The 144,179-nt window shown below is 45.0% G+C and overlaps 1 protein-coding gene across 1 annotated transcript; it reads right to left on the reverse strand.

Annotated features, from left to right (window-relative positions):
* Positions 1–42,442: 42,442 nt before the first annotated feature.
* LOC309565490 (vomeronasal type-2 receptor 26-like) lies at positions 42,443–43,333 on the reverse strand (the record flags this gene model as incomplete). The annotated part of the gene is made up of 1 exon (XM_082270460.1): positions 42,443–43,333. The coding sequence occupies one exon, from the start codon at positions 43,331–43,333 to the stop codon at positions 42,443–42,445; it is 891 nt and encodes a 296-aa protein (XP_082126586.1).
* Between the last annotated feature and the right edge of the window lie 100,846 nt (positions 43,334–144,179).

The following is a 144,179-nucleotide window of genomic DNA, read 5'->3' on the forward strand; positions in this document are numbered from 1 at the left end:
TTTGTGGTGGTGTCTTTGGGGGTGCACACATCAGAGAGTGAAGAGGGTGCAGATAGAGAGGATGAGGAGGGTGCAGAAGAGGAAGGCTGAGTGAGCCACTCAACCAAGTCTGGTGCGTCCTTTTACGTAAACGAACACGTCTTCTGAAACTTCACACTTTGGCTCCGACCTACTGCTCCTGCCCTACCCCTACCACCCCTGCGTAAGTGTCTGCCTCTTCCTCTGCCTGTCATGTTTTTAAATTACCCTGTGACAAAAGTCTCTAGAGAATCGCAGTATATCTGGAAAAAGGTATATAACACCCGCTTCAATCTGTGGTATTGGGGGGGGGGGGGGGCAAAGTTATATCACACCAGTTCTACAAGAAGTCTCCACCAGCCAAACTATTTACGAGAGATGTAGACAGCACGGCTACAGCTCCAGTCCCAGAAGCCGACTCATCAGTGGAAACGCGTCGGGGGGAGCTAGCCGTGTTGTCACCAGTCTCGGACCGTACTGCAGACGTCCGGGACTATCCTGTACACGCTGTTTTTTCATCTGGAAATTGTAAGTGTCATTTCACCTGTTTTTGCTAATAAACTGAAGGTAATGCACTATAGTCCCCTCTTCTTTTTTGGGCACGATCTTTTGGCACTATCCCCCTGCTTGGAAGCCTATAGATCCTCTCAATCTGGAAGCAGCTAGCTGATCTATTCTCCTGAGAATCGTATCATCTATTTGAGAAGTTTGGACCTCCGGACAAATACAGTATATACTCACATCTCTCCACATTGTGGTAAGAGTCCACTCCTATCACTGGGTGTTCACAGTGCATCTGAGATTACTTTTATTCACTTTGGATCACAGTCTGGGATGAGGCCCCACCCACCTCCCATCACTCCCTAACCTTCACCTTTTTTGGACTGAAAGACTTTATATATTTTCATATATTTTCTTATTTTTCATTGCCTTTTGGATACACAGGTTGTGCACTCACTGCTGACCAAGCAGACATTTCACATGAACATTTGTGTTCTTTTTATTTTGTTTAGCGCACTTTTGTAATTTATATTACTACCCCTTCACTACAAATAATTGGCCAATAACTGTTGTCACTGTGTGTAGCACAGTTAACACAGCAAAAGTGGCCACATTTTTGCAGGACTAAAATACAATCTTAGAAAGGTATAATGTTAAATAACACCCCACTTCAATATGTGGTATTTGGGGGGGCGGGGGGCACTGGTTTATCACACCAGTTGTTCAAAAAAATGGCCAGTGAGTTTGGCCAGAGACGCCCAAAAAATGCCCAAAAAAACGCCTACAACAAAAACGCCCAGGTATGTTGTTGCAGGCGTTTTTTTTGGGCATTTTTTGGGCATCTTTGGAGGCAGGCATAACATCTGAACCTCTGTATAGGGGTATATATACACACACACTTATATGTATTTATACACATACACATATATAGGTGTGATAGGAGTGTAGCCCTATGCCTGCAAATTATTTCATTAGCGCAGGCATAGGGTTCTGCTACTTTCACACCTATATATGTGTATGTGTATATATACATACATGTGTGTGTGTGTATATATACCCCTACACAGAAGTTCAAATGTCATGCCTGCCTCCAAAGACGTCCACAAGAAAGCCCAATAAACCCCTGCAACCAAAACGGCCGGGTGTGAAAATCCACTATCCTGCTCTACTGCAATTCTAATACAAACAATCTTTTTTTTTTCTGGTTCTGGACATGCTACAGAGCTGAATCTCCACAGGTACACTTTTTAGACCCCCCAGACACTAAATCCAAAGAAATTTCTTTTTTTTTTCAATAATTTTTTCAATAATTGGCTCTCTATCAAAAATGACAATTTTTAAGAACTTTTTTTGTGTGATTAATAGTCCCTGGGGCATGACCCAGAACCCTAGGCACTTTTTAGGGGCATTTATTGGGTTTTAGGGCTTCAAAATGGTGTTTTTTGATTACCGAAGTTCGGGTCCCATTGATGTCAATGGGGTTCTGTTATCCGGGCCGAACTTTCGGGAAGTTTGGGTGTTTTGGTCGAGCCGAACTTTTCAAAAGTTCGATCATCCCTACTCTTCAGGGTCAACACTGTCACCCCCTTTACTTTGCTCTTGCTAGCTAGCTCCCAGATCCCTCTGACCTTCTCCGGATTGGTCCCCTCTCACTAGGCAGACCCCGAGGGGCAGTTTGCAGTACTCACGACTGGAAATGCTTTCCTAAAACTTGTCCCCTCTCAGCTTCACTGATCCTCGGCACACCGGATCCTCTCTGCAGCTCAGCTCAGCCCTCTGTCCCTTCAGGCAAGCCGCCTGGGACACCCGATTCCTCTTGACAGGAGGAGAGACAGTCGTACTCCTCTTCCTGGGACTCTGCTTCCCGCCAAAGACGCTGCATCATGTGCTCCCCTCAAAATTATACCCAATCCCAGAATGCTGTGCGGCAGAATCTGGCTTTGTGGGGTAGATACAAGCCTGGGTGTGCCATTGGCCGGGTTTTCTCCACTGCCCACTGAGAGCCCTCATTGAAGCACATTTGGGAGACTCCCCAGTCTCAACAGCCACACCTGGGAACCGTGACAACCTAGCTGAAAATCATGGCCCTGTTGATAAGCAGACAAGGCCTTATACACTTTACCTAGCACCTACCTTGTAGGTTGCTACAAAAGTAATGCATGAACTACTTTGAAGTTGCTGCAACTTTAAGTTGCGCATATATGAATGGTTATTATTCATGGAGTATTGTGCGTAGTACTGGAGGCCATATCTCCAGAAGGATATAGATACTCTAGAGAGAGTTCAGAGAAGAGCTACTAAACTAGTACACGGATTGCAGGAAAAAACTTACAGGGAAAGGTTAAAGGACCTTAACATGTATAGCTTGGAAGAAAGAAGAGACAGAGGGGATATGATAGAAACTTTTAAATACATAAAGGGAATCAACTCGGTAAAGGAGGAGAGCATATTTAAAAGAAGAAAAACTACCACAAGAGGACACAGTTTTAAATTAGAGGGGCAAAGGTTTAAAAGTAATATGAGGAAGTATTACTTTACTGAGAGAGTAGTGGATGCATGGAATAACCTTCCTGCAGAAGTGGTAGCTGCAAATACAGTGAAGGAGTTTAAGCATGCATGGGATAGGCATAAGGCTATCCTTCATATAAGATAGGGCCAGGGACTATTCATAGGATTCAGATATATTGGGCAGACTAGATGGGCCAAATGGTTCTTATCTGCCGACACATTCTATGTTTCTATATTATTGGAAAACATGGAGAACGACATGTCCTGCAACTCTGATGTCCAAAGTTGCATGACAATTTGCCCATGTGTGAGGGGAGCCTAAACTGGTAACCTGTAAAGAGTTTTAAAGCGTCACCTATGGAGTTAAGTACAGTACCTTGGTTTGGCGCCATTCCACGAGTGTGCGCAATTTTAACCACTTAAGCCCCGGAGGATTTTCCTGCTAAACGACCAGGGGGTATTTTGCGATTTGGCACTGCGTGACTTTAACGGACAATTGCGCGGTCGTGCGACGCTGTACCTAAACAAATTTGGCGTCCTTTTTTTCCCACAAACAGAGCTTTCTTTTGGTGGTATTTGATCACCCGTGCGATTTTTACTTTTTGCGCTATAAACAAAAAAAGAGCGTTCATTTTGCAAAAATAACAATAGTTTTCACATTTTTTTATATGAAATTCCCCAAAAAAAAAATGTAAAAATCAAAATTTTTTAAAATTTTCGGCCAATTTGTTTTATGCTACCTATGTTTGGTAAAAAAAAAATCACAAAAAGCGTATTTTGATTGGTTTGCGCAAAAGTTATCGCGTTTACTAACAAAGGGAAAGATTTCTGTCATTTTTGGTGTTTTTTTTTTTAACGTGTAATGGCGGCGATCTGCGATTTTTTTGCGGTACTGCGACATTGGGGCGGATAGATCGGACCCTTGACTGACATTTTTGACACTTTTGAGGTTACCAGTGACATTTCTACAGTAATCAGTGTTATACATATGCACTGTTACTGTAAAAATACACTGGTAGTGAAGGGGTTAACTTTATTTGGGAGGGAGGGGCTGTGTGTGTCCCTAGGGGCGTGCTTTCTACTGTGATTGGCTGTGGCTCTAGCTGTAAGGACACTGATCAACGGATCTACATACTAGATCCGAGTGATCAGTGTCTTTACAGCGAGGAGAATGACAGGCAGCTTGTTTACACAAGCTGCCTGACATTCTCCCTCTCCCCCGCCGATCGCCGAGTGACCAGCGGACATCGGGTCCGCTGGTCACACGCGCGGGGGGGGGGTCCGTGACCGCGCCTCCGCGGGTGCGCGCTCGCTCCCCAGAGCCTCACAGGCGAGCGACGTAGACCTACGTCACTCTGCCTGTGAGGGGCCGACTGCCGCAGTAAATATACTGTGAGCAGTCGGCAAGCGGTTAAAGATTAACATGTTAGGTATCTACTTACTCGACATAACATCATCTTTTTTTTTTTTTTTTACCCCAAATTTTTTTACCAAAAAATTGGGTTATATATTGTGTTATTTTGCATTAAAATTCATTCAAGTAAAGTTTTTCATAAACTTTGCGTTTAAAAAATCAAAGTGCAAATACCATGTGGCATAAAAATTGCAACTTCCACCTTTTTATTCTCTAGGGTCTCTGCTAAAATTATATATATATATAATGTTTGATGGTTTTGAGTAATTTTCTAGAAAAAAAAAATACAGATTTTTAAATGTAGGCGAGAAATATCAGAATTTGCCCGGTAGGGAATTGGTTAAAGCTTCTATGAGATTGTAGTGATTGGGATCACGTCTATTTTAATATCAGGTTACGTCTGATTGCTTTCCTGTGTGTGAAGTCTAAAGCCCCGTACACACGCACAGATCGTCGTCATACAAATGTTCGTCTTTTCTCCCCGGGATGTCGGTGTCTGTTGAAAAGTGCAAAGACAGCACAAGGACAGCACAAGAATTTTGTCCGCAGACTTCAGCTGACTGCAGAAGTGATGTCATGTAATGGTTAACTTTCCCTGTGTTTTTTATTTTCTGAGCATGCCCAGTCTTGCAAATCTGCGGTCTGTCGGCTGATTTCTGTACTGACAGGCGAACAATCGTCCGTTCTGGTGTCCGCAGACAAAAATTTTCATGTTTGCAAGAAAGACTCTTGTCCGCGGATTGTGTGCAGACAGCTGTCGGAGGCACCATACTAACACGCATACAATCGGCAGATCTTTCGTCCGCCGACGTTTGTATGACGACGATCTGTGCGTGTGTACGGGGCTTAACACTGCATTGCTCTAGTTTCAGCTCTTACATTGTATCCTCAGCATTGATCCCGGCTTCATCTCTGAGCTCACAGTGTGCGGGATTCCTGGGTATGGTGAAGACCGTGTGAGCAGCAGACCAGCGTTGTTCCAAACATACGCTAATGCCTTTGCTTTGTAAGTAAGGGTTTTGGGTTAAAGTAGGTCTTAATCTGATTTAGATCGTAAGCTTTTCTGTCAAACAGTACACCATAAAACACAAGTGAGACACAGGAGTCCCGCTCACTGGGGTCGATTTGCTAAACCTGGAGGTCTCAGCATCTGGTGCAGCTGTGCATGGCAGGCAATCAGCTTCTAAAAGCTTTAACAATAAAAACTTGGGAGCTGATAGATTTCTATGCAGAGCTGCACCAGAATTTGCACTCTCCAGTTTTAGTAAATCAACCCCCACTGTGAGCTCAAAGTCAAAGCCGGGATCAATGCTGAGGATACAATGTAAGAGCTGAAACTAGAGCAATGCAGTGTTAGACTTCACAATCAGACGTAACCTGATAATAAAACAGACGTGATCCCAATCACTAAAATCTCATAGAAGCTTTACTAACTCAAACGTCACCTTCAATCTCTATAAATCTGCAGCTTTCAATAAAATAAAGCCTGGTGATCCTGCAATGGAGGTCCTTGCTCAGGGTGTTAAAGGGTGGCAAAGCTCTGTCCCTGTCTCCTAATTCCTGCCTTGTGTTGTCATCTTGTGTGTGCATTGCTCTAGTTTCAGCTCTTACATTGTATTCTCTGCATTGATCCCGACTTTGTCTGTTTTGTCTCTGAACTCACAGTGTGCGGGATTCCTCTGTCTTATGCCCCATACACACGTGCAGATTATCTGCAGACTTTTGTCTGCAGACTTACCAAAACCATATAATATGAGGTCAAACCTAAACACTTTCAATTTGTATGCAATCCGGCAGGCCCTTGCACTACATAGAAAAGGTAAGTCTGCAGACAAAAGTCTGCAGATAATCTGCACGTGTGTATGGGGCATTAGTCTTGTTTTAGGATGCACTGTTTGAAAAGCTTACAAACTAAATCAGATTATGACCTACTGTAACCCAAAACCTCTACTTACGAAGCAAAGGTGTCTGCGTATGTTTGGGACGACACCGGTCTACTGCTGGCACCATCTTCACCACACCCAGGAATCCTGTGAGCTCAGAGACAAAGCCGGGATCAATGCTGAGGATACAATGTAAGAGCTGAAACTAGAGCAATGCAGTGTTAGACTTCACACACAGGAAAGCAATCAGACGTAACCTGATATTAAAATAGACGTGATCCCGATCACTACAATCTCATAGAAGCTTTAACATGTTAATGTCAAAAGTAATTTTCAGTCTTTGTAGATCTGCAGCTTTCATTATAATAACGCAAGATCATGACCCCACCATGGAGGTCATTGTTTAGGGTTTGATAGGGTGGCAAAACTCTGTCCCTGTCTTCTAATTCTTCTCCTGCAATGTTATAATTTTTTTTCTACTTTTTCTCTTATTTTAAAAATAAGTCAGAATACTCACTTCAAGCACCACATTGTATAAAAAATGTGGGAAATATCTAGCCCCTGATAGGCAATTCCTTTTAAAAGACTATTGACAGTGAAGATCCCTCCGATTATAAAGTCACCATCCTGATAATACTCATAGTCTTCATGTACGGCGGCTGCATCCGGCATGTAGGTTGATGCCGGTTCTGGGTTTTCGGTGTCAGCGGTACAAGGTGTCACACACAGAAGGAGCACACACAATTCTCCAATCTGTGTATGAGATGTCAGTATAAATCTACACAATACAACAGCAAGGAGATGAAAGGAGGTCACTATAACCCGGTATAACATTATCTGGGAATACACGAGGACTACTTCTGTCTATGTAATAAAACTGCATCCTCTCTTTGTCTTATATAGAGTGCTGTGTAAGACAAGACAAAGGGCCCCACATTTAGAAACAGGCGATACCGTTATATAAAACGATTTTATTTTCTGTGAATATCTGATTTTTTTAAGAATAGCTAAAAGAGAAATAGGAGAATCTTAGGTTCATCAGCAGCAGACGTTAAAGTTAGTTATTCCTTATTGGTGTTATCTGGAGTTCTGTTTGGGGGTTCACTGAACATTACTGAAGTTCAGATGCTGAATTCAGGTTCAATGGGAGCCAAATGTTAAAGAACAGTAATGATCAGGTTTTAGGCTACTAAGCAGGGTGTGGTCTAATACAGGGGTGTCAATTTTATCACGGGTTGTATCAGCATTTTGGTTGCCCCTAAAAAAATCTGCTTGTATCTGTAAGACTATATAAATGTATCTGCTCTTTATCATTTTAAAGTGATACTAAAGTCTCATTTTTTTGTGTTGAAAATACATACCTTCTCTGGGCAATTGTTTAGCACAGAGCAGCCCAGATCCTCCTCCTCACCGGTCCCTTGCTGCCACTCCTGGCTTCTTCTTCTTCCTTGCTATGGGGACACTCGAGCCCAGCCGCTGCTCTGTATGTCCATTCCGACATGGAACTGCAGCTAGGCCCTGCCCCCTCTCTCTCATTGGCTCACTGACTTTGACAGCATAGGGAGCCAATGGCGCCCGCTGCTGTCTCACCTGAAGAGGAGTTTAAAGTTGTTTTAAAGGCTCAAGGTTTTTTTTTACCTTCTTACATTCTATGTTTGCAGCTGCTCCCCCCATCAGCCCCCCTACTATGAGTCCCATCTCGATCCAGCAATGTGCACGAGAGAGCCTTAGCTCTCCAGGGACTCTCCCTCCTCATTGGTTGAGAGAGCAGCAGGCGCCATTGGCTTTCGCAGCTGTCAATCTCAGCCAGTGAGCCAATAAGGAGAGAGAGTGGGGAAGGGCTGAGCTGCGGCTCTGTGTGTGAATGGACACAAGGAGAAGCAGCTTGGGAGAGAGCCTGCTCAGGTGTCCCCAGAGCAAGCAGCTTGCTCTGGGGGCACTTGGCAGGAGGGAGGGGCCAGAAGGGCCAGCAGGGGACCCAAAAAGTTGAGGCAGGACTGCTGATAAGGCAGTACAGTCAGCCCTCTTGTACTGGGCCTGGGCCTCATCAGTTCAAAAGAGGGGCCCAGGCACCTGCTGAGCAGGAGGGCCAGCTTTACTTTCTTATTGCAGCCACTGTTCCTCTTATGCCTCCCCCTGCAGTGTGGCAGTGTTGCCAGCATTTCTTCCTCTTTCTTCCTCCTGCTGCACTGCAGAGGGATAGGTCCTAGCACATGTAATTATTATTATATAGGATTTAGATAGCGCCGACAGTTCACGCAGCGTTTTACAAATTGAGGATAGACAGTAAAAATACGATACACTTTAATACAGGAGGAATCAGAGGGCCCTGCTCGTTAGAGCTTACAATCTAAGAGGGAGGGTCAAGAGATACAAGAGGTAATAAGTGTGGGGGATGGGCTGATGGAGAAAAATAAAAGTACAGTTGTTAGGTGGTTGCCAGATAGGTTTCTCTGAAGAGATGTGCTTTTAGGGATCGTCTGAAAGTGGACAAAGTAGGAGATAGTCTAACAGGTTGGGGTAGAGCATTCCAGAGGATGGGAGAGGCTCAGGAGAAGTCCTGGAGGTGAGCATGGGAAGAGGTTACAAGGGAGCTATAGAGCAAAAAAGGTCCTGGGAGGAACAAAGAACGAGTTGGTTGGTGTTTTGAGACCAGGTTAGTGATTAGAGTTGATAGAACACCTGGATGTCCTAGCCAAACTTGAAAAAAAAGTCTGGGTTCGTGACCCGGACTTTACCTGAACTTTACCCCGATCCCGCTTCTTATTGAAGTCAAATGTGACCCGAACTTTTGAGTAGTGATGGAAGAACATCGGCTGGGGCGGTTCGCGAAGTTTTAGCAAAGACTCTGGAGAATAAAATGTCGGTCATTGCAAAATTTTTTGTCACGTGGTATTTGGTATTTTTTGTCACGGTCTTTAAAATGCCATTTTTTTTTGGAAAAAATTAGAAAAATCACATTTCACTGCATTTAAAAAATACTAAACAGTAAAGTTAGCCCATTTTTTTTTTGTATATTGTGAAAGATGATGTCACGCCGAGTAAATAGATACCCAACATGTTACGGTTTAAAATTGCGCCCCCCCCCCGTGGGATGGCGAGAAACTACGGTCAATAGAGATCTCAATCTGCGATGCTTTCAATTTATTTAACGGTTACCAGTTTAGAGTTAGAGTGTAGCTCTTTTTTTAATTTATTGCCCACGCTCTGGCGATCACGGCGATACCTCACATGTGTGGTTTGAACAGCGATTTCATTTGCGGCTCGACTTGCGTATACGTTTTGTTTTGTGCGCGAGCTAACGGTGACGGGGCGGCTACATTTTTTTTTTTTTTTTTTGCTATTTCTTTTTTCTTTTTTTTTAACTTTATTACAGGTTTTTAAAAAAAAAAAAAAATCTGATCACTTTTATTGCTGTCACAAGCAATGTAAACATCCCTTGTGACACCAATATGTAGTGACAGGTACACTTTATGGAGAGATTGAGGGTCTAAAAGACCCTAGACCCCTCCACTACACTTCCCTGTATGCAAAACGGCGAAAACTGCATTTTTGCATACAGCCGTTTTTCAAACCGCCTTTTGCAGCACAGTAACCCGGAAGTGACGTCATGGACGCCGCCTCCGGGTTATGTCATCGGAGACCCGATCGATGCCGTTTCCGGCATTCATCGGGACTCCATCCAGCCCGCGGATGTGCCGTCTGGGTGCTCGGGGCTCCCGGTGGGACGGGAGCCCCGAGCAAAGCCATGGAAGGCGGCGGGAGGGGGGGGTCGTCCCCTCCCGCTCACCCGGGTAACGCTCGAGCGGCTCCCGAGCTGCATCGGTCATTACAGAGGGAAAGCCGACCGTCGGCTTTAAACCACGGTACCGGGATGATGCCTCTAGCTAGAGACATCATCCCGGTATAACCCCGCAAAGTTACCCGACGTACCGGTGCGTTGATATGCGGTAAGTGGTTAAAAACCTTTAGGTCATATTTGCAGCCACAAAAGACGCGCTAGCTGTGCACAAATAGTCCCAACACATGGACAATGTCATAACAGAAGTATTGCAATTGAAAAAGTTGCCCTAAATTTTTTATTTTTTTTTTACAGCAAAAAATATTCTTCCTGACAGACTCCATGGCAGCACACGTATGGGTAGGCTCTGCCTCCTCTCCTACCCTATAGGACCCCACTCCCATAAATCTTTGCTCCATACCAGGAGCCGTGTTCCTTTTTTGTCCTCCTCCTGCAAGAAGGAAGTTTTACCTTATAGGATACTTATCGGATTCAGGTGACCTGGTGGCGTGTGACCATTCTTGTTGAAGAGTGCCTCCTTGTATTAGTCCAGCAATCTTGGTATTTACTGGGTGGACCCGGGCAATATTTCATGATGCTGAAGATGCCATAAATCCTGCATGAGAGGTGGGCTGCATCGCTGGCCAAACGTCCTTGCTACTAGCGGGAGGCCCTTGATGCCCTATTGCACACGCGGATTTCATTCCAGGCCCGAGACTGTCTTGCTGTCGTTGGGTGGTAATGTATAAACTTTCATTTCAATGTATTATTTCCTGTCTATGGTGGCTGGAGCGCTCCTGCGTTCCAGACCGCCGCTTCGGCTCCTCCCCCCGCTCCTCCGGACCTCTGATTGGTTGTCCAGGACGAGGCTTGGCTCTTGCGGTGTTCGCGCGTGCGCGGGCGCCGCTTTCCGGTCACCTATGATGCAATTGCAGGTAACAGGTAAGTCGGTTACCTTAACCCTTGCCTGTTTGCATCGGCTGGTTGTGTGCTGGAGCTTAAGTGTTTTCTCTTTTCCCCTGTTTCTCTCTCCATTCAGCCCTTTTAGGTCTGACCAACGCCCTATTTATGGTTTCAAGGATCAGTCTCCTTCAGTTCAGCATCACTCTTCATCAAGGTCTAGACGCCATAGGTCTAGCTCCAGGTCCAGGCGTCAGGAAGACACTGCCAGTTCAGTCTCACTTCGACCTTCCCGCCATTCTGACCGCTCTACAGAGAAGTCATGCTGGGGCTGCCGAGCCGTGTCCCTGAGGATAGGTCCTTATGTGATACCTGTTATTCCCGGGCACTAAAAGAAAAACAAGGCACTGAACAACCAGTAGAGTCTATGGTCAGGTGGATTGTTCAGGAATCCCTTTGAGATTGGGATCCTGGTAGGATGTCGGGTCACTCTTCGGAGGTTCCCGGTCCCCTTCCAAGGGATGAATTGGAGCCAGGTACTTCCCAACCAAGTCGCTTCTCGGAAGATTCCACGGGCAACGAAGATGACTTGGAGGACCAGAATGCAGGCTTTGAGTTTGCCATGGTCCCACCGCTAGTTAAAGCAGTTAAGGAGGCACTGAAATGGGAGGATCCAGCGGAATCCCCAGTTAAACAAAATAAATATTTCAAACATCTCAAGAAAGAGCGTTCCTATTTTCCCCTTTTGGGGGAATTGGGTGAGATTATTACAGATGAGTGGCAAGGAGCCGAGAAGAGAAACTCCTTGTCATCCAAAGTCTCTAGGATGTATCCCTTCAAAAATGATAAAGTGAAGCATCTTATATCCGCTTCCACGGTTGATGCGGCCTTGATGAGGTTGGTAAAACACGTGACCTTACCATTAGGGATGATCGAACTTTTGAAAAGTTCGGTTCGACCAGAACACCCGAACTTCACGAAAGTTCGGTTCGGATTTCAGAACCCCATTGAAATCAATGGGACCCGAACTTCTGTAATCAAAAAACACCATTTTTAAGCCCTAAAACCCAATAAATGCCCCTAAAAAGTGCCTAGGGTTCTGGGTCATGCCCCAGGGACTATTAATCACACAAAAAAAAGTTCTTAAAAATTGTCGTTTTTGATAGATAGCCAATTATTGAAAAAATTAAAAAAAAAAAAAAAAAAAGAGATTTCTTTGGATTTAGTGTCTGGGGGGTCTAAAAGTTGTACCTGTGAAGTTTCAGCTCTGTAGCATGTCCAGAACCAGAATTACAGCATACCAAACCTTCAAAAATGACTTTTTTGCTTAACCGCACCTTTCTTTTGCTCCTAATCAACGGCTCAGCCAATGTGTATGATGGGGACATAATGCAGTGCACTGGGAACAAGATTAGAGGTTTTTTTGGAAAAAGGTGCTGTCTCTTTAAATGTGCATATAATTAACGGGTGTATTTCCACAATGGGGCTTTTATTACCAAATGTTTCAAGAAGTCCAAAGATGTATGTAATTGCACTTTATTTCATGTAAAATGGTGTTTGGTGCACTTTAACTTGAAATCTCACAAGAAACAGACATATATGCACGGATACATTGAGGGTTAGGGGTAGGGGCCACAAGGTAGTGCAGAGTGAACAAGATTAGAGATGTTTTGGATGAATACTGTTGTCTCTTGACTTTGAATAGAAGTAAAGGATGCTTAAAAATTGGGCATTTGGTGGTGCGGACGATGCCTTGACACCATATCCCTATGAAAGTGCTGGTAATGAAAGCAATAATTGCCTTTGTAAGGAAAAAAATTACAATGATATGCATCTGTGTGACAGGTGCGCAAAAATTGTTGTTTGGGTGTTGGCGGAGCCATACCACTGTAAGCCCAAAGAGCTGGTGTTGAAGAAGGCGTAAAAATTATGAAGGTGTGCACCTGTGGAACAGGTGCGCAAACATGGTAGTTTTGGTTTTGGCGGAGCCTCCCCACCATAACCCCAAAGAGCTGGCTTTGAAGGAGGCCCAAAAATTGTAAAGGTGTGCACCTGTGGAACAGGTTCGCAAACATGGTAGTTTTTGTTTAGCATAGCCTCCCCACCTTAACCCCAAAGAGCTGGTGTTGAAGGAGGCCCAAAAATTGTAAAGGTGTGCACCTGTGGAACAGGTGCGCAAACATTGTCGTTTTTGTTTTAGCATAGCCTCCCCACCTTAACCCCAAAGAGCTGGTGTTGAAGGAGGCCCAAAAATTGTAAAGGTGTGCACCTGTGGAACAGGTTCGCAAACATGGTAGTTTTTGTTTAGCATAGCCTCCCCACCTTAACCCCAAAGAGCTGGTGTTGAAGGAGGCCCAAAAATTGTAAAGGTGTGCACCTGTGGAACAGGTGCGCAAACATTGTCGTTTTTGTTTTAGCATAGCCTCCCCACCTTAACCCCAAAGAGCTGGTGTTGAAGGAGGCCCAAAAATTGTAAAGGTGTGCACCTGTGGAACAGGTTCGCAAACATGGTAGTTTTTGTTTAGCATAGCCTCCCCACCTTAACCCCAAAGAGCTGGTGTTGAAGGAGGCCCAAAAATTGTAAAGGTGTGCACCTGTGGAACAGGTGCGCAAACATTGTCGTTTTTGTTTTAGCATAGCCTCCCCACCTTAACCCCAAAGAGCTGGCGTTGAAGGAGGCCCAAAAATTGTAAAGGTGTGCACCTGTGGAACAGGTGCGCAAACATTGTCGTTTTTGTTTTAGCATAGCCTCCCCACCTTAACCCCAAAGAGCTGGTGTTGAAGGAGGCCCAAAAATTGTAAAGGTGTGCACCTGTGGAACAGGTGCGCAAACATTGTCGTTTTTGTTTTAGCATAGCCTCCCCACCTTAACCCCAAAGAGCTGGTGTTGAAGGAGGCCCAAAAATTGTAAAGGTGTGCACCTGTGGAACAGGTGCGCAAACATTGTCGTTTTTGTTTTAGCATAGCCTCCCCACCTTAACCCCAAAGAGCTGGTGTTGAAGGAGGCCCAAAAATTGTAAAGGTGTGCACCTGTGGAACAGGTGCGCAAACATTGTCGTTTTTGTTTTAGCATAGCCTCCCCACCTTAACCCCAAAGAGCTGGTGTTGAAGGAGGCCCAAAAATTGTAAAGGTGTGCACCTGTGGAACAGGTGCGCAAACATTGTCGTTTTTGTTTTAGCATAGCCTCCCCACCTTAACCCCAAAGAGCTGGTGTTGAAGGAGGCCCAAAAATTGTAAAGGTGTGCACCTGTGGAACAGGTGCGCAAACATTGTCGTTTTTGTTTTAGCATAGCCTCCCCACCTTAACCCCAAAGAGCTGGTGTTGAAGGAGGCCCAAAAATTGTAAAGGTGTGCACCTGTGGAACAGGTGCGCAAACATTGTCGTTTTTGTCATAACCAAAATGAGGTTCTGTGAACGTAAAGAGAATGAGAGGAGGGTTTGAGGGTGGCACCATGGTCCAGGCTTAAACTGAGGCTCAACTGCCACATCACAACGATAGCCTAGTCTACAAGGTCTGCATCAGGTGCATCAAAGCTTGATATCCACGACTGATTCATCTTAATGAATGTCAAACGGTCGACTGAGTCGGTGGAGAGTCTAGTTCGATGGTCTGTGACGAATCCTCCTGCTGCGCTGAATGCCCGTTCCGATAGGACACTGGAAGCAGGGCAGGCCAACAACTCCATGGCATACTGGGCCAGTTCTGGCCAGTGGTCTAATCTTAAGACCCAGTATGCCAGTGGATCGGATTCGTCACATGAAAAGCCCTCTGTGTCACTTTGTGCCCTCACGTAATCGTCCACCATGTGATGCAGACGCTGTCGATGCGATGTGGCAGCTGAGAGGCCTGGGCGGTGAGGACTAAAAAAAGACCGAAAGGCATCCGTCAACCGCACGCCTTCTCCAACGCTCCTCTCGTGACCACCAGTAGAATCCATGGTAGGTTGTCCCCGCCCCTGCACCCTACGGGAGTCGGGGAACATGTTCACCAGATTCCTCTTGAGACTGTCCTCAAGGGATTTGATCCTGTGGACTCTATGGGTGGATGGGAAAAGCTCCGAGACTTTACACTTGTACCGGGGGTCAAGTAGGGTGGCCAACCAATAGTGGTTAGTCTCTTTAATGGCCTTGATTCTGGGGTCCTTTCGCAGGCTCTGGAGCATGATGTTTCCCATGCGTCGCAAATTAGCGAAGGCCTGAGAAGCTGACTCCTCGGGGTCACTCATAACGACATTATCTTCAACGGGCTCCTCCTCCTCCCAGCCACGTACTACTCCAAAGTGTCCCGAGGGAGTCAAACTAGGCCTTGCAGATTGCCGCATGTCTTCCTCCTCCTCCTCCTCAAACCCTGCAAAAGTTCCCGCAGAATCGTCCTCCTCCTCCTCTTCCACCCCTGGATCCTGCTCGGGCCTCTGGGAGCTAGGCATAATGGGGTCAGGATTCTCAGGATAAAGGGGGCCTTGAGAGGCAAGGAAGTCCTCCTCTTCCTCCTGCTGCTCTGCCTCCAGTGCCCTGTCCATAATGCCACGCAGAGTGTGCTCCAACAAAAACAGTACCGGTAGGGTGTCACTGATGCATGCGCTGTCCCGGCTGACCATCCTTGTGGCCTCCTCAAATGGCGAGAGGACAGCGCATGCATCCTTAATCAAAAGCCACTGCCGTGGTGAAAAGAAGCCCAGGCGCGCAGAGCCAGTGCTGGTGCCGTACTCGCATAGGTATTCATTGAGGGCCCTCTGCTGCGTGTACAGGCGCTGCAGCATAGCCAAGGTGGAGTTCCAGCGGGTGGGCATGTCACAGATGAGGCGGTGTACCGGCAGGTGAAACTCGCGCTGCACTTCGGCCAAACGTGCAGTGGCACTGTACGACCGCCTGAAGTGACTGCACACCCTTCTTGCCATCCTTAGCACATCCTGCATTCCCGGGTACGAGTTCAAAAACCGCTGTACCACGAGATTCAGGACATGCGCCAGGCATGGCACATGGGTTAACTTTCCCTGACGAAGGGCGGCCAGGAGGTTTGACCCATTATCAGTAACCACCATCCCTGGCTGCAGCTGGCGTGGTGTCAACCACCTCTGGGCCTGTGCCTGCAGAGCCCCAAGAATCTGAGGGGCAGTGTGCTGCCTGTCCCCTAGACACACAAGCTGCAGCACTGCGTGACACCTTTTGGCCTGAGACATAGAATAGCCCTTTGAACGTTTACGTGGTATCTCATCATATTCAAAGGACCATTCTGCAGAGGAGGGCATGGAGGAGGTAGAGGAGGAGGAGCAGGAGGGGGTAGAAGTGATCGATCTACCCGGATCAGCGACACCACCAGCTGTTTGCAGACGTGGGGGCAACACTGGCTGCAGCACCGAGCCCTGGCTACAATCCCTTCCACTGGCAAGCAGTGTCACCCAGTGAGCAGTGACAGAAATGTACCGTCCCTGCCCATGTTTGCTTGACCAAGTGTCAGCCGTCAAGTGTATCTTACGGCTGACTGACTTGGCCAGGGATGACACTACATTGCCTTCCACATGTTGGTATAGGGATGGCAGGGCCTTACGGGAAAAGTAATGCCGACTTGGCACCTGCCACTGTGGAACTGCACATTTTGCGAAGTCACGGAAGGGAGCAGACTCTACCAGGTTAAATGGTAATAGTTGCAGAGCCAGTAGTTTAGCCAAACTACTGTTTAGACGCTGGGCATGTGGGTGGCGGGGAGTATACATTTTTTTTCGTTCCAGCATGTGTGGAATCGAAATTTGGCGTCTAGATGATACAGCTGGTGGTGTGCTGGAGGTAGATGCGACACTGCCTGCTATATCATCATCCCTGCCAGTGGAGGCTGCCAACAGGTGACGAGTGACTATAGCAGGGCCAGGAACAGACTGATGTGCAGGTGGAGCAGGTGGAGCAGATGGAGCATGAGGAGGAGCGCGAGGAGAACTAGGAGGCCGACTGACCAATCTTTGGCCCTTTTGTGGGTTCTTTAAATGCTCCTGCCAACGGGCCGAGTGGTGGGTTGTCAAATGCCTGTTTAGGCAGCTTGTACCCAGGTGGTTGACATTTTTGCCACGTTTTATACCCTTCTTACAAATATTGCAGATCGCAACTGTTTTATCTGCATGGGATGTCTCAAAAAAGGCCCAGCAAGATGAGGTGTGTATAGTGGCCCGGGAGACAACAGGTGCGTCCTTAGATGGAGTAGGCCGTCTGCTCTCCCCTCTTGCTTGCTCTGCCTCCTCCTCAACCTCAGACCCAACATCTGACTCCATCAAAGACTGAGCATCAGGCCTGGCCTGGGAGACAACAGGTGCGGCCTTAGATGGAGCGGGCCGTCTGCTCTCCCCTCTTGTTTGCTCTGCCTCCTCCTCAACCTCAGACCCAACATCTGATTCTATCAAAGACTGAGCATCAGGCCTGGCCTGGGAGACAACAGGTGCGGCCTTAGATGGAGCGGGCCGTCTGCTCTCCCCTCTTGTTTGCTCTGCCTCCTCCTCAAACTCAGACCCAACATCAGACTCCATAAAGGACTGAGCATCAGGCTGGAGTAGATGGCCGACACTGTGGTCAAACAGCTCAGCTGACTCCTCTGCCATGTCTGAAATTGGGTCTAAGGGAGGACATGAGGTGGACATGGACTCATCTGTATTTGTTCTGACAACTGCAGAAGACTGACCACTTTTCTCTGCCTGGGTCACTGTAGTTGCAGATGATGCCGATGATGAGGGTTTGTTCATATAGTCCACCACCTCCTGTACATACTGTGGACGTATAGCTTGGCCACTGCCGGAGAACAATCCAAATGGTGGCCTGGCTGAGGACTGACCACCACGTCCACCCCTGCCTCTAGACACCCTAGAAGCTGTGCCCCTTTCCGCAGCAGGGCCACGTATGCCTTTTCTTGGTCTACCAGGCATATTTGTCACTGATGCGTTGGCAACTGTGTGCGGTGAAAAACGCACACTGCTATGCGACCCACAGTTGTCGCTGGATACAGCACAGCAGTTGCGGTTCACGCACAGTAGCAAAGCCTTTTGCACAGTGGACCTAACGCTTTGAACAACAGGCGTTAGGTTGTCACTGATGCGTTGGCAACTGTGTGCGGTGAAAAACGCACACTGCTATGCGACCCACAGTTGTCGCTGGATACAGCACAGCAGTTGAGGTTCACGCACAGTAGCAAAGCCTTTTGCACAGTGGACCTAACGCTTTGAACAACAGGCGTTAGGTTGTCACTGATGCGTTGGCAACTGTGTGCGGTGAAAAACGCACACTGCTATGCGACCCACAGTTGTCGCTGGATACAGCACAGCAGTTGCGTGTCACGCACAGTTGCAAAGGCTTTTGTACAGTGCACCTAACGCTTTGAACAACAGGCGTTAAGTTGTCACTGATGCGTTGGCAACTGTGTGCGGTGAAAAACGCACACTGCTATGCGACCCACAGTTGTCGCTGGATACAGCACAGCAGTTGCGGTTCACGCACAGTAGCAAAGCCTTTTGCACAGTGGACCTAACGCTTTGAACAACAGGCGTTAGGTTGTCACTGATGCGTTGGCAACTGTGTGCGGTGAAAAACGCACACTGCTATGCGACCCACAGTTGTCGCTGGATACAGCACAGCAGTTGCGTGTCACGCACAGTTGCAAAGGCTTTTGTACAGTGCACCTAACGCTTTGAACAACAGGCGTTAAGTTGTCACTGATGCGTTGGCAACTGTGTGCGGTGAAAAACGCACACTGCTATGCGACCCACAGTTGTCGCTGGATACAGCACAGCAGTTGCGGTTCAGGCACAGTAGCAAAGCCTTTTGCACAGTGGACCTAACGCTTTGAACAACAGGCGTTAGGTTGTCACTGATGCGTTGGCAACTGTGTGCGGTGAAAAACGCACACTGCTATGCGACCCACAGTTGTCGCTGGATACAGCACAGCAGTTGCGTGTCACGCACAGTTGCAAAGGCTTTTGTACAGTGCACCTAACGCTTTGAACAACAGGCGTTAAGTTGTCACTGTATTTTGCTGCCTAGCAAGCACGTATACCTGCTGTGATACAGCAGCACTGTGCCACGTGCTCACTAAACAGAACCCTCACACTTTCCCTACAGAAACTAAATTTTCAAATCTAACTAATGTAGTACAAAGTTCCCTAACTACACTAGATATCCCTTTCCACTAAATAGAAAGCTCCATACAGCAGAAGACTGACACTGTCCCTTAAGTTTTTTTTTTTTTTTTTTTTTTTTTTTTTTTTTTAACTCTAAGAACCAGCACAATCGCTGTATCTAACTACACTGGCTGTAAGCTAAATACAATTCTGCTATATGGAGCTTTAGAACCACTCGATATATAGGAAATGTAGTGTAGCAAGCAGGAGTCAGACAGAACTGCTTCAACTCTCTTCAACAGGCTCTGGATAACTGTGCTAGGGGTTAGGCGGGGCCATCTTATATAGTGTGGGGCGTATTCACTCCTGATTGGCCTCTGGTCCCCGTAGTCACTCCAATCACGTTCCTAGGAGACTCCTGCCCCCTCATTGGCTTTTGCAGACGTTTCTGGGCCAATCACGGGCTTTTAAAGCCCAGTTCCTGTCCCAGTGCATTTTGGGCGGTTCTGGTGGCCGAATACCGAACTTTTGCCGCAAAAAGTTCGGTATTCGGCCGAATATCGAACATCCAATGTTCGGGTCGAACCGATGGTCGACCCGAACCGTTCGATCATCCCTACTTACCATTGGAAGACTCAGTCTCCTTCAAGGACGCTCTTGACAGATGGATTGACACAGATCTTAAAAAGATCTATCTCTCTGCAGGTATGGCCTGTAAGCCGGCCCTGGCGTTGGCAGCCACGTCTAAGGCTATGGAAGCCTGGGTGGACAATGTGGAGGCTACACTGCAGAGTGTCTCTGAAGAAGTGGCCAGAAGCTCGGCCGTTCAAGAGTTAAGGCTGGCAACGGCTTTTTTGGGGGAGGCATCCATTGATATCATCCACTTGGCGGCGCGGGTCATGCTGTCCTCTGTCACGGCCAAACGCACCTTGTGGTTGCGTCCCTGTTTGGCCAACCCTGCCTCCAAGCAGGCCTGGTGTAGAATCCCCTTCGAGGGTTCGTCTCTTTTTGGTAACAAGCTGGACAGTGCCATTACCTGTGCCACTGGTGGTAAATCAGGGTTCCTTCCCCAGGATCACCGGTTGATGGACCAAAGAAGACCTCAAAACAGACAGAACTCTGACTGTGCCAGAGAGGCGCATTTCTACAGGCCTGGTCGTGAGTTCAGAAAAAACTGGAAGCGCCCCCAGTCTACGGGACAAAAATTCTCCAAAGGGAAATCTTCTGGTGGCTGAGAGGCTACTAAGTCCTTTTGATATCGAATCTATCCAGACAGTGCGAGTAGGCAAGTGCTTACTTCTATTTGCGCATGTCTGGGCAGCCTCAGTCGAAGATCAGTGGACTGTCAGAACCGTATCACACGGCCATGTGTGGATCTTCGACAAAAATCCCATTCTTCGCTTCATTCCTATGGCCTTACCCCGTTCAGAAGAAAAGAAGCTGATTCTTCTATCATTTGTAGAGTCCCTGGTTGCCCAGGGTGCAGCACATGCCTGTGCCGTTCGAGAAAAGGTTCCAAGGCATCAATTCTTCATGGTCTTGAAGAAAAGCGGCTCTTGGAGGCCAGTCATACACTTGACACACCTAAACACCTTCATCAAGAAATAGAGGTTCAGGTTGGAGACACTTTTCACAATTCGTCAGGTGGTGCAGCCAGAGGATTGGATGGTGTCCATAGATTTGAAAGATGCCAACTTTCACGTCCCAGTTGCAACAGAAATGCAGAAATTTCTTTGATTCGCAGTAGGTCAGGTGCATCTCCAGTTTACCTATCTCCCTTTCGGGCTTACCACATCACCTCAAATCTTTTCAAAGATCTTACTGGCTGTAGTAGCCCTGATCGGAGCAAAAGGGATTCGACTTTACCATTACCTGGACGATTTGCTTCTTCTATCACAACACCAAGATCAAATTCTGCGACGCAGATCTCAAGTGATTTCCACCCTTCAAGATTTCGGGTGGCTCCTGAATATGGAAAAAAGCCATCTGGAACCCACAAAATCATTAGTCTTCCTAGGTGCCCTCTTCGATACTTCCAGAGGCACCATCTCCCTTCCATTGGAGAAGATTCCGGTAATTCGCAGCAGGATCCGTCCAGCATTATCAGCCTCTCATCTCCGGGCCTCTCAGTGCATGAAGATAATCGGGACCATGGTCTCCACAGCTCCCATGGTGAAGTGGGCACAGTGGAGGATGAGGCCCTTTCAGATGGGATTCCTCCAACAGTGGAGTTTCGAGAGTCCGGATGTCTTCATACGGATAACAGCATCCACGAGGGAGAGCTTAACCTGGTGGCTTAAGCAGGAAAATCTCTTGAATTGCCATTCGATCATTCAGGCATCCTGGTTAGTCGTGACTTCGGACGCCAGCAGGACAGGTTGGGGAGCACATTGCCTGTCGGAAGTGGCCCAGGGCAGATGGGATTTCCCTGCCCGCAGGGTGGTCTCAAATGTACTGGAGCTTTGGGCGGCATTCTGTGCTCTCAGGGCCTTTCATCATCTGGCGACCGGTGCCTCGGTTCTCCTAAGGTTAGACAACAGGACAGCTGTTGCATATATCAAGAGGCAAGGGGGCACCCGCAGTTCTTCTCTTCTGAAAGAAGTAAAACCGATTATGGCATGGGCTCAAAGACATCTGTCCAATCTGTCGGCCGCCTACCTTCCCGGTGTCCAGAACATCCAGGCGGATTTTCTCTCGAGGTCTGTTATGGACTACAGCGAGTGGTCACTTCATCCAGAGATCTTCAGGTGGGTCATGTCTCTGGGATTCCATCCGGAGGTAGATCTATTTGCCTCTCCAAGCAATGCCAAACTGGAGAAATTCTACACGAGGTGGCGCTATCCCCAGGCCTACGAGGTAGATGCCCTGACGGATCACTGGAGCTTTCACAAAGCTTATGCTTTTCCCCCGGTGCCAGTTATATTCAAGTTTCTTCAGAGACTCAGGACGGAGAGAGTGAAGATCACAGCGATCCTTCCCTTTTGGCCAAAAAGACTTTGGTTCCCTCTGTTGCTCCAATTGAGCTGTCAGGACCCAGTGCCCCTGCCATCCAGGCCAGACCTTCTGTCTCAAGGGCCTATTCTTCATCCCTGCCCAGCACAGCTTCATCTCATGGTATGGCTCTTGAGAGGGAAAGACTGAAAGCTCTTGGTTGTCCAAACGAGGCAATTTCCACAATGATGAGTGCCAGAAGACCCGGCACCAACAAGATTTATTAAAGAATCTGGTCTAAATTTAAGGATTATGTGGATAGCGTGTCCGGTTCCGTTACTGATCCAGGAATTCAGGATATCTTAGGTTTTCTCCAGTCCGGGCTGGACTTGTCGCTGGCGGTCAGTTCTCTTTGAGTCAAAAAGACCTTGGTTCCCTCTGTTGCTCCAATTGAGCTGTCGGGACCCGGTGCCCCTGCCATCCAGGCCGGACCTTCTGTCCCAAGGGCTTATTCTTCATCCCTGCTCAGCACAGCTTCATCTTATGGTATGGCTCTTGAGAGGGAAAGACTGAAAGCTCTTGGTTGTCCAAACGAGGCAATTTCCACAATGATGAGTGCCAGAAGACCCGGAACCAACAAGATTTATGAAAGAATCTGGTCTAAATTTAAGGTTTATGTGGATAGCGTGTCCGATCCAGGAATTCAGGATATCTTAGGTTTTCTCTGGTCCGGGCTGGACTTGTCGCTGGCGGTCAGTTCTCTTTGAGTCCAAGTCTCAGCTATTTCTGCCTTCACTAGGAATGCATGGGCGAAACATTCTCTGGTTCGCCAGTTCTTCAGAGGTGCTACTAGGCTGAGGCCTCCTAGAAAGCCCAGGTTCCTTAAATGGGACCTTCCGATGGAGGTTCCCTAAATGGGACCTTTCGATGGTTCTGGATTTTCTTTCCTCAACTACCTTGGAACGGGATGATCCGTTCTTCCTTAAAAATCTCTCCATGAAGACTCCCTTTCTAGCAGCTATTACAACAGCTAAATGGGTTTCCGAACTTGGTGCCTTGGGATACAAGGAACCATTCCTAACATTTTTCCCTGATCGGGTAGTCTTGGTTCCGATGCTTGGCTCCAATCTGAAGGTAACGTCGGTCTTCCACGTCAACCAGGAGATTGTTTTGCCTACATTTAAATCTCAAAATGAGATGTCCATCCATCCCTTGGATGTGGGGAAGCTCTACGGTTATATCTGGAGACCATGGCGCCTTTTTGCCAGTCAGGGAAAAACACAAGTAAACAAGCATCTTCATGATCCATAGCAAGTTGGATAGTTTAGAACATCCAGTGGGCATATAGAGCCAAGGGACTTGCTCCTCCAGAGGTGGTGATGGCTCATTCCACCAGAGGGATCTCTACGTCGTAGGCAGCTTCCCTTCATGTAGCTCCTGACGTGATATGTAGAGCGGCTTCTTGGTCATCAATCAATACCTTAATGTCGTATTACTGTGTTGAACCGGCTTCTTTGTCTTTAGTTAATTTTGGTTTAAAAGTTTTGTCTATTGATGGTGCAAATTAAACCTATTTTCTGTTAAACCAGCAGTTACCCGCCCGGGTGTGTATGGCTAGTTATTTCCCATACGTGTGCTGCCATGTAGTCTGTCAGGAAAATGGAAAATTTATATCAATACTTACCGTAATTTTCCTTTCCTGATGGACTCCATGGCAGCAGGAGTCCCCTCCCATCTGCTGGAGTAGACTATTTATGGAACACGGCTCTTGGTATGGAGCAAATATTTACGGGAGTGGGGTCCTATAGGATAGGAGAGGAAGCGGAGCCTACCCATACGTGTTCTGCCATGAAGTCCATCAGGAAAGGAAAATTACAGTAAGTATTGATATAAATTTTCCATTTTTTTTCATAAATCAGCCAGAACCGACAGCAGCCGGTAAATACATTGTCTAATACATATAGGGTCCATTCACACATCTGTAAAATGGGTCAGCATCCATTCCACAATTTGGCGGAACCTTTACAGTCCCATTGTTTTTCATTTCCAGTCTGAAAAATTAGGCATTCACAGGATAAAGAAGTAAGTGTCAGCCATTCCAGGCCCCAAAAATTAGCCCACATGCTTTTACCTGACAGCTTAGAACGTAGTATTCTGTGGCTGAAGGTACATTAGGCATTCACAGGATACAGAAGTAAGTGCCGGCCCCAAAAATTAACCCACATGTGTTTAACTGACGGCTAAGAACGTAGTGTATTTGATGGCTAGAGGTACATTAGGCATTCACACAGGATACAGAAGTAAGTGTCGGCCTGTATTGGCCCCAAAAATTAGCCCACATGGGTTTACCTGACAGCTAAGATTGCTGTATTCTGTGGCTGAAGGTACATTAGGCATTCACATGATACAGAAGTAAGTGTCGGCCCCAAAAATTAACCCACATGTGTTTAACTGACGGCTAAGAACGTAGTGTATTTGATGGCTAGAGGTACATTAGGCATTCACACAGGATACAGAAGTAAGTGTCGGCCTGTATAGGCCCCAAAAATTAGCCCACATGGGTTTACCTGACAGCTAAGAACGTAGTGTATTTGATGGATAGAGGTACATTAGGCATTCACAGTATACAGAAGTAAGTGTTGTCCTGTATAGGCCCAAAAAATAGCCCATATGGGTTTACCTAACAGCTAAGAACATAGTGTATTTGATGGCTAGATGTACATTAGGCATTCACAGTACACAGAAGTAAGTGTCGGCCTGTATAAGCCCCAAAAATTACTGACACCTAAGAACTTAGTATATTTGATGGCTAGAGGTACATTAGGCATTCACACAGGATACAGAAGTAAGTGTCGGCCTGTATAGGCCCCAAAAATTAGCCCACATGGGTTTATCTGACAGCTAAGAATGTAGTGTATTTGATGGCTAGAGGTACATTAGGCATTCACAGTATACAGAAGTAAGTGTTGGCCTGTATAGGCCCCAAAAATGAGCCCACATGCGTTTACCTGACAGCTAAGAACATAGTATTCTGTGGCTGAAGGTACATTAGGCATTCGCACAGGATACAGAAGTATGTGTTGGCCTGTATAGGCCCCAAAAATGAGCCCACATGAGTTTATCTGACAGCTAAGAACATAGTGTATTTGATGGCTAGAGGTACATTAGGCATTCACAGTACACAGAAGTAAGTGTCGGCCTGTATAGGCCCCAAAAATTACTGACACCTAAGAACTTAGTATATTTGATGGCTAGAGGTACATTAGGCATTCACACAGGATACAGAAGTAAGTGTCGGCCTGTATAGGCCCCAAAAATTAGCCCACATGGGTTTATCTGACAGCTAAGAACGTAGTGTATTTGATGGCTAGAGGTACATTAGGCATTCACAGTATACAGAAGTATGTGTCTGCCAGTATAGGCCCCAAAAATTAGCCCACATGGGTTTACCTGACAGCTAAGAACGTAGTGTATTTAATGGCTAGAGGTACATTAGGCATTCACAGTATACAGAAGTATGTGTCCGCCAGTATAGGCCCCAAAAATTAGCCCACATGGGTTTATCTGACAGCTAAGAACGTAGTGTATTTGATGGCTAGAGGTACATTAGGCATTCACAGTATACAGAAGTATGTGTCCGCCAGTATAGGCCCCAAAAATTAGCCCACATGGGTTTACCTGACAGCTAAGAACGTAGAGTATTTGATGGCTAGAGGTACATTAGGCATTCACAGTATACAGAAGTGTCGGCCTGTATAGGCCCCAAAAATTAGCCCACATGGGTTTAACTGACAGCTAAGAACATAGTGTATTTGATGGCTAGAGGTACATTAGGCATTCACAGTATACAGAAGTAAGTGTAGACCTGTATAGGCCCCAAAAATTAGCCATTCAATGGACATGAAATGCCTTTTATGCCGCTGTATGTAGCGAAGCCAAGGACCAGGAATTGCTGTGGATGGCGGTCTGGCAGATATTTGTGGCCTGGCATGAGAAATTTCAATGAAACATGATCTACTGGTCACATGTGTTGAATTCCTCAGAGATCCATGCCTCATTCATTTTTATAAATGTGAGGTAGTCTACACTGTCATGAGCTAGGCGAGTACGCTTATCGTTCATGATTCCCCCTGCTGCGCTGAACGTTCTTTCAGACAGGACACTGGACGGGGGGCAAGCCAACAGTTCCTTTGCAAATTGTGCAAGCTCTGGCTAGAGGTCAAGCCTGCCCACCCAGAAGTCCAGGGGCTCATCACTCCCCAGGGCGTGCACATCGACCGTTAACCCGATGTAGTCGGACACCTGTCGGACACCTTTTTTTACGCTCCAACATTTGGGCCACAGAAGCCTGCCTTTTTCCAGAACAACGTGACAACGGCATCATGGAAGGTGGAATGGAGGACAAATGTGAGGAGAAGAGGCTGGACGGTGAGAGCCTGGAGTGTGGATTTGTGGGTTCTGACGGTGTTGCTCCCACTGGGCTCAGTGATGGGATTTCAGGTGCCTTCTTAAGGCGGTTTTCCCTAGGTGAGTGTTGGGCTTACCGCGACTTATGCATTGACTGCAAAGGCTGCAGATGGCAACACTGTTGTCAGCAACGGACACATTAAAAAAAGCCCACACTGGGGAGCCATGTGCCGGCGTCCTGGGAGCGCCAGATGTGACTGTACATGGTTGATGGCTCGCTCCTGATACATTTGCAGTCTGCTTTGTAACTCTTGTGCAATGCAAGTTCTGCCTGCCTCTCCTCCCTATCTGCTGGTCCATCAGTCCGCCAGTTCTACAAATAATTGGCCAGTAACTGTTGTCACTGTGTGAAGCACAGTTAACACAGCAAAAGAGGCCAAATTTTTGCAGGACTAAAATACAATCTTAGAAAAGTATACTGTTAAATAACACCTCACTTCAATCTGGGGTATTGGGGGGCCACAGGTTTATCACACCAGTTCTAAAAATAATTGGCCAGTAACTGTTGTCACTGTGTGTAGCACAGTTAACACAGCAAGAGGCCAAATTTTTGCAGGACGAAAATACACTCTTAGAAAATTATACTGTTAAATAATACCCCACTTCAATATGTGGTATTGGGGGGCAATTGGTCTATCACACCACTTATAATACGTTATAAGTGCTTTTGTCACTGTTTGTAGTATTGCTGCAGTCACCACACCTGTCACAATGCTGCACAGTGCACAATAATACTACAAATGCACTATAATATGCTTTCTAAAAAGTATATTAGTATATTATATTGTGGATTACCCCCCCCCCCCCCCCCCAATATAGTGCACTGCACAGCAATACCAAAAAAATTGCAGCCCTGTAAATGACTTTTGTGGACATTAACAGAGTGATTTGTGTGACTGCTGCCGATCTCTAACTGCCCCTAAAGCACCGACTGGATACCTGCCCCTAACCTGAAAAGATACTAGTAGACCTATACTGAAATACCAGCCCTGAAAAGGACTTTTGTGAATCTTCACAGAGCTATTTGTGTCTGGCAATCTCTTCCTGATGAGCACAGCAGACATCTCCCTATGCTGGCAAAAAGCAGAATGTGAAATGGCCGACAGCTCAGGTCTATTTATAGGGCAGGGGGCATGTCCATGTGCTGAAATGTTTTAATAAGCTTTCCCGTTCCACCTGACAGCTGTGTCATTGGTCAAAGTTATCCCCAATGTAAACTAATATGGCCGCCGCGAACAACGCCATGTGTTCGCAAATTTGGCGGGTAGCAAACAAGCAAAATTCACTGCGAACCGACCGCCGGGCGAACCGCAAGGCCATCTCTATTTATAAACAAGCTAAAAAGGAATTTAACTCTCCTTTAATCTCATTGGCAAGAACAAAATACTGTATTTTCCATCTGGGAAGGAGCAACAATTTGGTAATTGGGCAAACAATACACAGTTAAAAAAAATTAACACAAGGAGGGAAGATTAGGACATATTACGAACTTAACACTAAGGGGGGAAACAGGATACTCAATCAATGGAGATATCTTCAGTTAAAACATTTTGTGGTATCGCTGCCTCAACCAATCAGATCCGAGAAGGATCTGAACTTGGTGGAAAAACTTTGTAATCCACTAACAAAAAAAAAAACATAGCGTATCTCAGATATAAAAAATGTTAACGGGGGGGGGGCGTGTCCTGCACGAGCACCGCTACGGACGTCTTCTTGAGAGCTCCGCCATCACTGCTCCCTAATCCTCCTCCATCCGTGTCATCTTAAGGGCTATCATCAAGCCATCGGGCAATCCGAGCTCCCCGCTCCCTCCGGGTTCATTTGAGACCTCTCTTGGTCAGCTACCCCTCGGATAGCAGCACTTTAGAATCGTGGCCTACCTACTAGGCCGAAGCCGCGGTCTCTAGTAGATTCCGGAAGCGCGGCCAACTGCCATTAATATCATTCCCTTCACTACTGCTCGGGCACTCGGCTGGACCGATTTTCACACGGCCAGAGCCTACCACAAACCGGTGAGCAGCCTTGGAGCCTGAGGGGACAGTGGGAAGCAGATAGGCACAAGATGGTGGCGTGACCAGGAAGCTCCGTCCCACTCTGGCCCTTAGGCACCCACAGCACTGACCTCAGCAACCCCTCACCCCCAGACATCACCTGCCCTGCCTCACTGTCCATTGGGTGCTGCATCTTAGCTCCGTATGTCTGGATCGCAGGCCCGGAGGGATCTCTCCCGCCAGTTTGGCGCTGAGGCCCCCCACCCCAGCGGTCCCCTGATGGCACCCACTAGCTCTTATAGTGGTGGTCTGGAGGGTGAGGAGGATATAGCGGATGAACCATCCACCCCTACTCAGCCAGGATTGATCCCTTCGAGCCTGGTCACAGCCCCTGGAACAGCCACTATTTTATCCCCAGCATCCACAGTTTCCCTATTGGAGAGGACCCTGGACGAATTGCTTCAGTCACCAGATGGGGCCTATGCTGCTCATCAAAGCCTGCCTCAGGGGTCTTCACCTCATCTCCCCCAAAATCAACTGGACTTTTCCTACTTAATGACTACTTTCTCCAAAATGCTTGCCAAAGGCCTGGCTCAAACAGCCTCTCAGATAACATCTACATACATGCAGATCTACAGAATATTGGATCCCGAATTGAGGCAATCGAGTTAAAATCAGATCAAACTGTCGCGCGGGTGAACCAAAACTCTGCCCGACTGCAGGACCTCCAGGACCAACTTGATACGGCTCTGTCCAAAATAGAAGATTTGGAAAACCGATCACGCAGATACAATTTCAGAATTCGCGGATTACCCGAATCTGTTAAGGAAGTGGAACCGGCCATCGTCTCATTTATAAAGGACTTGATCCCGAATATTCCACCGCATCGCCTAGAACTAGATAGAGCGCACAGAGCTCTCAGACCTCCCAATCCTGATGGTTCCCCACGGGACATAATCGTTAAACCCCACTTTTATAAGGTGAAGGAGGACATTATGAAACTATCGAGAAACGCTGATCGGCTAATAATCCAAGGGCATCCGATTCAAATCTTTGCCGACCTCTCACCCACCATCATTCAAAAAAGGCGATCCGTAAAACCCCTGGTTCAAGTCCTTATCCAGCACTCTGTCAAGTACTGGTGGTCCTTCCCTTTTCGCCTCAGCTTTGTCTACAATCAGAAGACCCACGGTTTTTCATCTCTTCCCGACGGGGAACGCCTGCTACTTCGCCTGGGTCTGATATCCCAGGATTCTGTTGCCTCACCGGGATCTCGCCCTTCTTCTTCCTCCAAACGACCTTCTCCTCAAAGCCCACTGGTCCCTACATAGCAGAAGCATCAACCAAAGAGAGCCAAAGAAGCCAGACCTCCTTAGATGACCTCTCCGTATACATCCTGGATTCCAGTTTTCCTCTGTGAAGAAGTTGTCCGACTTCGACTTTCACCATGTGGGGGAGGGGAGGAGGAGGTTCTGTTGTCTTTTTCCCTCCTGCCCCCCTTGAAGCCCCACACCCCCCATTAAAATATACACTTTTTAAAAAAAAAAAACATTTTTTTTTCTTTTTCCCTCCTTCCCTGGTCCGCTCCTGCCGAGACCAGGGGTTCTGGACTGGGCTTTGTCACACATGAGATTTTTTTTTATATATTAATGTCTTTACTTAACATGTTCTTTTAGGTCCTGGCTGCTGACCTACCCTTATCATTTGTGTCAGTGGCTTCAAAACCATGTTTGCACTGTTTCTTTATGGTTCATCCATTCACTTGTATTCAGGTTCTTTTATTATGCATATTGTTGCGCACATTTGCGGGCCTTAGGCCGGAGCGGGATTCCCGCGGTGCATTGACCCTTCTCTTCATGGGACGTTCGCGCCCATGCAGACTGGGTCTGATTCCCCCCTACTTGGGGATCTTTGGGGACAGGGAGGTGGGGGGATGGGGCCCCCGTCCTCCCTCGGGGTTTGGGGTTTGTGTCTTGTTTGTCTGTGTTGTTGTAATGTTCTGGTACCTTTGGTACCCTAGATTACTCTTTTCACAAGTGTATGCGCCCCACCATTCTCTTTTGGAAAGGTGCGCATACACCTTTAAGACTGAAGCTGTCATCACTCAGCGCCGGACTAGATGGCTATTTAAAGCACCGGTTCTCACTCACATGTGTTCGTTCAAACACCCTTACCTGGATGCTAACTTGGCTTGAAGCTTTCGTGCTTGCAAGCATACCTCGCTGACGGAACCTCGCTGCGCTGATCCCTGCATCCCGCTTCCGGATCATCCGCTCCTCCTGAACCAACCTTCGGCTGTATTGCTATTAGTGCTAAGTACCCCGCAGGGGAACCCTCTATAAACTTATACTAAGCTTACACTATCTAGCTCTGCATGGTAAAGACTATTTATCACATCTGCATATCTAGATTGCTAGCTCTTAAGACTACTGCTACTTATTCCTGCACTGGGTTGATCACTCTTGTATGTCCACCTGCTACTCTGTCATCTGCTACCATACATGATTGCTAAACCTACCTGCATCCATCTGCTACTGTCTTACCTTCAAGTGTCTGTCACCTACCACCTCCACTCAACCTGTCTCTTAAATCTTCATCACTGTGTTACTACATACATAAAGTCACTCTAGGAACCAGCTTGTTGAGTGTGTGTATTTACTAGCTGAATTAAGACCTTCCACACATGATGAGTCATTGAGGTTGGGAATGGTATCTCAGCATCTCTCTTACATGACTACTGAAGTGGAATATTTCTGCAGCTGAAAATCCACACCACACATGAAACGCAGGAGCGTTACAGATTGAACGAACCTACAAATGGATTCAGCAGAAATTACCACTCAGCTGACACAATTAAAACAGCAAGTAACTGCGTTAATACACGCACTTGCTGAATTAAAAGAAGACAATCAGGCTCTGTCGCAGCAGGTAATTAGACTGACACAACTTACCTCTGCTCAGTCCCCTGAACCCAAGATAAATCCCCCTTTGGTATTTACAGGCGATCGCAAAAAAATTTCACGAATTTAAAAACGCATGTGAGTTACTTTTTTTGCTAAAACCTCGTACCTACCTTACTGATCACATTAAGGTTTGTACTATTATTTCTTACCTAACAGGCGATCCTCGAGCCTGGGCAGACTCTCTTTTTGAGAAAAACGATCAGCTTCTCAACTCCTATGCCTTGTTCCTAGCAGAACTCACTAGCCTATATGATGACCCCAATAGGCAGAGTACTGCCGATCTTCAATTAAGATCCTTGAAACAAGGAAGGAGGCCTGTAGAAGACTTTGTCGCGGAATTCAAGAGATGGACCCTTGATTCAGAATGGAATGATGCATCTCTGAAAACTCAATTTAGGCTTGCCCTATCAGAAGCCGTTAAGGACGAACTCGCCCGAGCGGATCTACCAAAAACCCTGGATGCATTAATACAACTCAGTATTACCATAGATAGAAGACTACGAGAAAGAAAGGCTGAGAAAATGGGAATGCCATTATCCGTTTCCTCTCGGATTCCGGCCGTTAACCCCGTTCCTATGGAGGTAGGAACCATACGCCCACCGCTATCAACTATGGAAAAAGCCAAAAGACGATATGAAAATCTCTGCTTGTACTGTGCATCCCCGGATCACAAGATAAATGTCTGTCCCCTAGTCAACAAAAAGAAGGGTGAGTGTTCACATGTCCTCCTAGGGGGATTGACAACTTCATTCACTAACCCTTACATTTTTGTTTGTTTGACATTACAGTGGGACCAGAACAGGATTACTACTAAGGCCATGATTGACACAGGATCTTGTGGAAATTATATTGATATATGTTTTGCTGCTTCAAATAAAATTCCTATTATTTCTAAACTTAAACCTGTCTCAGTAAGTCTTATTACCGGTGTTCCATTATCCTCTGGTCCAATCACCGATCAGACACAAGCACTTCTAGTCACTATTAATGAGTCTCATAGGGAGACTACTACCTTCGATTTAATATCTTCACCCCACTTTCCCATTGTGTTGGGACTTCCCTGGTTACACACACACCAACCAACCATAGATTGGAAGGAACGGTCCTTGGCCTTCCTCTCTTGCTATTGCGAGGATACCTGTAACCTCCCGTCTTCCGGGAAGATTCTGTCTATGGTGACAGATGAGATTGCACCACTATGTTATCAGGATCTTTCTGAGGTTTTTCTTGAGAAAAATGCTCAAGCATTACCTCCTCATCGAGACTATGATTGTAGCATTGATCTACTCCCAAATAGCAAATTGCCGTTCGGTCATGTTTATCCTCTTTCACAGGATGAACTTTCCCATCTCAAAACCTATTTGGATGAGAATTTGGAAAAAGGTTTTATTAGACCTTCCACTTCTTCCACAGCAGCAGGACTCTTTTTTGTTCGCAATAAGGACTCAAGTCTCAGACCTATCATCGACTACAGGAAATTGAATGCTATCACAATAAAAGATCGCTATCCTCTACCGCTTATCCCTGAGCTCATTGAGCAGGTGCGTGGAGCTACCTATTTTTCACCTTCGGCTGTATTGCTATTAATGCTAAGTACCCCGCAGGGGAACCCTCTATAAACTTATACTAAGCTTACACTATCTAGCTCTGCATAGTAAAGACTATTTATCACATCTGCATATCTAGATTGCTAGCTCTTAAGACTACTGCTACTTATTCCTGCACTGGGTTGATCACTCTTGTATGTCCACCTGCTACTCTGTCATCTGCTACCATACATGATTGCATCCATCTGCTACTGTCTTACCTTCAAGTGTCTGTCACCTACCACCTCCACTCAACCTGTCTCTTAAATCTTCATCACTGTGTTACTACATACATAAAGTCACTCTAGGAACCAGCTTGTTGAGTGTGTGTATTTACTAGCTGAATTAAGACCTTCCACACATGATGAGTCATTGAGGTTGGGAATGGTATCTCAGCATCTCTCTTACATGACTACTGAAGTGGAATATTTCTGCAGCTGAAAATCCACACCACACATGAAACGCAGAAGCGTTACAGTTGTTCATTGTCCACTCATGACTCTCTCATTTCCCTTTTTGCTCTTTCGGCCCTCCTTTACCTCTCTTCCTTTTTCTCTCCTCTTCCTGGATCACCGGGGGATCTTGCCCCCCTCTTTTCTCCCAACAGAACCACCTCCCCTTTGGAGACCAGGCCCGGAAACGCGTCGACTGGCAACTAGTTCCGGTCCTCAGGAAGTTTGGGATAATCAGCGTACTATATCTCGTACCTCACTATGACCACGTCTACAACCCCTCCGGGTAAATTGAAGATTACCTCCCATAATGTCCAAGGTCTGAATTCTCCTGTGAAAAGACGTAAGCTGTTTAATTTATATCACTCCCAACACACTGACATTCTTTTTATTCAGGAAACGCACTTCCCTAGCTCATACAGACCGGTGTTTGTCCACCACAAATTCCCCCAATTCTACTTGGCCAACTCCCTTGATAAAACTAGAGGGGTTGGGATCTTCTTTGCTAAACGTATCTCCTTTACGCTCACTAAAAAGATAGAAGATTCTGAAGGCAGATTTCTTTTATTAATAGGAACTATTGATGGTACGACCTATTCCCTGCTATCATACTACGCCCCGAACCAGAACCAGGATTCCTTTTTTCACCGGCTAGCCGTAGAGATTCTCCCATGCGTGGAGGGAATTCTGGTTATGGGAGGGGACTCAAATGTGGCCTTAGATCAGAGCCTGGATAAAACGCAATCGGGTGCCCACCGTCTTCGCCGGCCGTCCAAGCGGAGCACACGTATAGCGCGGGTGCTCTTCTCGGAAGGCTTGGTGGATATCTGGCGTGAGCTGAATCCTAGATCACGGGATTTTACCCATTTTTCTGCTCCTCACCAGAGCTACGCCAGAATAGACCACATTTTTCTTCATACACGTATGGTTCCCCTCGCCCTCCAATCCCGCATCAGGGATTCCCCCTTATCGGACCACGCAATGGTCATTCTTCTCATTAAAAAATCTCAGGAAGCATCTCAGGTATTTAGGTGGTGACTTAACGAGTCGATCTTGAGCAATCCCACCCATTGCGCTATGTTCTCCAAAGATATTGAGGACTACTTTACCACCAATGATACTCCCGACATATCCCCCACTACTTTATGGGCGGCCCATAAGGCGGTTTTACGGGGCAAAATTATACAGTTCTCCTCCAACCTCAAAAAACAAAGAAGGGCAGACATTGCCAAATTGGAAAAGGAGTTTGCAGACATCAGTAAACAACACAAGAAACGTTCCTCCTCGGACTCCAAACTTAAGCTGGAATCCGCCAGATTGTCACTAAATTTGGCCCTCACCACGGAAGCTGAGAAGCAGCTTCGGTGGTCCGGCGCCAAACTCTATGCGGCCAGGGACAGGATAGGCCCCAAGCTTGCCTCCAAATTGTCTCCAAAAATGAGGAATTACTCCCTACCCAAAATTAGAACCTCTGCGGGGATCCTCTCTCAGAATCCACAGACTGTTCTACAAACGTTTCATGAATTCTTTTCCAAACTATATGACAGTAATGATTCCTCTCTTTCAGAAGACGCCACGGCCTTCCTGCATCAAATTCCCCTGCCGCAACTTAGCAAGGAACATAGATTGCAACTTGAATCCCCAATCTCAGATTCAGAGATCTTGGGGGTCATTAAAAATCTTAAACAAGGTTCTGCTCCCGGTCCAGATGGGTTCTCGGTGGGTTACTACAAACACTTTGCCCCGGTACTGGCTCCTCACTTGGGTAATTTCTATAACTCCTTACGAAGTGGGTGCCCAGTGGATAGGACCTCCAATTCCGCTTTCATAACGGTCATCCCTAAACCGGGAAAGGACCACAGTGATGTAAATAATTTTAGACCCATCTCCCTGATTAATGTCGATTTAAAAATCTTAACTAAGATCCTGTCCAATAGGTTGGCCCGTTTTGTTGCAACCTATGTCCATAAAGATCAATCGGGGTTTATCCCAGGGAGGCAAGGTTCTGAGCAAATCAGAAGAGCTATAGATATAATCACCCTGCTGCAATCCAGATGGGACGGGGGTCCTTCCCAGGAAGGCTTTTTGCTTTCCATTGATCTTCATAAAGCTTTTGACTCCCTCTCCTGGCCGTACTTATTCCATACTCTTGAACGTTGGAACTTTGGTCTGTGTTTTCTCAATGAGCACTGTACTCCACTCCCACCGCCCAAGTTCGCACTTCGGGTTTCTACTCAGAACCTTTCAACATCCGAAGGGGCACACGTCAGGGCTGCCCTCTCTCACCTATCATCTTTGCCATCGCCATTGAAACCCTAGCAACTGCCATCAGGCAACACCCTGACATTCGGGGTGTTTCCTGTGGCCCCTCGGAGCACAAATGTGGCCTTTTCGCGGATGATCTGCTTTTGTTCCTAACGTCCCCCACAGTCACGGTCCCTATTGTCTGCAAACTCCTTAATGACTTCTCCCATGCTTCTGGTCTGTCTGTGAATTTCTCAAAGTCGGTGGCCCTCAATATATCAGTTCCGCAGCGAACCCTTGAAGCCCTGAAGCCTCATTTCCCGTTTGCATGGCGCTCGGACTGTATCCCATACTTGGGAATATTTCTGACCCCCTCTATCACTTCCCTTTACAAAACCAATTACCCTCCGATGTACCAAAAACTACGCTCTGAACTCAGAGAATGGAATACACATCATCTATCTTGGTTAGGCAGGATTAACTCGGTCAAAATGACCCTTTTGCCCCGCCTGTTATACTTATTCCACTCCCTTCCCCTGCCTGTCCCTAAATCCCACTTGCCTAAATTACAATCGCAGATTATCCGTTTTGTTTGGGGTAAAAAGGGATATAGGGAAAAGCGACTCTATTCCGGCTCCGCTCTCAAGGAGGGTTGGCCTTACCAAACCTATGGAACTACTATAGGGCAGCCCAACTAGCCCAATTTGCCATGGTGTTCTCCATGGGCCCCAAACCAGCTTGGATCAGCATGGAAAGACAGGCAGTTCCTCACCACACACTAGATTTTATCGCTTGCTGCCCTGTTAACCTTAAGCCGCCTATCCTGGCGCCTACTCTTTCTCACTCTATCACCCTATGCACCCAACTATTCAAGCTAGATTCCCTCATATCTCCGATGACGCCCCTCGCTCACTTATTCCATCACCCTCTTTTTGTCCCCGGCCAGGATATAAAAGCATTTAAGTGGTGGACAGACAAAGGTCTTTACCGTATAGGTCACTTCCTTACCCCTTCCGGCCCACTGTCATTGTCTTTTTGTAATACCAAACTCAAAATGCCGGCGTCTGAGAAATTTTGTTTCCTACAAATTTCCCACTTCCTCCGGAACTTATGGTCCAATAAAGAGATACCCCCTGTGACTACACCCTTCGAACGTTGGTGTGCAGAATCCCATATACAGAAGGGGGGCATATCGGTTATATACTCGGCTCTGATGTCTTCCCCTGATAAACCTACCTTTGCGCGTCATTGGGAGCAGGACTTGGAGATTGACTCCCCTTCTGAAGTCTGGAACAGCATTTTCTGTAGGTCCTTTAAGGGCATCATTAATGTCACTCTTATAGAAGCCAATATCAAAATACTCACTCGCTGGTACATGGTCCCCGCCCGCTTACATGTCATATATCCGCAGACATCTCCGCTTTGTTTTAGGGGCTGTGGACACTTAGGATCCTTTATGAACACATGGTGGTCTTGCCCTAGGATTAGAAGCTTTTGGAACAAAATCTTCCACCTCATTCGCTCGGTCACAGGAATCCCACTACCTCAAAACCCTCAATCAGCTTTCTTACATGACAAACTCCCGGGCACTCCCAAACACTCTTTATCCTTGGTATTTTTTATTTTGTTGGGTGCTAAACTCACGGTGGCTAAAGCGTGGAAGCAACCCTCAGTTTCATATAGTGCTGCCAAGCGCAAAATATCCTGGATCATGGCCCAGGAAAAAATGGTGGCGATCCTGCAGGATAAGGTATCCAAATTTGAACTGATCTGGGAACCGTGGGCTAAACTAAATCATATCTCGATTTCATAGATAAACCTACCATAGCTCAGGGTCTCCCGGTGATCCGACCCCTGTTCTCCTCTTCCTTCTCCCTTTCCACTTCTCTCCACCCTCTCTCTCTTCCCTCTCTACCCCGCTCATGCTTCCTTCTTAACTAGGTTCTCACAGAGCAGTTTCCTCACTCCTCTAAGGTGCTGCCGCTTGCTCCCTCTATTGAACCCAGTTGAGCACTTGGATTTCCTCACTCTGGAGGAACTCCAATATCCTTGCTGGTTGGTTGCCCATCCTGGTTCCCCAATCTGTCGCAACCTCTTCGGGTGCTGGGGACCCGGATCGTCAACTTTCTGTACAACGCTCTCGGAGGTGGCAGGTTAAGCTGTGTTTTCTACGTCATTCTCAGAATTTACCTTCTCCTGAATTTTCGAGTAGAGTCAATTTGTCCTCGCTTTATGTTGTTCTTGTTTCATATCTTTCATTAGCCTTCTGTTGTGCTCCCGTAGCTTTAGTTCTAGAACCGTATCACGCTGCCATTGCAGGAGGAGGACTCCCGATTTTATGCTTCCGGCAGTACATGATCGGTCGCGAATAAGGTTCTATAGCACGTGCCCTGCGCGGTATAACAGACACAAATTGTTCTGTTTTTTTTTTTATTTCTTGTTGTTCTTGCATCGAGGTTGTTTTAATGTCCCTTTAATGCTGTGTCACATGTTGTATTGATACTGTATTCCTTGTTTGCTTGTTTTTTTTTTTGGCCTCTTAATAAAAACTTATTGACAACTAAAAAATGTTAACGGGGAGGGTGGGACTAAAGAAACCTCCATTTATAGTTGCATGGGAAAAAGAGATAGGATCATGTCTAGAAGAGCATGAATTGAATGCTATACTGAGAGCCGTACATTATTCTTCGATAGATGTGAATACCATATAAAATAAACTATCAATGTCTATCTGTCAGCGGGTCTGTGGTAGTGAGCCCTTTTAGATCCCCAGCTCAGGATTCCCCAGGGTGTGGAGTCTAAGCCCCAGCCTGCTTCTTCACCAGGGCCCCTGATGGTGGGGATGGACTTGCAGCGGGCTGGAACCAGGTCGTGGTCCCCAGGTAGGCCCAGCTGAAGATGTGGAGACCGCTGGCGTGTGCAGAGTAAGCAGCAGACTTTAAGGATATCCAAGAGACAAGTCAAGGTCAGGACAGACAGCAAACGAACAGACGAAGAAACTAAGCCAGGTCGGTACCCAGGAAATAAGATATAATAGCCTAGGGCAGTGATGGCGAACCTTGGCACCCCAGATGTTTTGGAACTACATTTTCTATGAAGCTCATGCACTCTGCAGTGTAGTTGAGCATCATGGGAAATCTAGTTCCAAAACATCTGGGGTGCCAAGTCGTCGAATAAAGCACATAAATGCCAACCAGAGAAATCTGCACAATGCTGGAGGGGCTGTAATGCGCAAGGCACAATGCTTCATATCTGGTGGGATTGCCCCAAGATCCGGGAATATTGGCAGAAGGTACAGCATTTTATTAGGAAAATCACAAGAAAGAGTATCACGGAAGATCCATGGACATGTTTATTCCATAAAACAGATAAATCACAAAAAGCAGGATAAAAACACGATTGTTCCAAATATCATAAATGCAGCAAAAAGGGGCAATACCAAAAAAATGGCTAAAGGCAGAAAGCCCCACCCTTAAAGATTGGTTTAATAGAATTGAGTATATCATGTAAAATGTGACTGGCCTTGTAGCTATGCAATATGTCAATGTGATCGTTTATCTTGTTTGTTTATAGATTTTTCCATCTTTTTTTCTCTGTAGATTTGTTTTTATAATAGAAAAAAGCTCTCTGAATGTACAAAACTTTTGCGGGTCCTGAAGAAGGGGTATATACACGAAACACGTAGACCTTATCGAAAGGACATAGATTGCGTGTCTTTGTGATATATCTAATGTATAATATGATTTCTATATCTGACCTGACCTGATCTGACCTGCATATACTCCATAAATTCCTCTTACCCACTAGGAAGCATAATTTCTACCTTTTGGGTGACAATAAGAGGTGTACCATGGCATACATTTTTGGAAATATCAGGTACCCAATTTTTGGATCCATGCCGTGCCAAAACCCTCCTTTGATACTCGCATGTTAGATATAACATACTCATCCTCTTGCTATCTGGGTTGGATGATCTTACTACCTTAACCACTTAAGCCCCGGAAGATTTTACCCCCATTCCGAACAGGGCCTTTTTTGCGATTCGGCACTGCGTGACTTTAACGGACAATTGTGCGGTCGTGCGACGCTGTACCTAAACGAATTTGACGTCCTTTTTTTCCCACAAACAGAGCTTTCTTTTGGTGGTATTTGATCACCTGTGCGATTTTTACTTTTTGTGCTATAAACAAAAAAAGAGCGACAATTTTGCAAAAATAACAATATTTTTCACATTTTTTATATGAAATTCCCCAAAAAAAAATGTAAAAATCAAAATTTTTTAACATTTTTGGCCAATTTATTTTATGCTACATATGTTTGGTAAAAAAAAAAAATCTCAAAAAGTGTATTTTGATTGGTTTGCGCAAAAAGTTATCACGTTTACTAACAACATTTTTGTTGTTTTTTTTTAACGCGTAATGGCGGCGATCTGCGATTTTTTTTTTTCGCGTTACTGCGACATTGGGGCGGACAGATCGGACCCTTGACTGACATTTTTGACACTTTTGGGGTTACCAGTGACATTTCTACAGTAATCAGTGCTATACATATGCACTGTTACTGTAAAATTTCACTGGCAGTGAAGGGGTTAACTTTTTTGAGAGGGAGGGGTTATGTGTGTCCCTAGGGGCATGATTCTAGCTGTGATTGGCTAAGGCTGTGTGTGTAGGAACAGTGATCAATGGTCCTACATAGTAGAACCGTATAATCACTATTTCTACACAGGGGAGAATGACAGGCGGCTTGTTTACATCAGCCGCCTGCCTTTCTCCCTCTGCACCAACGATCGCCGAGTGACCGGCGGACATCGGGTCCGCTGGTCACACGCGCGAGGGGGGGGTCCGTTACCGCGGTGGAGCGCGCGCGCGCTCCCTAGACCCTCACAGGCTAGCCACATAGCCCTACGTCACTCTGCCTGTGAGGGGCTGACCGCCGCAGTAAATAGTCGTGCGGCGGTCGGCAAGCGGTTAAATATCCCCCCACCTCCGTTTGGTCTGGACCATAAGCACACGTTGACCCGCTGCCGTAGTGTATATACTAATTTTTGATGTAGATGTATATAGAATTTTTCCCTGTTTCGTACAACAAATGTCTCACCAGAGGATTGCTTGACTAGCACATATAACGATACTCTCTTGAAGAATCGCTGTAACGCGAAACATGTAGAGAACGCTATCGTGAATAGAAATTACTATCGTGATTAAGTGAACCCACAGCCACCACTGGAATCCATTGTTCAACTGGTCTCCACCATACATGCTCTCCTTTCGAGCACATACGGTTTACCTATTATTTGGTTACTTTGTACATTCAATTGTGTGGTAGGATGGGTTTTCACACAGCTTGGTTGTCAGGCCACTATTAATATTTTAAACTACGTTTTGTTTGTACTCAAATAATTTTTAATATTTTCTAATAAAAATACAATTCTTTTTATGACATTGTGTCCAGTTGTGGTGCACACAAAGTCCAACCATTTATACTTTCTCCAATTTCCCATTTACGATTAGGACGAGGCACAGGCATTTTTTAGTGTCCACAGTGTCATCCTGTGGTGACACGAATATCCCCATATTCATTCATCAACTTCATTAAAGATCTTCCCAGTCATGATAATTAAAAAGAAAAACGTTCCTTAGCAACAGGTTTTCCTCGCAGAGGTTTCAGCAACACACAGAACAGGGTACAAAACACAGCCTCCTGGCCATTTTGGTTTGCTCAGACCCTCTCTTTATGTTTCAGCACTGACACCGAATCTCCTACAAGCATTGTCCTGGTCAATACCAAGACCCGTACTCTTGCTGTACACATCATTGCTGTTCTCTTGCAATTGGACATTTCCAGAAACACAAGGGAAGAGTTTTGAGTCTCAGGTAACTCACACACTAAGGGACATGAACACAGCTGTCCAACTGTCAGTGGTTACCATGTAAAATGTGGACCAATGATTGAAGACTTTATCCCACTCAACAAAGCCTCCACAGTCCACACTCCAGAACCAAGAACAGAACCTACCAAGCTCTGGGAGAAAAAAAAAACTTGTTTTCTGCATAAGATGCAGATATTCTGTAGCCTTCACCTTGTGTGGGTGAGAGACCTAGGGGACACAACTACTGTCCATAACCCCGCCAGCCATCCACACACTGGTTAGGGTTTCCTCACATGCCTAGCTGTTCAAACTGCCTTCTCTGTGACAGAGTGATATTCTATCACAGCATTGTTTTTTCTGTAGAGTTGAATTACTTTTTGATACATTTTTATAATTAATATTTGTTTCTTTGAAAATCAATGAAGATATCGGTTTTACATCTTTTAACTCTGAAAAAAAAAAAGTTTATTATCTTTAAAGAAAACATACAGTGTATGAAATTAAAGAAAACACTACACATGGTGCGCATGCCTATAAAGCAGCATTACAAAGGGGAAATATTCTGCATGGTGCACCATTCATTGTGTTGAAGCCTAAAAGTCAACCTTCCATGAAGAAGAAAGGTCAGCTTTACTGAGAGACACTAAACACATACAGTATTTGCTTATAAATGCCTGTTAGAAATAGTCATGTGCAATTAATTGGCGGTTTTAGGCAATATGTGATTGGGGATGGGGGAAGGAGGGGGGAGGGTCATCAATAAAACAGACGTTCAATTTTTATGGATGGTTCACTTTAATTTTAATATGTAGGTACAAATTTTTAATGTCACCGTGTCATTATTTGCATCTGTTGTCAAGCAAATGCTTCCTTGAATTTAAATCGGGGTGACAAAGAATTATGTAGCATTTTGAAAAAAATATACAAACTAGAAGTCCAGCATTTGAGGTCAGGATGGCAAAAATCTCCACAGCCACCATATATTTCCCTTTGGTGCTCAGATAGGCTGGGATCATGGCAATCCAGACACTGCAGAACACCAGCAAGCTGAAGGTGATGTATTTGGCTTCATTAAAACTGTCCGGTAATGTCCTTGCAAAAAATGCAGTAATAAAACTGACAGCAGCCAGCATCCCCATATATCCCAGGATAGAGTAGAATCCGATAACTGACCCTTCATTACATTGAACAATGATCTTTGTTTGATATGAGCGTTTGTCCAACTCTTGGAAAGGGGGAGAGATTGATAACCATGCAATGCAAATTAAAACTTGAATTGATGAGCAGATGAAGACGACAAGATTGGGCAGCTTTACTCCAACCCATTTGTTCCATTCACTGCCTGGTTTGGTTGCTTTGAAGGCAAGCCAAACCATTACAGTCTTGCCCAACACAGAGGAGACCGCTATGGTAAAAAGAATTCCAAAAGATGTTTGGCGTAGACAGCAGGTTGTATCCATGGGACGACCCAGGAACAAGAACACACAGAGGAAACCCAACATGATGGAGACCAGGAGGACAAAGCTGAGGGTCTTGTTATTGGCTCTGACAATGGGGGTATCTCCAAATGAGAAAAATACACCAATTATCAAAAAAGTTAAAATGCAAAGGAATAAAGAGATAACTATGAAAAATAAAGACAGGTTATCAGTGTAAGACAAAAACTCTATTTGCTTGGGATTGCATTGGGTTTTGTTCTCGTTTGGCCATTCGTGGTCTAGACACGTCATGCAGTTTTCACTTCCTGAAAAATAAAACCAATTGTGAATTTTTATAACATGTTCGAGTTTTTTCTTTTTTTTTTAATAACTCAGAAAGTCTATTGAACAAACATCATAAAGGTCAACACAATTTTTTTTTTGTAAAAAAAAAAGGCAATGTAATATAAATTAATAAACAATCAATAAGTTGAGGGAGCACACCCTGAACATGTATTTCTAAAGCTGGTGCAGCTATTAACCAAACGACATGTATATTATAAAAGAATAGCGCACACATGCAAAAGAAATGACTATCAAATATGAAGACAATCCATAAATAAAAATGGGGATTTGGTCACACCATATGGCCATATCGTGCTCAAGCCCACCACTACGTCAAAGTACCCCATTGTCAGTGGGTCCTACACTATCCATAAAAAGGATGAATCCAGCCTCTCTAACCCTTGGAGACAACACTCCTTGCTGGGAGAGATGCACTGACAATGGGGTATTTTGACGTAGTGGTGGGCTTGAGCACGATATGGCCATATGGTGGGACCAAATCCCCATTTTTATTTATGAATTGTCTTCATATTTGATAGTCATTTATTTTGCATGTGTGCGCTTTTAGTTTTTAATATAAATGAATGCCTCAGCAGTAGAGTTGAGTGAACACCTGGATGTTCGAGTTCGGAGGGTCCGGCCGAACTTGAAAAAAAGTCCGGGTTCGTGACCCGGACTTAACCTGAACTTTACCCCGATCCCGAACCCCATTGAAGTCAATGGAGACCTGAACTTTTGAGCACTAAAATGGCTCTAAAACAAACATAGAAAGGGCTAGAGGGCTGCAAATGGCAGCAAAATCATCTTAAGAGCATGGCAAGTGCTCTGCAAAAACAAATGTTGATAGGGAAATAACTTAAAATAACATAAAAAAAACAAAATAAAAAATAATAATCTTAAATGATGTAGGAGGAGGACGAGGCCCATATGGAGTAGGAGGTTGAGGTGGCGGAGGATATGGCGGTGGATATGGCGGTGTAGGTGGAAGCAGCGGCAGCGGTGGAGGAGGAGGACGAGGTAGCCAACACTGGTTTTGGTTTTTAATTACATTTTTTTTTAAATTAGGGTACACCCCAAAAGAGTAAGAAAGATCAAATTCAACAATGGCTGGGTAAGGCCAGTATACAAGTCTATTCTGCACAAGGTACGGTGGAATCCATGCCTGGTTCATTTTAATGAACCTGAGCTTGTCCTCATTGGCTCTGGACAGGCGGCTGCGCTTGTTTGTGATAATGCCCCCAGCCGTGCTAAATACCCGTTCAGATAATACCCAGGCCAGCACCTCCAAGGCGTAAAGGGCAAGCTCAGGCCATGTGCCCAACTTGGAGACCCAGAAGTTGAAGGGGGCAGACCCATCATTCAGTACATCTAGGCGTGTGCACACATACTGCTCCACCATGTTAGTGAAATTCTGCCTCCTGCTAAGACGTTCCATATGAGCTGCTGGTGCTGCTGTTTGTTGTGGCGTGCTGACAAAGCTTTTCCACATTTCGGCCATGCTAACCCTGCCTTCTTTGGTGCTGGCGGTGCCCTGGCTGCATTGGCAACCTCTTCCTCCTCCTCCCCTGCCCTGGCCTTGTGCTTCCACTGTGCCCCCGCTGTCAGGTGGGAATGCCACCAGCAGCGCGTATACCAGCGTGCGCTTGTACTCGCACATCTTCCGATCACGCTCCAGTGAGGGAATTAAGGACGGTAAGTTGTCCTTGTAACAGGGATCCAGCAGGATGGCCACCCAGTAATCAGCACAAGTTACTATGTTGGAAACTCGGCGGTCATTGCGGAGACACTGCAGCATGTAACCGCTCATGTGTGCCAGGCTGCCCAGAGGCAAGGAAAAGCTGTCCTCTGTGGGAGGTGTATCCTTTGTGTCCTCCGTATCCCCCCAGCCATGCACCAGTGATAGCCACGAGCTGGCCTGGGTGCCACCCTGCTGTGAACATGGTTCCATATCCTCCTCCATCTCCTCCTCGTCATCCTCGTCATCCTCCAGAACTGTGCCCCTGCTGGAAAATTGTGTCCCAGGCGTTTGTGTGTGCAGGAACCCACCCTCGCAGCCACTTGCGAATGACTGCCCTGAAAGCCTTGGAAATGATACCTCTTCGTGCTCCTCCTCCTCATTCTGTGCCACATCTTCTTCCATCATCGCCCAAAGTGTTTTTTAAAGAAGACATAGAAGTGGGATAGTTAAGCTGAGAATGGCGTCATCGGCACTGGCCATGTTGGTGGAGTACTCGAAACAGCGCAACAAGGCACACAGGTCTCGCATGGTGGCCCAGTTATTGTTGGTGAAGTGGTGCTGTTCCGCAGAGTGACTCACGCATGCGTGCTGCAGCTGAAACTCCAGTATGGCCTGCTGCTGCTCGCACAGTCTGGCCAGCATGTGCAAGGTGGAGTTCTACCTTGTGGGCACGTCGCATATGAGGCGGTGAGCGGGAAGGCTGAAGTTACACTGCAGCGCTGACAAGCGAGCAGCAGCAGGGTGAGAAAGTCGAAAGTGCGCACAGAGGCCCGCACTTTCTGCAGCAGCTCTGACATATCGGGGTCATTTCCAAAGAACCTCTGCACCACCAAATTCAGCACATGAGCCAGGCAAGGGATTTGTGTAAAACCGGCTAGGCCCAGAGCTGCTACGAGATTTCGCCCATTATCGCACACCACCAGGCCGGGCTTGAGGCTCGCTGGCAGCAACCACTCATCAGTCTGCTGTTCAATGCCCCTCCACAACTCCTGTGCGGTGTGTTATTTTTCACCCAAACAGGCAAGTTTTAAAACTTATTTTTTGTATTTAAGTTTTAAAACTGCCTGCTGTCGTTTACCCCTGGCTGTGCTGAAGTTGGTGGTGAAGGTGTTACGCTGACCGGAAGAGGAGGCGGTAGAGGATGAGGAAGCGGAGTAGGAGGAGTTAAGAACAGGAGGCAAACTGAAGCGCCCTGCAATCCTCGGTGGTGGAAGGACATGCGCCAAACTGCTATCCGCCTCAGGCCCAGCCACCACTGCATTTACCCAGTGTGCTGTTAGAGAGATATAACGTCCCTGACCGTGCTTACTGGTCCAAATATCTGTAGTTAGGTGGACCTTGCCACACATGGCGTTGCACAGTACACAACTGATTTTGTCACCCACTTGGTTGTGCAGGGAAGGGATGGCTTGTCTGGAAAAGTAGTGGCGGCTGGGCACGACGTACTGTGGGACAGCAACCACCATAAGGCTTTTAAAACTCTGCGTCTCCACCAGCCGGAATGACAGCATCTCAAAGGCCATGAATTTTGAAATGCTGACATTCAGGGCCAGGGATCGCGCGTGGGTGGGGGGGGGGGGGTGCTTCCTCTTCCGCTCCAGTGTTTGGGAGATAGAAATCTGAACGCTTTCATGGGACATTGTGGAGATGGTTGTTGGTGACCAAGATGGTGGTGTTGCTGGTGGATCCTCTGTTTGCGGGGTGGCAGGTGCCACTGGATGAAGAGGCCGAGACTGTAGCAGCAGAAAATGAAGCAGGAGGAGCCAGAGACCTTTCTTGGTTTTTGAGGTGTGCACTCCACTGCAGCTCGTGCTTTGCACTTAGATGCCTGGTCATGCAGGTTGTGCCCAGGTTGAGAAGGTTTATGCCTCGCTTCAGTCTCTGATTGCACAGGGTGCAAACCACTTGTGTCATGTCATCATCACATTGTCTGAAGAACTGCCACACTAGGGAACTCCTGTGAGCTGGCTTTGGTGTGCTCGGTCCCTTGCTGCGTTGGGCAGTAGCAAGCGTAGTGTCTAGGGCACGGCCAGGGCTGGCCCAAGACATTGTGCTGCCTGGGTCCAAGAATGAAATGCTGCCCCCCCAAAAAAAAATCATGCTTATCAAAGGGTGTGAGCTGAAGAGCAGAAGAAGGCAGGCTAGGCATGATGGCAGCTGCATCTACTACTCCAGTTCCACCCAATAGAAATGCAAGCTGCGCCCAAACATCGTCTGCTGGCGGAGCCGGTGGGAAAAGTATCTTGTCTCACGCGGGTACCCCGCCTCGGCAGTACACAAACCTGAGCTATTCATGTGCGCTCAGATATTTAACAGCAGGTGTTAGACTGTGTGTGAGCACGCTCGCACCCGGCAACTGTGTTGATGGCAGCAGGGTGGCATTGGAGCAGCCCAGGGGGGCAGTTGTCACACACAAAACTGCTGGAAAAGAAATCTTGGGCGTCAGTTTGCTGCCCCTCTCAAAGTGCTGCCTGGATCCAATGGACCCAGCGGGACCCATGGTAGGGCCAGCCCTGGGCACAGCCGCTCCGCTTTTGCACCCTGCTCCCTCTTCTGCTCTGCTGGTGGCTTTGTGCGACCACCGCCTCTTCCTCCAAACCACTCAGGTCATCTGCATGACGTTCATTCCATGTGGGGATGAGGACCTCATCGTCCTCCACATCGTCTTCCACCCAGTCTTCACCCCTGCCCTCCTTGTCGGTCTCCACAATTTGGAATTCCGCAGCAGTTGGCACCTGTGTTTCATCATCATCCGAGATGTGCTGTGATGGTCCTCCCATGTACTCATCTGGAGACATAAGTGGTTGGGCATTGGTGCACTCAATCTTTTCCACTTCTGGGGCAGGGCTAGGTGGATGGCCCTGGGAAACCATGCTAACAGAGTCATCAAAAAGAAGAAGAGACTGCTGCATGATTTGGGGCTCAGACTGCTTGGCTGATTTGCAAGGGGGTGAGGTATAATAATGATGGACATCGGCTGCAGGTGCCAACTCTGACCTTTCAGCAGAAGACTGGGTGGGAGACAATGTGAAGGAACTGGAGGCACTGTCAGTAACCCAATGTACTATCGCCTGTACTTGTTCTGGCCTCAAAATTTGTAGAGGCACATTAGGCCCTGCCAAATACTGCTGCAGGTTCTGTCGCCTACTCGCAGCTGAGAAAGGTGTTTCATCTGTGCGTGTAGCTGGCACAGATCGACCACGTCCTCTCCTTGCAACAGGAGCTCCACCAGCAACACCACGACCCAGGCAACGTCCCTTATTTGACCTTCTCCTCATATTTATCGAATGGGTATTTATTGATAAGCGGAATACAACAGTATGCTATGGGTGTATCTCACTGTAACATATGCAGACTAGGCCGCAATTAACTTTTTTTTCCCCTAAATGGGTTTTTATTGCAATGCACAATACAACAGTATGCAATGGGTGTATCTCACTGTAACCTATGCAGACTAAGCCGCAATTAACTTTTTTTTCCCCTAAATGGGTTTTTATTGCGATGCGCAATACAACAGTATGCAATGAGTGTATCTCACTGTAACATATGCAGCCTAGGCCGCAATTAACTTTTTTTCCCCTAAATGTTTTTTTTTTTTTGCAATGCGCAATACAACAGTATGCAATGGATGTATCTCACTGTACCATATGCAGACTAAGCAATTAACTTTTTTTTGCCCTAAATGGGTTTTTATTGCAAAGCGGAATACAACAACAGTATGCAATGGGTGTATCGCACTATAACGTATGAATGAAAATCTGATAAATAATTGTCCCCTTAACTGGTGCTTGTTGAATAGCAGATTTGAAATGCAGTGTCTGTCTAAACGCTGTAAGTCACAGTAAAATATGAAGGATAAACGTTTTTTTCTTTTTAAAATGCAGATTAAGCAGACACATATGCACCGAGCTTGCAGGAAATGGCTGCTACACACCGCACGCCTAACAGGTTGGATACTGTTGTTGTTCTATTCTGCTATTGAATAAAAAAAAAAAAAAAAAAAAACATTTGAATGAAAAACTGAAAAATATTTTTTTTCCCTAAATCCTGAAAAATTATTTTCCCCTTACATTGGTGCTTTTGGAAGAGCAGGTTAGAAAATCAGTGTCTGTCTAAACACTGTATGTCAAAGGAAAATATGAAGGAAGTTTTTTTTTTCTTTTTTAAATGCAGATTAAGCAGACACATATGCATTGAGCTTGCATTACATGGCCGCTACACATCTGCACGCCGCCCACCTAACAGACTGATAAAAGTTTTTTTTTTCTCCTTTTTTTTTTTCTCACTGGGCTCAGATCAAGGCATAAAGATCGTGCACTGCACCCCCACACAATACAATCAATGTAGATCGCTGTCTGATTAAAGAAGATTCTTCCTATGCTTTCCCTTAAAGCACCTCTCCCTAGTATAGTTATAGCAGAGTGACGTGCGGCGCTATGTGACTCCAGCTTATATAGAGTCTGGGTCACATGCTGCACTGGCCAATCACAGCTATGCCATTAGTTGGCATGGCTGTGATGGCTTCTAAGGCACACTAGTTAAACGCTTGCTGATTGGCTGCCTTGCACCTGTTGAAACCGCGCCATTAAAACCGTGCCAAAACATCAAATAACATTACCGAACAATGGACAGTACACGAACATATAGTGAAATGTTCGGGTCCGTGTCCGGATACCGAATACCCAAAAGTCTGGTATGAACCAGAACAATACAGTCCGGGTTCACTCAACCCTATTTAGCAGGTATAGCATAGTGGTCTCATTTTATTAATTCTATAAGGTTTGTGGGACTGCAAAGTACTGCATGGATGATAGTTTGGTGGCGTGCATGTGGCATCATCAAAGTAGCCTGACGATTGCAGGAAAAAAAAATAATAATAAAGGTAAATGTTTTTAAAGTGTGAGGGACTGTTTGATTGATGTATAAAGAGTATAAATGTTAAATATGGTTTACAATGTGAAAGATCATCAAGCAAGAAAAAAGAAAAACAGCTTGCAAGACACTATGCGGCTATATTTAGAAATTATAATACATTAAAACTGATATCCAGGAATTCAGCCACTTTGTAAAAAGTCAAGGCACTCAATGATTTAAGCACAACATCTCCTGAGCGTATCTCTATTATTTATATCTGACAGGTTTATGGCTCTGCCACTCAGGGCTGTGAGAGAGGCAAACAAAGCAGCTATGCCGACCCCTTCCTTCTGCTGCCCATTCCAGTAAGCCTTTGTATTATGTGAATAAGTTCACATAATACAAAGGCTTCTGTGACTGGACAGGAGGAGGGGAGGGGAGGGGTGGGCATAGCAGCTGCAGTGACTATACTGTTGAAGGTGCTGAAAACTGAAAGATAAGCATTGGGCTCCTGGAGCTACAATGATAGCTGTCTTCTGGGAGTACCAAACCTGGATGATATAAATAAAAGAGATATGTTCAGGAGATGTCATGCAGCTCCTTGGACTTAAATCATAGTGTGTCTTCACTTTTTATAAAGGAGCTGTTCAGCTTTAATACAAAAATGACTTTGTTTCCAATGCCTGCTTGTGGTTTTTTTGCATTGCTTTTACCACCATCAGAAGTCTTGTAAAGTAATAGTAAAATCCACCTGTTACATTGGACATCTCTCCTTCTGAGCATGGGACACAACCATAACAACATTCATGTACAATTGAGCTCGGCACTTGTCTGTTTCCAGGTAAACAGTCTTCAGAACACTGCGATCTCGGTATCTAATCAAAACATATTTAAAGTATTATTTTTAAGTAGCAATATATTCCCTTTTTTAACATAAGGTCATGGTGCATTGCCAGCTATAATACTTGTGAATAGAGTGCCATTTTAAATTTAACTTGGTAAACTGAGATAGATTTATAAAATATATGTTATAATAAGGCTTAGAGGACAGGGTGCTTTCTGTCACCTGCAAATATTTAAACTGTCAAAAAAAATATTCAGTTAGGCTTCAGTAGATGGTTATGAAACACAGCTCCTGAAAACTCTCTTTAGCAGACTATTGTCCTTAATGTAGATCTGAACTCAATAGGTGAAGATTTTCTGTCTTTTAGAGTACCACTAGGAAGGTTAATTGCACCCGAATAGCTCCTTGAAAGTTTTGTCTTCTGTTTTTCTATCTTTAGCTGTATGTCTGCAGTAGGGATCAAAAGATTATCGGCAAAGCCGATATATTGAGGGCCAATCTGCACTTTCCCCGATATATCGGAATCGGCCCCTGAGGTTACCGATATTGACGATATTTCGGGAAAGTGCTTGTACCAGAACTAGAGGCATCACCCCGGTACCGGCGTTCATAGCCGACGGTCGGCTGTCTTGTAATGACAACCAATGCGGCTGAGAAGCCACATGGCTGTCATTACAAGGAGTGGGAGGGGACGCCCCCCCCTCCCGCCGCCTTCTGCGGCTCGTCCGGGTTTCCTGTTCCACCAGGAGACCCAGGCAACCAGCCTGCACGGCCACCAAAGAGAAAACCAATCAACGCTTCATTCGGCTCTGATCGGGTCTCCATGTAAAAACCCGGAAGTAATGTGTTGACATCACTTCCGGTTACTCAGCGCCAAATTAAAAAAATGACAGCATTCAAAACAGCCAAACTTGGCGTTTTTAATGCTTTTAAGTGCAGAGGTGGGGTTTGCAGTCTTTTAGACCCCCAGATCCCTCCACACGAGTACCTGTCAAAAAATAAATAACTAAATAAATACATTTTTTAGGTACGAAAATATCTGCCAATATCGGCCGATACGCGATGACCAAAATATCGGTATCGGCAATAAAAAAATGATATCGGTCGATCACTAGTCTGCAGTGTGATATCATCTAAGGCACTACTGCCTCTGACTGATGGTTTCACCGGATACTTTGGTGAGGTCACTAATGTGATACTTACTGTTCTCCTTGCTGGGAAGAAAGTTGTACCTGAGGGTCTGCAGTGCAGGGATCTCTCTGCTTCTTCTTGATCTATTCTATGGGTATGTGCTTCCTCCACATATCCTTCAGCTTCTTAAATATTTCCCAACTAGACAATATTCATCAAGGGGGTAGCTCTGACACATGGAAGAAAAACCCTGCTCCTCCACCAGGATAGTCACCCTAGCCACCCTTTTCAAAGACATGACAATAAGTGGTAAGCCAGTGATAGGCAAAGAATCTGCACCAAGGAGACCACAGGAATCCTATTTAATACAGGTCCTTGTTTTTCTTACCTCTTTCTGGTCATTCTTCCATTTTATTAAACTTGCATTGATAAAAATGTTTTGATCACTACAATTAGATTGCGCAAATAATCCAACATCATTAGTGAGAATCGTTTTGTTGACCAGTAGATGGTTTTGGATAACATATTGTGTAACAAATTCTCCTTCTTTATTAAAGTCTTTATGTGAAGTGTTTTTGGAGAAGTAGTTTGAAGCTTGTATATATCGGTGCAACTTCTGCAGAAGGACAAAAGTTTGATTGAAGCTATAATGCATTTTTAATGGACCCTTTTTGAGCCATGGACCTCGTGTTTCTGGAGGGCTGGACTTATTCCACACTGTCACTAGATGTGCTGTTATTATCTTCAGTGCTGCTACTTCTCCATCTTTTCAGTATTCCCAGTATGTACTAAGATTGGCAAACTACTATAAAGTCCACCCAACCTAACATTTCAGCTTTATGTGAACCTCAGTGGTTTATGTGGACATCAGTCAAAAATGTTATTTGGGAGAAGGGCCTCATTCTCACATTCTTGTCTCAGTGGACATGGAAGCCTTTGCAGGGGATTTAGCAGAATGTGGAAGCCCCTTTAGAATAAATAAACTCTAGATTTCCAGGCCATTGCTTTTATATAAAAATAAGGGGTACCTAGATTAATAAAAAAAACTGAGCTGTCATGTGCAACAAGAGAAGTGTCAGGAAGTACTGGTGGGCATCATGACATCCTTGAACACAACTGATGTCTACACATCCCTAGACAATGCAATCGATGTTGGATTTCATAGAAGGACAATGCTTTCCATTTATTTATTTGTTATTTATTTATTTATTTTTAATACAGGACTTTTCACATTGTCTGCTGTTAACCTTTTTTGTGAATAGGCAACCAGGGGTACTATGCACTCCTTACTCACTAACATGAGGGGACTGGGTATCTGGGGGAACACCCTGTCTTAAAGGGGGCTTTCAGAGTCTCCTTCACAGCCCATCACATCCACTGAACTAGGGAAGTGGGAATGAGGCCTATATTACCATCAAAATGGAGACTAAGTGCCCTTACAGTGGGGTCTTGGCAAGGAACCATCCTAATGGTGATAGCACGTGGCCTGGTAAGGCTCAGGAATTTCAGAATGATTTGAATTCAGATCAGTCAAAAAATGATTGACCAATTCAAATTCTGTGTGTTGTTAATGAGTGAGCCGGGAAGCCGGCAACTATGTCCTTAACAACCGATGACTCATCAGCTGTCAGTTGGCTTCCCCACTAACAGCTGATTTGTAATCAAAATAATGCTGGCAATGAACAATTCAGTATAAAAAAGCACGCTGTGCCCCCAGTCCATACCAGGACCTTCAGACCTGGTATAGAGTTTAAAGGGAACCCCACGGCAAAAAAAAGGCTTTGGGTTCCCCCCCAAAATCCATACGAGACCCTTATCTGAGCATGCAGCCTGGTAGGCCAGAAAAGGGGGCAGGGCGCCCCCTCTCATGAACCATACTAGGCAACATGCTCTCAACATGGGGGAGTGCTTTGGGGCAGGGGGGGTTGCTCCCCCACTCCAAAGCACCTTGCCCCCATGTTAATAGGGGCAAAGGCCACTTCCCAACACCCTGGGCAGTGGTTGTAGGGCTATGCGGGCGCGGGGGGTGTATCGGAATCTGGAAGCCCCCTTTAACAAGGGGGCTCCCAGATCCCAGCTCCCCCCATGTGAATGAGTATGGGGTATATAGTACCCCTACCCATTCACCAAAAAAAAGTGTAAAAGGTAAGTAAAAACATTTTTTTACAATTTTTTTTTACAAGTTTTTGACAATTCCTTTATTACAAAAAAGTGCTTTAGGTGCCCTAAGAAATCCATACCAGAGCCTTTAATTCCAGTATGAATCTAAAGGGGGACAGAAATAAAAAAAAAAAGTGTCATGCCAAAAAAAATATACCAGCCTCATGAAACTAGCATGCAGTCTGGATTACCAGGAAAGAGGGGAACAGTATGCTGCACCCCCCTCCTGAACCCTACCAGGCCACATACCCTCAATATGGGGGGGACCTTGCCAGGTGGCCCGGTGGTTTTTGGGCTGTGCGGACAGTGGGCTTATCAGAATCTAAAAGGCCCCTTTAGAAACAAGGGCCCCCCAGATACAGGCATCTCCTACCTGAATGCATCAGGGGTATATATAACCCCTAATCATTCACAGAATTGAAAGAAACCTAGAAATAAGACACCAAAAAGGTTGATGAGCCCATTATTACAATAATAAATAATTAATTGCAAATGAATTGTCAATACTGATGCCAGCTGTCCATGGACTAACTGAAAGAATAAACTCAATGGACCTGGTGCACATCGCCAATCCTGATGGTACCCCTAGCCGAATGAAAGCTCTCTGAGCTGTCATCAGCCATATAAGAGAAGGGTTGGACATAGTACTGATATCATTGACCAAATATGGTAGTGGGGAAAGTATTGGAAAGGATCACCAAGGATTTCCATCTACAGAATGGCTTTTTGGAAATATGGACTTAAATACTCTATGACAAACATACTGAGTTTGAAAATGTGGGCTTCATATACCTCCATTGACTAATGGGGATTACCAGCTATTGCAAAGATATATTATCTACTGCTGTGGGGCAAGGGAAAAGGGTTGTCTCCCCCCCCCCATTTTTCCTTTACAGGTCCTTGGCCCCTGATTGAAAATTAATTTAAAAAGGTTGAGATCTAAGGCTCCAGCATAACCCATCCTCTATGTTTCACACCATGTATATATTATTATATGGGAGTGATGATAATGTACATTAGATGATAGGGGTTGACCTGTGAGAAGATGTTCATTTATTCATACCTTTTTTTTTTTTTTTTCATATACAAGATTTTAAGAATCTGTGTATAAGATATCACATGTATGTGATATATAGCAATTTTGGAAAATCCCATTCTTTTAGGAGTATGTCCTATTCTGTTGAAGTTGCCAGAAATGCAGTGCCTTTGTGAAGCATAAACAATGTTATCTTTATTATGTAAACTGCTAATTCTATAAACCCCTGGCTAGGGATGATCGAACGGTTCGGGTCGACCATCGGTTCGGCCGAATTTCGAACTTTTTGCTGAAAAAGGTCGGAATTCGGCAACCAAAATGCAATGGGACAGGAACTGGGCTTTAAAAGCCGTGATTGAGAACCATCTCAGAACCATCAGTAAAAGCCAATTGAGGGGGCAGGAGAATGCTAGGAATGTGATTGGAGTGACTAGGGGGTCCAGAGGCCATTCATTAGTGAATACGCCCCTCAGTATATAAGATAGCCCCGCCAAATCTCTAGCATTTTAATACAGGGACATGCAAGAGAGTGGAAGCAGTTCTGTTCTCAAAGTGTCATTTAGCAATTATTAGTGTGAGGAAAGGGATATCTAGTGTAGTTAGGGTACTATTTTCCACTATAGTTAGATTTAATAATTTCATTTCTGTAGGGAAAGTGTTAAGTGTCAGGGGACTGTAGTGTAGTGTAGGGTTAACTGACTCTGACTGCTATGGCAGGGTGACCAAACCCTTCCATGTCAGGGTGACTTCTATAGAGAAAAGATAGTTTCTCTTAGAACACTTATAGAACATGATGGTGGCTTCGCCCCTGTCACCTGGCTTTTTGTTGCAGGCGTTTTATTGGGCTTTATTGAGGACATGTTTGGAGTCAGGCATGACATCTGAACTTCTGTGTAGGGGTATATATACACACACTTGTATGTATATATACACGTACACACATATATAGGTGTGAAAGTAGCAGAAACCTATGCTTGCGCTAATGAAATAATTAACAGGCATAGGTCTCCGCTCCTATCACACCTATATGTGTGTATGTGTATAAATACATATAAGTGTGTGTGTATATATACCCCTATAAACAAGTTCAGATGTTATGCCTGCCTCCAAAGACCCCCAAAAAATGCCCAAAAAAAAAACGCCTGCTGCAAAACACACCTGGGCGTTTTTGTAGCAGGCGTTTTTTTTTTTGGGCATTTTTTGGGCGTCTTTGGAGGCAGGCATAATATCAGAACTTCTGTGTAGAGGTATATATACACACACACACATGTATGTATATATACACATATATAGGTGTGAAAGTAGCAGAAACCTATGCTTGCGCTAATGAAATAATTAACAGCCATATGGCTTCTCTGCTATAACACCTATATGTGTGTATGTGTATAAATACATATAAGTATGTGTGTATATATACCCCTATACAGAAGTTCAGATGTTATGCCTGCCTCCAAAGACCCCCCAAAAAATGCCTTTAAAAAAAATGCCTGCAACAACACCTGGGCGTTTTTTTTTTTTTTTGGCGCAGGCGTTTTTTTGGGCATTTTTTGGGCGTCTTTGGAGGCAGGCATAACATCTGAACTTCTGTATAGGGGTATATATATATACACACACACTTATATGTATTTATACACATACACACATATAGGTGTGATAGGACCGGAGACATATGCCTGTTAATTATTTCATTAGCGCAAGCATAGGTTTCTGCTACTTTCACACCTATATATGTGTATGTGCATATATACATACATGTGTGTGTGTGTATATATATACCCCTATACAGAAGTTCAGATGTTATGCCTGCCTCCAAAGACGCCCAAAAAATGCCCAAAAAAATGCCTGCGCCAAAAAAAAAACAAAAAAAAAACGCCCAGGTGTGTTTTTGCAGCAGGCGTTTTTTTGGGCATTTTTTGGGGGTCTTTGGAGGCAGGCATAAAATCTGAACTTCTGTATAGGGGTATATATACACACACACTTATAGGTGTTATAGCAGAGAAGCCATGTGCCTGTTAATTATTTCATTAGCGCAAGCATAGGTTTCTGCTACTTTCACACCTATATATGTGTATGTGTATATATACATACATGTGTGTGTGTGTGTGTATACCCCTACACAGAAGTTCTGATGTTATGCCTGCCTCTAAAGACCCCAAAAAATGCCCAAAAAAACGCCTGCTACAAAACCGGCAAGGTGTGAAAATAGCAGAGCCACTATCCTGTTCTATAGCAATTCTAATACAAACTATCTTTTTTTTTCCTGGTTCTGGACATGCTACAGAGATGAAACTTCACAGGTACACATTTTAGACCCCCCAGACACTAAATCCAAAGAAATCTAATTTTTTTCAATAATTTTTTCAATAAATGGCTCTCTATCAAAAATGACAATTTTTTGTGTGATTAATAGTTCCTGGGGCATGATCCAGAACCCTAGGCACTTTTTAGGGGGATTTATTGGGTTTTAGGGCTTCAAAATGGTGTTTTTTGATTACCGAAGTTCGGGTCCCATTGATTTCAATGGGGTTCTGAAATCCGGGCCGAACTTTCGGGAAGTTCGGGTGTTCTGGTCGAACCGAACTTTTGAAAAGTTAGATCATCCCTACCCCTGGCCAGCAAATATGGCTTCCTCCATAGCTACAGTGGAGTAGTGTGCAAAACTACCCAGGCAGAAGTAGTGTTTTATTTAATGGATTACTAAGTCAACGAAAATGGAAAAAAAAAATATTCTCCACCTCTAAGGCTTAGATATGATTACATTTATCTTGGCTTCACATTTTAACTATCCAGACATTGACTGGAGTAATGGCACTGCTGGAACAGTTAAAGGGCAAAAAAGGGCAAGAATGTATAAACCTATTGCAAGACAATTTTATGGTACAGTTTATTGAGGCCCCCACTAGTAATGATGCTCTGCAGGACCTGGTAATCTTAAACCATGCAGGGCTTATTGTATTAAATGGGCTAAATATTCATATAAAGAACATCTGGGTAGCAGTGACCATAATATCATTTCATTTAATGTTAGCTGTAAGCAACAAACGCATACAGGAAATATAAACACTTAACTTTAAGAGAGCAAGTTTTCCAAGGATGAGGGCTGCTCTCCAGGATTTAGACTGGGAGGGAATATTGGCATCGATGAGCACAGAACACAAATGGGAATTCTTCAAAAGGAGTGTATGCGAACTCACTGCAGAGTATATTCCCATGGTTTAAGTTTAAAGACTAAAAATAAAACCTATGGGGCTCATGGCCAAAGTTTAAAAAAGCTATAAATAATAAGAAAAGAGCTTTAAAAAGAATACAAAAATTAAGGAACACTATCATTGTTTAATTGTCAACAAAGAATATAACAGAATATGTAAAAAGTAAATCAAGGATGCAAAAATTCAAAATCAACGACAGATTGCAAAAGATACCCAAAAAATAGTAAAAAGGTTAGGTCTGAGCATATAGGCCCTACAAAATAATCTGGAGTTGGTTACTGGGGACAAAGAGAAAGCAACTTTATTAAATAAATTCTTCAGCTCTGTGTATACAAACGAGCATGGAGGAGCTCAAGTCATGACCATAATGGCGATGATATTAACACAGCCCCAAATGATCCACAATGGCTCAAAAGTGATATGGTCCAGAAATATTTAGACAGAATAAGGATGGATAAAGCGTCTGGACCAGATGGAATCCACCCACGCATCCTAAAAGAATTGAGCTCTGTAATTTCAAATAGGGATGGCCTTGCGCTTCGCCCTTTGCCCGTGAACTTTGCTTGTTCGCAGCCCGCTGATTTTGCGAACATGTGGCGTTTTTCGCAGTGGCCATATTAGTTTACATTGGAGAGAACTTTGACCCATGACACAGCCATCAGGTGGAATGGGACAGCCAATTGAAACATTTCAGCACATGGACATACCCCCTACCTTATAAAGAGACCTGAGCTGGCGGCCATTTCACATTCTGCTTTTTGTCAGTGTAGGGAGAGGTTGGCTGTGTGCACCAGGGACAGATTGTCAGTGACACAAATCACTCTGTTAAGGTCCACAAAAGTCCTTTTAAGGGCTGGTATTTGGTATAGGTGTACTCTATCTATATTGTCTCTTTTGTCAGTGTAGGGAGAGGTTTGCTGTGTGCACCAAGGACAGATCGTCAGTGACACAAATCACTCTGTTAAGGTTCACAAAAGTCCTTTTAAGGGCTGGTATTTGGTATAGGTGTACAGTCTCTTGTCAGTGTAGGGAGGGGTCTGCTGTGTGCACCAGGGACAGATTCGTCAGTGACACAAATTGCTCTGTTAAGGTCCACAATAGTCACAATTTTAAGGACTGGAATTTGTTATAGGTGTGCAGTGTACTATATAGGGGTGTAATCCACTTATAATATACTTTCTAATATAGAAAGCATATTATAGTGGATTTGTATTGTGCACTGGGCAGCATTGTGACTGGTGTGTTGAGCGTTTCGGCAGCAATACTACAAACAGTGACAAAAGCACTTTTAGTATATTATAACTGGTGTGATAGACCAGTGGCCCCCCAATAGCACATATTGAAGTGGGGTGTTATCTGAGTATACTTTTATAAGTGTATTTGTGTCTTGCAACAATATTGCCTCTTTTGCTGCGTTAAGTCTGATACACACAGTGCCAAACTCACTGGCCAATTTTTTGTACAACGGGTGTGATAAACCAGTGGCTAGAGATGGCCTTGTAGTTCGCCCGGCGATCGGTTCGCAACAAATTTTGCTTGTTCGCTACCCGCCAATTTTGCGAACACATGACGTTCGCGGCGGCCATATTAGTTTACATTGGGGAGGACTTTGACCCATGGTGAGATAAATCAGTAGCCCCCCAATACCACATATTAAAGTGGGGTGTTATTCAACAGCATACTTTTCTAAGATTGTATTTTAGTCCTGCAAAAATGTGACCTCTATTGCTGTGTTAACTGTGCTACACACAGTGACAACAGTTACTGACCAATTATTTGTAGAACTGGTGTGATAAACCTGTGGCCCCTCAATACCACAATTTTTAACGGGGTGTTATATGTTATATACCTTTTTCCAGATATACTGTGATTCTCTAGAGACTTTTGTCACAGGGTAATTTAAAACATGACAGGCAGAGGAAGAGGAAGACACTTACGTAGGGGTGGTAGGGGTAGGGCAGGAGTAGTAGGCCAGAGCCAAAGTGTGAAGTTTCAGAAGGTGCGTTCAATTATGTCAAAGGATGCACCAAACTTGATTGAGTGGCTCACTAAGCCTTCCTCTTCTGCACCCTCCTCATCCTCTCTATCTGCACCCTCTTCACTCTCTGCTGTGTGCACCCCCAAAGACACCACCACAAACACCACCACCACCACATACCCCTTGAGTCACATTTGCGATGCGCAGCCATTCTTGGCATCGGATCAGGAAGAGGAGGTAGCAACAGCCACCACTCAGCAGTCTGACGACAGTACCCAGATCAGCCCAAGGAGGTTGGTCCCCACTGTTGCTGCCTACTCCAAGATCTCGAATGTTAGTGGTGGGGAAGGTGACGTGGATGATGACGTGTCTATGGATGTCACGTGGGTGGCCACAAGAGAGGAAGAGGAGGGGAGTTCAGAGGGAGAGACAGACCGGCAGATAGGGAGGAGAGGCAGGCAGAACATGCATTGCACAAGAGGTACAAAGCAGACTGCAAATGTATCAAGACCGAACCATCAACCATGTACAGCCACATCTGGCGCTCCCAAAACACCGGCACATGGCTCCACAGTGTGGGCTTTTTTCAATGTGTCTGTTGCTGACAACAGTGTTGCCATCTGCAGCCTTTGCAGTCAATGCATAAGTCACGCTAAGCCCAACACTCACCTAGGGACAAACGCCTTAAGAAGGCACCTGAACTCCCATCACCGAGCCCAGTGGGAGCAAGACCGTCAGAACCCACAAAGCCACACTCCAAGCTCTCACCGTCCAGCCTCTTCTCCTTCTCCTATCTCCTCACAATTGTCCTCCACTCCACCTTCCATCATGCCGTCGTCACTGGAAAAAGGCAGGCTTCTGTGGCCCAAATATTGGAGCTGAAAAAAATGAAGACGCCGCATAACCCTCTTGCCCAACATTTGACTGCTGGCTTGTCGGAACTGATAGCCCGCCAACTACTGCCATATCAACTGGTGGACTCGGAGGCCTTTCGAAAATTTGTGGCCATTGGAACACCACAATGGAAGGTCCCAGGCAGGAAATATTTCTCGCAGAAGGGCATTCCAGAGCTGTATGGCCATGTTCAGCGGCAAGTGAATATATCTCTGGCACACAGTGTTGGTGCCAGGATACATCTGACCACAGGCACATGGTCTAGCAAACATGGGCAGGGAAGGTATATCACTTTTACTGCCCATTGGGTGAACCTTATGATGGCCATCAAGCATGTAACCCGTGGCACCCGTGTAGATTTGGTTGTACCGCCATGGATTGCATGCAGGCCTGCCTCTTCTTCTCCTCCTCTAGCCTCCCTCTCCTCCTCGGCTCTTCTGCCCATAATCCCCAGAACCTATTCCACATGCCAGGTGAGACATTGCCATGCTGTGCTGCGTCTGTTGTGCCTGGAAACCAAGAGCCACACTGGTCCTGCACTCCTTTCAGCTTTGCGTTCACAGGCAGATCAGTGGCTGACACCGCTCAATTTGACAGTTGGTAAAGTGGTGTGCGACAACGGTGCCAATCTGCTGAGCACGCTGAAATAGGGCAAATGCATGGCACACGTCCTGAACTTGGTCGTGCAGTGATTTGTTGCCAAATACCCTGGGGTCCCGGACGTCTTGCGGCAGGCCAGGAAAATCTCAGGCCATTTTAGAAGATCTTACACAGCCATGGCTCGCCGTGCTGACATTCAGCGGCGGCACAACCCGTCCGTCAGGCATCTTATTTGTGACTGTCAAACGTGATGGAACTCAATGTTTCATATGCTTGATAGGAGGGCTCAATGAGGCTCAATGAGGAGCTTGAAGTCAATACGATTATCTGACATACTAGTAGGTGCATGTGAGTGTGGGTATGGTGGAGTGGTTATGTGTACGTGCGCATGTACACGGTAGTTAGGGGTAAGGAACATGACAGTAGTTCATGCCTAGCCCTGCATCCGTGGGGTGTGCATGTGGACATGTGCTCATTCATGCTCATGCATTAACATCTAAGGTTTGTTAGATATCATAGTATTATGATATATTTTATTGCCATAGTAGGGGGTGAGTGGAGCCGGGCACAATCTAGGTAAGTTCTGGGTGTTACCTCTGATAGATATATATGTAATTGCCATATGGAATAATTTGATTGGAGTAATGGTTGATGTTACATATGGCCTATATAAAGTAAGAGTTTCATATTGAATTTTATTGAATTTTATAATTTTAATTGTTATAGTATTTAGATGATAATTGTCTCATATGAGAGATAAAACTGAATTTTTATATTTGATTTTATAAGAATGATTATTTTATTTAAGATATTTATAGGTGTTTGAAGGATGTATAAAAAGGATAAAAAGAAGAAGATGCTGGTGTAGACTATAGTCTTACAAGTTTAGAGGCCTATATACATATATATATATTTTTTTTTTAATGTATCTCAAGCAATATATAGAATGTAATTTTTAATAATAATTCTTAATATGAATTTGCAATAGCTCTGTATAATATCTGTACTTGTATTTTACTTTCAAAATGGATAGCCCCTTGCTCCTCCCCTCCCAACCGAGGTAGACAATGATAATTGGTTACTGGCCCTTTAAGAGTATGAAACTAATTAATCAGGGCCGAAGGTATTCCGGGTATATAGGGAAGGGGTGTCGGTAGGAAGCAAGGTGGGACCTGAGGAAGGAGGCTCCGCCTCCGAAACACATTGTCTGTAGCAACAGCAGAGGCAGTGTACCTGTGCTTGTACCCTCCACCTCGAAGCTCCCTGCAGGCTCCGGCTGAGGCTTTCCCGAGTCGCTGTGGATGACGGCGGTATAGTGCGCAGGCGCACTGGTACTGGAACTCGGTGACCCGGAGGTAGAGTCGTACAGAGGAAGTGGAGGAGAGCGGGGTCATAGCGGCGGTAGCCGCAGGTTAGGAGACCGGAGAGTCACCATCTGGAGGGACGGGAGGAGCGAGTAGCTCTTGTTGGAATGCCGATATGCGATTGCCAAGAAGAGAAAGTGTGAGTGCATTTTAACTGTACTGTGTTAATTGTCCTATAATAAAGCGTTATTGCCCGAGGTCTGCGTGCGCTTCCCTCTATTATAGATTGGAACTGCTTTTTATCCGCCCCCCCAGTGGAGTGTGAGAGGAGCTGCAGCGACCAGGACATAACAGCTTAAAAGGCATACATCCAAGAGGAGGTGGACACATGGACAGCGCCATGGACTGGTGAAGTACTCCTTCATGTATATGTTGTGTATCAGTATGTGCATGAGTTGTTCTTTTTGATTGTTTTTTTTTGTTCATATGCTTGACAGGCTCCTCCAGCAGAAACGTGCAGTTAACGACTACCTGTACGAACTCTGTGGCAGGACAGCTTCTGGGGAGCTTCGTTTTTTTTTCACCTTGCCAGTGGCTGCTCATGCGCAACGCATGCAGACTTCTGCAGCCATTCGAAGAGATCACCAAACCGGTCAGTCACAGCCAGAGCACCATCAGTGACACAGTACATTAGGCCTTCTTTCTGGAGCGTGCATTGCATCGTGTCATTGATCAAGCCATCGAGGAGCAGGAGCAGGAAGATGAGGAAGTCGCAATGATGGATGAATTTCCAGTGGGTGCTACTACATCTGAGACAAGTCAACGACAGGAGTCTGAAGAGGAGTCAGATGAGGAAGGTGCCGGGGGGATGGGGAGGAGCAAGAAGAGCATGCTTTAAACCTTTCTGGGATCCCTGGTGTTATCCGTGGATGGGGGGGAGGAGAACGAGGATGACATTATCCTGGATGATGAGCTGGAAGCAGGCCACTACACCGCTTCCAGTTTAGTGCGAATGGGGGCCTTCATGCTCCAGTGTTTTAAGGGGGAATCCCGTATAAAAAGCATAAAGGCCAAAGATCAGTACTGGGTGGCAACGTACTTAGACCCCCGGTACAAACAAAAAATGGTGGAAATGTTACCACAATCACAGAGTGAGATCAGAATGCAGCACTTCCAGGCCTTGCTGTGGGAAATTCTGCAATCTTCTTTTGCATGCGCTGGCAGTTCCAGTCACAGAGAGACAATTGCGGGTAGCAATCCAACAGTACCTGCAAGAAGAGGGCGGTTTGAAGATGTCTTGGTCACTTAAGATATGAGATCCTTCTTTCAGCTGAACCATCTACAGCTGTACTCCGGATCCAGCATCAGGGAACGCCTAGACCGACAGATTTCCAACTACATTGGGCTAACGGCCGATGTGGACGCTCTGAGGAGTGATGAACCCCTGGACTACTGGGTGGGCAGGCTTGACCTCTGGCCAGAGCTTGCACAATTTGCAATGGAACTGTTGGCTTGCCCCCCATCCAGTGTCCTGTCCGAAAGGACGTTCAGCGCAGCAGGGAGGATCGTGGCCGATAAGCGCACTCGCCTAGCTCATGACAGTGTAGACTATGTCACATTTATAAAAATGAATGAGGCATGGATCTCTGAGGAACACATGTGGCCAGTAGAACATGTTTCACTGAAATTCTTCATGACAGGCCACAAATATCCACCAGACTGCCATCCACCCACAACAATTCCTAGTCCTTGTCTTCGCTAAATACAGTGGCATAAAAGGCATTTCATGTCCATGGAATGCCAATTATTTTTCAGTGAACGCCTAATGTACCTCCAGCCATCAAACACTACGTTCTTAGTTGTCAGGTAAACCCATGTGGGCTAATTATTAGGGCCTATACTGGCCGACACTTACTTCTGTATCCTGTGAATGCCTAATGTACCTTCAGCCACCAAAAAGGACATTCTTAGCTGTCAGGTAAACCCATGTGGGCTCATTTTGGGGGCCTATACTGGCCGACACTTACTTATTTATCCTGTGAATGCCTAATGTGCCTCCAGCCACCAAATACTACGTTCTTAGCTGTCAGGTAAATCCATGTGGGCTAATTTATGGGGCCTATACTGGCCGACACTTACTTCTGTATCCTGTGAATGCCTAATCTACCTCCAGCCACCAAAAACTACATTCTTAGCTGTCAGGTAAACCCATGTGGTCTAATTTTTGGGGCCTATACTGGCCGACACTTACTTCTGTATCCTGTGAATGCCTATTGTACCTCCAGCCACTAAATACTACGTTCTTAGCTGTTAGGCAAACCCATGTGGTCTAATTTTTGGGGCCTATACTGGCCAACACTTACTTCTGTAGCCTGTGAATGCCTAATCTACCTCCAGCCACCAAAAACTACATTCTTAGCTGTCAGGTAAACCCATGTGGTCTTATTTTTGGGGACTATACTGGCCGACACTTACTTCTGTATCCTGTGAATGCCTAATGTACCTCCAGCCACCAAATACTACGTTCTTAGCTGTCAGATAAACCCATGTGGTCTAATTTTTGGTGCCTATACTGGCCGAGACTTACATCTTTATCCTGTGAATGCCAAATGTACCTCCAGCCTCTAAATACTACGTTCTTAGCTGTCAGGTAAACCCATGTGGTTTCATTTTTGGGGCCTATACTGGCCGACACTAACGTCTGTATCCTGTGAATGCCCAATCTACCTCCAGCCACAAAATACTACGTTCTTAGCTGTCAGGTAAACCCATGAGGTCTAATTTTTGGGGCCTATACAGGCCGACACTTACTTCTTCATCCTGTGAATGCCTAATGTACCTCCAGCCACCAAATACTACGTGGTCTAATTTTTGGGGCCTATACTGGCCGACATGTACCTCCAGCCACCAAATACTACGTTCTTAGCTGTCACGTAAACCCATGTGGTCTAATTTTTGGGGCCTATACTGGCCAACACTTACTTCTGTATCCTGTGAATGCCTAATGTGCCTCCAGCCACCAAATACTACGTTCTTAGCTGTCAGGTGAACCCATGTTGTCTAATTTTTGGGGCCTATCCTGGCTGACACTTACTTCTTTATCCTGTGAATGCCTAATGTACCTCCAGCCACCAAATACTATGTTCTTAGCTGTCAGGTAAACCCATGTGGTCTAATTTTTGGGGCCTATACTTGCCGACACTTACTTATTTATCCTGTGAATGCCTAATGTACCTCTAGTCATCAAATACTACGTTCTTAGCTGTCAGGTAAATGCATGTTGGCTAATTTTTGGGGCCTTTGATGGCCAACAATTACTTCTTTATCCTTTGAATGCCTAATTTTTCAGGCTAGAATTGAAAATCAATGGGTCTGTAAAGGTTCCGCCAAATTGTGGAATGGATGCGTACCCCATTTTACAGATGTGTGAATGGACCCTATATGTATTTGACATGTATTTACCGGCTGCTGTCAGTTCTGGCTAATTTATGAGAAAAAAAATTGGCAGGTAAACCCATGTGGGCAAATTTTTTGAGCCTATACTGGCCAACACTTACTTCTGTATCTTGTGAATGCCTAATGTACCTCCAGCCACCAAATACTACGTTCTTTGCTGTCAGGTGAAACCCATGTGGGCTTATTTTTGCGGCCTATACTGGCCGACACTTACTTCTTTATCCTGTGAATACCTAATGTACCTCCAGCCACTAAATACTATGTTCTTTGCTGTCAGGTAAACCCATGTGGTCTAATTTTTGGGGTCTATACTGGCCGACACTTACTTCTGAATCCTGTGAATGCCTAATGTACCTCCAGCCACCAAATACTACATTCTTAGCTGTCAGGTAAACCCATGTGGGCTAATTTTTTGGGCCTATACTGGCCAACACTTACTTCTGTATCTTGTGAATGCCTAATGTACCTCCAGCCACCAAATACTACGTTCTTTGCTGTCAGGTGAAACCCATGTGGGCTTATTTTTGCGGCCTATACTGGCCGACACTTACTTCTTTATCCTGTGAATACCTAATGTACCTCCAGCCACTAAATACTATGTTCTTTGCTGTCAGGTAAACCCATGTGGTCTAATTTTTGGGGTCTATACTGGCCGACACTTACTTCTGAATCCTGTGAATGCCTAATGTACCTCCAGCCACCAAATACTACATTCTTAGCTGTCAGGTAAACCCATGTGGGCTAATTTTTTGGGCCTATACTGGCCAACACTTACTTCTGTATCTTGTGAATGCTTAATGTACCTCCAGCCACCAAATACTACGTTCTTTGCGGTCAGGTAAACACACATGGGCTAATTTTTGGGGCCTATACTGGCCGACACTTACTTCTGTATCCTGTGAATGCCTAATGTACCTCCAGCCATCAAATTCTATGTCAGGTAAATGCATGTTGGCTAATTTTTGGGGCCTTTCATGGCCAACACTTACTACTTTATCCTGTGAATGCCTAATTTTTCAGACTGGAATTGAAAATCAATGGGTCTGTAAAGGTTCCGCCAAATTGTGAAATGGATGTGGACCCCATTTTACAGATATGTGAATGGACCCTATATGTATTTGACATGTATTTAAAGGCTGCCGTCAGTTCTGGCTTATTTATGAAAAAAAACATTTTTGCTGTTTAAAAAAAAAAAAAAAACTTTTAGGGCAACTTTTCCAATTGCAATACTTCTGTTATGACATTGTCCATGTGCTGGGACTATTTGTGCACAGCTAGTAAGTCTTTTGTGGCTGCAAATATCACCTAAAGGTTTTTAAAGTTTGCCTCCCATTAAAGTCAGTGAGGCCCGCCGCAAACTCGCGGTTCGCTGACTTTTGAGAAAATTTGCGGCTGACGTTCGCGAACTGCCCCGTCCAATGTTCGTCCAGCACTACCACTGGCCCCCCCAATACCACATATTGAAGTGGGGTGTTATTTAACCGTATACTTTTATAACAGTGTATTTTAGTCCTGCAAAAATTTGGCCTCTTTTTCTGCATTAACTGTGCTACACACAGTGACAACAGTTACTGGTCAATTATTTGTAGAACTGTTGTAATAAACCTGTGGCCCCCCAATACCACAGATTGAAGCGGGGTGGTATATACCTTGTTCCACATAAAATGCACATCTCTAGAGACTTTTGTCACAGGGTAATTTAAAAAATGACAGGCAGAGAAAGCGGCAGGCCCTTACGCAGGGGTGGTAGGGGTAGGGCAGGAGTAGTAGGCCGGAGCCAAAGTGTGAAGTTTCAGAAGGTGCGTTCGATTACGTCAAAGGACACACCAGACTTGGTTGAGTGGCTCACTCAGCCTTCCTCTTCTGCACCCTCCTCATCCTCACTATCTGCACCATCTTCACTCTCTGCTGTGTGCACCCCCAAAGACACCACCATATACCTTCCGCTTGAGTCACTGGAATTATTTTCTGATCCATCACAAGACATTTGCGATGCGCAGCCATTGTTGGCAATGGATCAGGAAGAGGAGGTAGCAACAGCCGCCACTCAGCAGTCTGACGACAGTACCCAGATCAGCCCAAGGAGGTTGGTCCCTGCTGTTGCTGCCTACTCTGAGATCTCAAATGTTAATGGTGGGGAAGTTGACGTGGATGATGACATTTCTATGGACGTCACATGGGTGGCCACAAGAGAGGAAGAGGAGGGGAGTTTAGAGGGAGAGATGGACCAGCAGATAGGGAGGAGAAGCACGCGGAACTTGCATTGCACAGGAGGGACGAAGCAGTCTGCAAATGTAGGAGTGAGCCATCAACCATGTACAGTCACACCTGGCGCACCCAAGATGCTGGCACATGACTCTGCAGTGTGGGCTTTTTTTAATGTGTCCGCTGCTGACAACAGTGTTGCCATCTGCAGCCTTTGCAGTCAATGCATAAGTCACGGTAAGCCCAACACTCACCTAGGGACGACCACCGTAAGAAGGCACCTGAACTCCCATCACCGAGCCCTGTGGAAGCAACGCTCAGAACCCACAAAGCCACACTCCAGGCTGTCACCGTCCAGCCTCTTCTCCTTCTCCTCTCTCCTCACAATTGTCCTTCACTCCACCTTCCATCATGCCATCCTCACGTTGTTCTGTAAAAAGGCAGGCTTCCGTGGCCAAAGGTTGGAGCGGAAAAAAATGATGACGCTGGATAACCCTCTTGCCAAACATTTGACTGCTGGCTTGTCGGAACTGATAGCCCACCAACTACTGCCATATCAACTGGTTGACTCTGAGGCCTTTCGGAAATTTGTGGCCATTCTAACACCACAATGGAAGGTCCCAGGCAGGAAATATTTCTCACAGAATGGCATTCCAGAGCTGTATGGCCATGTTCAGCGGCAAGTCAATCTATCTCTGGCACACAATGTCGGTGCCAAGATACATCTGACGACAGACACATGGTCTAGCAATCAAGGGCAGGGACGGTATATCACTTTTACTGCCCACTGGGTGAACCTTCTGACGGCCGTCAAGCATGTTACCCGTGGCACCCGTGTAGATTTGGTTGTACCGCCACGGATTGCATGCAGGCCTGCCTCTTCTTCTCCTCCAGGCAGATCAGTGGCTGACACCGCTCAATTTGACAGTTGGTAAAGTGGTGTGCGACAACGGTGCCAATCTGCTGAGCGTGCTGAAACAGGGCAAAATAACACACGTGCCATGCATGGCACACGTCCTGAACTTGGTCGTGCATCGATTCGTTGCCCAATACCCTGGGGTCAAGGACGTCTTGCGGGAAAGGCCAGGAAAATCTTGGGCCATTTCAGAAGATCTTACACAGCCATGGCTCTCCTTGCTGACATTCAGCGGCGACACAACCTGCCCGTCAGGGGTCTTATTTGTGACTGCCCGATGCGATGGAACTCAACGTTGCATATGCTTCATAGGCTAATTTAGCAGAAATGTGTAGTTAATGACTACCTCTACGAACTCTACGGCAGGACAGGTTCTGGGGAGCTTAGGTTTTTTTCACCTCTCCAGTTGCTGTTCATGCGCGACACATGCAGACGTCTGTGGCCAATTGATGAGATCACCAAACTGGTCAGTCACGGCCAGGGCGTCTTCAGTGACATCGTACCTTACACCTTCTTTCTGGAGCGTGCACTGCGTCGTGTCATTGATCAAGCCGTCAAGGAGCAGGAGCAGGAAGATGAGGAAGTCGCAATGTTGGATGAATTCCCAGGGAGTGCTACTCAATCTGAGACAAGTAAACACCAGCAGTCTGAAGAGGAGTCAGAGGAGGATGGTGCCAGGGTGGATGAAGACGAGCAAGAAGAGCATGCTTTAAACCTGTCTGGGATCCCTGGTGTTGTCTGTGGATGGGGGGAGGAGTACGAGGATGACATTATCCTGGATGATGAGCTGGAGCCAGGCCACTACACCGCGTCCAGTTAAGTGCGAATGGGGGCCTTCATGCTCCAGTATCACGTACCTGATGGAGACCAAGCTGTAGAGGGGGCTTCTCTTGCACCTCCTGTCCAACACCCCTGATAGAGATGACAGGCGGTGTAGGACACAGAGTGGCACGAGGGCCGGTATAGCAGGTGATGTCTTGGCAGAAGACTGATGGCTGTGGATCACCGGATGAACACCTGAAACTGGAACTCGGTGATGCTGGATGAGAAGGCAGGAGCGAAATCGGAACACAAGCCAAGGGGTTGTCAACAGCCGGACAGCACGGGTACAGGAACGTGAGGCAGAAGCGGAGTCAGGATACAAGCCGAAGTCGGTACACAGTCTGGCAGCAAGGTACAAAGGCATAAGACAAGGCAGGGTCAAACACAGGCTGAGGTCACAAGGCAGGCAGGAATCCAAGGAGAGTCAAAAGGCAAGCCGGGTCGGTGTAACGGGAAATCCACAAGCAGGTCAGGGCACAGGTAAACAGGAACACAAGCTGAAAGACCACTCAGCAATGTGCTCCTGTCACCGCCTGGTATAAATAGGCCGTTTGGCGCCAATTGCGTGCGCACGTTGCGTACGCACGTTCGCGCGTCCGCGCATTGGCGCGTTCGCGCATTGGCGCATTGGCGTGTTTGCGCATTGGCGCATGCGCATTCGCACATTGCTTCCCGTGTGCCTGGGCACGCGCACTGAGCGTCTCTTACATTGCCCCCCCCCAATGGGCGGCCTCCGGATGCCCATCTGCAACATCTTCTCAGGATGAAGCTGAAAAAAGGTTTGAATTAGATCCGTAGCATGGAGGTTGGCTTCTGGTTCCCAATAATTTTCTTCCGGGCCATAGCCCTTCCATTTAATTAGGTACTGGACAGTACCTCCTCTTTTCCTACAGTCTAATATTGCTTCAACCTCGTATTCTTCGTTGCCATCAATAGTTTCAGGCGGAGGTGGATCCGACTCTCGGTCAGGAAATGGATTGGGTCTGGTAGGCTTCAGTAGGGACACATGGAAAACAGGATGAATTCTGTATGTTTCCGGGAGTGAAAGTTCATAGGCAGCAGGATTGATTTGTCTCTTAATAGAGAATGGACCGATATATCTAGGCCCCAGTTTCTTAGACGGACATGACAGTTTTAGATTGATAGAGGATAACCAAACCTTGTCTCCCGGTCTGAGGTTTAGATCTCCCCTCCTCTTCCTATCAAAAAATTTTTTGTTGTCTTGCTGTGCTCTGACAATGGCATCTTGCAATAATTTGTTGTTGGTTTGCAAAAATGTAGCTTTTTCCTGGACTGCGGGAACCAAGGAATCAGGTATTACGTCAGGCATAAAGGCTGGGAAGTACCCATAGTTTGCAAAAAACGGGGCTTGACCCGTGGCTGAATGCACTGCGTTATTATATGCAAACTCTGCTAGGGGTAAAAGTGATGCCCAGTCGTCTTGTGAGAAAGATGAAAAACACCGGAGGTACTGCTCCAGGGTCTGGTTTGTACGCTCCGTTTGCCCGTTTGTTTGCGGGTGATAAGCTGAGGAAAAGTACGTGTCAATTTTTAATGTTTTGCAAAGGCCTCTCCAGAACCTCGAAGTAAATTGCACCCCTCGGTCTGAAGTGATATTACTAGGAACCCCGTGGAGCCGAACCACTTCCTTGATGAAGGTTTGGGCAGTTTCCATTGCTGAGGGAGTTCCCAACATAGGGATAAAGTGGGCCATCTTTGTTAGTCTGTCGACCACCACAAAGATGGTCGTGAATCCTTCAGAAGGAGGGAGCTCAACGATAAAGTCCATGTTTATCATTTCCCAAGGCCTCTTGGGAATGGGCAAAGGTCTTAGCAAACCCCAGGCTTTGGCCTTGTCATTCTTGTTCCGGATGCAGATTGTACAGGTGCTAACATAATTACGGCAGTTGGACCTCAGACCAGGCCACCAAAAGGACCGTTGTACCAGGTCAACCGTTTTAGATATCCCAAAGTGCCCTGCCAAGGGGTGATCATGGCACAGGCCGAGGATCTTGGCACGTAGACCTGGAGGTACAAACACTTTTTGGTTATAGAAAAACAGACCTTCTTTTTCCTGAAGGCACATACCTGATGGTAAAACATCCCTTGTGGACGCCTGCTTCAGCTGCGTTAACAGATCCGCTTGCAAAAGTAGAAAACTTTGGGATGGCAGGATTGTGTCTACTGGGTGACACTCTTCATCCTCTGGGTACATGCGGGAAAGTGCATCAGGTTTGCCATTCTTGGAGCCTGGCCTGTAGGTGATATGGAAGGTAAAACGAGAAAAGAACAGTGCCCACCTGGCTTGACGTGGTTTCAGTCTCTTAGCTGTTCGGAGGTACTCCAGATTTTTGTGGTCGGTAAAGATCAGGATAGGGTGAGATGCTCCTTCTAATAGGTAGCGCCATTCCTCCAAGGCCGCCTTGATGGCCAGTAATTCCCGGTCTCCAACATCGTAGTTCCTTTCTGCTGGGCTGAGTTTCCTGGAAAAGAAGGCAACAGGATGAAGAAGAGATTTCGTACCTGAACGCTGTGACAGGATGGCACCTATGGCATTTTCTGAAGCATCCACCTCGAGAACATAGGGCAGAGCGGGATTTGGGTGTCGTAAGATAGGTGCAGTAGTGAATAGAATCTTCAACTGGTCAAACGCAGCTTGTGCTTCCGGTGTCCATTGGAAACGGGTGCCTTGCCTTGTTAGCTGGGTGACTGGAAGCATAATGGCGGAGAAGTTCTTGATAAACTTGCGGTAAAAATTAGCGAAGCCAATGAACCTTTGTGTGCTCTTCCTGTCTGTGGGAGTGGGCCATTCGAGGATCGATTTGACCTTTTGGGGGTCCATGGAGATCCCAGAAGTGGAAATGACGAGTCCCAAGAATTGGATTGATTCCTTTTCGAACTCGCATTTCTCAGCCTTTGCGTATAATCCATGGTCTCTTAGGCGGCTGAGAACCTTCTTGACATGTTCACGGTGCATTTCAATGGAACCTGAAAAGATAAGAATATCGTCAAGGTAGACAATCATAAACAAATCAAGGAAGTCTCTGAAAATATTGTTCACGAAATGCTGAAAAGTAGCTGGAGCATTGCACAATCCAAAGGGCATGACAAGGTACTCGAAGTGGCCGAATCTTGTGCGAAAGGCGGTCTTCCACTCGTCGCCCTCACGGATCCGTACTAGGTTGTATGCTCCACGTAGGTCAAGTTTTGTGAATACCGTGGCTGCCCTGAAACGTTGGAAAAGTTCAGGAACTAAGGGCAGGGGGTATCTGTTTTTGACAGTAACCTTGTTCAACTCCCGATAATCAACACAGGGGCGTAGAGAATGATCCTTCTTTTCAACGAAGAAAATACCAGCCCCTGCGGGGGACGTAGAGGGCCGGATGAAGCCTTTTTTCAGGTTTTCGTCGATGTAAAGGCGTAATGCCTCAAGTTCTAGTTCAGAGAGGGGGAAGATACGCCCAAACGGTATCTCAGCACCTGGTAAAAGTTCAATTGGGCAGTCATACGACCGGTGAGGTGGTAGGATGTCTGCTTTCTGTTTATCAAAGACTTCCAAGAACTCATGGTAAGCTGCAGGCACAAGTTGGGATGCAGAGGGATCAGGTTGCAGGCCCAAAAGTGATGCAGGTTTCCCTGGACTGGGCTGGAAGCAGTTTTGTTGACAATAGGTGGATGGAAATGCCACTTCTCCTGACTTCCAGTTTATCTGAGGATTGTGTGCTTGCAGCCATGGGATACCGAGAATGATAGGGAACAGAGGAGATGGGATAATATCCAAGCACAAGTATTCTCGGTGGCCTTTATTAGAGATAGCCAGTAATGGGCAGGTTTCTTGGGTTATAGGCCCGGACTTGAGATGGGATCCGTCAGCTAGATGGATAGATAACTGACGGGTTTTCGCTTGCAGAGGGATCTGATGACGCTGAGCAAAGTCACTGTCCATGAAGCAGCTGCAAGCGCCGGAGTCAATAATGACTGGGACTTGGATGGTCTTTCCGAGAATCTGTAGTGAGAGAGGTAGAGTAATGTGAGTGGACAGATCCTTCCCAGAACTGTTTGCAAGGTAAGAAGGAAAAGCAAACTGAGACTTACTAGGCCGCACCGGGCAGGTCTGAAGGTAATGTCCGGCTTCCCCACAATAGAGGCATAAGTTGTTTCGGCGTCTTCGCAATCTCTCCTCAGTGGTTAGTGGAGAACGTAAAAGTCCGAGTTGCATGGGCTCCACACTGGAGGTTGTGGGAAAAGCGACAGGTGGACGAAAAGCCGGAGGTGACGGCACTTGAGGCAACATCCAGGTAGGTCTGGAACTTCCAGCTCTTTCCACTCTCCGCTCCCTGAGCCTGCGGTCAAGCTGGATAGTAAGACTAATAAGGTCATCAAGAGAATCAGGCGTACCCACTCTGGCAAGTTCATCCTTAAGGCCCTCTGATAGGCCGAGACGGAATTGATGCCGTAAGGCTGCATCATTCCAGCCTGTATCGGAAGCCCATCTGCGGAATTCGGCGACATAGTCCTCAGCAGGGCGGCGGCCTTGTTGTAATGTATGTAGGGTTGCTTCGGCTGTAACAGATCGCTGGGGGTCGTCATAAAGCTGCGCCATCGCTTCGAAAAATGATGAGATGGTGTTCAAGGCTATATCATTTTGTTCCAGGAGACGGTGGGCCCAGGATTGCGGCTCTCCGAGAAGTAGAGAGATTACGAACCCCACCTTGGTGGATTCAAGTGAGAAAGTCCGTGGCTGCAGGGCAAAGTATAGCTCACAAGAATTCCTGAAAGCCCGGAATTTGTGTCGGTCACCCGAAAATCGTTCTGGAGCAGGTACCCGAGGTTCCGGTGGTGGCAAAACCACTGAAGGTGTGGATAGAGCCCGTTCGGGCATGGAGGTCCCAGGTGCCGGGGTTGCCGGGGTAGAAGCCATGGATTGGATGCGACCCTCTAATTGGAAGTAACCCTCTTGCAAGGACTTGACTGCTTGGGTAAGCGAAGCAAGTTGCTGGCATACTGTCTCTAGAGGTGAAGCCCCTCTCTCGGTCTCCGACATCTGGCTGAGTGGTACTATCACGTACCTGATGGAGACCAAGCTGTAGAGGGGGCTTCTCTTGCACCTCCTGTCCAACACCCCTGATAGAGATGACAGGCGGTGTAGGACACAGAGTGGCACGAGGGCCGGTATAGCAGGTGATGTCTTGGCAGAAGACTGATGGCTGTGGATCACCGGATGAACACCTGAAACTGGAACTCGGTGATGCTGGATGAGAAGGCAGGAGCGAAATCGGAACACAAGCCAAGGGGTTGTCAACAGCCGGACAGCACGGGTACAGGAACGTGAGGCAGAAGCGGAGTCAGGATACAAGCCGAAGTCGGTACACAGTCTGGCAGCAAGGTACAAAGGCATAAGACAAGGCAGGGTCAAACACAGGCTGAGGTCACAAGGCAGGCAGGAATCCAAGGAGAGTCAAAAGGCAAGCCGGGTCGGTGTAACGGGAAATCCACAAGCAGGTCAGGGCACAGGTAAACAGGAACACAAGCTGAAAGACCACTCAGCAATGTGCTCCTGTCACCGCCTGGTATAAATAGGCCGTTTGGCGCCAATTGCGTGCGCACGTTGCGTACGCACGTTCGCGCGTCCGCGCATTGGCGCGTTCGCGCATTGGCGTGTTCGCGCATTGGCGCATGCGCATTCGCACATTGCTTCCCGTGTGCCTGGGCACGCGCACTGAGCGTCTCTTACATCCAGTGTTTTAAGGGGGACCCTCGTATAAAAAGTATAAAGGGCAAGGACCAGTACTGGGTGGCAACGTACTTAGACCCCCAGTACAAACAAAATATGGCGGAAATGTTACCACCATCACAGAGGGCGTTCAGAATGCAGCACTTCCAGGACTTGCTGCATTCTGCTTTTGCGTGCGCTTGCAGAGTTATTTCCAGTCACAGAGAGACATTTGCGGGTAGCAATCCAACAGTGTCTGCAAGAAGAGGGCATTTTGAAGATGTGTTGGTCACTTCAGATATGAGATCCTTCCTTCTTTCAATCGACAGCTGTACTCCGGATCCAGCATCAGTGAACGCCTAGACCGATAGGTGTCCGACTACATCGGGTTAACGGCCGATGTGGACGCTCTGAGGAGTGATGAACCCCTGGACTACTGGGTGGGCAGGCTTGACCTCTGGCCAGAGCTTTCACAATTTGCAATGGAACTGTTGGCTTGCACCCCGTCCAGTGTCCTGTCCGAAAAGGACGTTCAGCGCAGCAGGGGGGATCGTGACCGATAAGAGCACTCGCCTAGCTCATAACAGTGTTGACTACCTTACATTTATAACAATGAATGAGGCATGGATCTCTGAGGAATCCAAAACATGTGACCAGTAGACCATGTTTCATTGAAATTCCTCATGAGAGGCCACAGATATCTGCCAGACCGCCATCCACCCACAACAATTCATGTTCCTTGTCTTCGGTAAATACAGCGGCATAAAAGGCATTTCATGTCCATTGAATGCCTAATTTTTGGGGCCTTTCATGGCTGACAATTATTTTTTCTGTCAATGCCTGATGTACCTCCAGCCACAGAATACATCGTTCTTAGCTGTCAGGTAAACCCATGGGGGATAATTTTTGGGGCCTTTTATGGCCGACGCTTACTTCTGTATCCTGTGAATGCCTAATGTACCTTCAGCCACAGAATACAATGTTCTTAGCTGTCAGGTAAACCCATGTGGCCTAATTTTTGGGGCCTATAGTGGCCGACACATACTTCTGTATCCTGTGAATGCCTAATGTTCCTTCAGCCACAGAATACAACGTTCTTATCTGTCAGGTAAACCCATGTGGGCTAAATTTTGGGGGCCTTTTATGGCCGACACTTACTTATTTATCCTGTGAATTCCTAATGTACCTTCAGCCACAGAATACAACATTCTTAGCTGTCAGGTAAACCCATTTGGGCTTATTTTTTGGGCCTTTTATGGCAGACACTTACTTCTGTATCCTGTGAATGCCTAATGTACCTTCAGCAACAGAATACAATGTTCTTAGCTGTCAGGTAAACCCATGTGGCCTAATTTTTGGGGCCTATAGTGGCCGACACTTACCTATTTATCCTGTGAATTCCTAATGTACCTTCAGCCACAGAATACAACGTTCTTAGCTGTCAGGTAAACCCATGTGGGCTAATTTTTGGGCCTTTTATGGCCGACACTTACTTACAGTGCCTTGCGAAAGCATTCCACCCCCTTGAACTTTGCAACCTTTTGCCACATTTCAGGTTTAAAACATAAAGATATAAAACTGTTAATTTTTGGGAAGATAGTGAATATGGGTTATTGCGCTCAGCAGTATACTCACAATAAAGTGCTAATGCATAAATAACATAAACATATGAACCAATTATTTAAAGGTGAATATTCCAATGAATATAGCAATAATAAAATTAATAAACATAGTCCTTGAAAAAGTGCTCGGTGCAAACTTTAAGTTCCAGCAGCAAATACAATTGGACTTGATGTGAAATGCCTTCACCAATCACCATACACCCAGTGCTCGGATAAAATACTTCTTACCAAAAGAAGTTGACCCCTTAGTTATAGGGGGTCATGATCGCAATGTATCTCCACAAGAGCTCCAAAATCTCCTATTACAGTCTTCACATCCAATGTGTGATAAGCCAGAGGTAAACAGATGACTCCGAGACTCCGGACAACATGTCATAAGAAATAAGGAAACTCCAATAGCGTAATATTGCCATAAAAAGAGATTTAATAAAAAGTAATGCACTTACTCCATAGTGGTAAGTAAACGCCACAGTAGTACAAATCGTTCAGCTTCTCCTGGTGGATGGGACGCCGCTTCCGCGTCTGCGTTCCACCTCACCGGAACTCTACGGTCTCACGTTCCCGACGCACGTTTCGTTAGGCGTGCTAACGTCATCAGGGGATCATGTGACCGTACATTTCCTCACATCTTATATAGAGGTTCACACAGCTCTCAACAGCCAATCACCAGTCGCCGGAGTAGGAACCGCCCATTCTTTAGTAGATTGTTAGGTTCTTCCCTTCAGTAAGGGTGCCTCACGGGGACATGTTAGAAATAGAATTATAGGAACGACTTTTCACTATGTTTGCCGTTGAATTTAACCCTTAATTGGCCAAAAAACATTCAATGCCATACTAGTCGTTATTCCCTATACTCTCAATATCAATTCCAATTCGTAAATAATGTATTATGGGATGGGTTGCTGTGTGCTGAGATATTTAATCAATAAGCTAATCGATATACCTAAAATTACTCAATTAAATAAATAAATACATTTTATTCCAACATCCTAAAATTAACCTAAAATTAAAATTACATAAAAATCACATAAGTTTATCTAAAATATTTTAAAAGAAGCATAAATACAGGTTGAAAATGATGGAAAATTGATGTTGTGTATTAAACTTAAAATTTAAAAATTAGAGATAAAGCAATTCAAATCAATATCAATGTTCATTCCCAATGGTTCCAAAGTCTTCATTCTATATATCCATTGGGTCTCATTCATGGAGACTTTTTTAGTCATATTTCCTCCTCTCCAATGGTTATCCACTCTGTCTATGCCACAAAAAGACATAAGCGAGGGATCCTTGTTATGATACAGGCGGAAATGGTTGGAGAGGCTATGTTTGGGAAAGCCTCTCCTCACATTACCCACATGCTCATTAATCCTCACAGACAGTTGGCGGGTAGTCCTGCCAATATACTGTAGCCCACAAGGGCAGCTGATTAGGTAGGTCACGTGGGTGGATCTACATGATATTAATTTGTTGATTTGGAATCTTTGGCCTGTAGCTCTGGAATGGAAGGTGGTGATCTTTCTGGGGTTTTTCTTTGACGTCTGGCAAGCGTTGCATTTGCCACAGGGAAAGAAGCCTTTTACATCCAGAAAGGTCGATTTTCTTTTAGGAGGGTCTGGTATGTTTGGGGCCAACATATGCCTAAGGTTTGGCGCTTTCCTGTAAATAAATTGTGGTTTAGCCGGTAGTATTTGGTTCAAAGTTCGGTCCTTCATTAATATGGGCCAATACTTCCGGACAATTGCTTCAATTTCTTTGTAATTCCTATTGAAGTCAGTCAGAAAGGCCAGTTCACCCTTATTCTCTAGGGTCCTATCCTTAGTTCTTAGTAGTTCATTCCTAGGTATTTGGCGCACTAGATCTCTTGTTTTTTGCACTTCTTCCATTCTATAACCTTTTTCCACAAACCTGGCTGTTAAAAGGTCAGACTGGATGAGGTAATCCTCCTCATTTTTACAATTGCGTTTAATACGCATATATTGGCCTTTTGGTATCCCACCTAGCCATTTGGGATGGTGACAGCTCTTTGTGGGAATATAGCTGTTTCTGTCAGTTTCTTTAAAATAACTTTTAGTGGAAACAGACCCACCTTGTTTCACGAGGGTCAGATCCAAAAAGTTCACTGACACTTTGTCCCATGTGGCTGTGAATACTAGGCCATATTTGTTACTATTGATATGTTCAAGGAATGTTTTGAGTGACTCCTCTGATCCACTCCATATGAGGAGTAGATCATCGATAAATCTCTTGTAAAGTACTAGAGAAGGATTTGGGTTTGCGAAAATTTCGCTTTCTTCCCATTGGCCTAACAGAATATTGGCCACGCTTGGGGCATATTTGGCGCCCATAGCAACGCCTTTAATTTGATTGTAGTAGCTCCCCTCGTGCCAAAAGTAATTGTTACCCATGGCTAGACTCAGGGCATCACAAATAAACTTTTTTTGACGTGGCTTTATATTCGTTTTTGAATTAAGGGCAGCAATAGTGGTGTTCAGTACATCATCTTGTTTCAGACTAGTGTTTTGTGGCATAGACAGAGTGGATAACCATTGGAGAGGAGGAAATATGACTAAAAAAGTCTCCATGAATGAGACCCAATGGATATATAGAATGAAGACTTTGGAACCATTGGGAATGAACATTGATATTGATTTGAATTGCTTTATCTCTAATTTTTAAATTTTAAGTTTAATACACAACATCAATTTTCCATCATTTTCAACCTGTATTTATGCTTCTTTTAAAATATTTTAGATAAACTTATGTGATTTTTATGTAATTTTAATTTTAGGTTAATTTTAGGATGTTGGAATAAAATGTATTTATTTATTTAATTGAGTAATTTTAGGTATATCGATTAGCTTATTGATTAAATATCTCAGCACACAGCAACCCATCCCATAATACATTATTTACGAATTGGAATTGATATTGAGAGTATAGGGAATAACGACTAGTATGGCATTGAATGTTTTTTGGCCAATTAAGGGTTAAATTCAACGGCAAACATAGTGAAAAGTCGTTCCTATAATTCTATTTCTAACATGTCCCCGTGAGGCACCCTTACTGAAGGGAAGAACCTAACAATCTACTAAAGAATGGGCGGTTCCTACTCCGGCGACTGGTGATTGGCTGTTGAGAGCTGTGTGAACCTCTATATAAGATGTGAGGAAATGTACGGTCACATGATCCCCTGATGACGTTAGCACGCCTAACGAAACGTGCGTCGGGAACGTGAGACCGTAGAGTTCCGGTGAGGTGGAACGCAGACGCGGAAGCGGCGTCCCATCCACCAGGAGAAGCTGAACGATTTGTACTACTGTGGCGTTTACTTACCACTATGGAGTAAGTGCATTACTTTTTATTAAATCTCTTTTTATGGCAATATTACGCTATTGGAGTTTCCTTATTTCTTATGACATGTTGTCCGGAGTCTCGGAGTCATCTGTTTACCTCTGGCTTATCACACATTGGATGTGAAGACTGTAATAGGAGATTTTGGAGCTCTTGTGGAGATACATTGTGATCATGACCCCCTATAACTAAGGGGTCAACTTCTTTTGGTAAGAAGTATTTTATCCGAGCACTGGGTGTATGGTGATTGGTGAAGGCATTTCACATCAAGTCCAATTGTATTTGCTGCTGGAACTTAAAGTTTGCACCGAGCACTTTTTCAAGGACTATGTTTATTAATTTTATTATTGCTATATTCATTGGAATATTCACCTTTAAATAATTGGTTCATATGTTTATGTTATTTATGCATTAGCACTTTATTGTGAGTATACTGCTGAGCGCAATAACCCATATTCACTATCACATATTGCGTTTTCACGTTTTTATTGCTGCTCGCTAGAGGAAGAAATTCCCTAATTTTTCACATTTATTTATTCATTGTTAAATATCACTCCATTTGCGCAGTTCTTTTTTCGGTTACACCGAATTTTGTTTTTCAATTTTTGGGAAGAATCAACAACAAGTGGGACACAATCATGAAGTGGAACGAAATTTATTGGATATTTCAAACTTTAACAAATAAAAAACTGAAAAATTGGGCGTGCAATATTATTCAGCCCCCTTAAGTTAATACTTTTTAGCGCCACCTTTTGCTGCGATTACAGCTGTAAGTCGCTTGGGGTAAGTCTCTATCAGTTTTGCACATCGAGAGACTGAAATTTTTGCCCATTCCTCCTTGCAAAACAGCTCGAGCTCAGTGAGGTTGGATGGAAAGCCTTTGTGAACAGCAGTTTTCAGTTCTTTCCACAGATTCTCGATTGGATTCAGGTCTGGACTTTGACTTGGCCATTTTAACACCTGGATATGTTTATTTGTGAACCATTCCATTGTAGATTTTGCTTTATGTTTTGGATCATTGTCTTGTTGGAAGACAAATCTCCGTCCCAGTCTCAGGTCTTTTGCAGACTCCATCAGGTTTTCTTCCAGAATGGTCCTGTATTTGGCTCCATCCATCTTCCCATCAATTTTAACCATCTTCCCTGTCCCTGCTGAAGAAAAGCAGGCCCAAACCATGATGCTGCCACCACCATGTTTGACAGTGGGGATGGTGTGTTCAGGGTGATGAGCTGTGTTGCTTTTATGCCAAACATAACGTTTTGCATTGTTGCCAAAAAGTTCGATTTTGGTTTCATCTGAGCAGAGCTCCTTCTTCCACATGTTTGGTGTCTCCCAGGTGACTTGTGGCAAACTTTAAACAACACTTTTTATGGATATCTTTAAGAAATGGCTTTCTTCTTGTCACTCTTCCATAAAGGCCAGATTTGTGCAGTATACGACTGATTGTTGTCCTATGGACAGAGTTTCCTACCTCTGCTGTATATCTCTGCAGTTCATCCAGAGTGATCATGGGCCTCTTGGCTGCCTCTCTGATCAGTCTTCTCCTTGTATGAGCTGAAAGTTTAGAGGGACGGCCAGGTCTTCGTAGATTTGCAGTGGTCTGATACTCCTTCTATTTCAATATTACCGCTTGCACAGTGCTCCTTGGGATGTTTAAAGCTTGGGAAATCTTTTTGTATCCAAATCCGGCTTAAAACTTCTCCACAACAGTATCTCAGACCTGCCTGGTATTTTCTTTGTTCTTCATGATGCTCTCTGCATTTTAAACGGACCTCTGAGACTATCACAGTGCAGGTGCATTTATACAGAGACTTGATTACACACAGGTTGATTCTATTTATCATCATTAGTCATTTAGGTCAACATTGGATCATTCAGATATCCTCACTGAACTTCTGGAGAGAGTTTGCTGCACTGAAAGTAAAGGGGCTGAATAATTTTGCTAGCCCAATTTTTCAGTTTTTTATTTGTTAACAAAGTTTGAAATATCCAATAAATTTCGTTCCACTTCATGATTGTGTCCCACTTGTTGTTGATTCTTCACAAAAAAATACAGTTTTATATCTTTATGTTTGAAGCCTGAAATGTGGCAAAAGGTCGCAGAGTTCAAGGGGGCCGAATACTTTCGCAAGGCAATGTATGTATCCTGTGAATGGCTAATGTACCTTCAGCCACAGAATACAACGTTCTTATCTGTCAGGTAAACCCATGTGGGCTAATTTTTGGGGCCTATAGTGGCCGACACTTACTTATTTATCCTGTGAATGGCTAATGTACCTTCAGCCACAGAATACAACGTTCTTAGCTGTCAGGTAAACCCATGTGGGCTAATTTTTGGGGGCCTTTTATGGCCGACACTTACTTATTTATCCTGTAAATGCCTAATGTACCTTCAGCCACAGAATACAACATTCTTAGCTGTCAGGTAAACGCATGTGGGCTAATTTTTGGGGCCTGTGCTGGCGAACACTTACTTCTTTATCATGTGAATGCCTAATTTTTCAGACTGGAATTGAAAATCAATGGGTCTGTAAAGGTTCCGCCAAATTGTGGAATGGATGCAGACCCATTTTACAGATGTGTGAATGGAACCTATATGTATTTGACATGTATTAACTGGCTGCTGTCAGTTCTGGCTGATTTATGAAAAGAAAATACATTTTTTTGCTGTAAAAAAAAATATATATATTTTTAGGGCAACTTTTCCAATTGCAATACTTCTGTTATGACATTGTCCATGTGCTGGGACTATTTGTGCAAAGCTAGTAAGTCTTTTGTGGCTGCAAATATGACCTAAAGGTTTTTAAAGTTCGCCTCCCATTAAAGTCAATGGGGCCCGCCGCAAACTTGCGGTTCGTGGACATTTGAGAAAATCCGCGGCTGACGTTCGCAAACCACCCCGGCCAATGTTCGTCCATCACTAATTTCAAAGCCTTTTTTCTAATTTTTAGGGACTCGTTAGGGACTGGAAAAGTACCACTGGATTGGCGTAGGGCCAATGTGGTACATATTATTAAAAAGAGATCAAAGTCTTTGCCAAGTAACTATAGACCTGTTAGTCTAACGTTCTATAGTCGGGAAGATACTGGAGAGTTTAATAAAAGACCACATAGATGAGTTCTTGCTGGAAAAAAATATTATAAGCAACAGACAGCATGGACTCATGAAAGACAGAAGTTGTCAAACAAACCTGATTTCTTTTTATGAGGAGGTAAGTAAAACCTTGGACAGAGGGGTGGCTGTGGACATGGTATACTTAGACAGAGCGGTGGCTGTGGACGTGGTATACTTGGACAGAGGGGTGGCTGTGGACGTAGTATACTTGGACAGAGGGGTGGCTGTGGACGTGGTATACTTGGACAGAGGGGTGGCTGTGGATGTGGTATACTTGGACAGAGGGGTGGCTGTGGACGTAGTATACTTGGACAGAGGGGTGGCTGTGGACGTAGTATACTTGGACAGAGGGGTGGCTGTGGACGTGGTATACTTGGACCGAGGGGTGGCTGTGGACATAGTATACTTGGACAGAGGGGTGGCTGTGGACGTGGTATACTTGGACCGAGGGGTGGCTGTGGACGTGGTATACTTGGACAGAGGGGTGGCTGTGGACGTGGTATACTTGGACAGAGGGGTGGCTGTGGACGTAGTATACTTGGACAGAGGGGTGGCTGTGGACGTGGTATACTTGGACAGAAGGGGTGGCTGTGGACGTAGTATACTTGGACAGAGGGGTGGCTGTGGACGTGGTATACTTGGACAGAGGGGTGGCTGTGGACGTGGTATACTTGGATTTTGCAAAAGCGTTCCCACACACGGCTAAAAGATAGAATTCAGAGAGTAGTGGTTATTGATGCTTTCTCTGAATAGTCTAAGGTTATCATTGGTGTACCCCAAGGTTCAGTGTTGAGACCCTTAGGCCCCATGCACACGGGGCGTTAGAAAAAACGTACGTCAAAGTTAGTTCTGACGCCGGAAAAAGCAGCTGTAAAAACGTGCTTTCAGTAGCTTTTTCCATTGGCGTTATTGCACGTTTTGCCACGTTGCCAGCGCAAGTCGCCCCGCAAGTCGGATCCGACTTGCGGTGTTGCGGTGCGATCTCCATTCAAATCAATAGGCTCCCATAGGGAACCATTGATTTTGAAAGGAAGAAAAAAAAACGTATAACGTGGCTTAACGCACGTTAAGCCACGTTATAGCAAAGTTATTCAGCTTTTAGCAGCGTCAGGCGTTTTTAACGCTGTAACGCTGGTCCTCAGAACGCGCAGGTCGTGGGTTCTTGTTGCAGCTTAAAAACGCCTAGGCCACTTACAGCTCAAAAACGTCTGAGTGTGCATGAGGCCAAAGAATAACATGGAGGGGCGTTTTTAGGCTGCAAAAAGAAAACGCCTGACGCTGCTTACAGCGGCGTTAAAAACGTCCCGTGTGCATGGGGCCTTACTTTTTAATACCTTTATAAATGATATCGGGTCTGGGATTAAAAGTACCATTTCAGTCTTTGCAGATGACACCAAGCTTTGCAGTGGGATAACTTCATTACAGGATGTCTCCAACTTACAATCCGACCTCAATGCACTGTTTCATTGGGCAACTATGTGGCAAATGAGGTTTAATGTTGATAAAAGTAAAGTTATGCACTTGGGGGTAAGAATGTGAATGCATCATACATACTAGGGGGAGTAGAATTGGGGAATCCATAGCGGAGAAGGATCTGAGGGTTCTGGTAGATCACAAGCCTAATAATAGCATGCAATGCCAAGCTGCCGTTTCCAAAGCAAGCAAAGTCCTTTCTTGTATACACAGAAAAACAGCTATTCAGTCGAATGGATTGCATGAGGACTCGAGGGCATACAATGCAATTAGAGGAGAAGCGTTTTAACCTCAGGCAACGTGGGGGGGTTCTTCGAGGGGGTGGGGGTTTTGATCTCGAGGTAGTAGGAGTAGGTTTTTGCCTCCGTCCCTTATATCTAGAAAAGAGGGGGTTTTTTTGGTGTCTCAAGCCAAAGTGGTGGGACTTTATGGGCAAGTAATGATTTTAGATCCGGAAGTAAAAAATAATTTTGGATTTATTCCATTAATACATATAAACATACATATCGATAATGTGAGAATTAGTGTTTGGGTATAGGCCCAATGTGATAAAGATTTGTGAAAGAAAGATTCTGGTGAATCTGTGACATATGTGGTAACTTGTGACAAAGATATGGATTTTGTCTCTGTGTTTCCTGTAAAGATTCCAGGAAAAGGTGGTTCACAGAGTTCATCCGTATGCTGACGCGTTTCGGCTGTTTATAGCCTTTTTTCAAAGATTTTTGTCACCCAGCTGTAATGTATAAACAATAACATTTCCGTTATTGAAAATATACATGCAATTTGAGTTACAAATAAATAATAATATAAGGTATTTGTACATACATAGTTTTATCTTTGTTTCTGCAAAAACTTTTTCTCTCTGTGTCCTCAAACACTGCAGCAAGGAACCGTAGTGTACCTTGGTCTGGAAGGATATATATTTTTTTTACAAGTTTAGGTAACATATATAGGCGTTTATACCATGTGATTTTGGTTATTTTCATTTACTCACAAATAAATTGGGTGTAAACGTTCATGTATGGGTAGCCAGGTAAGTAGCTCCATGATCCGTTCTAGGGAGATCATATAGATGTTTATTTAGATGTTTGTTACATCAAAGTAGTGAAATCAACAATATTAGTGACTTTTTATGGATCTTAGTGCCCATTGTAACTTACTTTTGCCAAGTATTGTAAGGGGAATGGAGGAGAAGAAAGTGGTTCTTCCAGCGCCGCAGGTAAATTGCAGCACTGTTCTGGTAGACCGTTCTAGGGAGATCATATGGATGTTTTTGTTTCAGTGCTTTTACATCAAAATGGTGAGTTTTGCAGTATTTATTAGGCGACTTTTCAGTATTTTTACATGGATCTTCAAGGTCCATTGTAACTTACTTTTTGCCAGGTGTTAAAGAGGAGAGGAAAAAGGTGGTTCTTCCAGCGCTGTAGGTCCGTGTCCGTCCTGTTCCCTCGCCTGGAGGGAAGTGAGGAGAGACGTCGGCTCCCCGGCCTTTTAACCACTTGCCGACTGCCTAACGCCGATCTACGTCGGCAGTCAGCCCCTCACAGGCAAAGTGACGTAGGGCTACGTCACTAGCTTGTGAGGGTCTAGGGAGCGAGCGCGCGCCCCCGGAGGCGCGCTCCAGCTCCCGCGTGGTCACGGACCCCCCCGCGCGTGTGACCAGCGGACCCGATGTCCGCCGGTCACTCGGCGATCGGCGGGGGAGAGGGAGAATGTCAGGCAGCTTGTGTAAACAAGCTGCCTGTCATTCTCCTCGCTGTAAAGACACTGATCAAACGGATCTAGTATGTAGATCCGTTGATCAGTGTCTTTACAGCTGAAGCCACAGCCAATCACAGTAGAAAGCACGCCCCTAGGGATACACACAGCCCCTCCCTCCCAAATAAAGTTAACCCCTTCACAACCAGTGTATTTTTACAGTAACAGTGCATATGTATAGCACTAATTACTGTAGAAATGTCACTGGTAACCCCAAAAGTGTCACAAATGTCAGTCAAGGGTCCGATCTGTCCGCCCCAATGTCGCAGTACCGCAAAAAAAATCGCAGATCGCCGCCATTACGCGTTAAAAAAAAAAACAACAAAAATCTTTCCCTTTGTTAGTAAACGCGATAACTTTTGCGCAAACCAATCAAAATACGCTTTTTGCAATTTTTTTTACCAAACATAGGTAGGATAAAACAAATTGGCCAAAAATTAAAAAAAAATTAGATTTTTACTTTTTTTTTTTGGGGGAATTTCATATAAAAAAATGTGAAAAATATTGTTATTTTTGCAAAATTGACGCTCTTTTTTTGTTTATAGCGCGTGATCAAAAAATCGCACACGTGATCAAATACCACCAAAAGAAAGCTCTGTTTGTGGGAAAAAAAGGACGTCAAATTCGTTTAGGTACAGCGTCGCACGACCGCGCAATTGTCCGTTAAAATCACGCAGTGCCGAATCACAAAATACCCCCTGGTCAGGAAGGGGGTAAAATCTTCCGGGGCTTAAGTGGTTAAAGCTGTTCGCGCACGCTCAGACAGCGCTGCACGTACTCAGCTTTCTTGTCAGTGATGTGGTATCCCCGTACTGCGCATGCGCCTGGGTGATGCGCGCGCAGTACGAGTCAGTCTGACTTTCGGCCGCCGACACGGAATGGGACACTTGAAGTCATCTGACCGCAGTCAGATGGGGAAGTGTCTAGTAACCCTTTCAGGTCTCATTTTCAGCCCCTGTCATTGAAAAAAAACAACAAGGGCTTACCGTGCCGGGTGCAGATTTCTGAGGACGGAGATGTTTGCCATTTGAAACAAAGCATACATTTGGTAGTATATAAACAGTAATGTTTGCAATTCATGTAAATAGTAATAAAAACAATTTGTGATATATATATAATCGTAGTTTTAACAGCAGTTACAATACGATGATTGTCCAAGGTGTATACTTTCATGGGGGATGTTGCAGGTATACCCAGTAGTCAGGCATATCAGAGATGTTTTGTCGGGAGTTTTTTTTTTAAAAAAAGGACATTTGGTTTATTCCCTTATTGTAGAGCCTAACTAGATCCTTTTTGTTTTTTCTTATGGAGTTTATGTGCTGGTCAAGCTTTTGAATGGATGGATGGGATGTCTCTTATTTGTTTTATTTAATTTTTGGTGCTCTTATTGGTTACTTTGTTGTTTTTAGACCAGTACTATCTATTTGTTACCACTTCAGTGGGTACTGCCTGGTAACCAAGGTTTTTGATGAATGGATGGGATATTCCCTAATCCTTAGAGGTTGTGGGTTTCAAATGTAACGACCATATATTATATTGTTTATTTTAATCCGTTTTGCCTGAACGAAACCCTCCAGGAATGGTCTGAAACTTTCAGTTTCATTTAGACCTGGGTATTTTGTGGCATTGAGGCGCCTAATCCATCTCATTTCCATTTGCAAAAGTTTCTTGTTCCAGTCACCTCCTCGTTGCGGTATGTGCATTCTTTCTAAGGCGATGAATGTCACTTTGGGCATTTTATTTTTGTGAATATACTTGACATGTCTGCCAAGGGTGTAAGTGGCAGTTACATATTTCCATAATATGGATGTCCTTGTTGATTCTTTTGCCCATTTCCGGTTTAGTTTTCCCCACATAGTATGATCCGCACTCACACCTCATGAGGTACACTACTCCCCTCGTCTTACAGTTTACGTAATGGCGGGGTTTGAATTTCTCTCCATTAGAGAGGATGGTGTTTGTACATTTTTTAATCACACTGCACTGTGCACAAGTCCCACAAGGGTGTGTACCCTTGTCTTTGCAGGGATCCTCCCTTCGTTCTTCATATCCGCTGTGTGTTAAGTTTTGTTTGAGTGAGCCGGCTTTTCTATAGGTGACTAGTGGGTTATCTGATACCAAATTCTTCACCGTGGGATCTTCGTTTAGGATTGTCCAATGTTTTTGGAGAATTTGTTTGATTTTTTGATGTTCGTTTGTAAATCTTAGGATGATACGGAATTTTTCTCCTTGTTCGTTTGTTTTGTCGACATCTTTGGTTTTGAATAGTGATGTCGCGAACATAAAATTCGCTGTTCGCGAACGGCGAACGCGAACATCGGCGAATGTTCGCGAACCGGCGAACATTGCGAACCGCCATAGACTTTAATAGGCAGGCAAATTTTAAAACCCACAGGGACTCTTTCTGGCCACAATAGTAATGGAAAAGTTGTTTCAAGGGGACAAACACCTGGACTGTGGCATGCCGGAGAGGGATCACACAAAAAAAAGTTCTTAAAAATTTAAATTTTTTGATAGAGAGCCAATTATTGGAAAAATTAAAAAAAAAATAAAAATAAAAAATTTCTTTGGATTTAGCATCTGGGGGGTCTAAAAGTGTACCTGTGAAGTTTCAGCTCTGTAGCATGTCCGGAACCAGAAAAAAATACGAATTAGGGTTAGGGCTAGGGTTAGGATTAGGGCTAGGGTTAGGGTTAGGGTTAGGGTTATTTTTATGGCTAGGCTTAGAGGGTTAGGGTTAAGGTTAGAGGGTTAGGGTTATGGTTAGAGGGTTAGGGTTAGGTTTAGTGTTAGGGGCTAGGGTTAGGGTTACGGTGAGATACTTAGGGTTAGAGTTAGTAGCCCTACCCCTCTAACTCTAACCCTCTAACCCTAAGCACTAAAAATAACCCTAACCTTAGCCCTGACCCTAACCCTAGCCCTAACCCTAACCCTAACCCTAACCCTAACCCTAGCCCTAACCCTAACCCTAGCCCTAACCCTAACCCTAACCCTAGCCCTAACCCTGATTCTATTTTGTTTCTGGTTCTGGACATGCTACAGAGCTGAAACTTCACAGGTACACTTTTTAGACCCCCCAGATAATAAATCCAAAGAATTTTTTTTGTTAAGTTTTTTTTTCCAATAATTGGCTCTCTATCAAAAATGACAATTTTTAAGAACTTTTTTTGTGTGATTTAGTGTCTAGGGGGTCTAAAAAGTGTACCTGTGAAGTTTCAGCTCTGTAGCATGTCCAGAACCAGAAAAAAAGATAATTTTTCAGTAGAACAGGGATGGTGGGAACCCCTTTTACACCTATATGATCTTTTTTTTCTGGTTCTGGACATGCTACATATATATATATATTAAAAAATACTCAAATACCAGCCCTCAAAGGGGCTTTTGGGGACAATATATATATATATATATATATATATATATATATATATATATATATATCACAGAACAAAAAAAATTACACAAATACCAGCCCTCAAAAGAGGGAGAGCAGAGGGAGAAAGTCAGGCAGCTTGTGTAAACAAGCCGCCTGTCATTCTCCCCTGTGTAGAAACTGTGATCACACGGCTCTACTATGTAGAACCGTTGATCACTGTTTCTACAGCTAAACAGACAGCCAATCACAGTTAGAATCACGCCCCTAGGGACACACACAGCGCCTCCCTCTCAAATAAAGTTAACCCCTTCACTACCAGTGTAATTTTGCAGTAACAGTGCATATGTATAGCACTGATTACTGCAGTAATGTCACTGGTAACCCCAAAAGTGTCAAAAATGTCAGTCAAGGGTCCGATCTGTCCGCCGCAAAGTCGCAGTCCCGCAAAAAAAATCGCAGATCGCCGCCATTACGCATTAAAAAAAAAACAACAAAAGTGACAAAAATCTTTACCTTTGTTAGTAAACGCGATAACTTTTGCGCAAACCAATCAAAATACGCTTTTTGCGATTTTTTTTACCAAACATATGTAGCATAAAACAAATTGGCCGAAAATGTTAAAAAATTTTGATTTTTACATTTTTTTTTTTTTGGGGAATTTCATATAAAAAAATGTTAAAAATGTTGTTATTTTTGCAAAATTTACGCTATTTTTTTGTTTATAGCGCATGATCAAAAAATCGCACAGGTGATCAAATACCACCTAAAGAAAGCTCTGTTTGTGGGAAAAAAAGGACGTCAAATTCGTTTAGGTACAGCGTCGCCCGACCGCGCAATTGTCCGTTAAAGTCACGCAGTGCCGAATCGCAAAATACCCCCTGGTCAGGAAGGGGGTAAAATCTTCCGGGGCTTAAGTGGTTAAGGATGTTGGATGAAAGCTTGATGCATGCAGGATTGAATTTCCTGCTGTTTCTTTACGATAAAGAGTTGTTTTGATTGTTCCATTACGTTCTTTGAGTATCCATGTGTCTAAGAATGCAATCTTATTCTTATCATAGTTAAGTGTAAAAAAACATGTTGTAATTGTTAGTATTCATAATTTTAAGACAATCCTTAATTACATTTTCTGGGCCTGTCCAAATGATGAAGATGTCATCCAGGAATCGTTGCCACAGTAGCATATTATTTACAAAGATACTGTTTTTCTCTTCTGCCAGGAACTCGAGTTCCCAGGCCCCCAAGTATATATTCGCGTACGATGGTGCGCAACTAGTGCCCATCGCAACTCCGCACGTTTGTAAATAGTAGGAGCCATCGAATGTAAACACTTTGTGATTCAATATAAATTCCAGCATCATTATGATGAATTCATTAAAGTTGTTATCATGTTCACTCTGCTGTTTTAGAGTTTGTCTGATTATCTCTATACCTTTTTTATGGGGGATATTATTATAGAGAGACTCTACGTCGATGGTAATAAGGAATGCGTCTTCTGGTATAGTTTTTTTTTTTTTTTGTAAATTTGTTTATTTAAACAGAAATAAGGCATATTACAAGTCACCAGATAAATACAGTGAGCATTAACAATACAAGAGTAGGAAACATAGCTCTCGGGCAACATAGACAGCATGTGATAACAGGACAACATCACAGTAGAACTTGGGGGGCGAATGTCCCCCGACACTGAAACACGAGCATATCGATCCCCTGGAGCCCAGTACATAAAAGAATATGGTACCAAGTGTATATCCAAGAGCCTAAGGGCCACAGCGGGGCAATCCCCCGTCACCACCGGCATCCAACAAATGGCCGGTATCAGGCGCACGGGGGGTCGCCCCCCAACGATCCCCAAAGTGCTCCCCAGGGACTGGGGGGACCGACATCTGTACGTCCGCAAGATGGGGATCTGACAGATAACTAGAGAAATATGCCTGCAAGAGCAAACCAGAAAAAAAAAAAGAAAGAACAATAGAAGGGACAGCAAGCAAAGGGAAAAGGAGAGAAAAGGAGAGGGGTAAGGGGGGGGGGGGGGGACCGCGCGGCTCAGCAGCACCCATAATATCAGAGCATTAAAGCAGCAAATCACGGTATTCCGCAGAAAATTTAAATTCGTGCCAGTAGTACCAGCGTTTCGTAAATTTCTCTCTGGTTCCCCTCTCCGTCGCCATCAGATCTTCCAGTTCATTTATGCATTTGACTTTATTAAGCCACATGGCCACGGTCGGGGGCTGGGTCTGCTTCCAGAGGGAGGGGGATGCAACTTTTCGCTGCCGTGAACAACAACGGCAAGATGTATTTCCGATAAGACGCTCTCGGAAACTCGTGATGGTGGAGAAGGAAAAGCGCAGGGTCCAGCGTCAAAGAGTGGGTCTTCTGGTATAGTTAATCCTTCTAGTATTTGAAGCAAGTGGACTGTATCCTTAAGATACGATGGAAGTTTGGTCACATGAGGTCTCAGATATGCGTCGATAACTTAACTTGTTGTCTCAGTAAGATTGCCATTTCCGGATACGATTGGCCTCCCCGGGGGATTATCTCTGTTTTTATGTATCTTAGGTAATGCATATAGAGTAGGAGTTCTGGGATGTTTTGTCCTCATATATGTCCATAGGGATTCTGAGATCGTACCCTCATTTAATGCCTTATCCACTTTTTTGTAGAAGTCTTCTTTAAAGGTTTCCAGAATTATTGGTAATATTTTCCTATAACATTTATTGTTATCTAGGATTTTTTGACACATCGTTTTATACTTTTCATTGTCCATCAGTACGATGTTACCCCCTTTGTCAGAGGGTTTAATTGTTATTTTCTCATTATCTTGTAGTTCCTTTAAAGCCTTTTTTTTGAGATTTTGTTAAATTCTGTGTTTTTGCTTGATCTTTGAGTTGATTTATTTCCTTTGTAGTCTCCCTTACAAATAGGGCGATCGCAGGGTTTGTATTCAAGGGTGGGAAGATGTGTGATTTTTTCTTAAATTTGATGGGGTGTGTTTCCTTCGGGGGATCTGTTTCCTGGTCTTCTTCTTCACTATCCATTTTAGTATCATCATCCGTCCAATCCTCCAGGCCCCCTTCCTCCAATAACAGGTTTAGATCCCGAATAGCTCTAAACTCTGCTGCAGAGAAATTTGTTTGGGGTTCTTCAATCGTTGGTTTCTTACTGTACATTACTTTTAATTAATTTGTAATTTTCTAGGAAAAAGATTTATATCTTTTATGGTTTCAAATCTGTCCGTTGTCCTATTGGGACAGAAGGAGAGGCCTAAAGTTAAAACTTCAGCTTGATCTGCTGTTAGTATATGTCTAGAAAGATTAATAATAGTCTGTTCCCTCATCCCATTCATCTTATGGACCGGGGTTGTTTGCTCGTTTGTTTCCCTAAAAAAGCCTTTTGTGGTTTGGGGCCACTTTCCTTCTTTCCTCTTGGTCTTAGGAAGATTTGGTGGTGTTTTACAGGGGTTGTACCCTCTTCCTCATTTGGTATATTCGTTTCCATAGTATTAGTGTCTCGTGGGATCTCTTCCCTATCGTCCAGATCAGATTGTTGATCTTGTTGGGGTTGTTCCCCCTCTTCTTCTTTGTTGTTCAGTTCCAGACGCATATGATGATGAGTCTGATGAATAGTATGGTCCAGTATTTCGACCTGTTTTAGTGTTGTATGCTGTTTTTCTTGGTTGTCTATTGCTGGACCATTTGTATGCGCGATACTGGATGAATGCATTTTTGTCCCTCCAGTATTTTCTTTCCTTTTTTTTGAGTATTTCTCTACTATATTCTTCTAGATGCTCCTTGAGTTTTTTCTCCTGTTCGCTGTACAGGGATATCTTTTTTAAGGGGGTTAATTGGTCATAGATTGATTTTATATCTTCATCTAGGCTTTTCATTTGTCTGGTATATTCATCTTGTAATAATATCATTAATTTTTTTGAGCATTCGTTTAGGATCGCTTCCCATTCTTTTTTCATATTTGTAGTGATATTATCCATTGTTGGAAAGATTTGTATTCGAAGGCCCACTGGATTGATATTCTCTGTTACATATCTTTCAAACGACTTTATGTGCCTCGATGCCACAAAATACCCAGGTCTAAATGAAACTGAAAGTTTCAGACCATTCCTGGAGGGTTTTGCTTCAGGCAAAACGGATTAAAATAAACAATATAATATAGGGTCGTTACATTTGAAACCCACAACCTCTAAGGATTAGGGAATATCCCATCCATTCATCAAAAACCTTGGTTACCAGGCAGTACCCACTAAAGTGGTAACAAATAGATAGTACTGGTCTAAAAACAACAAAGTAACCAATAAGAGCACCGAAAATTAAATAAAACAAATAAGAGACATCCCATCCATCAATTCAAAAGCTTGACCAGCACATAAACTCCATAAGAAAAAACAAAAAGGATCTAGTTAGGCTCTACAATAAGGGAATAAACCAAATGTCCTTTTTTTTTCAAAAACTCCAGACAAAACATCTCTGATATGCCTGACTACTGGGTATACCTGCAACATCCCCCATGAAAGTATACACCTTGGGCAATCATCGTATTGTAACTGCTGTTAAAACTATGATTATATATGTCACAAATTGTTTTTATTACTATTTACATGAATTGCAAACATTACTGTTTATATACTACCAAATGTATGCTTTGTTTCAAATGGCAAACATCTCCGTCCTCAGAAATCTGCACCCGGCACGGTAAGCCCTTGTTGTTTTTTTCAATGACAGGGGCTGAAAATGAGACCTGAAAGGGTTACTAGACACTTCCCCATCTGACTGCGGTCAGATGACTTCAAGTCTCCCATTCCGTGTCGGCGGCCGAAAGTCAGACTGACTCGTACTGCGCGCGCATCACCCAGGCGCATGCGCAGTACGGGGATACCACATCACTGGCAAGAAAGCTGAGTACGTGCAGCGCTGTCTGCGCGTGCGCGAACAGCTTTAAAAGGCCGGGGAGCCGACGTCTCTCCTCACTTCCCTCCAGGCGAGGGAACAGGACTGACACGGACCTACAGCGCTGGAAGAACCACCTTTTTCCTCTCCTCTTTAACACCTGGCAAAAAGTAAGTTACAATGGACCTTGAAGATCCATGTAAAAATACTGAAAAGTCACCTAATAAATACTGCAAAACTCACCATTTTGATGTAAAAGCACTGAAACAAAAACATCCATATGATCTCCCTAGAACGGTCTACCAGAAAAGTGCTGCAATTTACCTGCGGCGCTGGAAGAACCACTTTCTTCTCCTCCATTCCCCTTACAATACTTGGCAAAAGTAAGTTACAATGGGCACTAAGATCCATAAAAAGTCACTAATATTGTTGATTTCACTACTTTGATGTAACAAACATCTAAATAAACATCTATATGATCTCCCTAGAACGGATCATGGAGGATAGTGCTGCTACTTACCTGGCTACCCATGCATGAACGTTTACACCCAATTTATTTGTGAGTAAATGAAAATAACCAAAATCACATGGTATAAACGCCTATATATGTTACCTAAACTTGTATACAATATATATCCTTCCAGACCAAGGTACACTACGGTTCCTTGCTGCAGTGTTTGAGGACACAGAGAGAAAAAGTTTTTGCAGAAACAAAGATAAAACTATGTATGTACAAATACCTTATATTATTATTTATTTGTAACTCAAATTGCATGTATATTTTCAATAACGGAAATGTTATTGTTTATACATTACAGCTGGGTGACAAAAATCTTTGAAAAAGGCTATAAACAGCCGAAACGCGTCAAAATACGGATGAACTCTGTGAACCACCTTTTCCTGGAATCTTTACAGGAAACACAGAGACAAAATCCATATCTTTGTCACAAGTTACCACATATGTCACAGATTCACCAGAATCTTTCTTTCACAAATCTTTATCACATTGGGCCTATACCCAAACACTAATTCTCACATTATCGATATGTATGTTTATATGTATTAATGGAATAAATCCAAAATTATTTTTTACTTCCGGATCTAAAATCATTACTTGCCCATAAAGTCCCACCACTTTGGCTTGAGACACCAAAAAAAACCCCCCTCTTCACGTGGGGGGTTCTTTTCTGTTAGGGCTACAAGATTGTGGAATTCTCTACCACAAGAGCTGGTTTCTGCGGGTAGTATGGTGTCTTTCAAAAGACTCTTAGACGTACATCTCAAGGATCAGAACATTCAGGACTATGTGAGATGATTACAGCCACACACACCTACACAGGTTGAACTGGATGGACTATTGTCTTTATTCAACCTCACCTACTATGTAACTATGTACCTATGTATAAACTGAGGCATGGACTCCAGAGAGAGAGATATAATTTTGCCCCTGTACAATTAATTAGTAAGACCTCATCTGTAATATGCAGTTCAGTTTTGGGCCCCAGTTCTCAAAAAGAATATCAGGAAACTGGAGAAAGTGCAGAGAAGGGCAACTAAACTGATAAGAGGCATGGAGGAGCTCAGCTATGAGGAGAGATTAGAGGAACTGAATGTATTCTCTCTTGAGAAGAGGAGATTAAGGGGAGATGATCTCCAAGTATAAATACATGAGGGTTCCATATAGTAGAATTGGTGTTGACTTATTTAATTTAGGGTCATCACAGAGGACAAGGGGGCACACTTTATGTCTAGAGGAAAAGAGATTTTGTCTCTAAATACAGAAAGGTTTCTTCACAGTAAGAGCTGTGAAAATGTGGAATAGACTCCCTCCAGAGGTGGTTCTGGCCAGCTTGCTAGATTGCTTTAAAAAAAGGCCTGGAATCTTTCCTGGGTGTACATAATATAACCGGGTACTAATATTTATAGGTAAAGTTGATCCATGGAATATCTGGTGTTTTTCGCCTTCCTCTGGATCAACTGCAGGCATAGGATTGTGTATATGGGATTGTATGGTTGGGTTTTCATTACTGTTGTTTGTTTTTTTATTGGTTGACCTGGATGGACTTGTGTTTTTTTTCAACCAGAATAACTATGTAACTATGCAACACTCACCTGGTGTTTAAAGCTAAAAAACTGAATTCCAGATGTTTGTGTCTTCATGAATTCAAGCATATCATGTAAGGCGGTGGCCATAGAGTAAACCGCGAGATACACTAGGTGGGCATTACCGCCATGAAAGAAGTGTGGGATATCAGTAATATGCTCTGTGCCATTGCACTCATGAAGTGGCCTGTTATATAAACATGTAAAAATATAATTGTGTTTTTTATTTACAGAAGAACAACCAAACGAATTCATCCACAGATCTTCAAGTAATTTGTCTTTTGGTTTTCTGTGAGGATGGAAATCATTAACAAAATTCTGAAATTCGGAAATATATGTGGACTTGGCCCCAAAAGACAAACTACAATTAAATATTTCTGGGTGTTTATTAATGAGGACAATGTTTGTTGCCCAAGTAGGGCTGAGGATGAAGGTTCTGTCATCTATATAACCTCTTATAAAATGTAAAATGTCATCCTCAAATTCAAACAACGTCCCACAAAGTACAATGGCGTTGACAGACGTTAGTAAAATGGAATCTGCTTCTTCACTCACTTTTGAAGATTTGAACCGGTGGTTATCAACAGATAAAAGAAAACAAATACAAATTTTATAGAAAGTCATGACTTTCCACAAAATCATGAACTCTTCTTTTCCACTGTCATTATTAGATAAAATAACTCCTATCCAGTTCCATCCAAAGTACTTCAGCATTTGAGCCAAGTTAGAATAAATTACAAAATCATTTGGTACCATCCGAAACAAGGTTGGGAAAACCCTCTTGTCTTTCAGTCTTGGACTGGTTGCACCATAACTGATCTATAAAACATGAATTAATAATGCCAAAAATATGTAAAAACATGGTGGACCTGGCTGGTCAAACATTACATTTCAGTTTTCAGCAGATGTTTTCATAATCAGCGATGACCAGTGGTGGCTAGTGCATATGGGGCACCGTCCCCCCCATGCATGCATCCGGCCCCTTAATGTACATGCGGGGCGCCGGGCGCATGTAGTTCAATGGGGCCCTTATTTTATTTTTTTTCTACGTGACTAGAGCCAGAGGCTCTCACAGGCTAAAAAAAAAGGTGGGCTCGGGGCGCAGAGTACTGCGCCCCGAGCCCACCCAGTTGTGTGACAATAGCAAAAGAAAATTCGCTATTGTCACACGGATCCTCCTGGCCAATCAGGAACCAGGTCTTGAGACCCATTTCCCAATTGGCCTAAAAAGAGGAGGAGGGAGAAAACGCAGCTGCAGCCGCCTGCTGCTGCAGATATCCAGGCAGGGTGAGTGAGCGGGCGGTTCTGTCCTGTCCTGTGTCCTGCCTCCTGTCTCCTGTCTTGCTGTGGTCATGGAGGGGGGGTATGGTGTGCGGCCTGGTGTGGTTCGGGGGGGGGGGGGGGAGTATGGTGCGGTACGTCTGCCGCATCACCCCCCCCCCCCCTTGCCCCATGGAGATAACTACTAGGCCAAGTGACGAAATGCTGATAATCAAGAGTTAAGTTGGAGTTAGGGTTAAGGCTAGGGTTAGGGTTAAATCTGCTGTGGGAAAAAAGTAATTGACCCTTTCCAAAAAAAACGCATAGATATGAACGTGTCCCATAGGAAACCATGTTAAATGGACTGCAGTTTGTTTCTGCAAAACACGATGAAAATGCATAGGTGTGATTCTAGCCTTACTCACCTGTGCATACCGATAAAAAGCCGATATCTGTGCTATACATTCAGTGGTTGCAGAGCTCTGGTCTCCAATGAAGCCCAGTATTTTTTTACGTTCCCTGCAAGAGTAATTTGGAACCATCTTTCCCGGTCCAGATAAAATCTGAAATGTGTTTTTTATTGCCTTCCTGGTTTCCGCACAGGAGTCATATAGGTGATATCCAAGAGTGATATTTGGTAGCAATGTAGGGTCCTTATTAATTTCTTCAATGGTAAAAAAGAAAGTCAACAAATCCTTATAAAATTGTGGCTGAGGACTGCAAAATATAACAGAAAACTATGTTTGTAGTGGATACATTTATTTCAGGCACAGGTTGCATTTTCAAAATAGAGCCTGGCAGAAGATGTTTCCTTTCAGGCAATCTGTCTCTAATTGAAAATTCATATGCAGCCATTGAGTTATTTATTAGCAACTTTGTAGAGGGATTGGTACATATTTGTCTAATGCATGCTGAAAAGGTATTTTTGAGTTCTCAGATCAATTAAATATTCAGAAAAAAACAAAACGGATGGATCCCCCCCAAAATCCATACCAGACACTTATCTTAGCATGCAGCCTGGCAGACCAGGAAGTGGGGGACGAGTGAGCTCTGACCCCCCCCACCCTAAAGCACCTTGTCCTTGTTATGTTGATGAGGACAAGGGCCTCTTCCCCACAACCCTGGCCGGTGATTGTGGGGGGGGGGGGTCTGCAGGTGGGGGAACTTATCAGAATCTGGAAGCCCCCTTTAAAAAGAGGGCCCCCAGATCCGGGCCCCTGTGTGAATGAGTATAGGGTATGTAGTACCCCTACCCATTGACGGAGAAAAGTGTAAAAAGTGAGTAAAGGCACAACACAAGTTTTTGACAATTCCTTTAAAAAAAATAAATAAAAAATAAATGAATAAATAAATAATAATAAATAAATAATACAGGACTTTTTAAAAACTTATGTTGTATTTACTCACTTTTTGGGGTTGTTGATTATGTCACAAGGGGGCGAGAGCTGCCCTATGATGTCATCAGGCGGCTCTGCCCCTTAGCTATTAAAGAAATGTCAGATGGTGGAGCAGGCAGAATGCGGGAGCCTTCAACGAGATGGTACGTTTTTTTTGTCCTTTTTTCGGTGTGGCAGTGCGGCTGGCGATTGACAATGGATCTACACAGGGGGAAATTTTTGATTTTTTTTAAAACTTGCCGACCAGCTGCAGCAGGTATACGGCGGCAGGTCGGCAGGTACCTGTATGGCAGTTCGCGGGGGCCATCCTGAGAGCCTGCGCCCACTCGCCGATCCACAAGGGCAGGTAGCTGCAATTTCCTCCGGGCACCGGCGATCGCTCCCTGTGAAGAGAGAACCACGGTCTGCTGTTGTAAACACAGCAGACCGTTGTTCTTTCTGGAATCAATACAGAGCTCCTGTATTCCTCCTATTTAGGAACACAGGTCTCTGTGTTTATTTCACAAGCCCATCCCCCTCACAGTTACAAAACACCCCCTAGGCTCACATTTAACCCTTTGATAGCCCCTGGGTTAACCTCTTCCCTGCCAGTGTCATTATTACAGTGACAGTGCATATTTTTAGCACTGATTACTGTAGTAATGTCACTGGTCCCCCCAAAAGTGTCAAAAATGTCAGTTAGGGGTCCGAGCTGTCCGCCGCAATGTCACAGTCCCGCTAAAAATCGCAGATCGCTGCCATTACTAGTAAAAAAACAATAAAAACGACATAAATCTTTCCCGTAGTTAGTAGACGCGATAACTTTTGCGCAAACTAATCAAAATACGCTTATTGCGATTTTTTTTACCAAAAATATGTAGCAGAAAATAAATTGGCTTAAAATGTTAAAAAATTTTGATTTTTACTTTTTTTTTTTTGAGAATGTCATATAGCAGAATGTGAAAAAAAATATACATTTTTTTCAGAATTGTCGCTCTTTTTTTGTTTATAGCGCAAAAAATAAATACCACCAAAAGAAATCTCTATTTGTGGGGAAAAAAAAGGACGTCAATTTTATTTATGTACAGTGGTGCACAACCGCGCAATTGTCCGTTAACGTAACACAGTGCCGAATCGCAAAGTAGGGCCTGGACATTAAGGGGGGCCAATCCTTCCTGTCTTAAAGTGGGTAATGACCAGGCCATTTTTTGCGATACGGTACTGCGATACTTTAACGGACAATTGCGCGGTCATGTGACGTTGTACCCAAATAAAATTGATGTCCTTTTTTTTCCACAAATAGAGCTTTCTTTTGGTGGTGTTCTTTCGCCTCAGTGTTTTTTATTTTTTGCGCTATTAATAAAAAAAATAGCGACAATTCTGAAAAAAAAAAAAAATTTGCATGGCCAGACTATGCCCTGTCTGTGAAAATTGTATTGTTCCATAACACACCGTACAGCTTTAAGATGTCATCCAAGGTTCTTATTTAATGACTTGCTGTCTGACCGCTGTATATAAATGGACAGGCGGCACACTCCTAAGGGCTCGGGGCCATTTATAATCTTCATTTTTCTAACTTTTTTGTGCATCTGTTAAAGGTCCTGATCACCAGTCACACCAGCACTGGTGTCACCTAGCCCATACATGAACCAGTGTCAGGACCACCAGCCACACCAGCACTGGTGTCACCTTGCCCATACATGAACCAGTGTCAGGACCACCAGCCACACCAGCACTGGTGTCACCTAGCCCATACATGAACCAGTGTCAGGACCACCAGTCACACCAGCACTGGTGTCACCTAGCCCATACATGAACCAGTGTCAGGACCACCAGCCACACCAGCACTGGTGTCACCTAGCCCATACATGAACCAGTGTCAGGACCACCAGTCACACCAGCACTGGTGTCACCTAGCCCATACATGAACCAGTCTCAGGACCACCAGCCACACCAGCACTGGTGTCACCTAGCCCATACATGAACCAGTCTCAGGACCACCAGCCACACCAGCACTGGTGTCACCTAGCCCATACATGAACTGGTGTCAGGACCACCAGCCACACCAGCTCTGGTGTCACCTAGCCCATACATGAACCGGTGTCAGGACCACCAGCCACACCAGCACTGGTGTCACCTAGCCCATACATGAACTGGCGTCAGGACCACCAGCCACACCAGCACTGGTGTCACCTAGCCCATACATGAACCAGTGTCAGGACCACCAGCCACACCAGCACTGGTGTCACCTAGCCCATACATGAACCAGTGTCAGGACCACCAGTCACACCAGCACTGGTGTCACCTAGCCAATACATGATCCAGTGTCAGGACCACCAGTCACACCAGCACTGGTGTCACCTAGCCCATACATGAACCAGTGTCATGACCACCAGTCACACCAGCACTGGTGTCACCTAGCCCATACACGAACCAGTGTCAGGACCACCAGCCACACCATCACTGGTGTCACCTAGCCCATACATGAACCAGTGTCAGGACCACCAGTCACACCAGCACTGGTGTCACCTAGCCCATACATGAACCAGTGTCAGGACCACCAGCCACACCAGCACTGGTGTCACCTAGCCCATACATGAACCAGTGTCATGACCACCAGTCACACCAGCACTGGTGTCACCTAGCCCATACATGAACCAGTGTCAGGACCACCAGCCACACCATCACTGGTGTCACCTAGCCCATACATGAACCAGTGTCAGGACCACCAGTCACACCAGCACTGGTGTCACCTAGCCCATACATGAACCAGTGTCAGGACCACCAGCCACACCAGCACTGGTGTCACCTAGCCCATACATGAACCGGCGTCAGGACCACCAGCCACACCAGCACTGGTGTCACCTAGCCCATACATGAACCAGTGTCAGGACCACCAGCCACACCAGCACTGGTGTCACCTAGCCCATACATGAACCAGTGTCAGGACCACCAGTCACACCAGCACTGGTGTCACCTAGCCAATACATGATCCAGTGTCAGGACCACCAGTCACACCAGCACTGGTGTCACCTAGCCCATACATGAACCAGTGTCATGACCACCAGTCACACCAGCACTGGTGTCACCTAGCCCATACATGAACCAGTGTCAGGACCACCAGCCACACCATCACTGGTGTCACCTAGCCCATACATGAACCAGTGTCAGGACCACCAGTCACACCAGCACTGGTGTCACCTAGCCCATACATGAACCAGTGTCAGGACCACCAGCCACACCAGCACTGGTGTCACCTAGCCCATACATGAACCAGTGTCATGACCACCAGTCACACCAGCACTGGTGTCACCTAGCCCATACATGAACCAGTGTCAGGACCACCAGCCACACCATCACTGGTGTCACCTAGCCCATACATGAACCAGTGTCAGGACCACCAGTCACACCAGCACTGGTGTCACCTAGCCCATACATGAACCAGTGTCAGGACCACCAGCCACACCAGCACTGGTGTCACCTAGCCCATAGATGAACCGGTGTCAGGACCACCAGCCACACCAGCTCTGGTGTCACCTAGCCCATACATGAACCGGTGTCAGGACCACCAGTCACACCAGCACTGGTGTCACCTAGCCCATACATGAACCGGCGTCAGGACCACCAGCCACACCAGCACTGTTGTCACCTAGCCCATACATGAACCAGTGTCAGGACCACCAGCACTGGTGTCACCTAGCCCATACATGAACCAGTGTCAGAACCACCAGCCACACCAGCACTGAAAATCATCAAGTACTAATGTAAGCCAGCACCACTGTCCTGATCGTCAGCCCCACCAATTCCAGTGTCTCTTAATACCAATGTACGTAAGTCAGTGCCAATGTACTGATTGCCAGTCAAACCAATACCAGTGTCACTTAGTACCTATGTAGGCCAGTGCTGTTCTGATCATCAGCCACAAGAGTACTAGTGCTATTTATTAACCACTGGCTGACCGCCGCACGACTATATACTGGGGCAGTCAGCCCCCTACAGGCAAAGTGAGGTAGGGGTACGTCGCTCGCCCAGGAGCCTGTAGGGGGCGGCGTGCTCCCGCCCCCGCTCGTTCCCTGCCTAGCATGTGATCGGGGGCTCCGATGTCTGCCGGCCACCCACGATTTTCCTCAGGAGAGGGAGAAAGACAGACGGCTGATGTAAACACAGCCAACTGTCATTCTCCCTGAAGTAATCACAGAGGCTACGCAATCCTGCTATGTAGGATCGTATGCCTCTGTGATTACTTCACTAGCCACGCCCCCTAACAGTTAGAATCATGCCCCTAGGGACACACTTAACCCCTTGATCACCAATACAGTTAACCCCTTCCCTGCCAGTGTCATTAGTACAGTGACAGTGCATATTTTTAGCACTGATTACTGTAGTAATGTCACTGGTATCCCCAAAAGCGCAAAAAATGTCAGTCAGGGGTCCGATCTGTCCGCTGCAATGTCGCAGTCCCACAAATAAAATAAAAAATCGCAGATCGCCACCATTACTAGTTTAAAAAAAAAAAAAACAATAAAAATGACGTAAATCTTTCCCTTAGTTAGTAAACGCAATAACTTTTGCGCAAACCAATCAAAATATGCTTATTGCGATTTTTTTTTTACCAAAAATATGTAGCAGAAAACAAATTGGCCTAAAATGTTAAAAAATTTAGATTTTTACATTTTTTTTGAAAATTTCATATAAAAAAATTTTATTTTTCAAAATTGTCGCTCTTTTTTTGTTTATAGCGCAAAAAGAAAAAAAAAAATCGCACAGGTGATCAAATACCACCAAAAGAAAGCTCTGTTTGTGGGGAAAAAAAAGGACATCAATTTAATTTTGGTACAGTCTTGCACGACCGCGCAATTGTCCGTTAAAGTCACACAGTGCTGAATCGCAAAATAGGGCCTGGTCTTTGAGCAGCCAAATCCTCCGGGGCTTAAGTAGTTAATATTGTAAGCCAGCATGAGGGTTCTGATTACTGTCCACACCAGTACCAGTGTCACTAATATAATTGTAAGCCAGCACCACTGTCCTGATCGCCAACCACACTTGTACTATGTCACGCTAGTGTCAGTGTTAGCCGACCCAGTCTACTGGTCACTACCAGCACCAGTGTACCAGTGTAAACTGAAACCAGTGTCCTGATCGCCAGCCACATGAGTACCAGTGCCATCAGGTATCAGTGTAAGCCAGCACCAGTGCCTTGATCACCAGCCATTCCAGTACACTGTCATCTAGTACCAGTGTAAACCAGCACCAGTAAACTGATCGCTGGCCACACCAGTACCAATGTCATCAGGCACCAGTACAGCCACTGCCAAAAATTTCCACAAAAATCTACACTTGTAAGATAGAATTTTTTTAAATTCTTAATCGTCAGATTCATATAAACCAGTAGAAAGCAGCGATTCATTATCGGCCACCTTGGATTCAGAGGATGAAGAGGTCCCTGATAAAACATAGTCAGGCATTCTGTGTCACCAAGCGTTGGTCCGATGCATTTTAAATACCGTATTTTCCGGCGTATAAGATGACCCCCCCCCCTAATTTTAAAGTTAAAACATAGGTTTTGGGCTATACTCGCCGTATAAGACTACCCCCCTTCCGAAGCAAGGCAACACCATTGAAAAACATCAGATTTCTCCTAGATCTCCAAGGTACCCCAAGTACTGTAATACATGTAATCTCTCATAATATCTCCAAGGTACCCTAAGTATTACCAGTAGATGTAATCTCAAGGCGATGGCTGTGTGGGAATCCTTTACCGGTATACCGTATGTACCGTAGCTTCGGCTACATTCAGTATACCGCGCTGAGCCAATCACAGTGAGCGATGTATTCTATTATTGAATGCAACGCCTGCTCGGATTGGCAGAGTCAGAGAGGCGGGCTGATGTTACTCCACCAATCCGAGCAGGCTTTGCATTCAATAATAGAATACATCGCTCTCCCTAAATGGCTCAGTGCGGTATACTGTATGTAGCCGAAGCTACGGTACACACGGTATACCGGTACAGGATTCCCACACAGCCAGCGTCTTGAGAGATTACATCTACCGGTAATACTTATACTTAGGTTACCTTGGAGATATTATACTCAGCGTACAAGATGACCCCCCATTTTTGGGGGATTTTTTTGAGGTTCAAAAGTAGTCTTATACGCCAGAAAATACAGTATGTTTTTGGTGGTGTAATTCTAAGTATGGCCATGCCGTGTATTAGAAATAATTATTTAATTGAAAACTTTCTGTAAAAAAAAAAAAAAAAAACACATTTTCATTTTCTTTCTTTATTTTCCAAAAACGTGTGTCAAAAGTTGACATCTTCAAAAGAATCACTATGGAGAATCACTTTTAGAAAACACCTCAGGGTATTTGCTTTCCAAAATGTGGTCATTATGTCGGTGTTTCTATTGTCCTGGCACTCCAAAACCATAAAAAAAAAATGTGATGGGGAGCCAAGAAACTGAATTTTGGGATCATCCAAGTGGTGAAAATGTCCCAATTTCCAGGAATAGTTGCGTGTGTGTGTGTGTGTGTGTGTGTGGGGGGGGGGGTAATTCTTTGTGGTGTAATGGGGTTCCCATGACATCATTGACCAGATATGGTAATGTCCAAATTTGGTCAATGACATCACACATGAGTCCTGAACCACATGAGTCCTGAACCCTGTGTCTTTTCCACTCCACTGTCATCTGTCAGCTCTATCATACATCAATGCACACCAGGATCATGTCTGCAGTCAGCAGGGTATTTTTCTTTCAGAGGGTCAGAGGATTATGGATATCATGACTGGCATGGATCTGCACTTCACACAGGTGCGTAACTACAGGGGTTGCAGGGGTTGCGGTCGCATCCGGGCCCCATGCTCCAGGGGGCCCTGTGCGGCTCCCCTGTACACCTGGATAGGAGAGGCAGCAGGGGCCGCATGTAGAGAAATCACTGCCCTCCTTTTTCCTCCTGAAGCTGCAGGGGGAAAATGGAGGAGATTGGTTCCTCTGTATGCTGCCCCCGCCACTCCTCCTATCCATCCAGTTCACTTGTGTTCTGCTGTCTCTGGGCCCCTGTGTGCTCCCCTGGTCCCCCCCCCCTACTGTGCTTCCCCCCCCTACTGAGCTTCCCCCCCCCACTGTGCTGCCTCCCCCTACTGTGCTCCCTACCCTCTCCTGCCGGCTGCTGCAGGGGATGTGTCACAATAGAGAACCAGGAAGGGGTCAGTAAATATGTAATTTACCAGCCAGCTCCTTCCTTTTCTCAATGGACAGAGTCATAGTCAGTGACATTGTAAAAAAATAAAATAAAATGATAAAAAATAATACAATTAAAATACCAAAAAAATAAAAACAACTGACACCAGTGGGTGAACTTCCAGGATCGTAAAGGTCACACTTGCAACCGGGCCCTGGCATTCCGCCACTGTGGGGAGGCCCCAACATCGCAGGAAGGTGGCCCACTGCAGAACTTGTGAAAGGGTCCCGCAACGAGAGTAAAGGGCCCCAGGATCAGTGGGAAGAGTCCCAGGCTTGAAGGGAAGGGCCCCGGCCAGGGGTCCAGGGGGCCCTTCATGGTTTCCTGCACCGGGGCCCTGAAGGTTCTAGTTACGCCTCTGACTTCACATTCATTTTCACCTTCACTCTGTATATCCACATGCATATTTTCATTACTATTCATGTTTTTCTTTTTCTTTTTCATTTCTCATCCTATTTTTTCATTCACATATACTTTTTTTCACATTCATATATATTTTTTCACTTCCATCCGTTTCAGGACATCTATATGGCTTGTATACACACAGATAACATCATATTACATATATACGTGCACATATACACAATAAAGTTTTTTACATCTTTTTTACACCTTGTTTCTCTCGGTTTACATATTGCACCATTGAGAGACCATACACTCACAAAGGACACATGAATATCTGTGATTCTGTGTGGTTCTACTTACATTCAGATTGTATATATGGTTTCTCACATTAAATCGGCATGTGTGTACCTAATTTTCTTGCGCTAACCTTGTTGTTCTTACAAATTACATTCATTTGTATACTTATTTGAATGTATCGTTTTTAATTATTGTTTCACATATCTTGTCAAGTTGTTTCATGTGTGTTTTTGACATGTCCAGGTGTTGGATCGCGGAGAAATCGGATAATCCATGTGGTTGATTATTTAATGATACACAATTGAAAGGAGTCGCAACAATCAATTTCCTGGTTTACTATCCTTAAATACTGACCGATTTCCGCTATCCCACACCGTGGTAATGAGTAAGCGGCCGTTCGTGCCGTGAAACGCGTCTACCTTGGACATATTCTGTTCCCCACACTGTCTGTTTGTCCTGGATTATTTTGAAGAATAAAGACACCCTTTTTTTGATTTCATTTACCTGTGTGCGGCTCCACATTTCTACATGAATCTTTCCGGACGGCGGATCTAGCCAGCACCAGATTGGACACACACCTGAGCGGCATTCCCAGCCCCTTCCCCCTTCACATGAAAGTTGGAAAAAACACAGGATCAGACGGAGACTCCAAAAAAAGGGGGAATAAAACAGCAGGGATGGAAAAAAGACATCACCAGCAATGCTATGCATAAAAATAAATAGTATAACCAATTGACAAAAGGAAATACAATTTATACAAGATATATAAATAGCCATATAGATGATAAACCAAATTGGAAAAAGTCCTAAGTAAATATATGCATCTCACAGAAAGAATATATCACTATATGACAAAAAGAGGAAGAAATAAGAGGAAAAGGGAGAGAGGAAGAAAGGGAAAATTTAGGATTGTGTTTAGAGAAAATGCTTGTATGAATTGACCTCATTGAGTCCAGGGGCATTCATGGCATTGAGGCGTTCGATAAGTATCATGTAGAAATGGTCTTTTTTTTGTCCTAGAAGTAAAGCCCCGAGACCCAAGGGGTGGTAACTGGGACAAGCGGATCCTACAGCGCGGGACGCTGTGGATCGAACGCCTCAATGAGTGTAATTAATATGTGTCCTGCATTAAAGGGATGAGGTGGCAACCCTAGGAAAGACATGTCCTGCAACTCTGATGTCCAAAGTTGCATGACAAGTTGCACATGTGTGAACGGAGCCTAAACTGGTAACCTGTGAAGAGTTTTAAAGCGTCACCTAAGGAGTTAAGTACAGCACCTTAGTTTGGTGCCAATCCATGAGTGTGCGCAGTTTTAAAGATTAACATGTTAGGTATCTATTTACTCGACGTAACATCTTTTTTTTTTTTTTTTACCCCAAATTTTTTTACCAAAACATTGGGTTATATATTGTGTTATTTTGCATTAAAATTCATTTAATAACTTCAACATCCCTCCTACCTAATTTTTACACATACAAAAGGCCGTAACATTCGCTACGAGCTTATGCCCGGACAAACTTAAAGTGGAGTTCCACCCATTTTTAATAACTTGGATTACATAGATGTATGTAATCCCCTTTAAAACTACTTTTTTTTATAAATTCAGTGTTTATTGAGGAGAGAAAGGCATACAAATCAACAAAGGCAGTGAATTGAAATACAGCCGGACATCAAGGAAACAACGTAAAAGGAGACGTAAATTATGTAAACATAGCCGTATGCGATAATTGATAACACAAAGTTCATCAGAGTAGATCTGCAGGATGGCAGGTCCCCAGGGAGAACCACACCCCTACCGGCATCCATCACATGGCCGGCAAACAGGAGTGAGGAGGGCATCCCACGGGATCGGCCACCCCGACAAACCACAAAAAAGCATTAGTGTCGTGTATGCCTAACGAAAGGAATTTTTCAGAAAGAACAGGTATAGGAAGGACAGATCAAAGATCAAGAAGCGCCAAGAAGGAAGAAGGGAAGAGAGGGAGGCAGGGGGAGGAAAGACAGGACTCAAAAAAAAAAAAAGGGGGGGGGGGTGGGAGGTTGTGAGGGGAGAAGGCCATCCAGTGTGAGCGGGTCAGCTATGCGACAAGGTCTTTATATTCTGCGGTAAAACTGAACTCATGCCAGTAGAACCATCGCTTGAGGAACTTATCTCTAGTGCCCCGCTTGGCCGCCATCAAGTCCTCCATTTCATTAATAAACGCTACTTTGCGTAGCCACATTGCCACAGTAGGAGGATGGGATTGCTTCCAGAGAAGAGGAATACAGCTCTTAGCCGCCGTAAGCAGTAGCGACAGGATCGACTTCCGATAGGACGCCCTCGGGAAGCTGTGATGATGCAGGAGGAAGAGAGACGGTTGCAGAGCAAGGGTATAATCTGTGAATTTTTGGATAATGCGGAGGACCTCCGACCAGAAAGATTGTAATTGTTTGCAAGATCAAAAAATGTGGAGAAGGGATCCCACCTCCTCACCACATCGCCAACAAAGATCCGAACAGGAGGGGAATATCCTGCGAAGTTTGACCGGGGTGTAGTACCACCTGGTCAAGAGCTTATAGCCCATCTCCTGGTATTTAGAGCATGTGGAGGTTTTGTAGGTGAAGAAGAGGATGCGCTCCACTTGATGATCCGAAAAGGAGACACCCAGATCGCGTTCCCAGAGAGATAAATACGAGGGTCTGAAAGAAGGTTTAGGTGACGTCAAGATACGATAAAGCAGGGAGATAGCATGTTGCACCGGAGCATCCGATGCGCACAATTCCTCAAATGGCGTGAGGCGTCTGGAAAAAGAGGTCGCCGGTGGTAACGATTGTAGAAAATGGGCAAGTTGTATCTTCTGCCAGAACGAGAGGACGGCAAACGCGCTGCGAGATAACAGGGTCTGACGAGACAACCAACAGCCCCTGCTGATAAAATGCCTGGCCTGGTATAGACCCTTGGCCTTCAATGTACGGAAGGCCGGGTCTTGAAGGCCAGGTGCAAAGTCAGGATTCCCCACTACCGGGTTAAAACTACTTTTACCAATGGAAACTTTTTTTTTGCTAGTAAATACCTTATTTTCTTCTTTATTCATCCTCTCCTCACTTCTGGGTCCGGCCGCCAATCGGCGATTATGTCATTCGGCGATTCGCAGGGGGTGCTGGGATGTATCTCATGGCATGAAATCTCGCATTATTACACAGGAGTCCTGAGCTGTACTGTTTGTATTGAGGCTGTGCTCTGCCCCGCCTCCGCCCCACCTCTGCCCCGCCTCCTCTCAGTGAGCTGTACTGTATGTATTGGATTGAGGCCGTGCTCTGCCCCGCCTCCTCTCAGTGAGCTCAGTGAGGATATAATTCTTTCAGTCCTCGCTCACTGAGAGGAGGCGGGGCGGAGACGGGCAGAGCACGGCCTCAATACAAACACTACACCTTAGGACTCCTGTGTAATAATGCAAGATTTCATGCCATGAGATACATCCCAGCACCCCCTGCGAATCGCCGAATGACGTAATCGCCGATCGGCGGCCAGACCCGGAAGTGAGGAGAGGATGAATAAAGAAGAAAATAAGGTATTTACTAGCAAAAAAAAAAAAAAGTTTCCATTGGTAAAAGTAGTTTTAAAGGGGATTACATACATCTAAAGTTACTAAAATGGGTGGAACTCCACTTTAAACGAAATTGCAGCTCAGTGTTGACCATCCTGGAAAAGCCTAAACTGTCTGATATTTACAAACCCCTTTTAGCCCTCCACTCTCCACTGGATGATACAGACTTACCATCCCCTTGGGACAAAGACTTCAAACTCCCCACACCTGAGACAACGCATACTAAAAGGTTACAGTACAACCTACAAATATATTGTTAATGGATTTTGGAGGGAGCAGCAGCTCAAAATTTTTACACAGGGCATATTCGCCTTTCACCTCCTCTCCCGAATCAACTGCTACTCACTTAGTCGTGCTCCTGGTGCCTTATCCACAGGCCATCCCTGGCCCACAGACTATGGTCCTGTCCTGCCATCTCTAAATTCTGGCAAGAGGTGCAACAGATAATCCTTGCAGTCTCAGGTCTTTACCCGACAATCAACCCGCTTCTCCTAATCTTTGGAAACCTTGACGGATCCTCCCTTAATCTGGGGCCCAGCTAGGCTTTGCTTCTTAATTGCCACAAGCCCTGGATCTCAGTGTGCCTCATGATTGCCAGACGGGCCATCCTCAGAAAATGGACAGTCTAAAACCCCCCCCAGAATTTTGGACGTGCGGTAAAAACTTACCAAATTGCACAACAAACAACTTTTTGATTAAAAATCTTTATCTGGACCCTCTCCTCGTTACCCATCCAAATGGGACTCCTACCTAGCCTCAGCCTAGTGTCCGAATTAGTTGGCATCTTAGAAAGCCTCCTAAAGCCTAAGAATGTACCTGAGTTACTCTTTACCAGAACTATGCCCCTTATGCTCACTATGGTATTCCCTCCCAGTTAATTACCCCCCCCCCCCTTTTTCTACAGATCCAGCATTGGATTTTATGTTGACACTCAGTTGTGTTACGATCTTGCAATGTTTGTTTTTTCTTATATTGTTTGTATGTTATGTTTCTGAAAATTTCCCAATAAAATTTGTTAAAAAAAAATATTCAAGTGTAGTTTTTTATAAACTTTGCGTTTAAAAAAAAAATCAAAGTGCAAATACCATGTGTTATAAAAAAAATTGCAATATTCTGCTGAGGACCAAAAAAAAAGGGTCCTGTGCGAGTTCACTGCAATTGCGGTGCCAATTCAGCAAACTGTATGGCTGAATTCGCACCGCACAGATATCGCATGTGATTTTAGGAGCAGTGCGCTCCGAATCACATGCGATGTCTGTCATCGCAAGAGTGTGAACCGCCACTTACATTGTATCCTCAGCATTGATACCGGCTTCGTCTCTGAGCTCACAGTGTGCGGGATTCCTGGGGTACGGGGAAAACCGTGCCAGCAGCAGCAGACCACCATTGTTCCAAACATACGCAAATGCCTTTGCTTTGTAAGTAAGAGTTTTGGGTTAAAGTAGGTCTTAATCTGATTTAGATCGTAAGCTTTTCTGTCAAACAGTGCACCCTAAAACACAAGTGAGACACAGGAGACCCACTTGCTGGGGTTGATTTGCTAAATCTGGAGCTCTCAGAATCTGGTGCAGCTGTGCGTGGCAGGCAATCAGCTTCTAACTTCAGCATCAATAGTTAAGATTTAGGCTGGCCATACATGTTCAATTTTTGTTGTACAATTTCCTGATAGATTTACCACAAACCACATAATATGAGATCAAAGCTAAACAACATTTTCACTTGTATCCAATTAGGCAGGCCTTTGTTCTACATACTTGAAGGTAAATTTCAAGAAAATTGGACAGAAAATTGTAAGAAAATTGGATCATGTATGGCCAGCCTTACCAAAAAAAACTTGGGAGCTGATCGATTCCTATGTAGATCTGCACCAGATTTTGCACTCTACAGTTTTAGTAAATCAACCCCCACTATGGGCTCAAAGTCAAAGCCGGGATCAATGCTGAGGATACAATGTAAGAGCTGAAACTAGAGCAATGCAGTGTTAGACTTCACACACAGGAAAGCAATCAGACGTAATCTGATATTAAAATAGACGTGATCCCAATCACTACAATCTCATAGAAACTTTAACATGTTAATGTCAAAAGTAATTTTCAGTCTTTGTAGATCTGGAGTTTTCATTAAAATAACGCAAGATGATCCCACCATGGAGGTCCTTGTTTAGGGTGTGATAGGGTGACAAAACTCTGTCCTGACTCCTTGTCTCCTAATTCCTTCCTTGTGTTGTCATCTTGTGTGTGAAGTCTAACATTGCATTGCTCTAGTTTCAGCTCTTACATTGTATCCTCAGCATTGATCCTGGGACGACACCGGTCTACTGCTGGCGCCATCTTCACCATACTAAGGAATCCTGTGAAATCAGAGACAAAGCCGGGATCAATGCTAAGGATACAATGTAAGAGCTGAAACTAGAGCAATGCAGTGTTAGACTTCACACACAGGAACGCAATCAGACGTAACCTGATATTAAAATAGACGTGATCCCAATCACTACAATCTCATAGAAGCTTTACTAACTCAAACATCACCTTCAATTTCTATATATCTGCAGCTTTCAATAAAATAATGTCTGGTGATCCTGCCATGGAGGTCCTTGCTCAGGGTGTTATAGGGTGGCAAAGCTCTGTCCCTGTCTCCTAATTCCTGCCTTGTTTTGTCATCTTGTGTGTGAAGTCCAACATTGCATTGCTCTAGTTTCAGCTCTTACATTGTATCCTCAGCATTGATCCCGGCTTTGTCTCTGAGCTCACAGTGTGCGGGATTCCTCTGTCTTAGTCTTGTTTTAGGGTGCGCTGTTTGATAGAAAAGCTTACGATCTAAATCAGATTATGACCTACTGTAACCCAAAACCTCAACTTACAAATCACAGGGGTCTGCGTATGTTTGAGACGACACCGGTCTACTGCTGGCGCCATCTTCACCATACCCAGGAATCCTGTGAGCTCAGAGACAAAGCCGGGATCAATGCTGAGGATACAATGTAAGAGCTGAAACTAGAACAATGCAGTGTTAGACTTCACACGCAGGAAAGCAATCAGACGTAACCTGATATTAAAATAGACGTGATCCCAATCACTACAATCTCATAGAAACTTTAACATGTTAATGTCAAAAGTAATTTTCAGTCTTTGTAGATCTGCAGCTTTCATTAAAATAATGCAAGATGACCCCACCATGGAGGTCCTTGTTTAGGGTTTGATAGGGTGGCAAAACCCTGTCTCTGTCTTCTAATTCTTCTCCTGCAGTGTTCTAAATTTTTTTGCTACTTTTTCTCTTTTAAAAATAAATCAGAATACTCACTGCATGCACAACATTACATTAAACATTTGGGAAATAGGTAGCCCCTGGTAGGCCATTCCTTTTAAAAGACTATTGACAGTGAAGATCCCTCCGATTACAACGTCACCATCCTGATAATACTCATAGTCTTCATATACGTCGGCTGCATCCGGCATGTAGGTTGATGCCGGTTCTGGGTTTTTGGTGTCAGCGGTACAAGTTGTCACACACAGAAGTAGCACACACAATTCTCCAATCTGTGTATGAGATGTCAGTATAAATCTCCACAATACAACAGCAAGGAGATGAAGGGAGGTCACTATAACCCGGTATAACATTATCTGGGAATACACAAGGTTACAGATAATGTCTGTCTATGTAATAAAACTGCATCCTCTTATCTTATATAGAGTGGCGAGTAAGACAAGACAAAGGGCCGCACATTTAGAAACAAGCGATACCGTTATATAAAACGATTTTATTTTCTGTGAATATCTGATTTTTTTTAAGAATAGCTAAAAGAGAAAAAAAATATTTGTGAATCTTTTTTAAAAGGTTATCAGCAGCAGACGTTAAAGTTAGTTATTCCTTATTGGTGTTATCTGGAGTTCTGTTTGGGGGTTCACTGAACATTACTGAAGTTCAGATGCTGAATTCAGGTTCAATGGGAGCCAAATGTTAAAGAACAGTAATGACCAGGTTTTAGGCTACTAAGCAGGGGATGGTCTAATACAGGGGTGTCAGTTTTATCACCGGTTGTATCAATGGTTTTGTAGCTGCTTTTTATCATATTAAAGTGATACTAAAGTCTCGTTTTTTTTCTGTGTTGGAAATACCTACCTGCTCTGGGCAATTATTTTTCACAGAGTAGCCCAGATCCTCCTCTTCACGGGTCCCTCGCAGCCACTCCTGGCTCCTCCTTCCTTGCTATGGGGACACCCGAGCCCAGCCGCTGCTCTGTATGTCCATTCTGACATGGAACCGCAGCTAGACCCTGCCCCCTCTCTCTCCTCATTGGCTCACTGACGCTCACTGACTTTGACCGCAGTGGGAGCCAATGGCGCCCGCTGCTGTCTCAGCCAAACAGGAGGGAGAGTCCTGTGCAGCCAAGTCTCTCCTGCAACATCTCTGAATAGAGATAGGCTCAGGTAAGTATTAGGGGGGCTGCTGCATAAAAAACGTTCTGCCTTTACAACCACTTTAAAGTGGTTGTAAAGGCTCAAGGTTTTTTAACCTTCTTGCATTCTATTTTTGCAGTGCCTCCCCCCACCAGCCCCCCTACTGCTTACCTGAGTCCCATCTCGATCCAGCAATGTGCACGAGATCCTTAGCTCTCCAGGGACTCTCCCTCCTCATTGAAAGAGCAGCAGGCACCATTGGCTCCCGCTGCTGTCAATCTCAGCCAGTGAGCCAATGAGGAGAGAGAGGGGGCAGGGCTGAGCTGCAGCTCTGTGTGTGAATGGACACAAGGAGCAGCAGCTTGGTAGAGATCCTGCTCGGGTGCCCCCATAGCAAGCTGCTTGCTCTGGGGACATTTGGCAGGGGGAAGGGGAAAGGGGGGCCAGCAGGGGACCCAAGAAGTGAAGGCAGGGCTACTGGTAAGGCAGTACAGCCAGCACTTGTAATGGAAATATTGAAGTCTCTAATATGTTTACCTGAAATTAACATTATATTGAACTTTTTTGTGACTCCAAAGCATCAGAACTAGAGTTGATCGAACACCTGGATGTCCGGGTTCGGCGGGTCCGGCCGAACTTGAACAAAAAGTCCAGGTTCGTGACCCGGACTTAACCCGAACTTTACCCCGATCCCGAACCCCATTGAAGTCAATGGTGACCCGAACTTTTGAGCACTAAAAAGGCTCTAAAAAACACATGGAAAGGGCTATAGGGCTGCAAATGGCAGCAGAATCTTCTTAAGAGCATGACAAGTGCTCTGCAAACAAATGTGGATAGGGAAATAACTTAAATTAACATAAAAAACATAAAAATAAAAAATAATAATCTTGACTGATGTAGGAGGAGGACGAGGCCCATATGGAGTAGGAGGTTGAGGTGGCGGTGGATGTGGCAGTGTAGGTGGAAGCGGCGGTGGAGGAGCAAGAGGTAGCCAATACTGGTTTTTGTTTTTAATTTTATTTCTTTTTAAATTAGGGTACACCCAAAAAGAGTGAGAAAGATCAAATACAACAATGGCTGGGTAAGGCCGGCATACATGTCTATTCTGCACAAGGTACGGACAAGTCCCGTGGGATCCATGCCTGGTTCATTTTAATGAACGTGAGCTTGTCCACATTGGCTCTGGACAGGTGGCTGCGCTTGTCTGTGATAACGCCTCCAACTGTGCTAAATACACATTCAGATAATACACTGGGTGCAGGGCAGGCCAGCACCTCCAAGGCGTAAAGGGCAATCTCAGGCCATGTGCCCAGTTTGGAGACCCAGAAGTTGAAGGGGGCAGACCTGTCATTCAGTACGTCTAGGCGCGTGCACACATACTGCTCCATCATGTTAGTGCTGGGTTGTGGTGCTGCTGGTGGAGCTCCTGTTGCAAGGAGAGGACGTGGTCGATCTGTGCCAGCTACACGCACAAGTGAAACACCTTTCTCAGCTGCGGCAGAACCTTACAACAGTATTTGTCAGGGCCTAATGCTCCTCTACAAATGTTGAGGCCAGAACAAGTACAGGCGATAGTAGATTATGTTGCTGACAGTGCCTCCCACCCAGTCTTCTGCTGAAAGGTCAGAGTTGGCACCTGCAGCCGATGTCCATCAATCTTTCACCTCACCCCCTTGCAAATCAGCCAAGCATTCTGAGCCCCAAGTCATGCAGCAGTCTCTTCTTCTTTTTGATGACTCTGTTAGCATGGTTTCCAAGGGCCATCCACCTAGCCCTGCCCCAGAAGTGGAAGAGATTGAGTGCACCGATGCCCAACCACTTATGTCTCAAGATGTGTACATGGGAAGACCATCGCAGCACGTCTCGGATGATGACAAAACACAGGTGCCAACTGCTGCAGAATTCCGAATTGTGGAGACCGACAAGGAGGGCAGGGGTGAAGACTGGGTAGAAAATGATGTGGAGGACGATGAGGTCCTCGACTCCACATGGAATGAATGTCATGCAGGTGACCTGTCACCTGAGTAGTTTGGAGGAAGAGGCGGGGGTTGCACAGAGCCACCAGCACAGCAGAAGAGGGAGCAGGGTGCAAAAGCGGAGGAGCGGCCGTGCCCTAGACACTACGCCTGCTACTGCCCAATGCAGCAATGGACAGAGCACACCAAAGCCAGCTCTAAGGAGTTCCCTAGCGTGGCAGTTCTTCAGACAATGTGCTGATGACAGGATACGAGTGGTTTGCACGCTGTGCAATCAGAGCCTGAAGCGAGGCATAAACCTTCTCAACCTGAGCACAACCTGCATGACCAAGCATCTAAGTGCAAAGTACGAGCTGCAGTGGAGTAGACACCTCAAAAACCAAGAAATGTCTCTGGCTCCTCCTGCTTCCTCTTCTGCTGCAGTCTCGGCCTCTTCATCCCCCTCTGTAGTGAGACCGGCACCTGCCACTCGCAAACAGAGGATCTGCCATCAACACCACCACCTGGGTCAACAACAACCATCTCCACAATGTCCCGTGGAAGCATTCAGATATCTATCTCCCAAACACTGGAACGGAAGAGGAAGTACCCCCCTACCCACCCGCAATCCCTGGCCCTGAATGCCAGCATTTCAAAATTCCAGGCCTTTGAAATGCTGTCATTCTGTCTGGTGGAGACGCAGAGTTTTAAAAGCCTTATGGCGGTGGCTGTCCCACAGTATGTCGTGCCCAGCCGCCACTACTTTTCGAGGCAAGCGATCCCTTCCCTGCACAACCAAGTGGGTGACAAAGTCAGGCGTGCCCTGCGCAATGCCATCTGTGGCAAGGTCCACCTAACTACGGATACGTGGACCAGTAAGCACGGTCAGGGACATTATATCTTCCTAACAGCACACTGGGTAAATGCAGTGGCGGCTGGGCCTGAGGCGGATAGCAGTTTGGCGCATGTCCTTCCACCACCGAGGATTGCAGTGCACTTCAGTTTGCCCCCTGTTCCTAACTCCTCCTACTCCGCTTCCTCATCCTCTACCGCCTCCTCATCCGGTCAGAGTAACACCTTCACCACCAACTTCAGCACAGCCAGGGGTAAACAACAGCAGGCAGTTTTAAAACTTGCCTGTTTGGGGGAAAAACCACACACAGCGTAGGAGTTGTGGAGGGGAGGAGCATGGAACAGCAGACCAATGAGTGGTTGCTGCCTCAAGCCCGGCCTGGTGGTGTGCGATAATGGGAAAAATCTTGTAGCAGCTCTGGGCCTAGCCGGTTTGACACACATCCCTTGCCTGGCGCATGTGCTGAATTTAGTGGTGCAGAGGTTCCTTAGAAATTACCCCGATATGTCAGAGCTGCTGCAGAAAGTGCGGACCGCCTGTGCGCACTTTCGGCGTTCTCACCCTGCTGCTGCTCGCCTGTCAGCGCTGCAGCATAATTTCGGCCTTCCCGCTCACCGCCTCATATGTGATGTGCCCACAAGGTGGAACTCCACCTTGCACATGTTGGCCAGACTGTGCGAGCAGCAGCAGGCCATAGTGGAGTTTCAACTGCAGCACGCACGCATGAGTTGCTCTGCAGAACAGCACCCCTTCACCACCAGTAACTGGGCCTCCATGCGAGACCTGTGTGCCTTTTTGCTCTGTAACATATGCAGACTAGGCTGCAATTTTTTTTTCCCCTAAATTGGTTTTTATTGATAAGCGGAATACAACAACAGTATCCAATGGGTGTATCTCACTGTAACATATGCAGACTAGGCCACAATTTATTTTTTCCCCCCCTAAATGGGTGTTTATTGAATAGCGGAATAGAACAACAGTATCCAAAGGGTGTATCTCACAGTAAAATATGCAGACTAGGCCGCAATTTAATTTTTTTTCCCTAAATGGGTGTTTATTGAATAGCAGAATAGAACAACAGTATACAAATGGTGTATCTCAGTAAAATATACAGACTAGGCCGCAATTTATTTTTTTTCCCCTAAATTTCCCCTAAATAAAATCAATGGAGATCGCTGTCTGATTAAAGAAGATTCTTCCTTTTCTTTCCCTGAACGCAATCCCCAGCTCAACCCTACAATAATCTCCTATCTCTCCCTCAGCAGCAGCATCAGGAACCTCTCACTAGTATAGTTATAGCAGAGTGACGCGCGGCGCTATGTGACTCCAGCTTATATAGAGTCTGGGTCACATGCTGCACTGGCCAATCACAGCCATGCCATTAATAGGCATGGCTGTGATGACTTCTAAGGGCACACTAGTTAAACGCTTGCTGATTGGCTACCTTGCACCTGTTGAAACCGCGCCATTAAAACTGAGCCAAAACATTAAAACCGCGCCAAAACATCAAATACCATTACTGAACAACGGACAGTATCCCGAACATACAGTAAAATGTTGGGGTCCGTGTCCAGGTACTGAATACCCAAATGTCCGGTACGATCCCGAACAATACAGTCCGGGTTCGCTCAACCCTACCGGTGACACCTTCAGCCCATTTAAGCTGATTGCCCAAGTGTGAGATTGGAGATAATGACCATTCCGGCATCTTTGGTTTGTTTTTTTTATTTAATAATGGGGATGCGAGAAGGGAATGAGTGGGATACTCCTCTGGCTCAACTAAGTACAACTGGGACACTTTGCAGAAAAATGCCTTTCAGCGCTGTCTTGACACCAGCTGAATGCCGACCAACGCTTGCTGGCGCTTGTGAAATACTGACTTGCTGAACTTGTGCTTGAACTTGGCTTTTGACACTCTGGTTCGCTCAAAAAGTCCTGAACTGTACTGAGACGTGACTCCTGACACTCTGGTTAGCTCAAAAGTCCTGTAAACAGCTCCCTCCACTGACTGACTGACTGAAGTAGCTCTTTGTAACTGCTTGTGCTGCTGCAACTCTCAACACTGTACACTGCACCCTGCACGCTGTACACTTTAACTCTTCAGGGCCAAACCGCTGGCGCCCCCTTTACACTTCAGGGTCCTCTCACTAGGCACCCCAGCTACACTTCAGGGTCCTCTCACTAGGCACCCCCTCTGAACTTCAGGGTGCTCTCACTAAAGATCCCCTCTACACTTCAGGGTCCTCTCACTAGGCACCCCCTCTGAACTTCAGGGTCCTCACTGGCACCCCCTTTACCGCTAGCTGACTCCTGGATCCCTTGGACCTTCACCGGAGTGGTCCCCTCTGCTAGGCAGACCCCCAGGGGCAGTTTACAGTATTCAGGAACTGGGAATGCTTTCCTGAAACTGGACCCCCTCTGCTCCGCTGGTCCTCGGCACACCGGATCCTCTCTGCAGCTCAGCTCCGCTCACTCTCCTCAGGCAAGCGGCCCGGGACACCCGATCCTGCTGACAGGAGGAGAGACAGCCGTACTCTCCCTCCTGGGACTCTGCTTCCCGCCAAAGACGCTGCGTCATGCACTCCCCTCAAACTTATACCCACTCCCAGAATCCTGCCTTTCTGGGGTAGATACAGGCCGGAGTATGCTATTGGCTGGGTTTCCTCCACTGCCCAATGCGAACCTTCTCATGGAGCACAGTGGGGAGACTCCCCAGTCTCAACAGCTACACCTGGGAGACATGACAGCCCAGCTGAAAATCATGGCCCTGTTGTTAGGCAGCTAGGGCCCACTATACTTTGCCTAGCCCCTACCTTGTAGGGTGCTATATCAACATATGTTCTGCTGAATCCTACATTAGTGACACTAGGGGTATATTTATTGTACCAAAGCCTCCCTTACCTTCCTTTCACTATATATATATATATATATATATATATATATATATATATATATATATATGTATATATATATATATATGTATATCGGGATGATACCCTGAGCTACTCCATAATACTTATTCAATTTTTTATTTATTTATTTATTTTTATTTTATACCAATTTTATATTTTACATCCTGTCATCAGAGTAGCTCAGTGACACCCTAGTGACACTGCACTACTCTGGGGGTGACCAGGAATTTTTTTTTTTTTTTACACTGTTATTGCTTATACAGTGGAGATCACTGTATAAGTAATAGCTTTAGCTTTCATGAATGGATTTCTCATATTATTTTATAAGTCATCTCACAAAGGTCATCTGGGAGTACTAAATCTGTGACACTAATACCTGGCTTCCAGACTTTCCCAATTAGATCAGTGAAGAGGACTCCGTATCCCCGTATTTCCCTCCAGGCCTCCTGTATTTCAAGGATGTCTCTAAAGCGGATTTGATAAAATAAATACGCTGGTTTCCCAATCCTTCCAGCTATGGTTGTGTTATAAGGACAAATTCTTGCTATCCTCCCAATCTCCACCACAAGTGTCTTTTTGGGGGTCCCTTCCTTTTCTTCTGGGCTTCTCTAATATATTTAGGTTCGCCTGGTGGATTGACTTTGGGTTTTTTTCCTTCATAAATTGTTGGATAATTCTACATTCATCCCTTTCCAGTCTCTTCAGAACACTTTGGGAATCCCAAACAAAAAAAAAAATTCACTATCTTTAAATTAAACATTTTTTCTTTTTCCACTATGAGGTGGAAGACATTTCACATCCCTCCATGTATGAACAGATTTGTCTTAAATCCCCTACAGGCAAATGTCACATCTCTGAGATATGTTCACTTCTCAGTAAATAATAATTCTCAGGACAGATTTCTTAATACATTGCTAAAAAAAAAAAAATACAGGGACACTTTGAAAACACATCAGATCTCAATGGGGAAAATATCATGCTGGATATCTATACGGGACTGGGTAATGTGTTAGGGTCTATACTGGTATGCACTGGGTAATGTGTTAAGATCTATACTGGTATGGACTGGGTAATGTGTATGATCTATACTGGTATGGACTGGGTAATGTGTTAGGATCTATACTGGTATGGACTGGGTAATGTGTTAGGATCTATACTGGTATGGACTGGGTAATGTGTTAGGATCTATACTGGTATGGACTGGGTAATGTGTATGATCTATACCGGTATGGACTGGGTAATGTGTTAAGATCTATACTGGTATGGACTGGGTAATGTGTTCGGATCTATACTGGTATGGACTGGGTAATGTGTTAGGATCTATACTGGTATGGACTGGGTAATGTGTTAAGATCTATACTGGTATGGACTGGGTAATGTGTTCGGATCTATACTGGTATGGACTGGGTAATGTGTTAGGATCTATACTGGTATGGACTGGGTAATGTGTTAGAATCTATACTGGTATGGACTGGGTAAGGTGTTAGGATCTATACTGGTATGGACTGGGTAATGTGTTAGGATCTATACTGGTATGGACTGGGTAATGTGTTAGGATCTATACTGGTATAGACTGGGTAATGTGTTAGGATCTATATTGGTATGGACTGGGTAATGTGTTAGAATCTATAATGCATATTAAAGCAAATGAATGCATATTAAAGCGGATCAAGCGTGGCCAGAACACCAGCCGCTTTGGCACCACAAGCTTGACAAGGCATATGACGAACTGCCATGCAGTCTGTTGGCAACAGCAACCGATCAAAACAAGATCAAAACACCAGATCAAAAAAAGCATACATCACCTTACTCCTCATTTGCGATCTCTAACCTTACTATACCTCATGCCTTCTCAAAAACCAGCATTGAGAGGGATTATGATATAGCAATGAGTGGCACAGAGACTTGCACATAATCTGCTAGCAGTACACCACCTCTTGATTTGAGCAGCAGGCAAATTTCACTATCCCAGTATTTGAACCATAGAAAGAAATACTGTCACAGCCATCCACATGCTCAGCGTCTTAATGCTAGCTTGGCCAAATTGCTAGAATTACAGTTGCTGCCTTTTCATCTGGTAGACTCGGCTCCCTTTTGCAAATTTGTGGAATGTGCTGCACCACAGTGGCAGGTCCCAAAAAGGCATTTCTTTTCACATAAGGCCATTCCGGCTCTCTACCGTCATGTGGAAGGTGGTGTTTTGGCCTCGTTGGACAAAGCGGTCAGCAGGCATGAACAGGGACGTTGCATTTCTTTCACGGCGCACTGGGTAACTCTGCTGGCAGCTGGGAAGGATGCAGGACAGGGTTCGGTGTTGCAGCTTGTTTTGTCACCATGCCTCCAAAAAGGGTAGGCTCAGAGATGGTTGACGCTACGACAGCTTGAGCCAGGAATGGTTGTATGCGATAATGGAACCAACCTTCTCTCTGCCCTCCGACAGGGACACTTGACACATGTTCCATGCTTGCACATGTTAGGGATCTGGTGGTGCAGCATTTCTTGAGCAGATACCCAGGCCTCCAAGATCTCCTGAGGCAGGCCAGGAAAGTTTGTGGCCATTTCCGCCATTCATTCAATGCAGTGCTCGCTTATCTGACATTCAACGGGAATTTAACCTGCCCACCAACCGCCTCATTTGTGACATTCCCACCAGGTGGAACTCAACGTTGGCAATGCTGCAGAAGCTGCACACGCAGCAGAGGGCCATCAATGAGTACCTGTGTGAGTATGGCACAGGGACAGGGTCAGGGGAGCTTGGCTTTATTTTCGCCACGCCAGTGGCTTTTGATTAAGAATCCATGCATCATCCTGCCACCATTTGAGGAGGCCACAAGGATGGTGAGCTGGAATGATGCATGCATCAGTGACACTATCCCGCTAGTCTACCTGCTGGAGCACACGCTGCGTGGAATCATGGACAGGGCACTTGGGGCAGAACAGCGGGAGGAAGAGGAGGACTTCCTTTCCTCACAAGGCCCCCTTTATGCAGATAACATTCCTGCAGGGCCACAAAACACACAGGAGGAAGAGGAGGATGAGGATTTCGGCAGCATGGACATAGAGGAAGAGGATAGCATACAGCAGTCTTCAAGGGATGGTTTTGATTCCCCAGAAAACCCGGGAGTTGTGCGTGGTTGGGGAGAGGTTGCTCCTGCTTACAATGTCATCCTTAGTGACCCAGAGGACTCAGAAGCTCATGCCTCCTCCAACTTACGTTGCATGGGCTCCCTTATTCTGCAAAGCCTGTGAAAGGACCTGAGGATTCGTGCTATCAAGAAGAAGGATAATTACTGGTTGGCAACCCTTCTTGATCCACGTTACAAGGGTAAAGTTGCAGAGCTCATCCTGCCTTCGCAGAGGGAGCAGAGGATGAAACATCTTGAGGAGGTCTTGAAAACAATTTGTGTACCGCCTTTCCAGACACTGGGAGGTCAACATTCTCCGGACGTGTTTCTGAGGCATCGTTCAGCCAAAGGAGGAATGGTGGAGAGGGCGGCCGGCTGACCGATGCCTTTAAACAGTTCTTTTGTCCTCATCAGCACCCAGGGCTGTTAGGTTCAGCAAGCAGCGTCTCCATCATATGGTGCATGATTATCTAGGCACCAAGAGCAGACTTAGAGACCTTTCCAGCTGAGCATCCACTGGCTTACTGGGTCTTGAGGATGGACCACTGGCCAGAACTTGCTCAATATCCAATGGAGCTACTGGCCTGTCCTGCTTCCAGCGTGCTTTCCGAATGGATGTTCAGTGCTGCTGGAGGTTTTGTGATGGACAAAAGGTGCGTCTGTCCACATATTCTGTTGACCAGCTGACTTTTATCAAAATGAACCAGTCCTGGATCAACAAGAGCTATCTGACCAACCCCCAAGGCCTAATTTTTCTGCACTTGTATGACAGGTGCATACAATTTAAATGTCCTATGTAGAGTTGAGTGAACACCTGGATGTCAGGGATCGGCCGAACTTGAAAAAAAAGTCTGGGTTCGTGACCCGAACTTAACCCGAACTTTACCCCGATCCCGAACCCAATTGAAGTCAATGGTGACACAAACTTTTGAGCACTAAAATGGCTCTAAAAAAACATGGAAAGGGATAGAGGGCTGCAAATGGCAGCAAATATTCTTAAGAGCATGGCAAGTGCTCTGCAAACAAATGTGGATAGGGAAATAACTTAAAATAACATAAAAAACATAAAAATAAAAAATAATCATCTTGATCTAGGAGGACAAGGCCCATATGGAGTAGGAGGTTGAGGTGGCGGTGGATGTGGTTGTGGCGGTGTAGGTGGAAGCGTCGGTGGAGGAGGACGAGGTAGCCAACACTGGTTTTTGTTTTTAATTTTAAATTTCTTTTTAAATTAGGGTACACCCCAAAAGAGTGAGAAAGATCAAAAATACAACAATGGCTGGGTAAGGCTGGTATACATGTATATTCTGCACACGGTACGGACAAGTCCTGTGGGATCCATGCCTGGTTCATTTTAATGAACAAGAGCTTATCCACATTGGCTCTGGACAGGCGGCTGCGCTTGTCTGTGATAACGCCCCCAGCCGTGCTAAATACACGTTCAGATAATACACTGGCTGCAGGGCAGGCCAGCACCTCCAAGGCGGAAAGGGAAAGCTCAGGCCATGTGCCCAATTTGGAGACCCAGAAGTTGAAGGGGGCAGACCCGTCATTCAGTACGTTTACAGTACGTAAGGAACTGTATATGGTATACAGTGGTGATCGAAAGTTTGGGCACCCCAGATAAAAATTTATATTAATGTGCATAAAGAAGCCAAGGAAAGATGGAAAAATCTCCAAAAGGCATCAAATTACAGATTAGACATTCTTATATTATGTCAACAAAAGTTAGATTTTATTTCCATCATTGACACTTTCAAAATTACATAAAACAAAAAAAATGCCGTCTGCAAAAGTTTGGGCACCCTGCAGAATTTATAGCATGCACTGCCCCCTTTGCAAGGCTGAGACTTGCCAGTGTCATGGATTGTTCTCAATCATCGTCTGGGAAGACCAGGTGATGTCATCTCAAAGGTTTTAAATGCCCAGACTCATCTGACCTTATCCCAATAATCAGCACCATTGGATCTTCTAAGCAGTTGTCTAGACAACTGAAACTGAAAATAGTTGACGCTCACAAAGCTGGAGAAGGCTATAAGAAGATAGCAAAGCGTTTTCAGATGTCAATATCCTCTGTTCGGAATGTAATTAAGAAATGGCAGTCATCAGGAACAGTAGAAGTTAAAGCAAGATCTGGAAGACCAAGAAAAATATCAGACAGAACAGCTCGCTGGATTATGAGAAAAACAATTCAAAACCGATGTTTTTCAAAACCGATGTTTGACTGCACAATCCCTCCAGAAAGATCTGGCAGACACTGGAGTTGTGGTACACTAGTCCACTATAAAGAGATACTTGTACAAATATGGTCTTCATGGAAGAGTCATCAGAAGAAAACCTCTTCTGCGTCCTGACCACAAAAATCAGCGTTTGAACTTTGAACATATAGACAAGCCTGATGCATTTTGGAAACCAGTTCTGTGGACCGATGAGGTTAAAATTGAACTTTTTGGCCGGAATGAGCAAAGGTACGTTTGGAGAAGAAGGGGCACAGAATTTATTGAAAAGAACCTCTGTCCAACTGTTCAGCATGGGGGTGGATCGATCATGCTTTGGGGTTGTATTGCAGCCACTGGCACTTAGGATTCATCGAGAGGAGAGAGCACATCTAACTGTGAGTAACTGCACCAAGCACACATACACACACTTAGATAGGCCCACTTAACCCCCAATCGCCCCCCCTAGTTAACCCCTACACCCCCTGTCACAACACACACTGTATACAGTATATAGCATTTTCCTATATACCCTTATAAATGTGACTTTTTACCAGGTTTAGCGTTTGCGGCCCTTCCTTTTAAACTTAAAATACCCGCCTCCCCCCCAATAAAGATTTAACCCCCTAATCACCCCCAGTTAATCCCTTCCCCCCTGTCACATTGCACACTAATACACATGTAATATAGTATCTTACTGTATTTTGTATTAGTGCGATTGTGACTTGAGTTAGCGATAGCGACTTAGTTTCTGTCCCAAGTAGGTTTAGGGTCCACGCCAACCCCCAATAAAGATTTAATGATCCCCCCCCCCACCCTACACCCCCTGTCACAACACACACTGTATACAGTATATAGCATTTTTCTATATACCCGTATAAGTGTGACTTGTGACCAGGTTTAGCTCTTGAGGTCTTTGCTTTTATCCTTAGGATACCCGCAACCCCCCCAATAAAGATTTAACCCCCTGATCCCTCCTGATCCCCCCTGATCACCCCCAGTTAACCAATTGCCCCCTGTTACATTGCACACTAATAAACAAGTAATATAGTGTTTTATTGTATTTTCTATTAGTGTGATTGTGACTTGAGTTAGCGCTAGCGAGTTAGTTTCTGTCCCAAGGAGGTTTATGGTCCCCGCCACCCCCGCAATAAAGATTTAACCCCCTGATCCCCCCTGATCATCCCTACATACCCTGTCACAACACACACTGCATACAGTATATAGCATTTTCTATATACCCGTGTAAGTGTGACTTGTCACCAGGTTTAGCGTTTGTGGCCATTCCTTTTACACTTAGGATACCCGCTACCCCCCCAATAAAGATTTAACCCCCTGATCCCCCCCTAATCACACCCAGTTAACCCCTTCCCCCCCTGTCACATTGCACACTAATACACACGTAATATATTGTTTTACTGTATTTTGTATTAGTGTGATTGTGACTTGAGTTAGCTTCTGTCCCAAGGAGGTTTAGGGTCCCTGCCACCCCCCAATAAAGATTTAACCCCCTGATCCCCCCTGATCACCCCAGTTAACCCCTTCATTGCCCTGTCACAGTGTCACTTTTATAGTGTACAGTTTTTTTCTGATCACTATTATTAGTGACACAGGTGACATTAGCTAGTGTTAGCGTCAGTCTAAAATAGCGCAGATCCCCGGCGCATAGTTAGAAATAACCCCTTGATTACCACACACACACACACGCACATAAACTTCCATTACTAGTATAGTGTTTGAACAGATCAATATCTGATCTGATCAGAACTATACTAGCATCCTCATAGTTTAGGGTTCCCAAAACGCGGTGTTTGCACGATCAGCACTGATTCCTGCCAGCACCTGCGTTTTACCCCTCCGTCCAGCCCAAGCGGCCTAGTACACCCTGGACCTAGTACAACCAGCACTGCAGTAATACTTGGTGACATGCGAGTCCCATAAGTGCAGTTGAAGCTGGTGCGTGGCTAGCACAAGTAGTGGCCCGCACCACCGCGTATTCGAAAACAGGCCCGTAGAGCCCATAGTGCCCTCCCTGATGCGCTGGCATATCCCAATTGGCAACCCACTGATACTACAGCGCCAGTACTTCCCCCATTAACTGCCCAACCTGGAATCCACATGGAGACAGCTGGTTTTATGCCCCTGAATTTTTTTTAGCTGTTCTTCACGGAAGATCTTTTTCGGATCTATTGTGGATCAATCAAATTTATATGCACAACAATTAATCGCCGCCAACCCAAATTCGCCCCTTGCCAGACAATTCGGCTGGAAACCTATAACGGTTCCCGGTTTTAAAATCTTTCTGGGCCTTTCCCTCAACATGGGCATAACAAAAAAGAGTAAATTGCTGCTATATTGGTCCACTAGCCCAATTCACCATATGCACATGTACTCTGCCTCCATGTCCAGGGCAAGATATGAGCAAATTCTGCGATTTATGCATTTCAACGACACTGAAATCTGTCGTCGGAAACCCTGAATTTGATCGGCTCCACAAAATTCGGCCCCTCATAGACCACTTCAATCAGCAGTTTGCAGCCTTGTCAAGTTGTCTGCGTTGACGAGTAGAGATGGCCTTGCGGTTCGCCCGGCGGTCGGTTCGTGGCGAATTTTGCTTGTTCGTTACCCGCCAAATTTGCGAACACATGGCGTTGTTCGCGGCGGCCATATTAGTTTACATTGGGGAGAAAATTGACTCATGACATAGCCGTCAGGTGGAACGTGACAGCCAATTGAAACATTTCAGCACATGGACATGCCCCCTACCCTATAAATAGACCTGAGCGGTCGGCCATTTCACATTCTGCTTTTTGCCAGTGTAGGGAGAGGTCTGCTGTGCTCATGAGGGAGAGATTGCCAGACACAAATAGCTCTGGGAAGATCCACAAAAGTCCTTTTCAGGGCTGGTATTTCGGTATAGGTCCAGTCTCTTTTCAGATTAGGGAAAGGTATCCAGTCTGTGCTTTAGGGGCAGTTAGAGAGATCGGCTTCAGTCACACAAATCGCTCTGTTAATGTCCACAAAAGTAATTTAAAGGGCTGCAAATGTTTTGATACTGCTGTGCAGTGCACTAAAAAAGGGGGGGGGAGGGGGGTAATCCACAGTATAATATACTTTGTAGAAAGCATATTATAGCGGATTAGTAGTATTATTGTGCACTGTGCAGCATTGTGACTGTGACTGTGATTGTGTGGTGTGACTGAGTGTTGCTGCAGCACTACTACACACAGTGACAAAAGCATATATAATGTATTATAACTGGTGTGATAAACCAATGCCCCCCCCCCCCAATACCACATATTGAAGTGGGGTGTTATCTGAGTATACTTTTACAAGTGTATTTGTGTCCTGCAACAATATTGCCTCTTTTGCTGAGTTAAGTCTGATACACACAGTGCCAAACTCACTGGCCATTTTTTTTAAATGCAGTGATAGACCAGTGCCCCCCCAATACCACATATTGAAAGTGGGGTGTTATTTAACAGTATAATTTTCTAAGAGTGTATTTTAGTCCTGCAAACATCTGGCCTCGTGCTGTGTAAACTGTGCTACACACAGTGACAACAGTTACTGGCCAATTATTTGTAGAACTGGTGTAATAAATCTGTGGCCCCCCTATACCACATATTGAAGTGGTGTGTTATCTGAGTAAACTTTTACAAGTGTATTGGTGTCCTGCAACAATATTGCCTCTTTTGCTGAGTTAAGTCTGGTACACACAGTGCCAAACTCACTGGCCAATTTTTTGAACTGGTGTGATACACCAATGACCCCTCAATACCGCATATTGAAGTGGGGTGTTATCTAAATAAACTTTTACAAGTGTATTTGTGTCCTTCAACAATATTGCCTCATTTGCTGAGTTAAGTCTGGTACACACAGTGCCAAACTCACTGGCCAATTTTTTGAACTGGTGTGATACACTAATGGCCCCCCCAATACCACATATTGAAGTGGGGTGTTATCTGAGTAAACTTTTACAAGTGTATTTGTGTCCTGCAACAATATTGCCTCATTTGCTGAGTTAAGTCTGCTACACACAGTGCCAAACTCACTGGCCAATTTTTTGAACAACTGGTGTGATAGACCAGTGGCCCCCCAATACCACATATTGAAGTGGGGTGTTATTTAACAGTATAATTTTCTAAGATTGTATTTTAGTCCTGCAAAAATTTGGCCTCTTTTGCTGTGTTAACTGTGCTACACACAGTGACAACAGTTACTGGCCAATTATTTGTAGAACTGGCGAACTGACGGACCGGCAGATAGGGAGGAGAGGCAGGCATTGCACAAGAGGTACAAAGCAGACTGCAAATGTATCAGGAGCGAGCCATCAACCATGTACAGTCACATCTGGCACTCCCAGGACGCCGGCACATGGCTCCGCAGTGTGGGCTTTTTTTAATGTGTCCGTTGCGGACAACAGTGTTGCCATCTGCAGCCATTGCAGTCAACGCATAAGTCGCGGTAAGCCCAACACTCACCTAGGGTCAACCGCCTTAAGAAGGCACCTAAAATCCCATTACTGAGCCCATTTGGAGCAACACCATCAGAACCCACAAAGGCACACTCCAGGCTCTCACCGTCCAGCCTCTTCTCCTTCTCCTTCTTCTGTCTCCTCACAGTTGTCCAACACTCCACCTTCCATGATGCCGTCGTCATGTTGTTCTGGAAAAAGGCAGGCTTCTGTGGCTCAAATGTTGGAGCATAAAAAAAGGTGTCCGACAGGTGTCCAACTACATTGGGTTAACAGCCGATGTGGATGCTCTAAGGAGTGATGAACCCCTGGACTACTGGGTGGGCAGGCTTGACCTCTGGCCAGAGCTTTCACAATTTGCAATGGAACTGTTGGCTTGCCCCCCGTCCAGTGTCCTGTCCAAAAGAATGCTCAGCGCAGCAGGGGGGATCGTGACCGATAAGCACACTCGCCTTGCTCATGACAGTGTAGACTACCTCACATTTATAAAAATGAATTAGGCATGGATCTCTGAGGAATTCAACACATGTGACCAGTAGACCATGTTTCATTGAAATTCCTCATGACAGGCCACAAATATCTGCCAGACCGCCATCCACCCACAACAATTGCTGGTCCTTGTTTTCGCTAAATACAGCGGCATAAAAGACATTTCATGTCCATTGAATGGCTAATTTTTGCAGCTTATACAGGCCAACACTTACTTCTGTATCCTGTGTGAATGCCTAATGTACCTCTAGCCATCAAATACTATGTTCTTTGCTGTCAGTTAAACCCATGTGAGCTAATTTTTGGAGCCTATACAGGCCGACACTTACTTCTGTATCCTGTGTGAATGCCTAATGTACCTCTAGCCATCAAATACACTACGTTCTTTGCTGTCAGTTAAACCCATGTGAGTTAATATTTGGAGCCTATACAGGCCGACACTTTCTTCTCTATACTGTGAATGCCGAATGTACCTCTAGCCATCAAATACTATGTTCTTTGCTGTCAGTTAAACCCATATGAGCCAATTTTGGAGCCTATACAGGCCGAAACTTACTTCTGTATCCTGTGAATGCCCAAGGTACCTCTAGCCATCAAATACTACGTTATTTGCTGTCAGGTAAAGCCATGTGGGCTATTTTTTGGGGCCTGTACAGGCAGACACTTACTTCTGTATCCTGTGAATGCCTAATGTACCTTCAGCCACAGAATACTACTGTAAGGTAAACCGGATTTCCTCCACCAGAAGGCCAGTACGGACTTTCGCTCACACCCGTGCACATTGCACACCTGCACTCACCAATTAGCATTTGGCTCCTAGTGGCCGATTTAACCTGCTCTAGTACTGTGAGCAGTTGCTAAATGGTCTTCAGCTTGTTCCCGTGGTTCTGAGACCTGATCTGTTGTTACTTCTCACCTGTGTATGACCCGGCCTGCCTTTGGACTTTGCCTCTACTTGTGCTCCTGCTCTGTTGCTTACTACCCTCACCTTGGCTTCCTTAAACGGATCTGATCTGCCTGCTTACCCTGTACCGCACTGCCCGGCTGTTATCGACCTTGGCTTATATTCTGGACTTGCTTGCTTGCTGATTCTGTACCTCACTGCCCAGTTTCCGCTGGCTACTGCTCCCACGCTTTGGTGCCAAGCTGCCACTGCATCCTGTTCCAAGGACTGCAACTACCAGCTGTACCCACCTACGGAGTGAACACCACTAGCTAACAGCTACGGCACTCGTGCCACCCCTTGCCTTACACTCTCTGTTCCCACCTTCAGGAGTGTCAGGCGGGAAGAGCAAGAGAGGCCTCCACAACATTCCAGTCTTCACCAGGTATGTGATAGTACCATTCAGCCATGACTGAGACTGGAGGAGGCTCCTCTCTGCTTGAAGCAGTGTGCCAACAAATCACAACCTTTATCCAAGTGGTGACTGGACTCCAGGAGAATTACTTCCGGATTGAAGGTCATTTACGCTCCCTGCCCATTGTATCTCAAGCTTCTGTATCTGGCACTTCAGCTACTGTTTCTGCTCCAGCTCCTGCATCTACAGTAATGGTTCCTCCCCCGGAGCCTCGGGTACCTACCCCGGAACGCTTTTCAGGAAATCGCTATAAGTTTCGGGCCTTCCGCCATGCCTGCCAGTTGTATTTCGAGTTACAACCACAAACCTTCTCCCTTGAATTTACTAAGGTGGGCTTTGTCATTTCTCTCATGCATGAGGAACCATAGTCATGGGCTCATCAGCTTCTGGAAAAGGCCAGCCCAGTTCTTTCATCAGTCTTTTCCTTCTTTGAAGCCATGGCCCAGATCTATGATGATCCCCAACGGACCTCCACAGCAGAAGCTATTCTACATAAACTCCAGCAAGGGCTTCAGCCTGTGGAGGACTATGTTGTTAAGCTCCGCAAATGGAGTTCTGACACTGCCTGGAACAATGCAGCCTTGCAGTACCAGTTTCGATTGGGTCTTTCAGAGGCTCTTAAAGATGAACTTGCCAGACTAGATCCACCTACTACGCTCTCAAGCTTGATCCAGCTTGCTATTCAGCTTGATCACAGAATCCGTAAGAGGAGGGCAGAAAAATCTGGCAGCATTCCACCTACATGGACACCAGCAGCACCTGTATCCCCAGCATCGCCACCATCCTCTTTCAAGGTTGAGTCTGTTCAGTTGGGACTTTCTCGTTCACCTCTGTCAGCCAAGGAAAGACTTCGACGCAAGCAGAACAACTTATGCCTTTACTGTGGGGGCATTGGTCACTTTCTGCGTGACTGCCTGATAAGACCACGTAAGACTGTCCTTGTTTCTGATACTTCCAGATATCCTCTGAAGAGCATCTCCTCTCACCTTTTGCTGAATCTCTCCCTGCAGCTACCTGGAGGGAGCATCCAAACTCAAGCCATTATTGACTCCGGGGCCTGCAGTTGTTTTATGGACTGTTCATTTGCTGAACAACACAAGGTCCCACTGCAAGCTAAAGTGCAGCATCTGAAGATTAATTTGGCGGATGGCTCGAATCTCAAGTCAGGTCCTATCACACAACAAACTTGTCCGCTACTGGCAGTAACCTCCTCTTATCATTCAGAATACCTAACCCTGGACATTATCCCATCACCTTTGTTCCCCATCATCCTGGGCATTCCGTGGTTGCAGGCACACAATCCCCAAATAAACTGGGAGTCTGGAGCTGTTTCATTCCCTACCACCTACTGCCAGCAACACTGTTTTCCCAATACGGTCACCACCTCGGCCCCCCCTTATGGAATTGCAACCAGAGACTTCAGTTTCACAATATGTTTCATTAACTTACCATGATTTCTTAGATGTTTTTGATAGGAAGAATGCTGAGACCTTACCGCCCCATTGGCCGTACGATTGCCCAATTGAACTGTTATCCGGTGCCGAGATTCCATTCGGACTTATTTTTCCCCTATCAGAACTTGAGCTTGAGACATTGCGCCTATACATTAATGAGAACCTAGAAAGGGGATTTATCCGTCCATCCACATCCCCCGCTGGGGCTGGAATATTTTTTGTTGAAAAGAAGGATCACACCCTGAGACCCTGTGTGGACTATAGAGAGCTAAACAAAATAACAATTAAAAACAGATACCCTCTTCCTCTTGTTCCAGAACTTTTCCAGCGGTTCAGAACAGCGAAAGTGTTCACAAAGCTTGACCTTCGAGGTGCATATAACCTACAATGACTCAAATTAATATTAAACCATAAGTGTAGCTCTAAAAGTATTAAATGATCACAACAAATGAGAAATAGTGTCCAAGTGAATGGAAAAACTAATAATCACAATAGTGTGAATTTAAGAAGGGGAGGGTAGTGTCCAAATGATTAAGTCCAAAAGAAAAGATGATATGAAATCAAATCCTAAATCCACATGCGAGATGATCCAAAGGGGAGGGTTTCTTCCCGTGACACCAAGGGTATGTGAAGGAAGGGGCACACCTCTGTGATGAAATAAATGCAGCAGCTTACCAGATTTCCATGGCTGATCAACTTAATGGCTCAGCCTCTCCCAGCTATTTAATCAAGACCACTGAAGATCTGATGTTACGTGGATGCTTATTCAGAAATAGACCACTTCTCAGGATTCATGGAGGGATCAGTGCAGGAAAAACACTCCTCAATATTTCTCATCGATCATAAATTGAAATATGAAAGGAAAAAGAAAGCGAGGCCCATAGCGTGATCCCGTTTAAAAATAACAATCTTATTTAATAAAAAAAGGTACTCACAATGTGACATTTATATACAGGCATGTAAAAAATGGTTGTACAAGGGATGGATGTGCGGCGTCCCGCAGACTGTCCCAGGCAACAAAGTAGTAAAGGCCGGCGAAAGGTTCAAGGGGCGTGTGGACGTTGCGTCTGAAGTCGCCAACGTTTCGTCTCAATAGACTTCGTCTGGGCGTGACCCCAGATGCAACTCACACGCCTAAGTACCCCCATGTCTCAGCTCACTGGCCGTAAGGTCCGCCGCAGAACGTCTGCTATTGGTCATGGCGACGAGCGTCTCCCAATCCTCAGTAGGTGGAATCGACGCTCGCCAGCCAATCCGGCATCAGTATATCCCCCAATGGTTGTGGCGACGAGCGTCAACCAATCCGCGATGAGCGGATGAGACGCCCGTCTGCCAATCCGGTGTCAGCGGAAGTGACGTTCGTCACCCCCGGCGGGAGTGACACATCACCCATCGACCAATCAAAGACTGGCGGAAGTGACGCCTGCCTCCTCCGGCGGGGTGCCATAGCAACAGACAACAACGGAGACAAAACGACCAGGCAGCGGAGAAAGTAAAAAAACGTACAGCACATTGCTCCTCCCGAAAGTAATTATACCAAGGAAGTGAGCATATAAAACAACAGATAAATAATTACATTTTTAAGGGACCAAAACATTCCCGCAATTGTGGATCTCTCTTAGCCTGGGGCAACATTAATGCGTGGTATCAATAATATCCAGAGAAGGAGGGGTCCGCACATCAGTGGCTCATGAGAGGTCACAACAGCGGGATTGCTATGTAATATCATAAAAGAATTCATATAACAACGATGAATTAAAATAATCTCATATTGAATAATTAATTATAATGAGATATAAGGGTATTGTGTCTATTACATCCAGCTGTAAGAGGTGCCATCTAGTGGCCAAAAAAGAGTGTGACATTTAAACACCCAAACATATACTAAAAACTTGTGATCAAAAATAAATATTAAAAATGTTCACAGAGATATATAGGGGAATGACCCTTATAAAAAAGAATAATTTATGTGAAAAAATAAATATAAAAAATAAATAATAAATTACATAAAGTGAAATATAAAAAAGATCAGTGACGATCACACAAAAAAGCCATATATAGTGCTACGTGGAGAGTGGCCAGTGACGGCCTAATATATAAAGTGCAAGTGTGCAAAGAATATATACAGCTAGATGTATGTCACTAAGATAGTGACATATAGACACAATATCACAAAAATCCAATAACAAGAAAATTCCATACATTTAGACATAAAAAAATTAATTAAAAAGATAAAATATGTTAAAAATCAACTATTGTTGATAAAAGCATTTACATCCCATTCCACATTTAACCCATAGGGAGTATAAGTTTTGAGGATATAGATCCAGCGAGTCTCCATTTTTGATATCTCTCGCCTAGCGTTGGATCCTCTCCAGTGAGGTAGAAACTTGTCTATCCCTATAAATAGTGTATTTTTAGGGTTGTTGTGGTGACACTGGTCATAGTGTTTGGATACACTATGGCCTGGGAAGCCCTTCCTAATATTGCCTGCATGTTCTCCCAGCCTAACCTGCAATTTCCTCGTTGTGCGGCCCACGTACTGTTGTCCGCACTTGCATTGAAGCATATATACAACATTAGTGGACGAGCAGGTGATAAGTGAATCAATCTTATATTCTCGTCCTGTTGCGGAGGATGTGAATTTCTCAACTTTCCTTCCCCTGAAGGAGTTGAGAGCACAAATTTTGCATCTATGGCATGGATAGAAACCTTTGAAATCGCCAAAGAAGGTAGGTTGGATGGGTCTTTCGATTACATTTTGGGCTATTTTGTGTCTCAAGGAAGGCACACCCCTGAAAATTATCTTGGGATGTTCGGATAGCAGAGGGCCCAGAATCCGGTCATTTTTTAAAACCGGCCAGTGTTTTTTAATGATTTTCTTAATAAGAAAGTGTTGAGTAGAATAGGAAGTGACAAACGAGTTCTTGAAACCTTCGCTGTCATTTCCCTTCAATTTTGGGCGCAGTAAAGACGACCTATCTACAGCTACTACATCTTTAATAGTAGTATCCAATTGATTGGCATCATATCCCTTTTCTATAAATTTAGCCTTAAGGGAATTGGCTTGTAGTAGGAAGTCCTCCCGTCGGGTGCAGTTTCTGCGTAACCGCAGAAACTGGCCTTTTGGGACGGCATTAAGCCATGCTTGATGATGGCAGCTGTCACGTGGAATGAAGCTGTTCCGATCTGTTTTCTTGAAATGAGTGGTGGTTATAATTTTGTCGCCCTGTACCACCAAATTCAAGTCAAGAAAAGTGATGTCAGTAGAGCTACTGGTATGATCCAGTTTAATGCCTCTATTATTGACATTTAGACAAGAAATAAAGGAGTCAAGCGATAGGGCACTGCCATCCCATAGGAGGAGGATGTCGTCAATATACCTCCGCCACAGAATTAACTGCGGCGGACGGTTAGCATGGACGACATCCTCCTCCCACTTGGCCATAAAAAGATTGGCCAAGCTGGGGGCAAATTTAGCCCCCATCGCGACTCCCCTATTTTGTAAATAAAAGGTGTTATCGAACCAGAAGAGGTTATGTGACATAGCGAATTTAATCATATCAATCACAAAGCTCTTTTGTTCCTGAAGCAAAGGGCTCCAAAGATCCAAGTAATATTTTACAGCTTCTAGTCCCTGTTCATGGTCTATTATGGTATATAGCGACGCTACGTCGGCTGTAGCCACAATGTACCCTTCTTTCCAGGAGACTTCTTGTAAAATATTTAAGACGTGAGTAGTATCCTTGAGATAAGATGGAATCTGTTTAACCAAGGGCTGTAAGAACTCGTCTGCGTATTTGCCAATCTTGGAGCACAGGGAATCGATCCCACTAATTATGGGGCGTCCTGGAGGCTTAGTGGGGTTTTTGTGTACCTTAGGTAAAAAATAAATAACGGGCAAATGAGGGGCTGAAGGGATTAAAAATAATTTCTCCTTTTTAGTCAGAATTCCCTCCTCATGTGCCTTGTTCACCAAAGATTGTAATTCTTTTTTGTATCTTATAGTGGGGTTGGAGGCAAGGACCTTGTAGGTGTCTCTATCATTTAAGATATTCCTCATCTCAGAAATATAATCATCTTTATCCAAAACGACTATGCCGCCCCCCTTGTCGGCGGGGCGGATAACAATATCTTTGTTATTACAGAGGGTTTGAAGTCCTATGTGGAATTCATCCCTGTTAGGAGGTCTTTTAACTCTGATCTTCTCTATATCTTTAGAGACCAAGTCTTTAAAGACCTGGACTGAGGGGGCAATTTTACCAGGGGGGTTGAACAAGGAAGCATTGGCCAAGGATGTATGCACATACCTATGGTCAGTGTTATTTATAGTACGGGTGGGATTGGAGATAATGTATCTCTGAATATTCAGTTTCCTGACATATTTTTGCACGTCCATAAAGGCGCTAAATTTATTCAGCGCCTTCGGAGGTGCAAATTTTAATCCGCGATGGAGAACGGCTTTTTCCTTGTCAGAGAACTGAGCCTTAGAAAGGTTGAATATACCAGGGTCTTTTATATTCTCCTCCTTTTTCTTCCTTGTCCGCCTCCCCCCTCTGGTCCCTCTCTTTGTTCTATATATCTCTTGTTTCCACCTTCCCTGTGAAAATCCCCTTGCTGGTAATTATCTTCCCGTGGGAGGTCAAACGACGGATAGTTAGACCGGGGGGTGTTTCTAGATGGATAATACCCATTAAAGGGTCTTCTGTCTGACCACCCATTATTGGGGGTCTCACTAGGATGGCGGGTGATAACCCTTTCTCCAGTATTAACAGGGGAATCCCAACCTCCATTATCCAACGGGGTGAACCGATTATGAAGGGGAATTTCAGACCTCCTCGGTGTTATATAATCCGCATTAGGCCCTCTGTAGTAATAATTATTACCATTACCCTCCCTGTTATGGGGTGGGTTTCTGGGTGTTGCAAAGTCTCCATGGGACCCTCTATAGTTATTATTATTACCCCCTCTATTATGAGGTGGGTTTCTGAGGGGTTGTTGAAAATTACTTGAATTATTCCCTCTTTGTTTTTGGGGTCCTTGTTTTGCCGGAGGAGGTTTTTTTCCTCTACCCCCTTGTTGTGGTCTGGGGGGAGGAGGGAGGGGGGCTGAAGAAATGGAATACTGTGTTTGTATCTCCTTTTTTTTTCCTCTGGGGAATTGGTATTCCCAGAGCCCTCGAGATTTCTCAGTGTTTGCCACTTGAAAACAGTATTATTTTTATAATCCTGTAAATCCCTATTATATTTTCTTTTCTTTTTGTTTTTTTGTTCAATCGTTTCTTTTTCTAGATGTTTTTTGAGTGTTTCAGATCTCTTCTTATATTCCTCATCTGCTTTAAGATCAGCGAGGGACGTTTTTAAGGTCTCTATTTCCTCATTGATCTTAACTAATTTGCATTTCTTTCTACTGACGAGGAACTGGATAAATCTGACTCCTGCCTCATTAAAGTATTGAAACCAGCCATCTATGTCTGGTTCATCACTTTGGGGGTTGACCTCCCATCTGAGGCTACGGGGGACCATCTTATCCACCACGTACTTCTCTAGAAATGCGATATCCCAATTGGTGTGGGTTTCTGCGGTCATCAGATTTTTTAGACGTAAAAAACGCCCAGCAAGGTCATCTGAAATGACCCCGCTGCCGTCAAATATATCACCCACATCTAAAACATACTTACTCCTATAGTCAAAAATGTCTGAATCAACAGCCATTGTATAGGAGATAATAAATGATAAGCAGCAGAAATGGTGTCAGTAATACCAAAATATAAATCAAATACAAGAAAATTTCCGCGCTGATGGAATGAAAAAAATGATAAATGTCAGCAGCCAACACAAAATCAACCAACAATGACTCAAATTAATATTAAACCATAAGTGTAGCGCTAAAAGTATTAAATGATCACAACAAATGAGAAATAGTGTCCAAGTGAATGGAAAAACTAATAATCACAATAGTGTGAATTTAAGAAGGGGAGGGTAGTGTCCAAATGATTAAGTCCAAAAGAAAAGATGATATGAAATCAAATCCTAAATCCACATGCGAGATGATCCAAAGGGGAGGGTTTCTTCCCGTGACACCAAGGGTATGTGAAGGAAGGGGCACACCTCTGTGATGAAATAAATGCAGCAGCTTACCAGATTTCCATGGCTGATCAACTTAATGGCTCAGCCTCTCCCAGCTATTTAATCAAGACCACTGAAGATCTGATGTTACGTGGATGCTTATTCAGAAATAGACCACTTCTCAGGATTCATGGAGGGATCAGTGCAGGAAAAACACTCCTCAATATTTCTCATCGATCATAAATTGAAATATGAAAGGAAAAAGAAAGCGAGGCCCATAGCGTGATCCCGTTTAAAAATAACAATCTTATTTAATAAAAAAAAGGTACTCACAATGTGACATTTATATACAGGCATGTAAAAAATGGTTGTAATGCATATAACCTAGTAAGGATCCGGAAGGGGGATGAATGGAAAACAGCTTTCCGGTCCCACTTTGGGCATTTTGAGTATTTAGTCATGTCCTTTGGACTGTGTAATGCCCCAGCAACGTTCCAGCATTTCGTCAATGATATCTTTAGGGACTTCCTTGACCTTTTCATGATTGTGTACCTTGATGACATACTCATATTCTCCCCTTCCATTGAAGAACACCGGCTGCACGCTAAAAAGGTCCTCAACCATCTCCGGGAGCATCGGTTATACGCAAAGGCTGAGAAGTGTGAATTTGAGAAAGAAACAATCCAGTTTCTGGTGCTTATGATCGCAACACCAGGCATTGCAATGGACCCACAAAAAGTTAGTGCCATTCTTGAGTGGCCAGTGCCAGCAGATCGAAAAGGAGTCCAGAGATTTGTTGGATTTGCTAACTTTTATCGTAAATTTATCAAGAATTTCTCAGCTATCATCAGCCCCATCACACAGCTTACTAAACAAAACACCCGATTTCAGTGGACTCCGGCAGCGCAACTTGCCTTTGATAAATTAAAAGCTCTCTTTAAATCAGCACCAATTCTGCAACATCCTGATCCTGCATTACCTTATGTCCTGGAAGTCGATGCTTTGGAAAATGCAGTTGGTGCTATCGTATCTCAGCGACCAGACGCTAAGTCTCTTCTATATCCCGTGGCTTTCTTCTCAAGAAAACTCAGTCCATCAGAGAGAAATTATGACGTGGGAGACCGTGAGTTACTCGCCATCAAGTCCGCTCTGGAGGAATGGCGTTATCTGCTTGAGGGAGCAAGTCATCCAATCCTGATTTTCACGGATCACAAAAATTTAGAGTATCTCCGTACAGCTAAGAGTCTAAGACCCCGTCAGGCCAGGTGGGCCTTATTTTTTTCAAGATTCTCATTTCACATAACCTACAGACCTGGTTCTAAGAATGGGAAACCTGACGCCCTGTCATGTATGTTTCTGGAAGAAAAGGAAGCTACTCAACCTGACACCATCCTATCCTCGCAAAATTTTCTGTTACTGCAAGGAGATTTTGTGTCACAGCTCAAACAAGCATCAAAGGAGGAAGGTCCACCATGTGATTCACAATTGCAAGAACGGGATGGATTGTTCGTCCATGAGCAACAAGTTTGTGTACCTTCAAGGCTTTGCCAGTCAGTCTTAAATTTGTGCCATGACCACCCTTTGGCAGGGAATTTTGGGATGGGCAAGACTCTGGAACTTTTACAACGGTCTTTTTGGTGGCCTAGCCTGAGGTCGGATTGCCAGGATTACGTAAAGACTTGTGAAAACTGTATTCGAAGCAAAGGAGACAAGACTAAAGCGTGGGGCCTATTAAGGCCTTTGCCCATTCCTACCAAGCCCTGGGAGATGATTAATATGGACTTTATTGTCGAGCTCCCACTATCTGAAAACTTTACCTCTATTTTTGTGATCATTGATAGGCTATCAAAGATGGCACACTTTGTACCAATGATTGGAACACCATCTGCTCTGGAGACTGCAAAAGCATTTGTCAAAGAAATAGTGCGGTTGCATGGGGTTCCTCGGAGCATAACGTCTGACCGAGGGGTTCAGTTTACGTCCAAATTCTGGAAAGAACTTTGTAAGGCACTTAAGATTGAGATTTTCTTCAGCATATCATCCCCAGACGAATGGTCAGACGGAACGAAGCAACCAGACCCTAGAGCAATACCTTCAGTGTTTTTCTTCTTTTTTGCAGGATGATTGGGCTTCGCTCCTTACTCTAGCAGAGTTTGCTTACAATGATTCTGTCCACTCGGCTACCTGTCAAACTCCATTCTTTGCGAACTTCGGATTCAATCCTTCTTTTTTACCTGATGCAGTCTTTGATTTACCTGTTCCAGCGGTCCAGGAGCGACTGAGGTTTCTACAAAGCAACAATAAACTTCTGCAGGAAGCTATTGCCAAGGCTCAACAAGACAACAAGAAATTCTTTGATAAAAAGAGAAGGGGTGATCTGGAGCTCAAGCAAGGGGACAGGGTTTGGTTATCAGCCACTAATTTGAAGATGGCCTGTCCTTCCAAGAAATTGGCCCCCAAGTACATCGGTCCATTTGCTGTAAAAAGAATGATAAATCCGACAGCTTATGAACTTTTTCTACCTGAGAAGTACAAGATTCACCCAGTTTTTCATGTGTCCCTGCTAAAGCCTGCTGTACCAGATCCCTTCCTGCCCGTAATCCAGACCCTCCAGCACCAATCATGATTGACAATGAAGAGGAGTATGAAATTGAGGCCATTGTGGATTGTAGGAGAGTTAGAGGAGGTACCGAAAATTTCATCAAGTGGAAAGGTTATGGTCTTGAGGAAAACTCGTGGGAGCCTGAAGCTAATGTTCATGCCCCAAGGCTGGTGAAAACTTTTTTCCAAACATATCCTGCGAAGATGTCTCAGATGGGCATCCGGAGACTGCCCATTAGGGGGGGGG

The sequence above is a fragment of the Pelophylax lessonae genome (genome assembly GCF_965119305.1).
Source record: "Pelophylax lessonae genome assembly, chromosome: 10".
Taxonomy (NCBI): Eukaryota; Metazoa; Chordata; class Amphibia; order Anura; family Ranidae; genus Pelophylax; species Pelophylax lessonae.